The sequence below is a fragment of the Carya illinoinensis genome, chromosome 9, assembly GCF_018687715.1.
Source record: "Carya illinoinensis cultivar Pawnee chromosome 9, C.illinoinensisPawnee_v1, whole genome shotgun sequence".
In the NCBI taxonomy this organism is placed as follows: Eukaryota; Viridiplantae; Streptophyta; class Magnoliopsida; order Fagales; family Juglandaceae; genus Carya; species Carya illinoinensis.
Window position 1 is genome coordinate 663,916 of NC_056760.1, and position 136,904 is coordinate 800,819.

General features: G+C 36.7%; 19 protein-coding genes and 1 pseudogene across 35 annotated transcripts in view; 8 read left to right on the forward strand and 12 right to left on the reverse strand.

Moving 5' to 3' along the window:
- Nucleotides 1–4,961: 4,961 nt before the first annotated feature.
- LOC122277295 (purine-uracil permease NCS1) lies at nt 4,962–6,967 on the reverse strand. Its single transcript, XM_043087247.1, has one exon. It carries the CDS (start codon nt 6,802–6,804, stop codon nt 5,077–5,079), a length of 1,728 nt encoding a protein of 575 aa, XP_042943181.1. The 5' UTR covers nt 6,805–6,967; the 3' UTR covers nt 4,962–5,076.
- Nucleotides 6,968–12,567: 5,600 nt separating this feature from the next.
- Nucleotides 12,568–14,588, reverse strand: LOC122275491 (protein RGF1 INDUCIBLE TRANSCRIPTION FACTOR 1-like). 2 transcript variants are annotated; one of them, XM_043084579.1, is made up of 4 exons: nt 14,259–14,584; nt 13,973–14,152; nt 13,613–13,828; nt 12,568–13,208 (listed from the first exon to the last, which is right to left on the reverse strand). In XM_043084579.1, exons 2-4 carry the CDS (start codon nt 14,144–14,146, stop codon nt 12,972–12,974), a joined length of 627 nt encoding a protein of 208 aa, XP_042940513.1. In that variant the 5' UTR covers nt 14,147–14,152; nt 14,259–14,584; the 3' UTR covers nt 12,568–12,971. The 2 variants fall into 2 exon arrangements, with proteins under 2 accessions (XP_042940513.1, XP_042940514.1); XM_043084580.1 differs by having other exon boundaries at nt 13,076–13,201; nt 14,259–14,588.
- Nucleotides 14,589–17,353: 2,765 nt separating this feature from the next.
- On the forward strand, nt 17,354–21,228 carry LOC122275064 (vacuolar protein-sorting-associated protein 37 homolog 1-like). Its single transcript, XM_043084005.1, has 7 exons — nt 17,354–17,566; nt 18,455–18,679; nt 19,394–19,481; nt 20,344–20,383; nt 20,487–20,533; nt 20,621–20,741; nt 20,877–21,228. Exons 1-7 carry the CDS (start codon nt 17,553–17,555, stop codon nt 21,038–21,040), a joined length of 699 nt encoding a protein of 232 aa, XP_042939939.1. The 5' UTR covers nt 17,354–17,552; the 3' UTR covers nt 21,041–21,228.
- Nucleotides 21,229–21,432: 204 nt separating this feature from the next.
- Nucleotides 21,433–23,329, reverse strand: LOC122275065 (dnaJ homolog subfamily C member 28). Of its 2 annotated transcripts, none has more exons than XM_043084007.1 (3): nt 23,002–23,329; nt 21,958–22,406; nt 21,433–21,748 (listed from the first exon to the last, which is right to left on the reverse strand). In XM_043084007.1, the coding sequence occupies exons 1-2, from the start codon at nt 23,277–23,279 to the stop codon at nt 22,007–22,009; spliced, it is 678 nt and encodes a 225-aa protein (XP_042939941.1). In that variant the 5' UTR covers nt 23,280–23,329; the 3' UTR covers nt 21,433–21,748; nt 21,958–22,006. The 2 variants fall into 2 exon arrangements, with proteins under 2 accessions (XP_042939941.1, XP_042939940.1); XM_043084006.1 differs by having other exon boundaries at nt 22,076–22,406; nt 23,002–23,324.
- A 132-nt stretch (nt 23,330–23,461) lies between these two features.
- Nucleotides 23,462–24,973, reverse strand: LOC122275067 (pistil-specific extensin-like protein). The gene is made up of 2 exons (XM_043084008.1): nt 24,389–24,973; nt 23,462–24,232 (listed from the first exon to the last, which is right to left on the reverse strand). The coding sequence occupies exons 1-2, from the start codon at nt 24,555–24,557 to the stop codon at nt 23,880–23,882; spliced, it is 522 nt and encodes a 173-aa protein (XP_042939942.1). The 5' UTR covers nt 24,558–24,973; the 3' UTR covers nt 23,462–23,879.
- Nucleotides 24,974–25,121: 148 nt separating this feature from the next.
- LOC122275063 (DEAD-box ATP-dependent RNA helicase 38) lies at nt 25,122–30,424 on the reverse strand. The gene is made up of 8 exons (XM_043084004.1): nt 30,046–30,424; nt 29,049–29,342; nt 28,268–28,495; nt 27,506–27,571; nt 26,289–26,690; nt 26,088–26,199; nt 25,525–25,610; nt 25,122–25,423 (listed from the first exon to the last, which is right to left on the reverse strand). Exons 1-8 carry the CDS (start codon nt 30,277–30,279, stop codon nt 25,361–25,363), a joined length of 1,485 nt encoding a protein of 494 aa, XP_042939938.1. The 5' UTR covers nt 30,280–30,424; the 3' UTR covers nt 25,122–25,360.
- Nucleotides 30,425–31,672: 1,248 nt separating this feature from the next.
- Nucleotides 31,673–34,054, forward strand: LOC122275872 (annotated as a pseudogene).
- Nucleotides 34,055–34,448: 394 nt separating this feature from the next.
- LOC122275874 (receptor kinase-like protein Xa21) lies at nt 34,449–37,793 on the forward strand. The gene is made up of 4 exons (XM_043085176.1): nt 34,449–34,604; nt 35,814–36,043; nt 36,678–36,892; nt 37,480–37,793. The coding sequence occupies exons 1-4, from the start codon at nt 34,449–34,451 to the stop codon at nt 37,791–37,793; spliced, it is 915 nt and encodes a 304-aa protein (XP_042941110.1).
- A 3,159-nt stretch (nt 37,794–40,952) lies between these two features.
- Nucleotides 40,953–46,908, forward strand: LOC122277834 (aspartic proteinase 36). Its single transcript, XM_043088023.1, has 10 exons — nt 40,953–41,367; nt 42,001–42,130; nt 42,240–42,487; nt 42,891–43,118; nt 43,834–43,996; nt 44,616–44,689; nt 44,823–44,919; nt 45,039–45,102; nt 46,189–46,260; nt 46,372–46,908. The coding sequence occupies exons 1-10, from the start codon at nt 41,129–41,131 to the stop codon at nt 46,536–46,538; spliced, it is 1,482 nt and encodes a 493-aa protein (XP_042943957.1). The 5' UTR covers nt 40,953–41,128; the 3' UTR covers nt 46,539–46,908.
- Nucleotides 46,909–47,499: 591 nt separating this feature from the next.
- On the forward strand, nt 47,500–53,535 carry LOC122275369 (polyadenylate-binding protein 7). The gene is made up of 10 exons (XM_043084396.1): nt 47,500–47,973; nt 48,779–48,897; nt 49,003–49,196; nt 49,382–49,641; nt 49,738–49,844; nt 49,941–50,130; nt 51,557–51,843; nt 52,062–52,196; nt 52,583–52,786; nt 53,047–53,535. Exons 1-10 carry the CDS (start codon nt 47,778–47,780, stop codon nt 53,242–53,244), a joined length of 1,890 nt encoding a protein of 629 aa, XP_042940330.1. The 5' UTR covers nt 47,500–47,777; the 3' UTR covers nt 53,245–53,535.
- A 3,198-nt stretch (nt 53,536–56,733) lies between these two features.
- LOC122275373 (wall-associated receptor kinase-like 20) lies at nt 56,734–59,630 on the reverse strand. Its single transcript, XM_043084399.1, has one exon. It carries the CDS (start codon nt 58,780–58,782, stop codon nt 56,857–56,859), a length of 1,926 nt encoding a protein of 641 aa, XP_042940333.1. The 5' UTR covers nt 58,783–59,630; the 3' UTR covers nt 56,734–56,856.
- Nucleotides 59,631–59,726: 96 nt separating this feature from the next.
- On the reverse strand, nt 59,727–72,323 carry LOC122276024 (peptidyl-prolyl cis-trans isomerase FKBP16-4, chloroplastic-like). Of its 2 annotated transcripts, XR_006228744.1 has the most exons (11): nt 72,060–72,323; nt 71,804–71,950; nt 71,393–71,448; nt 71,199–71,254; nt 70,665–70,722; nt 68,192–68,266; nt 61,329–61,418; nt 60,488–60,565; nt 60,313–60,355; nt 60,132–60,172; nt 59,727–60,030 (listed from the first exon to the last, which is right to left on the reverse strand). XR_006228744.1 is itself a non-coding variant. In XM_043085436.1 (10 exons), the coding sequence occupies exons 1-10, from the start codon at nt 72,136–72,138 to the stop codon at nt 60,003–60,005; spliced, it is 708 nt and encodes a 235-aa protein (XP_042941370.1). In that variant the 5' UTR covers nt 72,139–72,312; the 3' UTR covers nt 59,727–60,002. The 2 variants fall into 2 exon arrangements, 1 of the variants encoding a protein (XP_042941370.1); XM_043085436.1 differs by lacking the exon at nt 60,313–60,355 and having other exon boundaries at nt 72,060–72,312.
- Nucleotides 72,324–72,842: 519 nt separating this feature from the next.
- Nucleotides 72,843–75,909, reverse strand: LOC122275276 (protein CHUP1, chloroplastic). Of its 2 annotated transcripts, XM_043084264.1 has the most exons (3): nt 75,530–75,906; nt 74,726–75,447; nt 72,843–73,402 (listed from the first exon to the last, which is right to left on the reverse strand). In XM_043084264.1, the coding sequence occupies exons 2-3, from the start codon at nt 75,341–75,343 to the stop codon at nt 73,055–73,057; spliced, it is 966 nt and encodes a 321-aa protein (XP_042940198.1). In that variant the 5' UTR covers nt 75,344–75,447; nt 75,530–75,906; the 3' UTR covers nt 72,843–73,054. The 2 variants fall into 2 exon arrangements, with proteins under 2 accessions (XP_042940198.1, XP_042940197.1); XM_043084263.1 differs by having other exon boundaries at nt 74,726–75,909.
- A 2,154-nt stretch (nt 75,910–78,063) lies between these two features.
- On the forward strand, nt 78,064–82,751 carry LOC122276440 (threonine dehydratase biosynthetic, chloroplastic). Of its 2 annotated transcripts, XM_043086157.1 has the most exons (9): nt 78,065–78,633; nt 79,270–79,449; nt 79,650–79,919; nt 80,383–80,589; nt 80,763–81,011; nt 81,095–81,165; nt 81,392–81,509; nt 81,927–82,061; nt 82,229–82,751. In XM_043086157.1, exons 1-9 carry the CDS (start codon nt 78,163–78,165, stop codon nt 82,373–82,375), a joined length of 1,848 nt encoding a protein of 615 aa, XP_042942091.1. In that variant the 5' UTR covers nt 78,065–78,162; the 3' UTR covers nt 82,376–82,751. The 2 variants fall into 2 exon arrangements, with proteins under 2 accessions (XP_042942092.1, XP_042942091.1); XM_043086158.1 differs by lacking the exon at nt 82,229–82,751 and having other exon boundaries at nt 78,064–78,633; nt 81,392–81,547; nt 81,927–82,067.
- An 847-nt stretch (nt 82,752–83,598) lies between these two features.
- Nucleotides 83,599–100,156, reverse strand: LOC122276439 (E3 ubiquitin-protein ligase UPL7). Of its 6 annotated transcripts, none has more exons than XR_006228851.1 (16): nt 99,735–100,156; nt 99,255–99,377; nt 97,608–97,851; nt 95,646–96,238; nt 93,855–94,826; nt 93,443–93,777; nt 92,665–92,943; nt 92,318–92,570; nt 91,039–91,209; nt 90,866–90,958; nt 90,648–90,755; nt 89,494–89,610; nt 84,634–84,734; nt 84,386–84,482; nt 83,976–84,042; nt 83,599–83,878 (listed from the first exon to the last, which is right to left on the reverse strand). XR_006228851.1 is itself a non-coding variant. In XM_043086155.1 (15 exons), exons 1-14 carry the CDS (start codon nt 99,756–99,758, stop codon nt 84,399–84,401), a joined length of 3,486 nt encoding a protein of 1,161 aa, XP_042942089.1. In that variant the 5' UTR covers nt 99,759–100,152; the 3' UTR covers nt 83,599–83,878; nt 84,386–84,398. The 6 variants fall into 6 exon arrangements, 2 of the variants coding, with proteins under 2 accessions (XP_042942089.1, XP_042942090.1); XR_006228849.1 differs by having other exon boundaries at nt 84,634–84,723; nt 99,735–100,154; XR_006228850.1 differs by lacking the exon at nt 83,976–84,042 and having other exon boundaries at nt 99,735–100,155.
- A 1,045-nt stretch (nt 100,157–101,201) lies between these two features.
- LOC122275452 (beta-galactosidase 15-like) lies at nt 101,202–106,151 on the reverse strand. The gene is made up of 18 exons (XM_043084517.1): nt 105,948–106,151; nt 105,638–105,733; nt 105,399–105,511; nt 105,221–105,287; nt 105,009–105,101; nt 104,742–104,885; nt 104,560–104,648; nt 104,314–104,419; nt 104,119–104,206; nt 103,902–104,020; nt 103,644–103,805; nt 103,305–103,516; nt 103,054–103,157; nt 102,818–102,927; nt 102,399–102,668; nt 102,059–102,270; nt 101,668–101,944; nt 101,202–101,553 (listed from the first exon to the last, which is right to left on the reverse strand). Exons 1-18 carry the CDS (start codon nt 106,113–106,115, stop codon nt 101,449–101,451), a joined length of 2,535 nt encoding a protein of 844 aa, XP_042940451.1. The 5' UTR covers nt 106,116–106,151; the 3' UTR covers nt 101,202–101,448.
- A 3,014-nt stretch (nt 106,152–109,165) lies between these two features.
- On the forward strand, nt 109,166–112,347 carry LOC122277734 (probable glycosyltransferase At5g03795). 2 transcript variants are annotated; one of them, XM_043087834.1, is made up of 4 exons: nt 109,166–109,707; nt 110,480–110,727; nt 110,945–111,293; nt 111,405–112,347. In XM_043087834.1, the coding sequence occupies exons 1-4, from the start codon at nt 109,345–109,347 to the stop codon at nt 112,080–112,082; spliced, it is 1,638 nt and encodes a 545-aa protein (XP_042943768.1). In that variant the 5' UTR covers nt 109,166–109,344; the 3' UTR covers nt 112,083–112,347. The 2 variants fall into 2 exon arrangements, with proteins under 2 accessions (XP_042943768.1, XP_042943769.1); XM_043087835.1 differs by having other exon boundaries at nt 109,597–109,735.
- A 7,407-nt stretch (nt 112,348–119,754) lies between these two features.
- On the forward strand, nt 119,755–124,207 carry LOC122277586 (sulfite exporter TauE/SafE family protein 4-like). Of its 5 annotated transcripts, none has more exons than XM_043087621.1 (13): nt 119,755–119,897; nt 120,147–120,440; nt 120,528–120,687; nt 121,272–121,472; nt 121,623–121,684; nt 121,787–121,838; nt 121,942–121,997; nt 122,086–122,172; nt 122,252–122,302; nt 122,419–122,658; nt 123,239–123,332; nt 123,537–123,677; nt 123,773–124,207. In XM_043087621.1, exons 2-13 carry the CDS (start codon nt 120,189–120,191, stop codon nt 123,853–123,855), a joined length of 1,479 nt encoding a protein of 492 aa, XP_042943555.1. In that variant the 5' UTR covers nt 119,755–119,897; nt 120,147–120,188; the 3' UTR covers nt 123,856–124,207. The 5 variants fall into 5 exon arrangements, with proteins under 5 accessions (XP_042943555.1, XP_042943560.1, XP_042943559.1 ...); XM_043087626.1 differs by having other exon boundaries at nt 119,756–119,897; nt 120,147–120,362; XM_043087625.1 differs by having other exon boundaries at nt 119,777–119,791.
- Nucleotides 124,208–125,907: 1,700 nt separating this feature from the next.
- LOC122276118 (serine/threonine-protein kinase SRPK) lies at nt 125,908–130,764 on the reverse strand. The gene is made up of 4 exons (XM_043085609.1): nt 130,297–130,764; nt 128,975–129,958; nt 126,810–126,857; nt 125,908–126,727 (listed from the first exon to the last, which is right to left on the reverse strand). Exons 1-4 carry the CDS (start codon nt 130,519–130,521, stop codon nt 126,287–126,289), a joined length of 1,698 nt encoding a protein of 565 aa, XP_042941543.1. The 5' UTR covers nt 130,522–130,764; the 3' UTR covers nt 125,908–126,286.
- A 3,641-nt stretch (nt 130,765–134,405) lies between these two features.
- The window catches only part of LOC122275465 (homeobox-leucine zipper protein ATHB-22-like), a 3,120-nt gene continuing 621 nt past the window's right edge, over nt 134,406–136,904 (reverse strand). Inside the window, exons 1-3 of one of the 2 annotated variants that reach the window (XM_043084536.1) lie at nt 136,738–136,904; nt 135,942–136,279; nt 134,406–135,018 (exon numbers count right to left, since the gene is read on the reverse strand). The exon at nt 136,738–136,904 is cut by the window's right edge and continues 621 nt beyond it. In XM_043084536.1, the coding sequence (XP_042940470.1) occupies nt 134,743–135,018; nt 135,942–136,279; nt 136,738–136,831 (708 nt within the window). In that variant the 5' untranslated portion in view covers nt 136,832–136,904 and the 3' untranslated portion in view covers nt 134,406–134,742. Of the gene's footprint in view, nt 135,019–135,941; nt 136,280–136,362; nt 136,676–136,737 lie in introns of those variants that run through there. The other variant, XM_043084537.1, reaches the window with a different exon arrangement.

Here is a 136,904-nt window from a genome sequence, read left to right on the forward strand (position 1 = left end):
TGGAGTGGGGTATTTTGGATGTTGATGGGTGATGAGATTTCCATTAACAGGGTTTTGAGCAGGACCCAATGGATACTGTTTAGAATAATAATGTAGGGTGCACACAGAGACTAGAAAGGAAATTGGCGAACTTTGGCAAATACTTAAGAGTGTAAATTAAGGTTTTGTCGAGACTCAAAAGATCAAGCTCTACTTTGATTCTTTGTGAAACGACAAAGCTTTGGTTAGAGACGTGAGGGAGGGAGGAAGGGATGCGAGCAGACGGAGGTTTGCCCTCCCGTCAATTTCCTGTTCTGTTCTTTTTTTTTTTTTTTTAATAAGTAGACACATGGCATGACACTTCGAGTGGTACAGTAGCAGCTTTCTTTATAAAAAGAACAATTCTTCTATAGGCAATCGGCAGATTGCAGTTACCGTGCAATCGCTGATGGTATTGTACAAAATTTTAAAAAATAAATAGAAAGAAAATAAAATAAAATCAAAAAAAGCATACAAGAATCAAGAAAAGATTGGATTTGAACTAAAGCTACCGAAGTCTTGACTTTCGACATCTCCTTGTGTCTTCAGCCCCCCCCCCCCCCCCCCCTCTCTCTCTCTCTCTCTCTCTCTCTCCATTGTTCTAATTTATTACCATTAATCTCTCTCCGTTTGCTCCAACAGGACTGCAATCACTGCACATCGCAAAGATCCAAAACACAAATATATTTTTGAAACTCAATTATGTGCAGCACAAGCCGATCTTTTTTTTTTTTTTTTTTTTTTTCTACTTCTCTGGGAAACCCAGGGTAAAAAATCAAGATATCAAACGGATTATAACAAGATTTGTGAAGGATTTGCATGTATTTGTGTGAGCTGGGGCACTTTACTTTGAAATGGAGCTTAGAGTGCTTGATGTTGCATTGTGTTTAATTTTTTGGATTGGTAGGCTATGGAGCTGGTTTTATTGTTCAAAATAAATTGTGCTTGACCAAATTGGTTGGGAGGACTGTAACTGATGATTTTCGTCTAAGGTATTGTGAAGAGAAGAATGTAGGTTTGCAATGAATGAGAATCATGGAATGAAGAAGGGGCCATTCTTGTCAAAACGGTGTGTTTTATATATGTCAAGAAAATAAAACACATCTACGTAGGCAACGATTGTGCGCTAACTCTCCCGTCCACTTGCATAGGGCATTTTTCTAAAAAGAATTAACTTAACAACTTTGATTTGTCTTTCGTCTAAAATTAATACTCTGTCACTCTGATTTTTTTTTTTTTTTTTCATAATTGATGGGTTTTTCGTTCAATTTCATAGTTTTTGATCTACTCGGTTTCTGCCATTAATTCTGAACTTGGTCCATGAATTTCAGATAGATTTTGGAAATTAATTCAGGTAGAAAGTTAAGTACGTACGTACATTATATATGTTTTTGCATGTACAGTGGACCAAATCTATGTGTACGTGAAACCTAGCTAAACTCATTATCTGAGTTGGACACGTCACACCATGTCTTTTCACGAAAATCAGTTACCCGAACATGGCAAGCCATCGTACGTTATACGTTGGAAAACCTAATTAACAACCTGTCGTGATAAATCGCACATGGCAGCTGACATTTTAGAAGGTCACATAATTAATAATTGGTTGATTATCTTTTATTTAGTTGGAATCAATTGTTGATTTGCCCTTTCAGAGATGCCATGGTGCCATCATTTTGTTGCATGACCAAATGGCACCCTTTGGCAAATATTATTGGCGAAAACATTTTTGTAATAATAGCGATAACGTATATATTCTAATTAATTAAAAAAGCAATTAAGACATGATGATGATGATCGTCCTCGATCGGTGCACATATCCAAATGAATTGCTTATATTGGACAACAGCTATTGCTAGCTGTTGACCACCTCTTATAAGTTTATATATAGTTTTGTACATTATATAATATAAATTATGGAACGTCTTATATATTATACGCGACACCAACAGCTAAACGTTCGTGTGCAACTATGCATTCACGTACGTCAATTAACGAAGTCTCTCGATCACTCCCTCTTCCAAAATGCCAAATCATTTAATTATAAAATTAAAATTAATGTTGGATGGATCAAGGAGATCATCGAACGAACATATACACACACAACTACTTTCTTTGTGCTTTAGCCCCTTGTTACATTCGTGTTAGTGGATTACAGCAAAACTACTAGGGGTCGATCTGTTTTATTCTTGTCTTTGAGAACAAAAATTTAATAATAAGTTTATGGGTGTCTGTCTCCTACCCTAAGCCCATTTCTTTTTCTAATTAATTGTATGGGGTCTTAGGTCACTCTGGTCCTCAAGCTAATTACCGTGAAGCACAGGTGACCGTAGGTCCCACCCTCTGTCCTAACTACGTCCCTACCAATATTAGCTAGGGACGGGGACCTCTGATATGTGGTTGGGGTTGCTGCCAAGCTGGTCTAAAGTTGCGTCCGTGTCCTCTGCTCGATCGCCACTTTAACATTTTTGTTTTTGTTTTGTCCTTTTATTCCTCATTCGTTGCATGGTTCATGCTCCACGTCAGCTCCTTAATATTGTATGTGGCGTACGCGTAATATGCCTTATTTTATGTCCTCATCTCTCCCGTCTCTCACACGATACATCTCCCTGCTGCGATCCTTTCTTGGATATTTCTGTACGTGTCGGACTCCAAGTGTTTTGTATTTATTGTTCTGTTTTTGTTTTTTTGTTTTTTTTTAACAATCTCACTTGATCTGGATGTGAAAGAATTAGAGACACTAGCAATGGGAATTATTAGGAATTACTGCACGAAATCTAAAAAACTCTGGGACTAATAATTAGTACAACTGGACATCTTCGAGGGTTATGTCCAAACAAAACAATAATGTTAATACTAGTAGCAATGCCTAGCTAAAAGACAATGACTCTTAATTAATTGGCTCTCCCATAGTTTGTCTGAGACTAGGCTGTGTTTGGGTGTTGAAGTCTCTTCAACACTTCTCAACACTTCTCACTACTATTCATTACTTTATTATTACTTTTCACCTACTTTTTTTACTATTCATTACTTTTTACCTACTTTTTATTACTATTCATTACTTTATTATTACTTTTCACCTACTTTTTATTACTATTCACAACTCTCCTCAACACTTCTCAACACCCAAACCCACAAGATACTATTTAATATAAATAGACGAAATTACTCATTGCCCACAATATAGATGTTTTTGAGAGTACCAGCTGTTTGATACTGCATGATCAATACCATATATATATATATATATATATATAATTAATATAGAATTCAAGAATGACCAGCAATATTAGAGGGAGGCTAGGATAGATGATCATCACTATTCACGCACTCATCTGTCCTCTCTACAAAGGTCTTTTCTATAAGGCTTGCAAGAAGAAGACGGCGTCCCAATCAGCTTTTGGCCGATCGAAACGATATGTATCCAGGAAGTCCTTGTTCTTTTGTCTCTTGTTTTCATTATACTCATGCTAGTCTTATCGTTTGTAACTTTTTATATACAAGAATAACGCGTGATCTTTAATTTGGAACTTAAATTTTCCATCGTTTTCCTTAATTTGAATGTTCCCAATATCCCATAATTTTTCCTATATATATACACGATATGTATGGATAAATATGTAGTACAATGCTTCACGTACTCGCGGCGGACACGAATATTAAATTAATACAACTCACCTAATTTCATACATCATTCCCCATGCTTGCGCATATTGGCTAGAGCAACGATTGAAAACCCCCACCCCACAAGAAAGGAAAAAAAAAAAAAAACCACTCTTGATTTTCTACGTAATTATAAAGGAAATTTTTATTTATATTTTTTTTAGAATACTCTTACATTTACAAAGTAATTACACAAAATTAATCCATCAAATTAATGTGGGTTTAACTGATCCGCTAGATCTATTTTACAAAAAGAAATAATTTTATAGTTTGATAAATCACATAAAACCATATCAATTTGTAAGATTATTTTTATGTAATCTTTTTTTAATTAGAGTATTTTCCTTCTTTTTATTATCATCATTTTAATATTTCTTGATGAGACATTAAATAATAGGCCCACAAGTGAAATATAGTAAGTATTATCCGATCATTTAATATCACAACATGTCAACATAGGATGATAGTAAAATTGATGACGAGTACTATTACTCAATTATAAATGTCTTTCAATATTCCACCTCCTTGAGTTATCTCTTCATAATTACAAGACGTGGCAAGCCTAACAACCATGAAGCTAAATAATTCTTGCCGTTTTACCTAAAAGGAAGAAATTTTGTCAAACCAAAACATACAAAGTTGAATTTTGAATCTGAGATAAGGTCGCCATTATACAAGAATATCAACGAGATAAAATAAAGATTTTTTTTTTTTCCAATTTGGATGAATGGTGGTGCCCTTGGAATGTTTCCATCCCCGGTAAGTTCTGATTGTATTGGTTGTTTGGAATTTTGGAGAACGACACCAAAAATATTCAATAATCAATAATCCCATCCTAATGGGGGGCCAATGGGTAGAGGCGGTGATGGCCCATGGGAGAGATTTGGGTTGTTTGATGTCATTGGATGACCAGCCTGCTTATAGATCTCCTCTTGTAGAGGATTCTAGATCCAGATACAATTTCTTGGGCTCCAAGACACTGGCTTTGGAAATCAGAGATTGAATCTGAAGCCTGTTAGAGCCCACTACCACTTCACAGCAAGTGCAGTCGAAATGAAGGCCTAACGCAACAGAGATAAGTCAGTAGCAGACGAGTAGTAGATCAGTTTATAAAGCCAGTTTCCTCGAGTAAGAATTCTACCAAGCAATAAGGTTTCTTCCATTTTGCAGAACTTTAAGCATTCCCGCTAAAATATCGTAAGATCGAACTCCTTCAGATGACAACAAGAAATTCAAGGTGACAACGTATGGACGACTTAGGGTTGTGGACGTCACAGACGAACAAAGAGCTTAAGACTGGATATCAAGTGACATTAAAAATGTTTACGAAGTACACAAATTAATTACAATGTCCCAAAAAAAAAAAAGGAAAAAAAAAGTGGTACTAGTACAAACTTAGTTTGCAGAAGGCAGAAGGGGATCTACAGGTAGGGACTTGTTTTGTTTTCCCGTAAAACGGGACAGAATCCAGTAGAGAAAACCTGCAACGAAGAAGCTAAAAAACCAGGCATTGTTGTAGATGACACCAAAACTCTCTGGGACTGAAGATAGTATTCCAATCTTTTGCAGGAAACCAGGAATCACTGGCAAAATCCCAAGGACCAAGGCCACCATTGCTGCCAAATTATAGCCTCCCGAATAATAGTAAGCCCCATAAGGACTCACCGAGTACAAGTCCTTGATACTCAAATTTGTGCGGCGGATAAGATAGTAATCAGTTAATATTATGCCCCCAATTGGACCCAAAAGTGCAGAGTACCCAACTAGCCAGGTATAAACAAAGCTCTCACTTGATTTAAGAAGTCTCCAGGGCTGAAAAGCAATTCCCAGCAATGCTGTTAGAAGAGCTCCTCTTCTGAAGGTGAAATTTGAGGGGCTGAGATTGACGAGGGCATTGGCAGGAGCCACAACATTGGCAGCAATATTGGTAGTAATGATGGCTAAGCTAATCCCGAAAATAGCAAGGATCATGGTCGTGAATCCTCCTATTTCTCCAAGAAGTTGGATTGGGCTGGATATAACTCGGCCGAATATTACTTTGGTGGAGCAGGTCACGGCCAGGCCAACAAATGTGAATGCCCCCATGAAGATTGGAAGACCTGCCTGACCAATGATTTGATCAGTCTGGGTCTTAGCGTATCGAGTAAAATCGGGTATGTTGAGTGCAAGAGTGGCCCAAAAGCTAATATTCGCGGTGAGTGAAGGAAAGAAGAGGGACCAAAACTGTGAGGAGGAGAGCCTAGAGGATAAGGACAGCATGTACGCAAAACCACCAGCATTGACATAAGCCCAAATGAGGAGGCAAGAAGTGAGTATTATTAGGATTGGAGCCGAGTACTTCTCAAGCACTCTGATTCCCTCCATTCCTTTCCAAACAGTGGTCAATTGGGCTAGCCAAAAAGTAATGAAACAAGCAAATTCGAGAGGAGAAGTACCAAGCCAAGGTAAAACCTGAGACAGGGTTGATTCTTTGAGGAATTTTGGCAGGAGGAGGAAAATTGCCTCGCCGCCAATCCAAGTCTCGATGCCGTACCAACCACAACCAACCAAGGCTCTTAGTAGAGTAGGGATGTGAGCCCCGCGGATTCCAAAAGAGGATCGAGCAAGGACTGGAAAAGAAATACCGTATCGGGTGCCAGGGTGACCGGTGAGGACTAATGGGACTAGGAGAATAATATTGGCAGCAACAACTGTGGCAATCCCTTGCCACCAAGCCATGCCAAGATCAACAAGGCTACCGGCAAGGTAGTATGATGGAACACCCACGACAAGACCAATCCAAAGACAAGCCATTTCCCACCAGGCAAAAGTCCTCTCAAGGGATGTAGTTGGTTTGAGATCATCATTGGTAAGAGATGGATGGGGCTCAAATTCATCAAACTTGGGGCTTGGAGCGGAATGGATTGAACTAGCCATGGGGGTGAAAATGGAGCATCTCGTTCTTGGAAGACAAGGCTGCAGTTGCCGATGGGTGACCGTAAATTTGGTGATAAAGGTTGTCGTGAATGGAGGATGGATGAGTAAGTGGGACGGCCGTGGATTTTGGAGTGTGGCAGAGGTTAAGGAAGGGTGGGGATGGAGATGGAGATGGTCCAGACAGAGGGCGAGACACTTGGACACCATTATGATTCAAAAAGTAATTTCAGATGGCTACAGTATCTGTGGTATCTTTTGAGTTTGGAGGATGAAATTGTCTGTGGTGGGGATCCCGATGGGGCTAACGTCGCTCTCATATTTTGTGTGGAAGTGAAGGATTCCGCGGAGTCCTACGAGTATGAGGTGTCGTCTATGACTTTTTGGTATCTTGAGTTGGATTGTCAACTTTAAACTACAAACCCCTTACCATTCTTCTTCTTCTACTTAAATCTTGATTAAAAAATAAAAAATAAAAACTATGTTATGAAACTATCAAAAAGTAAAGAGAGAGATAAATTTATTATAAAACTTTTTAAAAGGAGAGAGAGATAGAATTCAGAGAAGTTATGAAACTTATGAATTTCTTAAAGAATTCAACGATATATATATAAGGGAACTATGCTGGTACTATGCACTGTGCTATGTCGGCCATTCACTATGCCAGTTACTATACAGTACTATGCTAGCATTATGCACTGTGCTATATCGGTCATTTACTATGCCAGTTACTATGCAGTACTATGCTGATACTATGCTAGTACTATGCACTTGACGACTAGATAAATGTGGTCATACAATTCAAGATAGTTTATAATACTTCCCCTTTGGATGACCATATTTAAAGAATATGTCTCGTTAAAACCTTGCCAAGGAAAAACCTTGTGGGAAAAAACCAATGGCGAAGGAAAAAGAGTACAGTATTCATGTGTATCGCCGAGTGCTTTAGGATTACCTCATTAAAACTTTGCAAAGGAAAACCTAGTGGGATAAAACCTTAGCGAAGGAAAAAGAGTACAATCAGTACAAGTCTTTAAGACATTACTTCCCCTGAAAAGTGCATGATAACAGCTCTTCAAACCTCCGCATTCCAATGTTCTGCATAATCTTCTTAAATGTTGCAGTTGGTAGTGCATGATAACAGGTCTTCAAACCTCCGCATTCCAATGTTCTGCATAATCTTCTTAAATGTTGCAGTTGGTAGTGCTTTAGTGAATAAATCTGCCAGATTTTTACTTGACCGTACTTTCTTGATATCAATTTCAACTTTCTTCTAATGAATTGCAATGATCTTCTTATGTGTATCTGAAAGATAACTCGCATCTGTACATCCAACTAACTATGGACTTGATCCATGTTGATAAAATAATCACAATGGATCTTTCTGCTCATCACTACTCTTCTGGAGTTGTACTCTTCTGGAGTTCTTGTAAATAACACAGTTAGTGGAGAATTCATCAATATTAAACCGCTAACCTCATTTTTTAATAAAAACGGTGGCCAGCCTTTTTAAAATCAGACAAGCACCGCGGATTTTCAACTCCTCTGTAGGTGTCAGGCGTGCTGTCAGGCACCGCAGCTGTCAGGCGTGCTGTCAGGCGCCGCAGAGCTATGAAGCTATATTTCGTCTCTTTTCTCTTGCTTCACGAGAGATGCTGTATCATAATTTTCTCTATAAAAGAGATATTCAGCTCATCTTCATTCGCATCACATCTTCTTCACTTTTCTGTAATCATACTGCATTTTTACTCTGCAATCTCTTTCTGCATTCTTATCCTACAATGGCTCAGCGATCTTCTCATGGCCAATATATGAGGTACTCTGCACCTTGTTCATCAGCTGTACCTGCTTCTACCACAGGTGCTATTATGCAATATAATGATCTGACTCATAGGTCAGATAATGAAGCTATCTATGAGCTTGTGAGTCTCGGTACCCGATACTCATCATCCATTGTCGCATTTTCTCAGCGACTGCAATCCAGAACTTGTGGAGTTGACAATCTCCACGAGAATATTGCTATACTTCAGCGACTTCTTCTGGAGTCCAACATGAAGATAGAATCAATAAAGCAAGAGAATAGGAATTTAAAATCCTTGCTTAAATCTTCTTTTCGATTGCCTACCGCTTTAGATAGGGATGCCATGCAGATTCTTGAAGAACAAGAGCATTTGAAGAATGAGGCAAAGTGCCTTAAATTTCTGTAATTCTTGCTTCAAGATAATAAAATAATATTTTACAATTATTCATATTTGTGTTTCTATCTTTTGGTAGATGTTCTGTGTGCTCTCTTTCATTTATTCTTTAATAATGCACACTTCATATCAAACCCATAATATGAATCTGAAATATTAATTGTATTAAAAGATGGTATTTCATGACTAATAACATCATCCATCTTCCCCTTGAAGCTGCAAGGGTTTCAGATTTATATTTCAAATATGTGCAGTTTTTATGAACTCTTCTCCATCTATAGAATCTAAAGCATATGATGGTTCAGTAAAATTTGTTTCAAATTTTTTTGTGTTTTCTTTTATAGAAGATTGGTATAAGTCAACCAAGTGCTTATCTGTACGACAGATACGAGCCCAATGTCCAGTCATACCACATCTATGGCATCCATTTTCATCTTTATTTAAAAATTTGTTTTGGGGACCTTTGCCATTCTCTGAGTTGAACCACTTCTGGTGGTACGGTGTATATCTATTATTGTCCCTTTTAGTGTGGTCACTTCTAGGACCTCCACTTCCATAGTTTTTCCTACCACGTCCACACCCTCGTTTTCTTTGAAAAGATGCACCATTCGCTTCTGGGAATGATGTAAATCTAGTACCATTCATTTCAGGAAATGATATAGAACCAGTAGGACGTGACTGATGATTTCTTAACAAAAACTCATTATTTTGCTCAGCTAATAAAAGACAAGATATAAGTTCAGAATATTTGTTGAACTTTCGCTCTCGATACTGCTGCTGCAGAAGCACATTCGAGGCATGAAAAGTAGTATATGTCTTCTCTAACAAGTCATAATCAGTGACTTTTTCACCACATAATTTCAATAGCGAGCTAATTTTAAAGAGTGTAGAGTTATACTCACTAACACTCTTGAAGTCTTGCAACCTCAGGTGCATTCAATCATGACGAGCTTTTGGGAGGATTACAGTTTTCTGGTGTTCATATCTCTCCCTTAAATCATTCCACAAAATAAGTGGATCTTTCACCGTTAGATACTCAGTTTTTAATTTTTCATGAAGATGGTGCCGAAGGAAAATCATTGCCTTAGCACGGTCCTGCAGGGACCCTTGATTTCCTTCTTTAATTGTATTTCCCAGGTTCATTGCTTCCAGATGGATCTCAGCATCAAGGATCCAAGATAAATAATTTTTTTCAGAAATGTCAAGAGCAACGAATTTCAATTTTATAAGATTTGACATTTTTTACATATATAAATCAGGAATATAAAAATATATTAAAAAACTTACTTGAAGTAGAGGACAACTAGTTTCAAAATCGTCAGAACTTTTGTACTGATAACGTGTTATGAAACTATCGAAAAGTAAAGAGAGAGATAGATTTATTATAAAACTTTCTAAAAGGAGAAAGAGAGATAGAACTCAGAGAAGTTATGAAACTTATGAATTTCTTAAAGAATTCAACGATATATATAGGCGTACAAAGGGAACTATGCTAGCTTACTATGCAGTACTATGCTGGTACTATGCACTGTGCTATATCGGCCATTCATTATGCCAGTTACTATGCAGTACTATGCTGACACTATGCACTGTGCTATGTCAGCCATTTACTATGCCAGTTACTATGCAGTACTATGCTGACACTATACTAGCACTATGCACTTGACGACTAGATAAATGTGGTCATATAATTCAAGATAGTTTATAACAAACTAGTATTTCTTCTTCACAAAACTGAAGGGCCACCGTTTTCACGCGCCTTTGAAGTGCTAAACTAAAACAACGAAGTAGCACAACTCCTTTAGGAAGAGATCAAGATGTAAAAGTGCATGTGGGTGATTAGTTAGTGCCCTATACGCTCCACACGTGCTCTCCGGTGCGGTGCAGGCGCTGCTACTCCAAATTGCATCTAATCTAATAGCACGTTTGCTTTCTAAGCTGGATTACATTTCTTTAATGCAAACAGGCCATGGACTACTCAACTAACTTGAAGACTACGAATTTACGAAGAAGAAGAAAAAAAAAGAACCATTAATAATATTGTTTATAATGCGTACATAGGGTTGACTATGGAGGCCCTGATGGTTGTCAGCAATTATATTTTTCTTTTATGGGAAAATATAAAAGCACATAAAAAAAAAAAAAAAAAAACTCAGCTTTTGCACTTGGGCTTGAAAAGGACAGACCCAAAATCAAATAAATAGAAGTTTTTGTTCTTAGAGTTCGACAACAAAATTTTAGAGTAAGTTAAAATAACAGGAAAAAAAAAAATGTTTTAAAATGGTTATTCTGTATTTATTATTAATGTGAGTGTTTTTGGAATAGCATTAAGGTTATTCATTCTAGTATTTTTCACCAGAAACTTGTCAAAAGCTTTACCAGAATGCAGCCAACAATGCCTGCCACGTATACTCTGGAGTTCAAGCATAAATCGAACTAACCTTAGTTGCGACGCCAAGAAAGCCCAGCCCCTTGTTGTTGACCCAAAAATCGGCCCTATTAAGCCACAACCCATTTTTACAGTATTAGTGTTGGGCAATGCATGGCTTTTGTGCGTGCTTGATGGGCCTGAGGTTTTGATCTCGGGTGATATCCTACTCAATAGTAATTGGGTCTGTTGCCAATCTATCGTATTTGTTATAAAAATAATTTATACAAATTTTAAATAGGTAAATTTTACATAATCTCACTTTAAAAAATTATATAAAAAGAAAAATTAATTTTTTTTAGCAACACCCATTTTTTTATAAATGACTTACGCGAAATTTGTATATTTAGAACTTGTAATTAGCATTATTCTGTCTTTTATATTAATGAGCAATACTACATAACTTCTCAACCTCTATATATTATTTTTTTTTAATTTTTTCTTCTTAAACTAATTACGTATTAGTATTTATTATCCATATCTTAAATATTTGATATAAAAATAAATTAAAAAAATGTGGTGTGTGGAGGTTATGTATCATTTTTCTATATTAATTAGTTATTTGCCTAGAGAGAGAGAGAGTAGAAGGCTGTTGGACAGGTCCAATTTGGGTGAATTCATCAGTGGTTCGACAATTGGGTACGCAAAGTAGTTAAATTTTGGTATGTCTAATATCAATGATAAAGCAATAATTGAATTGGCGACACGTACGTACATTCCTGATTTCACTCTTAATTTGCTTTTCAACATTTTATAAACATGTATGTTGGTCATTCCTATAGATTGTGCTATATTATCTCTGCGGTTGGTTTAGTTTTTGGTCGGATGGACGCTCGCGTCGGTGTGTGTCACAAAGCCATTTTCTCCTTAAATCATTTATCCTTATTATATATATTCAAATTTGAGTAATGTTATGTATAGTCATAGAGTGTATAAATACTATAAAATTATTTAAAAAAAAAATAAAATTTACGGTTAAAAAAATAATTTTTTTTTATATAAATTTTGTATTAATTCACTTTTTTTAAAATGGTGGCACTACATTTGCACAACAAAAAATTCAAATATTAATTCTCCTCAGACTTTATCCCCTGAGGCTGAGCTAGCTCGTGGGAAGACGCGATCATCCAGGGATTCATAATAATAACTGCACTGCCGCCATGACCATGGATACGTATAATCTTCGGCAAAATTACCATTCTTCAATATGGACAATGAGAAAACTGAAAAGGTCAAACAACACTATGTATATTTATATATATTAATATAATTAGTGGATTCTGCCCAAACTCGCTCTTACAAAGTTGAACTGCACATTACACGTAATATTAAACAATAATAATAAAAAAATTAAAATTAAAAAGATGTTTGTTTCTTTATGTAAACTGCCCATGTGGGTGGTGGGACCTTTGGAAACTATAAAACGGACTCCACGAAGACTTGCTTTTTAATTTGTTAATGACGATGTACACCTTGCAACTATCAATAACAATTCTGCATTATTGCTTCTTCACAAGAGAGAATTGGTAGCTTGGGACCCATATATCCCTCCCCCGAAAGAGAATACTTTCTTGCTCACCTTTTTTTTTGTCTTTTGGACAAAAACCCCCCTCCTTCCCACCCAAGACTTACTCCGGAAAAAGAACCCAAATGCATGGTCGGTCGGTCGGTCGTGCAAGATAAGTTGGGTTTCATGAAAATGTACTTTTTTCTTAATAAAAAGTAAGTAAATTTTCTGGATGGAGTTAAATTATTTAGGATCCAAAGGGAGCCCTGTGAGGAATGCCTTTTCTTGATCTCCTTGCAGTAGAAGGAGGTGGAGGAGGCGTGGTCGGGGAAATGTCTTGTTGTGTGCCTTCACGCAATTCTTCTTCCTCTGATCTTGATGAGACTGGTTTCCTTTCTATCCCTTCCCTTCTTTCCACTGCTAGCTCTTCATCTTTACACTCTAACTTAAAGCTTGAATCCCCATTTCTCTTTATTCCTACAAGCTAATTCATTTAATAGCTGATGGTGAGGATGATCGATGATGATGCGAATTGCTGGATCATGGCGATCATGCTGATGCCGATGCTAATGGCCGTATAAATATATATATATATATATATATTAATATCATGTGATGCAACTCATGGCATTTCCTATATACATGCACTATATTATATGCATATGAATAATGAGAAATGAATAATATGGTAGCAGCTTCGTGTAATGATCACCGATGGGGTATCATATAACGATGGTGAGGGTGATAGGTCTGTGAACGTGGGTCATATATATATAATTCATATTAGGTACTGATGGGTATGGCAATAGGATGAGTTGGGAATAATGTTGATGATCGATGAGAACAATGTGCGAGGCTATAGAGGGAATGGAGAAAAAAAATGCTAACCTTACAGCCAAGTGAACAAAAACGAAATGGGTCCAAGAGGCTCCTACCGCAGATTTCACAGATGTGGGCAACCCCTTTAGCAGCTTTTGGCTGAGGTCTCTCGTTCAGAAACATAACTCTGGCACTATTTATCACATACGTCTGAACTTCACTTATATCCAATACCTTTTGAATCTCTGCAATTCTCACCACATCGTGATATGAAGATCGCCTTATCTGTAGAAACAGAAAATAACTAATAATTGAAGGAATTGCGTTATTTGAAAATATTGATGCATGAAAATGTGACTACCTAGCCTCTCTCTCTCTCTCTCTCTCTCTCTCTCTCTCTATATATATATATATACACACACACTATACCTGAATGACATGATGATCCTTGTGCCGTGAAGAACGGCAATAAAAGCAAAAAGCATCGCCATTGCAGTCTAAGCAAAACATGTTGCATTCACTCCTTGCGGCATCTCTATGAACCCGGCAGACGGAGAAAAATGAAGTGCTTAGCAATGGCTCTAGCCATGGAGGAACCGACATTGTGTCCTGTTTTTTAAATAAAAAACCAAAAATGATAATGAGAAAGAGTGATTACTTACAGAATGCTACGCATTCAGAGAGAGAGAGAGAGAGAGAGAATGATTAGTATTACAATTAGCAGAGATGGATGTGCAAAAATGGGTATCTGATAGAATGTGAATTTGTCTGTTGGGTTCACCGGATCAGGACAATGTAATAGCCACAATGAGAGAAATCACGGAGGGACTTGCAGAGAGAGAGAGAGAGGGACGGAGGGAGCTAAACGACCCACGACTTAGAACAACACAACAACGCTCAAGAACAAGGGACAGGGACACTGTCTCACAAGGTAATGCGGCATCGCCTAGGCACTCGACGGCTGAGTGCAGATGCTGTGGCTGGAGTTTACCTGCAGCCGTTGGATTAATAGACAGAGATAGGTGGGTTTTGGCTCTTACGCTACTTTGCATCTTTCCTTGAGTCTTTACATTGGCACGAGGTCCGCCACTTGGCTGCGCATAAGCTCCAAGAGCTGTTCACTCATAAGAAATCCACGCCATCTTTTTTGCCACGTGTATTTACCTCCCACGTGGCATTATCCGGGCCATCAATTCTTAGGTGGACCCTACACTTGCTTTCTCCTTCTTAAATAGGTACGCCTATTGAAACGGATGATGTCAAAAGTTGTGGAATATATTTATTTGGGTTATGCTATTGGGCATAACAAATGACAATTATTTGACCAAATTGTAAATTTTTATCATTATTATTATTATTATTATTATTTTATATTTTATGCTTTATATTTTTTCAAAATAAAAGTCAATTGGATATATGTTTGTTTATATAATAAAACCCACAAATTGCAAAAAATAAAAACTCGATTAAAAAAAGCTGTCAATTATCGTGCCAACTATTATTTTAAGCCCAAAATTGAGAAAACTGGAAAGTTGCTTACGATGATGGTCTGAGGTCTCCAACAGAGTCTTCCTTTGATGGGTGTGGTGTTTTTTTAAAAGCGTAATGGGTGTGTTTCGGGTCAAGTTTTTCAACCATGAGATCATTTGCTAGCAATTGATTGCAGGAAACTTTTTTACACACATTGGGCTTTGTCCTTAGATGTTCATTTTAGGCCGCATGTCATGTCAAAGGAGAATGGGTATTATCATGCAAACAATAGAGTGGTGAGTTGTTTAGGTATTTATTTATTAATATTGTGAGCACTGTAATGAACATATACTGACTTTGAACGAATAAAAAAAGAAAAGAATGAATAAAATAAAATGAGATGCTGCCGGCATCTTTAGTGCCATATGGGATCCAGCATTTCATTGAAGATTGGTGGTAACCATTCAAATTATGGCCCATTGAAGAGAAAATGATGAGGATCATTGGAACTTGAATATGATAATCCACTTGATGAGCCCCAGCTTCCACTATTTTTATTAATTTATTCTATAATTTTAATTTAAAGAGAGTTTTTTTAAAAAAGTGTTCAACTCATTTTCGCTGGTAATTTAATAATTTATTTGTGAATTAAATTATATATATAGAGAGAGAGAAAGAGATCTAGAGAGAGGGAGTTTTTTTTTAAGTGTATATATCTATTTAGTTCGTGAATACTTGCAAATTATGAAACATAATAAATAGCTTTAAATTGGCAAAGGCGTTTTTAATTTATTTTATGAGAGTAGATAATGAGAGGGTCATGCTAATTCCCAGGAATAAACAATTCAGATGCGCGCCAGCTAGCTGCTGCTTTGTTGCCTTTCAATTTTCTCCACACTTTACCAATAAGATTATTTATTTTTAATTATTATTATTATTATTTTAAATAAGAATAATAATTGGTTATTTCCAGCAGTTGGCCTGTATTTGCATGCAATATCGTCATCTAACTCATCACAAAGCCACTCTCGCAGATCGTTGCTGCATCTTTCGAGACGGCATGATCGCAAGCCACCTAATTCGGCTGGCCATCCACAGAAGTGCCTGCATGCCGAGATATATGGAACATGAGGTGACTCAGTTTTTATATTATATATAAAAATGGTCCCTTAATTAACTTGATTATTTTCAAATTGTTCACCATCAATTCTCTAATATTTATTTTAATGGTATGGGTTCTCTTTATAGGAAAAATCTAATTATAAATATAATTGTATATTAATATATATACCAATCTAATATAATTAATTAACAAATAAATTTTATTAAAAATAATGTTAATTTAAATTTTAAATATGAAAGAATTAGTATTAATACGTAAATTAGTACATAACTCTATTTGTATATAATAAAACTCCTCTTTATATTGGCTCCACGGTAGCAAGAGGAAGAGATGACTCTGGCTGCATGCCACATCATGAATGAAACTGCAAAACTCCTATAAGAAGATAATTTGATAAAGCTAAGATCCAAACTCGGCGAGAATTGGTATTCATCTTTTAATCTCGTGATATTTCAAAGAAATAGTTACTCGAAAGAGGAGTTTTGCACTTTAGAGATCTTCAACTCCAAGCAATAAGATTGTAGAGGCTAAGTGACTTTTGTCTAACTCTAGACGCTAACATGGAGGCTTGAGACAAGAGATCCATGTAGAAGGAGAGACCAATATATAGTTGGAATGAGAACTCAAAATAACACATAAATATTTTGAATCTAACATTTATTTAAAATACATACCATCTATAATATTAGATTTTATTTATAAACCAAGTGAGGGATATTCGAGTACTAGAATGTTTATTTGCTATCTGTCCACTTCATCATGACTAAAAAATATGTATACAAATTTAAGGCTTATAAATATTTTGAGAACAGTGAAATCTCCCATTACAAATTGAGTTTTTTTTAGTGGATCTTATTTTTTTAAAAAGGTATATACAAATTTATGCATAATTATTTAATAATTTTATTTATCATTTCTATACGCAACATACTATATCTATTTTATTTTATTTTATTTATAATAAATATATAGTATATAGATGATAAATAGAACAATTTAATTAATTTTAAAAAAATAAAATAAAATAAAATAATAAAAAAGTAATTTTAAAATATATAATGTGAAATTATTAATAGCATCCCTAGAACGATTTACATTTATACACAGCTTAAACTTTCCAAATCGTAAAAATCTCACCTCGCTTTGTCCATACGATTTCGGCCCATTAGAAGAAGAGGATAAGCTCTAATTTGCTCAAGGCGCGTACCGTACGGGTCCAGGTGACCTCCCAACCCGAGAGTCTTTCTTAAATGATTTACTTGGAGCGACGGACGACGCGTGGCGAAAGCTACAAGTCTTACTTGGAGAGAAGCAGCGGATCGTTTTGTCTGCATCATTCGGAACTCCCTCGCTGCGGATTTCTCATAGATTGATTTAACCGGCAATCGAAGCCTCTCTTCTCTTCTCCTTCTCCCGATGTTCAATTTTTGGTAATTTTCGTCTCTGCATTTCCTTTATTTTTTACCACGTTTCCTTTTTTTTTTGGGTTTTAATTTCATTGAGATTAGGGTTTTCTTGAAGCTCCTAGAAATTAATTTATCTCACCTCGTTTAATCAAATTAAGGTGTAGTCCGCCGTTACGTTTCGAATAAGACGATGATACGTTGAATGATGGGTCTTCCTGCTTAGTTAGAGCATTGGTATTGGCTTCATCAAAAGCTAAGCCAAATGTATAAAGTGACGAATATGTATAAATCATAGCTGCATTGGATTCATCAAATGAGAAATAGAGAGTTTTGAGCTACAGTAAATCTATAGGTTCTTTCAAATTTGAAGGGTTACTATACACTCATCAACCAATTATTTTACTACATTTTAATTCCCAACTATTGTACTTTATTTTTCCTCTCTCATTTTTTTTTCCCATGCAACCTTAGTTTCATTTCAGTTTTGGATTTATGGTCAGCCCCAAGTATAAAATTAAATTATTAATGTACCTATAGTTAGTTTAATTGCTAAAAATGAAAAAAAATATATATTATTATTAAAAAAATAATATTATATTATTATTTTGATTAATTCAATAGTTAATCCAATGTGGGATTATGGATAGGAAGGTTTTAGATTTATGAAAAACTTATACTTTTCATCAAATTTTAAAGATAACTTTAATGAAGCCAATGTGAATGCTCTTACACATGCTTAATCTGAGCTTCTCGCTTATGAAAACACCGATCATATTTAATTGGCAGTTTTCTTCTATCGCAGGAAATACATATTGTCTTGATGCCATTTAACAAGGATCAAGCTTGTTTCTTTTTTCCTTTTCAATAGTTGTATGCTATTTCATTTAGAGCTTCAACTATCTATACCTGCAGGGGATCTCAGGATCAACAATCTCAGTCACGTCCACAGGATGGTTCTTCTCAGTCTTGGTATCCTCCGTCCGTGGTTAGCTCCCCGAGTTCTTCTCGTCCAGGAACACCAGGTAGTACTTCTTCTGGCAGCTTCAGTTCGCATAGGCCTTCAGACAGGCCACACTCACCATCACTCGTGTCGCCTACTGAAACCACGGGTCTTATAGCTGTTTTGAAGGACAAAAGGCAGGTTCCTGGTTCTTTAAGATACCATTTTATTCTTATATTCTATGTTCTGTACAAATTTCATCAACTATATATTTGCTCCATGGTTCTTAATCCTTATTTCTTAGATTACTGTAGGATTATTGGTTATCTACATTTCTTTGTATGGCATGCAATTTGAACAAGGGGAATCTTCGTTAGACACGCTTTTGGGCTTGTCAAGCATCACGCTCTCGACTACTGGAAATTTCAAATATATGTATAGTGTAGGAAGCTAAAATTGTATGGCATTAGGGCCTGCTCCTTGTAATCAATCCGTCATTTTCTAAGATTTTATAGTCTAAAGATTGTTGAAAAGGAATGAAATAGTGTTTTCTCGTAATACTTTTTATGTTGCATAATTTTTATTTTGGGTCTATTAAGTTCTCTGTGTAATGCATGTTTTCTTAATCGTATTTCATGCATAATTTATAAGTGTTAATATATATATATATATATATATTTGCCCAAATGATAAGAGGTTATTGCTAGATATTCCTTTTTTTCTTTGTTAATTGTTGTGATTGAAATCTGAATAAAGTACATGCTTGGAGCACATTAATTTGAAGCTTGTTTCTCTTATTTACTTCAGCACATCACATAAAGATGGTTAACTCATCCACATTTTATTATAAGATTCATACTTCACTTCTATGGTTTCTATTATTTCCTTATTTTGTCGATCAATTTGTTCAGTGTTGATGATTTGCGGAGGATTTTATCGGACAAAAATGCATACCATCAATTTTTACTTTCACTTGATCAAGTGAAAACTCAAAACAATGTAAGTTGTGGATTATGCTCTCTCTTAATCCCACGAATTTTCTCAGATTTAGTTCTCCAATATATTGCAAATCCATTCAAATCTGGATTTTTGTATGTTTCCTAGTCTACTTTGCCAACACTTCTAGTTAAATCTAGTTTGCTGAACACTTCCATTTAAATTATTCCTCATTTTTGGCCACTTGTCTTTCAACCTGCAATAATTTGACCATGGCTATGATGAGAGATGTATTCTTGTTGTGGGGATGAATAAAAATCACTGCACATTCCACCCAAAGTATGAAAAGGTCAGGGCAGATAACTGGCTTGCCCATATTACTGCCGTTTGCTTTGATGAAATCTACCAGTGTGCATGAGTAGAAATGTATGATTTATACAGGTGGTGGGGTAATGTATACTCAAAGAGACGACTATTTTTGGAGTAACATGAAAAAATTCCCTTGCATCAAAATCAAGATAGAGATGTTTGTGACATGCCAATCAACTTTTTTGGGCCAGCAATACCTTGGTCAAATTCAGGACTTTTGGTCAAATATTGGGACTTCTATTTGCTGGTCTGACCTTCGGTTTCTTCATATTTGGCTGGGTATCAGATGCAACGACTATGTAGGTTTTCACTTTCAAACTTTGGTAACTCCTACGAGACAATAAAATCTCTTGCCCTTTACATTGGGATAGGCTGTTCAAAAATAGTATTCCTGTCGCTATTCAAATAATACTAGGATAGGCTGTTCCTGTCGCTTTTTGGATTTGATGTTCTTTATGCATTATGAAGACATTTTTTGATGGTTCTGTTGTTTCCTATATTTTAGTTCACCATGTCGTCTAATTCTTTCCCTTCTCCTGCTTTTATGGCTCATCAGCTAAGAGATGAACTTCGCAAGGAAACTCTTCAGCTTGCCAGTGAGTGCCTTTCCCTTCCCCTCTCCCAATTTATTTTTAATGGGTGTTTACGTAGTCCTACTGCAGTGAGAGAGATCTTAAATGTTACTGCCTTTTATATCAGGGGAGAACTTGGAGAAGGAACCCCAGATTAGGGAGCTTAGAAACCAGGTGAGCTTATAGTCTCATCCTTCATTTTATTGTTTAAGATATAGCGAATGGATTGATGAACCTTCTCCCCTTGATTGTATGTTACAGTGCAGAATAATCCGGACAACAGAGTTGGCTACTGCTCAGGAGAAACTGAATGCGCTCGAGAGAAAAAAGGAAGAGAGTTTGAAATTCTATTCCCCTGCATCACTTCTCCAAAGGCTTCAAGGTATTCAATCACAATAAAAGCTTGAGTCATTGGGTAATAGTAGGACATTGTTGGTTTCCCATTACTCCTGCAAGCTTGAGTATAATTCAAAAAATGCCTCAATAGAGATATGAAATACTTGCTTAATTGTTTCAGAGGAAATGAATAAGACGGAGGAGGAATCTGAAAACCTGCACAGGCGGTTCTTAGAGAGGGAAATCGATCTTGGGGCCTTTGTCCAGAAATACAAGAAGCTTCGTACTACTTACCATAGGCGTGCACTCGTCCACCTTGCAGCCAAAACGTCATCAACTGGTTGAATTGATACGGACACATTATTGTATACTCGTGTATTTGGGGAACATAACTTTTCGATCGTTTCTTTGTATGGAATTGGTGTGATTTTGATTTATTTGTATGCGTTCCTCCTGTATATCAATTATGTTAATTCTTATCATATCCGGCCCAACACTGCTGTTAATGGAAACTTCATTATTTGCTTGAAGAATTCCTCTGTTCGATCTAGGCGCTATATGAAAAAAAAAAAAAATTATGGTAACAAATAAAGTAATCTTGGTTTGACCTTTACAAGTGTTATTCTATTTCTTACAGAATTTCTGGTATGATATCGTTTGTTACCTCCAAAAGGCAAACCAATGCATGCTATTATTACTCATCTCCACCATACCTAAAAGGTATCTGTTCACTGAAATAGTGAAATTACACACGTCTATGTATATTAATTGAACCGTGTTGGGCAGGAACAAACATCCAGCTCCTCTAGAAACAAGGAACGACGTAAAATTGGTAACAATATAATAAATTTTCTTTTACAAGTAGCTGCGTGTATATTTCAAGCTAGAAGTGGAGCGATAGCTAGCATTCCTCCCTCCAAGTGAATCCTGTCCTCCCACTTCATCCAAAGTGGCATTGAAGAGATATCATTCTTTTACGCGATCCATCTCTTTCTCCCACTTTAGTCCAAACATTTGGCGGCCAAAAGGAACAATAAGATTATACCGGAAAACCTGCATGCACACATTCAGTTTCATTTTTATAGCAAAAATCCAAAAGCACATTTCGTGGTTCTTCGTGCACAAACTAAGGTACCGGACTAAATCCCTGCAGTTTGACTGCAGAAATCAGTTTGGTCGCAGCAAACCAAACAATACACGTGAAGATGAATGGTGCATTCTCAAGAATGTTGATAAGCATGTCAAAAGGGAGATTGGCATACTTGTGTACTAGAAGAAGTTGGCCTCCTGTTCCTAGTAGAGTTTTCAGAATCAGAGCTTGAGTCCACTCTCTCTTAAGGATTGGCTCGCACACACACAAGAGGGTTCATAATGACTCACCTTATTATTGATATCTCGCAATTGCGCTTTTAAAGCTTCTGAACTCTCAATCCAAGTGGAGTGATCTCCATTGCATCTATTTGCCCAAGCTTTCTTCAATGTCGATCTCCATTCAGATATTTGACTCCTTATCTCTTTGTTAAGTTCAACCCACTCCGGTGCACAGCCATTCTTCGAGAGGATTCTATACAAGGTGTCTTCAGCTGGGTCGGCATGAGGATTCGTACTAAGGTTAAGGGGTTTTCCTTTCCCTGGTAAGTTCTCGAACTGGCCTTCTTCCATGGAGTGCCATATTCTTTGCTCCACAACATTTATTATATCAGTCTCTGATCTGTCCAAATGATGGTCACAGAGAGAACAGAGTCACATACTACACAAATTCCAGAATTTGTGTTAGCGGAAAAGAACACCCATTACACAAATGAGTTTCATGTGTGATTGGATCCTGCCTTGAATGATAACCACAAAAGTGATGGATAAAAAGTAAAATTGCATGGCACAAACTCAAAGATACAAACTTACGGGTTCTTAGGTTTTTTTGTTTTCTAAAGCATCAAAATCAAAGAATTCCAACAATCTTAAATATTCAAAAAGTGATTGAATCACACGGAACCCAGATCCTTTTAGTTACGTGTACATCACAGAACATTGTTCCATGTGGGCATAATCAAATCCGGGCGAAAATACGATAAATTTGGCAAACCCAAGTTCCTTTTTTTTTTCGTGGGTACTTGAACATGAATCTTTGAGGAATTTCAAAACTGTACTCTCATATTCTTGACACCAACAGAAGAAATTCCTATCCTCAAAGCATCAACATTTGCCATGAAGCCCGTATTTTGTAGAATTATTGCGAAACCTTAAAAATTGAGAAATGGTATATTCGCGCACATAAATAAAGAGAGCATGGATGAGGAGGAGAGGACCTGACGGAGTTGCGCTGGCCTCTAAGTTCTGGAGGTAGTTTGCGGTCATTGACGGCGTCTATTACGGCCGATAGACGGTCGACGAGCTTCTTCTCTGCCTTGGGAGATTTACTTGACGAAGAAGAAGACGGTGACGATGACGAAGACGAAGGTGAAGAGGAGGAGGAAGAGGCCAGCCTAGGCATGGACCCACCGCGGCCCACCACCGCCGATGATCTCTGAAAGAGAGAGCATGATTTCGGAGATGAGACGATTATTCTCGCGAGCCAGGTCGCCATGTCCGAACGCGAGACGAAGCCTCCAGTTGGAGTGGATTAAATGGTTTTGTGGGCGGCTGAGCTGTTAACACGTGGGCTTCGAGGGATTGCATGGCAACGAATGAGAATACCGACCTGTTTGAGGTCGATTGGGCAGTAAAGTCAATCGTGGACTGGCAAGAGTTTTTTTTTTTTTTTTTTTGAAAGGTGGACTGGCAAGAGTTGGAGAGATATATATATATTTTAATAAATCTAACCTAATAAATAGCTTGTGTTAGTTTTCATTATCACTCTATTGAATTTGAAAGTGACACTAAAAAATTAGAAGAAAAAAATATAGAGGATTTTAAGCTATGAATATATTATAGGTATAATATAAAATAATTGCAGTAAATTTTATTCTGCCAGCTTGTTGATCAGATCATGATCTTCATTAATTACCTTAGAATTAGAATGATCAATAATCGAACACGCAATTAATTAACAATATTAATTGTCCAGTATTTTATCATATATATATATTATATGTAAAACTGTCACAAAGTACATGATCATGAAGAAATTTAGAAAAAACGTTGAAGAAGAACAAACACGTACATTATTAATTAATCAGAAACATGATCAATAGTGGGTTCCTTGATGAGGATTGCTAGAGCTGTCGTCGGTATCGGGTTCATCACACAATGGGCTTGTAAAATAGAAGGGACCTAGTGTATACTCGGTCCGATCGCGGTACACCAAGGTGGGAAGGCTAAGCTTCACCCCTCTCCGTCCACCGGCAAAGTCTGTGAGAATGTTGCAAGTAGGGTGTGGAGACGACACCAATCTCACCCAGCATAGCTTCGTCTTCAGTTTCTTCCCATTTATGTACTTGTTCACGATGATGTCGAATTGCCCCAACTCATCCGTCATGTCGCTCCCATAGTACACCACTCTGCTTCTCTCGTCCATGCATGTTATCGACACCTTGCAACCTGCGACAGCCCAAGTTAATGGCATCAAACAATGTTTCTAGCTAACAGACACATGGATACTCTTCTCTACCACATTATTACAGCAAGAAAAATTATGTCCTGGTACTATTACAGAGATTACAACTACTCCAGATCAGTCCCTCAAAACGTACGCACCTTTGATGGGGTTGCCACCATGAGCCCATTCGTTCCAGCCCTGTGTGCAGTCCTGGCACAGTACCTTTCCCCCTACATGGATGACCCCAGTTTCCTTCTCAGCGATGGCTGAATCGGTGAAGCTCATAACAAGTGTTGCGGCAATTATCACCAAGGCCACAGTTTCCATCTCCCCCCACTCTCTACAGAATCAGTTTTAGTTTGTCAGGGACCTCCAAAACCAGTTGGAAGACGACTACTCCGAATAAGTAGATATACGCAAGGAGCGGAGTCGTCTGTGTAGGTAGGAGTGAGTGGGAGGCCACCATATATATATTTTCGACGTGCAACCCACTTCGCAGCAATATTCGACACGATACGTCTAGCTTGATATTTTAAACATTGATCTTTAGGCCTATACATGTCGTTTGACTCATCTTAGTTTGTAACTCCGTTATTAGCAGACGTGTCCGTCAAGATTAATTCATTATTGTTCGTCTAGACAAAAATAAAGATTGATAGATTAAATATTTGTGTGGTGGTAAAGACTTAGGAGCTTTTAAGGAGAGGGAAGAAAGAGGAATTATAAGGGAAGGAGAGGTTAAAACAGGAGAGAATAGAACGAAAGAAAGAAACAAAATTACTACAGTTTTTAACAGTTTAGAAGAGAAAAATGGGTCGGATTCGTTTAATGTTGAGCTGGCACCAAGGGGAGTTGCACAACTGACAACACAAACTAGATTGTGAAACCAAATAGCACAACACAAAACTATATTTGTGGAACATACTATTACATTGATGTACAAAGACAAGACGCTAGCTTAGCTTTGGGAAATTACAAAAGTTGAGCTAATCAATCAATCAATCCAAAAATTGAAAAACATAAAATCTTAAAACAAATTCTCTTAGGATGCTTTTACTAATATTATAAGGCACATTAAAAGAACGTTGCCCGGTCCGATCTGGCTCCATTCCGAATGAGACTTGAGGTCATCACAACAATCCTGCTGCCTTGAGGGCATTTTTGAACTCTTCTTCGCTATCCCACCTCTCAACCTGGCATCATAGTAGACAAAAATAGTTTACCACTTATTAGAGCCAAAACATGATTTATGATCATCGAGCATTAACAGGCTAACGGCAGTCTTTAAAATTACCTGTGTGACTTGGCTACCAAAATAATGCTCAATTTTTGACATGAGCATCTCGTCCCTATCACCACAAAGCAAGTTAAAGACGGCTCCTGTAGGAGAAAATAAAAGCAGTCAGTTATTGTATTCACATTATTAAAATTGTATTTAAAAAATTGAAGGAAGAACCATGCATTGTTATTCTTTTGCTTCCATATAATAGAGATGCAATCAGGAGTCATCTATGAGCAAGGGCATGCCCTAAGATTAGAGTGCTCGCATTGCTCCCAACACTCGTTTAGAGAAGAATTCAAATAATAAATAACAAATATTGGGCTGGACGCACATCTGCATGACTTGGACGCACAATAAACAAATTTTGGGCAATGTGCTGGGCCAGTTTGCCGGCTTCCCTTCATAATTAAGATCATACATAATACAAGAATCAACACAAGGTTTGATAATTGACACTAGTGCCATCATCTGAAAATTCCTTCAATAGGTATGAACTAGAAGTGAATAATTGTGCTTTGAGCCAGGCTAGCCAGGCATTGTGAAGGAAACAAAGTCCTGACATATGAGGAACTCACCCTTGCGGCCAAATCTCCCTGCCCTACCAATCCTATGCAAGTACACCTCATAATCTGGTTCTGATGGCGTTTCATGTTTCACCGGAAGATCATAGTTGATAACCAGATTAACCTACAAAAAGGAACCAACTTCAGGATGTTCAATTTCAAGAAATTTTTAGGTATACTGACTGGGAGAGTGTCAGAGGGGGTTGAGGGCACCTGTTGCTGGTCAAAGCCTCGGGCAAGAAGGTCAGTTGATATAAGAACTTTAGTTAGGTTATTCTTGAACTCTTGAACTATCTTGTCTCTGTCTTCTGGACTGACAGCACCTTGAATGGTAGTAACTGCATAACCAAGGTCAACAAGTGCCTTATGCAGTATGCCGGCACTATGTCTCGTGCGTACAAATATTATTGTCTGCCCCAAGTTCTCTCCCAATTCGAATATTCTGTCCTTAATTACTAGAGTCTTGGCACGTTCGTCCGGACAATGCACCTTGTACTGCTTTACAGACTCTAAAGATAGATCTTCTTTCTTGACAAAAAGTTGATTGTAATCTTTGACAATCCTTGATACGAAATTTTTTACGGTTTCATTAAATGTGGCAGAAAACAGAAGAACCTGAGAACAAATTGGTTATAGAAAGAAGTTAAGTAGTTTCCTCTTAGGAGGACCAATAATTCAGTTGTTGATCAAAACAATTTTGATCTACCAAATTTCTGACAAATTAAAACTTGAACAGGCAACTATGGTCAACGTCAACATCACTGATAGCCTAATTTTTAATGCATGATCACTTGGTCATCACATTATACAGATCATTAACACAAAACCTGTAGAGCAAGAAATGAGTAACACCTTTTTCTAGAGAGATTTTATGAGTGGCCAACAGCTCTAGTTGAGCATAAAAAACAATTTAAGGTAAATACACTATCAACCAAAACTATTTATAGCAAAAATAACTTCCATCCCCAGTCTAGCCACAAATACAATATAGACATTCGCCTCAATAAATAACAATCTCAGTCCTTTAACTTCACGTGGAACTTCTGCAATGCGCTTCTAATAAAACTTTGAGATTTTTTTAATTCGAAACAACAGTATTATGTACAGTCACCGAGGAAGATTTTTGAATCTATTCAGGTGCTTATTACTCTAATATTTGAGTCTCACAAAAGGTCCGCACATCTAAATTAAAAGTTACACACAAGAGAAGCACTAAACGCATCTCCCCAACAACACAATACACCTTCACATTCCACAAGTAATTTAAAAGAGAAGATGCCACAAAGAAATATTGACACAAGTTACAAACACACACACACACACACACATATTAGTAAATAGCAAAAACAAGTTAATAGCCAGAAAACACGAAGTAGGAATACACGCAGACGCAAACACAAACACACATACATGACATTAGTCGAACAAACCTGGCAGTGAGAACTGGCTCTTTCAATATCCTTCTTTATTCTCAAGGAATCATCTTTAAATCCATCCTACATCAGATAAATGGGCAATCAACAACCATTAATATGTTCTGATTGCATAAAAGATTATATACCACCAATTATAGTCTTGCAGATATTAATAAAACTACAAGTAATATGCAGATATTAAAAATATCCGATATGTTCTAAAATAAATAAATAAGCATATACAACCACTTATCTACATGCGGGTATTAACAATAGAAGATAGTTCATGGGAGTGGTACCCTAAATTAAATTTGGGCAAAACAAAACCGAGACAAATTGGATAAATGGGCTAATCCTCAAGGCTCAAACATGACTTTGTTAGTCAAAATGTAGTAATGCATATCGTAACTGGATTGATTTAATTTTCCCCAATCCCTAATGTGATAGAAGCATTACTCAAAAGAAGATAAACTTCAAAGAATTCACGATTGACCACAACTGATTTCAGCAACAACAAAAAAACACACCTTGCTACAAAGAACATTAGTGACCAGTGAGAAATAAAAATGACCACAACATAACCTAGGCTTTATTAGCCCCCAAATACCAATCACAACAGACAGCTGATTCTATAATGTTCAAAGATTAGTATTATCCAAACAAAAGAGCTAATGATACAGGAGAAATCAATAAAAGGTCAGATGAGTCAAACACAATCCTTTGTGTTTAGATATGTATTTCAACATATCTAAACACAATCAGCAGCATATATTTTACCTCAGCTAGCATGTGATCAGCTTCATCAAAAACAAGAATCCTGACATTGCCAACGCCCAATTTTCTATTCGACATCCACTTCTTGATTGTACCAGGAGTTCCAATGACTACTTGTGCTGATACAGGTGGTTGTTTTGCTATTGGCACATAATTTTTGCTGTCCATTGGAATGGCACACTCCGAACTTATACCTGTGTACGTCCCCATCTTCCTAAGAACTTCCAAATTCTGCCAGGTTCACAGGGTTGAACTTTTTTAGGTGGTATGAAACAAAAATAATAATATAATAGTTTTCAGTACTTAAGTTTCACAATATTAATATAATAGGCAACTTTTGGCAAGTCTGCCATTTTAAAATTATAGAAACCTGACCAGTAGAAGCATTTCATAGAAGGTTGTTTTCAGTTTGTTGAGATTAAAAAATAAAGATGAAGAAAATAGGGTTTTAGCATTTCCCCACAACAGGCAATTTTCTAACAGTATTGTTACATCTACAAAGGAATAACACAAAAGTAATCCCACAAACTGATGTGGCTTCATCTGATCCGTTAGATTTACTTTACAATAGAAGTAACTTTATAATCTGGTGAACCGTATCAAACCACATCAGTTTGTGGATTAGTTTTGTGTAATCCCTTTGTAGCTAGAGTATTTCCCATCTAAACATGAATTGTTCTGCAAAACAACTCTAATAACATTCTGACAACAGCTTTCCTGCACTTTCAAAAGATGCTTTCAAAACATAAAAATAAACAAATGAAGAAGAAAAGTAAAGCTTGACCTGAATAGCCAACTCTCTAGTAGGACAGACACAAAGTGCCTGAGGAGCCTTCAGATTCGGATCAATGCGACTCAACATCCCAAGCACAAAACAAGTAGTCTTACCAGAGCCATTATGTGCTTGAGCTATCAAATCTTTGTACGGAGGAGTTAAAATCATTGGCAAGCTGATCGCTTGGATTTTACTAGGCTTCTGAAATTTCATCTCCACGTACAAGCCCTTCAACAGCTCTGGTGTCAAACTCAAATCCTCAAAAGAAGCTGCAGATGTGTAGGGTGTATCACCCGTAGTAACCTACATCAAATTAAATACCCACTGTAAAAAAGCAAAGCCCCATGTCTAACATTCCAAGTCGTACGCAGATTTAGGTACAGATATATTTTTATATAAGCTAGCAACAAGTATTGAAAGACACACCTAAATTAACCCAAACTAAATATTGAGCAGCAAGAGAATTAAGCTAAGTTAAATGCATAATCTGCGTTCTCGCCCTAAGTAACTAAATTATGAGACTGAAGATTCTATCTTTGTATCTCCTACCACTACTGTCTCGGCATTTAAACAATGGAGGATCTCTTCAAAGTAATCTTATACGGTCAAAACCCTGTCTCGGGGTTATTTCTCTGGATATTCAACATGTGGTTATATTTAAATCTGACAAGAGCGATTAAGTGAGGAGATTCAGATAAATATCCAATATGTGGTCGAAAAACTCATTTTCCTTCCGGCTAAAGCTGGCAAATGGGAATCTATAATTTTTCAAAGCTTATTCGTTTTTTTAACAAGTATTGGCCGAGGATTCTGATCTTTTTGTAATCGTACCCCCTCAAGAACAAGATTCTAATACTCCTTGATTAGTCGGAACGCTAGACACCCGGTGCCAATCAGAAGAACAAAAAAATACTAGATTCTAATACTCTGGAGTCATTGAGGAAAATAACAACCCCCAAAAGATGAGAGAGAGAGAGAGAGAGAGAGAGAGAGAGAGAGATCTTACCGCGGTGATGTTGGAGTCTTGGGGTTCATCGAGGAACTTGTTGATCTTGCTTTCTTCATCGTTTATGGTCAATGCCTCTACCTTGAGCTCCGAAGCGGCTTTGTCCCCGGAAATCGAAGAAGCGCTCGATTCCTCTGGAGGATCGTCCACTTCATCGGCCCATCGCTTCGATTCCAAGTTTGGAGGTTTGTTCTCAGGAAGCGATTTTGTCGCATCGGAGGTGGCGTCGGCCATTGGAGCGTGAGAGAGAGAGAAAGAGAGAGAGAGAGAGAGAGAGAGATCAGAGATGAAGGATCTGGAGGAAACGAGTGAGTCACTGCGTTCGTGCTAGAGAGCGTAGAAAGGCGGCGTGGCCATAGGTATTTATCGAGCATCCGATTTAACTCTTTCTTTTTAATTGTTTTTTAAGGCGATATATACTGTTACAGAAATGCTGAACTCCCGAATTCGGGAGCCAAAAATTGTACCGATTTTTATTTTTTTAATTTTATACTTAGTGATTAAGTAATTTTTTGTTTTAGTAATATTGTGAATTTTTATTTTTATTTTTTAAAATATTAAAAAAATAATGAAAGAAATTTAAAAAAAAAAAAAAAAAAAAGCTTGATTCGGTGAGAATTATTCTGATTACATCTTATGTGGATGTAGCACCGCTCATACTGTCAACTAGTTTTACGGCGTTAGAGTTGTAACTTCTCTACCAAGGAAATTTCTGCTTAGAAGTAACGCAACGTGCTTTCATACCGGGTGCGAGGGACGGAGAATATTTGAAAGCTGGGGTATGTTTATGGGCTTAGTCAGACCCATTCGAGCAACAATATGAAATTCTCTGAGTCGTGGGCCGGCCCAGGCATGCTATTATCCATTTCCAGCAATTATCCATCACTCCCCATTGGGATCCAATATAAATCCCTATCCCACAGTATTAGATCTGCATGAGACCCAGTCTCAATAAAAAAGGTCCTGGATTCAATTTTCCTCCTCAGATTCTTTTCATTCAATCAAACAAATATATCTACACTAAAATAATTAATGATAGGCATTTTTTTTACTTCCACAAAGGAGATGTTTATGATTAATTTTTTTTGAAATAGAAGAAGATATCTTATATTTAATTTTGATGGTTTACGTTTATGTTTAATTTCTTAAACAAGTGTAGCATATATTTTACGTGCACCTGTCCTCCTATCTAGTCTAATACGCATTACGCAAATATAATTTCTGGTCTGATATATATGCACCCATATTTGTACTATAGTATAAATTTGTATGAGCTTGGTACTTATCAACCATTCTTCCCCATGCCTTCTCTATAATAAAAACTCTCTCCCACTCACACACGCTTAGAAAAGCCACAATCATGATGCTATTAATAGAAAAGCCATACATCCTTATGCTCCTGGGTTTTCTGTTAGTTCAGTACTCATGCATGATCCACTCAGCCCAGTTTTCCAGCAACCTCACCGATCAATCTGCTCTCATTGTCTTCAAATCTCAAATCAGTTCTATTAGTCTGGATGCAAATGTCTTGGCTGCTAATTGGTTCACAACAACAAACTTCTGTAGTTGGATTGGAGTCTCGTGTAGTCGACACAAGTAAAGAGTCACCGCTTTAGACCTCTCCAACATGGGTCTCCAAGGCACACTTTCACCTCATATTGGCAATCTCTCTTTCTTAGCAGCACTAATTCTGGTGAACAATAGTTTCGTTGGTTTCTTGCCTCCAAAGATCAGTCGTCTGCATCGCTTAAAAAAGCTCTGGTTGTTGCTTAACCAATTGGAAGGAAGCATCCCGCCAGGTTTACATCAATGCCACCAGCTTACACATTTATATCTTGCAGCAAACAAGTTAAGCGGTAGCATATCCAAAGATTTAAGCATGTTGCCCGTGCTTCGCAAATTAGATCTCAGTCGAAATAGTTTTATGGATGCAATTCCATCGTCCCTCAATAATCTATCATCTATAGAGGCCTTGAGTTTGGAATATAACAATCTTATAGCATTGGCATTAGCTTCATCAAAAGCTAAGTCAAATGCATAAAATGATGAATATGTAAAAAAAGGGCTGCATAGATTAGTCAAACCAATAAATGAGTAACTTTGACTTACAATATTTCTAACGTTTTCTTCATATTTGAAGTGCTTCTGTACACTCATCTTTCTAATATTTTACTCTATTTTATTTCATCTACCGGTCTATTTTATTTTCCCTCTCTCGATTTTTCCTCCCCGCGTTTTCTTTCCCCCTTTCTCTCTTTTTCATTTCTAGCAATCCACTGAAACTACACTTCGATTCTTCACGCAAAACACTCTGATTTGGACCCAATATTTTCACACGAGCTTCTGCTCCAAAGGCAACCGATATGTTTTCTCTCCCCCTTTCTCTCTTTCTCTCGTTTTCAAGCTATTTTTTATTCTTTCTTCCTTAGATTCTTGGAGCAGAATCATTCGGGGGTTTTTTTTACCACAAGCTCAGATCAGATTTGTGCGGTAGAAAAATCCCCGCGTGCGCATGGCAGTCCCAGCATCCGTAATGCAGCTTCACAAAAATACTTCCCTGCCACAGTTTCAGATCAGAAGGGAGCTTCTCTTGTTGGCGAGAAGAAAAACCTTTCCGATTGAGTGTTCTATACACATGTTAAAATGGTTTGTCCTTTCTGGTTACATGGTTTCATTAGCTTCTTGATAAATGAGGAATCGTTTTGGTAATTGCTTGACAATGAGATTTCAGGAAGCTACTGGAACCCCCATATATTGATTCAATCGAATGGTCGAAATGGCATGTCTTTTGGCTAGATGAAAGAGTAGTACCAAAGGATCATGAAGACAGTAATTATAAGCTTGCTAATGATGGGTTTCTTTCTAAGGTATGATTGTGGAATATGTTCTGATTTCATTTTTACTAATACTTGCTGGCATATTTTGATTATGCTGCTGTTTGTGATATCTCAGTGTCTTATATTGAATATTACCCTCGGTTTATTTGGAAATCGTTTCACTGGTTAGAGCTTGTGAAAGTGTTGGTCTAAGACTAATGGCAGCACCACTTGGTAGAAGGGATTGCAAGGACAATAGTAAGGTCAAAAGAGAACATGGGGTCCAGATGGTTAGAAAGACATAATTATCTTACAAAACAAATTTAGAAGAGCATAGTTTGTTTATGACTTTGTTGAGTTGAATTATGATTAATTTAGGTGCAGGAAAAAAACAAGATTTGGGTGTTGTTGAATGGCAAGAGATGTCTTGCCTATTTTCTGAATAATTTATAAATTCTAATTCCAGATGCTTATCCTTGATCTGTATCAAAACATATTCTGGGTCACGTGTAGGTAGAAGGTAGTTTCATTCTTTAATTGAATTATTATTATCAATTTTGCTTTTGTCGTCCATGGTTATTCCTCTTGTGATGGTCTTTAGTGAATTTAACACTTTATTTTGTTGACAGGTACCAATTCTCCCTGGTAATGTCTATGTAATCAATGATAGGCTGTTAGCTGAGGGTGCAGTAGATGATTATGAGACTTGTCTAAAAAACTTGGTCAATAGAAACGTGATAGCTTTATCTTAAGCTAGTGGATTCCCAAAGTTCGATCTCATGCTGCTAGGTATAGGTCTAGATGGACATGTGGCTTCTTTATTCTTAGGCCATCCTCTGCTCAAAGAAAATGAGAAATGGGTCACCTTCATTAAGGACTCTCCAAAACCGCCTCCAGAGAGAATTACTTTTACATTTTCAATGATCAACTCTTCTACATACATTGCCCTTGTGATAACAGGTGCCGGTGAAGCTAGAGCAGTGCAAAGTGCCGGTGAAGTTGGAGCAGTGCAAACAACTTTAGGAAAGAGTCAAAATTCAGTTAAGCTTCCTGTTCAAATGGTTTCACCTGAAGGGAAGTTGACTTGGTTTTTGGACAAGGATGCTGCTTCAAAGCTGTAGAGTTGGAATGTTATGTTTGTGTGGTAGTATGGTTTATGTGTTCTATTGTGGTTTATTTAACTTCAAATGTGCTACTATGTGTTCTATTGTGGTTTATATAGTTAGTTTCAAACATAATATTTTATCTTAGATGAACAAATTGTATATATGTTTGTTGTTCTTTAAATTATTATATATTTTATTGTTAGGTAGAAGAAGGGTTGGCAAAATGTATTTGTTGGTAATTAGATTGAGGAAAAAAATTAGTTCGAAATCAATAATTTAAATATCAAATTAAATTATTAATGTACATATAGTAGGTTTAATTGCAAAATATGAAAAAAAAAATTATTAAAAATAATATTATATTATTATTTTGATGAATCCAATGGCTAATCCAATGTGGGATTATGAATAGGAAGATTTTAGAATTATGAAAAACTTGAACTTTTCATCAAATTTTGAAGATGGTTTTGATGAAGCCAATATGGATGCTCTCACTGATCCATTTCCTTTTGACCTATTTAATGTATATTCTCTAGTCATGATTGCTCTTTCAGAAAATCACATGTCAGGAGCTCTACCCATGGATCTTTGCAGCAACTATCCTGATCTTCAACAAGTTTATCTCTCAGGAAACAAAGTTAGTGGTCAGATCCCTTCACAATTGAATTCCTGTAGAGAGCTTATCGACTTGTCACTTTCATACAATAAATTTGAAGGGGGTATTCCAAAATCTTTTAGCAATTTATAGAAGCTTGGAGGGCTAGTTCTTGGAGGTAACTATTTAACTGGCAACATACCTCCTACCTTAAGTAACTTGTCCATGTTATATGCCTTTGGAATTGAGGATAACAAATTAAGGGAAGCATTCCAAGAGAATTAGGGCTTCTCCCGAATCTTAACGTATTGGTTATCGGAGGCAACCCTCTCACGAGAGCAATACCCAACTCAATCTTCAACATGTCTTCTCTACAAGAAATCTACGTGGCAGATTGCTCTTTGTCTGGAAATCTTCCATTAGATGATGGGCTATCTTGCCCTAATCTTGAAGATCTAATCCTAAATACCAATGAACTCAATGGTCGCATCTCATCTTCTCTTTCAAATTGTTCCTAGCTCGTCACAGTAGATTTTTCTAAAAACTACTCTCAGGACCAATTCCCACAAGTCTTGGAAATATGAAATACCTCCAAAGACTTTTTTTGAGTTTAAACCAACTAACAGGGGAGCCTAGTTTGTTATCATCTTTATTTAATTCAATAGCTTAGGAGGTGGTGCGTACAGCTGGCAATCCATTGGATATTAGCCTTCCATATTCCATTGGAATACTTCAACTTCACTTCAAACCATTATTGCATCTTACTGACAAATAAAAGGTCATATTCCAAGGGGAATCGGTTCCTTGACAGGCTTGATCGACCTTGATTTGAGCAATAACTATTTGATCGGGAACATGCCATCCTTATTTGGGAGATTGGAGAAGCTACATTAATCGTTGTTGTTTTAAGTTTAATCGATTCACCCGTCTAGATAATATTTTTCCTTATTCACTAATAAATCGACTAATTAAACTCATGGATTGGATGTTAGTAATAATGGGCTTGAAGGATTCATTCCAAAAAATTTATGTCAGTTAGAGAATTTGGGAGTGTTGTATGTCTTAAATAATAAAATCTCTGGATCCATCCCAGATTGCATTTCAAACCTCACTTTTATATAGAGGCTATACCTTGGTTTTAACAAATTGAAATCATCAATACCATTAAATATATGGCTTTTGGAAAACCTATTGTTTCTGGATCTATCATCGAATTCCTTTGGTGGATATCTGCCTCCGAATTTGAAACAGGCAAAGACTATTGAACATATGGATTTATCACGAAACCAGATTACTGGTAACATTCCAAGCATCATTGGAGCATTCGAAAGCTTGCGATATCTTGACTTGTCGAATAATTCATTTCAAGGAGCCATTTCAAAATCTCTTGGAGACTTGAAAGGTTTAGATGTCTTAAATCTCTCCTATAATAATCCCTCCGGACCAATTCCCAAGTCCTTTGAGGCACTTTCATTTCTTAGGTACTTGAATTTATCTTTCAACCAACTATCAGGAGAGATTCCATTTGGTGGGCCTTTCGTAAACTTTACAATGGAATCGTTTTTTGGAAATAGAGCACTTTGTGGGAATTCAACTTTTGGAGTTCAATCTTGTTCAAGCCCAAGCTCACAAGTATCAAGGGTGAAAAAAACTTTGCTGAAATATATTATTCCCATAGTTGCATCAGTAATCTTTATCCTTGTGGTGCTGCTTTATATGTTGAGAGGACGCTAAGAAAATAACAAGGCACAAGTTCCAAGTGTAGCTAATGCATTACCTTCTTTGGAGTACAAATATCATATCACGAGATCTGTTAAGGGACAAGCAACTTCTCTGAAAGCAACTTACTCGAAATTGGAGGTTTTGGTTCTGTGTATAAAAGAATACTATCTGATGGAATTATCGTTACAATCAAAGTTCTAAATTTACAATTGGCATATGCTTTCAAAAGTTTTGATGTAGAATGTAAGGTGTTACGCACTGTCTGACATAGAAATATTGTTAAAGTCGATGTTCTAACCCTGAGTTCAGAGTTTTGGTATTGCAATACATGTCGAATGGCAGCCTTGAAAGATGGTTGTACTCACACAACTAGTGCTTGAATCTTTTTCAAAGAATAAACATTATGCTCGATGTTGCATTGGCATTGGACTACCTTCCCAACGGTCAATCAGACCCTGTGGTGCACTATGATTTGAAGCCTAGTAATATCCTTTTGGGGGAGGAGATGGTTGCACGTGTAGGTGACTTTGGCATTGCAAAGATTCTAGCCCAACACGTAGACGCAGCACAAACAAGAACTCTTGGTACGCTTGGCTATATTGCACCAGGTATGAATAAGGAAATTTTTCGAAGTAGTTTAGTCTTTAATTTAAGAGTTAGACTCGTATGAATATGCACTAATGGGATCATTTACACCAACCACGATCTCTTGGCCGCCAATAGGTAATTTCATGTTGTTGATTATTAAGACTTAACTAGTCTACAAAAGTTAAAAAAAAAAAAAAAAAAACTTTCATGAAAGATACCTAATTGTGTTGTATACATGAGCATCTTTCTTGATTAATTTCCTTCATAGGATAATACTTATTATCCAAAATAGCATATGTACTGAAAGATTTTGGATTGAAAATGTAAAATTCTGATATGGCTTAACCTATGAACACCACTATATATTATGTCTAATTATATCCCAAGTACAGCTCACAATTACCCTAAATCTGATAGAAGAAAGTATTTAGTATTACTTATTTAAACAAACGTGCAAATGCAATACAAATCTATATGCATGTATCATACATACTTCTGTTTTAATCTTTTTAGCCGATCGAGATATATGAATTTCTTCTCTTTAATAACTCTTATATATAAGGGCCTTCTTAACAATTGTGAGTGTTGACAAAATATGGATATGAAGGAAAAGTGTCCATCAAAGCCGATGTTTATAGTTATGGCATAATATTGTTAGAGATGATCACAATGAAGAAACCCACGGATGACATGTTTGCTGAAGAATTGATTTTGAAGAAGTGGGTAAATGCATCATTTCCAATCAAAATGACAGAAGTTGTGGATGATGGTTTGTTAAAGATAGAAGGAGGAAGAGACACGATTGCCTTGCAAAGCATATTTTCGTCTCTCGTGGAATTGGGCTTGAGGTGTTCTGAAGAGTTACCAAATGAAAGAATGATATCAAAGATGTGGTTATCAAGCTTAACAAAATCAAATTGACACTTTTTGAAAACAGCAATATGGCTATTAATTGATCATCCTTTTTTTTTTTTAAATACATTTGGGAAGGAGGTTTCGAACTACCTCCATTTTGGAGGCTGAGATCGAGTAATACCAATAAGGCCACATGCCTTTTTGACATTAATTGATCATCTTTAGTTGGGGAAAAAAGTACCTTGCATTCAAAGTACACAATATCCCCCTTAGTTTTGAGATGAAATTTTTATTTCCAAGTGATTTACTATATGTTTGTACAAGTCTCATGCTTAAATAAATGATACGGGACTTCCTGACATCTTCTCCTCAAGTCTCTGGGATCTTTTTGTCTCTCCATACACACTTTTTTTTTTCATGTTTGTGTATGTTGAGAGTTTAAACCATTTGAAGGCTAATAGGAATGGGAAAGGCATCGTCTTAAGCCCGTGGCCTTCCTGCAGTTGGGATTTATGTAGGGAAATGGGGCTTTTCCAAGCCCACTGAAGTGACGATACTAAATTTTTATCACCATAGGAGGCCGAGGCTCATGCAGGCCGTGATCGTGTCCGGCGTTTGCTTTCACTAACAGTCATTCTTCCTTCGGTTTTAACTTCTTATTATCTTGATTCTTAACTCTAACCATCTATTCTATTCAACTTGAATGTAAAAAATAAAATAAAATAACACATAATTACAAAAATAAAAAATAAAAACGTATTTTATGAATTGATCCTTCAAAATTAATATTTTGCCTCCCTAATAACTTTTAATTTGATCGGTTGATACATACACACACACAAAAAATGTATCTCCCAAGACTACACTATAATAAATAGCATTGTTAAATGGGCCCCAAGGTGAAAAACATAAAGTTCAGCAATAGCATTTTTTTTTCAGCAAGTAGGATATTTATAGATAAATTAATGGATATAAAATATAAATTCGATGGGGTGGGAGTCCCCTTGAATATTCTCAAATTCAACACATATTACTATAAAAATAAATCGATAAATAAATAAAGAAGACGATCGAAACTAAACAAATGACTGGCATCCAATTTTCACGAAAGAAGACCTCTTGTGGAACAGCACTTGCGTAATTTCTGCCAGTTAGCTATGCACGTTTTCTCTCCCATTGGCATTTACCAATTAATTCCAAGAGCTTGAAGTTGCCGACAATTTAAAAGCTTGGAGCATAAGATCAGTGAACAGTAGATAAGCTACACACGTACACGAAATTGCCATTGATTACCCTTATCCCGAACATATATGGTTTTATTATTATTGTTAATGTTGTTGGGGGGTAACTTATGCACACAAATTTCTACCTAATATACCCATTATCATAATATATACAGTAATGCGCTTTACTTATTATCTATTTTATTGTCATATTTTCATTATCTTATAATGAAATATTAAATTAATGAAAATTATTTTTTATATTTTATTTATGAGTCTCACTATAAGAAAAATAGATTTTTGTAATTAATTTATTATAATAAAAAAACTATTTTCAACCAATTATGGTCATGATAAATATAGTTGTCATAATATATTATAATGTAATGGCGTGGGTTTATAGCGTGAGCTAGAGAGGATCATCATGTGGTTGAAATCATCACTACTGTCCCGCCTCCATGTACCTTTCAAGAGACCCATGGCCACGAAGCTTCTACGTACGTACGTATGTTGCTTATATATCAAGCTGTTGTGAACATAGAATCGGTCTTTGAATTCTCGGGTACTCTTTAAATAATGAGACTTAAAAAAAAAAAAAATCTTTAGATTTTCTTGGTAAAGGCTATGACCAACAAGAAAAAACAATCATATTCTATTAGAACTCAATTTGACTGCTAGCGAGTACAATAAATACTAAATGAAGTACAAATGTTAGGTTACGTATACACAGGCTTCAATTTGTTTGCCCTTCTGATTTTCTTTCTTTCTTTCTTGCCGCCCTTCAATTTGGTTAAAATAAAATCAAAGTAGTAACCTTTACGGGGTCTTCCGAGTGTGGCCTATCAAATACTTCTCAATTCATTTTATTTTGTTATTATATATTTTATAAATTTTTATACACTTTTTTAAATTTTTATATAAAATATAATAAAAAATTTAATTTTTTCAACTCCTAACACACTTATAATATTTAAAATTAATATTTTAATAATATTTTATTAAACTTAACTCAATTCAACTCAATTTAACGTGAAAACCCAACCATGTCTTTTATGGGTAGCAATCGTTTCCTTTCGACGTCGTGGGCCACCGGTGATGGGCGTACTCCTGCTGGTGCATGCTGTACGTACGTAGGCCCTGGTCGTTGGTCAATAAAGGCTGGCTCAATGCACTTTCTTCAAAATTTACATGTGATGTAATAAAAGGACCAAGACCTAATAAAGTATGTCTTTGCCATCTTATCCTACGGCCTTGGGCTCGGTCTATTTGTGGGGTTAATAACTTGGTTCATCACAACTGCTCCATCTTCATGAGAATGGTTTTCTTGTTTTTATTAATGATCTATCCACGTTAATGTTTGTCAAGAATTTACCCATGCACTGGGTCGTGTAATAGGGTTCACACTGGGGATTAAATTGACCGCAGTTCCATATTCACAGTGTCTGAAAATTGAATCTTAATGATAGGGGTTGTTTTCAGTTTTTAGTTGAGTTGTTCTCTCAAACATAAAGGTTTGAATGTTAATATATGTAGACCAACTTACGTTATATCTTTAATAGATTGTCTTTATCACGTCTAATATTATAGTGAAGTTAATATAGAGGAGGAATTCTGATACGCTTATTGAACTTAAACGTTACAAAATTAAAATATTACAATTCTAAATTGAAAATTTGAGATTTATACAACAAAAAATTATAATGAATGAGGGTCGGAATAGCAGATGACCGATCTAATCATCTAAGCATACGAAAGGTTATACTTTATAAGTCCACAATTTATTTTTCGTCTTTTGTCACACTTCATAAAATGTGGATCTTAACCATATTTAACATGTATATAATATATAAGACTTTGTTCTAACATTTATGTGTGTTCACACGTATTCGTGAGACGGATAAAATTGACTTTGCAGCCACGGCGTTAGAAGCCCACAAGTCGAGGCGTAGTTCCAACTTAAGTAGTTCCCAGTTAACACTAACAGTCTAACAGTAGTAATAATATAACCAAAACCTTCACATTTTCTGTTTAAAGTCACAGGGAGAAGCCTCTCTCTCTCTCTCTCTCTGTCTGTGGTAGTCTCGCATTTATGCGCAAAAGCAAGAACACGCACCACCTCGATCTCTGCCACTAGAATTCCCTCGCTCGCAACTCAAACACACAGACAAACCCACCGAAATGCGGGGCTCTATCTTCCCTCTGATTTCGGTCTTTGCCGTCGTGTTGGTCCCCGTCGTCTTCTGCGTCCTCTCCCCCAGCCTCCTCTTTCTCGAGAGGACCTTCCCTCTGTCTCACCGGCTTGAGCTCGACCACCTCTTAGCCCGGGACCGAGCCAGGCACGCCCGAATCTTGCAAAGCTTCGTGGGAGGCGTCGTCGACTTCTCTGTCCAAGGCTCCTCCGATCCTTACGTTGTCGGGTACGACAGCTAAATTTACCATTTCTTCGTTGCTTTTAAATTTATTTTATTGCTTGTTTTTGTGATTTCGAGCTCAGTAACTTGCCTGCACTTGCATTGACGGGCTTGTTTCAAATTGGTAAAGTTTTTCCGTCTGTGTTAATTGTCGTTGCTGTTCTGTTTTCGGCAAGCATTTACTATTCAGTTGCCTTGGTTTTTTTAATGCTTCTTTTGATTCTCGATAAGGTGAAAAACTTAAGAGAAAAAATGGGAAAGGATAGGATCATATGAATGTAGAGCAATGATGAATGTTTGCGTTGTCTTGCTGGTGTTATTTCTTTAATTAGAATATGTACATTTTCTTGGTAACCACAGTTGGGACGACTGATTGGAATTTGATGGGCACTGGAATAAAGTAGTTAAATATATTTCCTCTACTCCTTCCCTGGCATTGATTGGTTTATAATGTCGACTAGGCATCTATCTTTCGTGTTGTGATTGGTTTATATGTCTTCATCTTGGTTACCTTCCGTTTAGTATTTTTTCTTGTTCTGTTTCATTCTTTCTTCTGATTGTAAGGCTAATGGCTATCTTGGACGTACGTCTCTCTTTTCTTTTCTTTTCTTGAATACTTGGGATCTTGATTTCGTGTAGGCTTTATTTCACAAAAGTTAAATTGGGCACTCCTCCAAAAGAATTTAATGTACAGATTGATACTGGAAGTGATATCTTGTGGGTTACGTGCAACTCCTGCAGTGATTGCCCCCAATCTAGTGGGCTTGGGGTGAGATTCTGTCGCTTATTAACTTGTTCTTGTAATTATCCTTTATGCTCATAAGCTTTGTTGAATAAGGAGGCAATTTTAGCTTCATTGTGTTTCATGTTTTTTCCAGGTTCAGCTCAATTTATTTGATGCTGCCAGTTCATCAACTGCTCGGCTGGTCCCCTGCTCAGATCCAATGTGCACTTCTGCATTGCAAACTTCATCGACTCAATGCTCTCAGAGTAATCAGTGCAGTTACTCTTTTCAATATGGAGATGGAAGTGGGACATCTGGTTCTTATGTGTCTGATGCGCTGTATTTTGACATGGTTCTTGGGCAGTCTTACATTGTTAACTCATCCGCAACAGTTGTTTTTGGGTAAGCCACCATGACCTATGCAAACAGTTGTCTGGGCCTGTGCTTGTGCGTGTGTCAAGGGAAAAGCCCAATTAAGATATAACATGTTACCCAGCATTTCCCATGTAGTAGAACATATATCGCCACGGTAGGTATCTTAAACCTTTGTTTGTAGTTACAGCAATGAACTTTTGACTAATTTTGGCAATTAAAAACCCAGTATTACATGGCCACTTTTTTAATTTTTAATTTTATTTTATATTTTTTTAGAGCCAGTATGACATGGCCACTTCAGTTATGTAAATACACGTTTCAGTGACACTACAACAGATCATGAGTTAACTCACTTAAGTGTAGTGGTCATTGTCCCTTTTCTGGCCAAAGACTCAAAGCTTACTTACTTTGGTGCCGTTCTTGGATACAGGTGTAGCACCTATCAGTCTGGGGACTTGACTAAGACGGATAAAGCAGTTGATGGGATTTTTGGTTTTGGACCAGGTGATCTTTCCATTATTTCACAATTGTCGTCTCGTGGCATAACACCCAAAGTGTTCTCCCATTGCTTGAAAGGAGATGGCAATGGCGGGGGTATTTTGGTTCTTGGGGAGATTTTGGAGCCAGGCATTGTTTACAGTCCACTTGTCCCATTACAGTATGTCCTTGTTCCCAGGAAACTTTCTTTTTGTTCCCAGTTCGCTATACTCCTACATTCTGGTTATATTTATATGAAGTGGGAATTGTGTATATGCGTCAAGGGTCATAGGGATATATTTAGGTATAACGAATTCATTAGATTCTTGCACAAAGGCCACATATATATATATATTTTATATAAGCAGAGGCCACATTTAAATTCAGATGAAAGAAGAGGAAGGTTCATATGTTGGAGCCTCATTGGCCATTGAGAAATTGTGCCATGGTTGTGTTTCTGCGGTCAGAATATCAATGACCAGTATGGATGCTTCATTATTGACCTTCTATCGGGAACTTACCTGATACAACTTTTGCATGCACTACGCATTCTTATTGTTGAGGCATGTTCTAATTAAAGATCTGAAAATCTTCTGCTATCTAACAGATAGTGGTATGGCGACTGTATATATTAGTCTGACCTCACATTTTCTTGTGAGCTTTGTTACATTTCTGACAGACTAGTTCTGTGTCTTAAAATGACATCTCATTTTCTTTCTTCTGTGAAATGTACTTTTATTCATTGTAAAGTTGTTTTTCTGCTTGAACTTCGTTTTTTGCTTTGGTCGAGAAGTTGCTTGGTGCATACATATTCTTGCTGTTACATGATTTCCTCAATTAAAAAGGTATGTTGCCAATTAATCAGTAAGTTTCATTATTTTGTCTCTGAATTTCAGGTCTCATTATAATTTATATCTGCAAAGCATTGCTGTCAATGGGCAACAGTTGCCGATTGATCCTGCTGCTTTTTTAACATCAAACAACCGAGGAACCATTGTCGATTCTGGAACAACTTTGGCATACCTTGTGGCAGAAGCATATGATCCTTTTGTTAGTTCTGTAAGTTGGTCGTTTTCTTTGTTCTCTCTGTTTATGATTTGTTTTTCAGAGCGATTATATGCATACTGATGGTATGGGCTAATGTGGGTCTCTACTCCTCCAGATAATGCCATATTAAAAGCAAAATATCTTAGAGCTATTCCAAAAGACATGGGATAAAGGGGAGGGATTTTCATGCTGTACTTAACAAACTAGAGCTTCCATAAACAAGTTTATCATTTGAAAATTTGATGCTATCAATTGAAAACCTTTTGCAAATGAAGGGGCCATTATGATAATGCTTCCATTCTCATGAACCTAATTGAATAGAGCATGCTGGGTGCAGCCTAGTTATTAAGGCAAGAAAGAACATCATCCCCCCACATCCAACCCGCTAAATTGGCTGGGCATTGACATTACCGTTCATCCAGTGTGTTGCATCTATCTTCCTTTATACTTTTTTGACTATCAAAATTAGTGCTTACTTTTTGGCACAATATTCTTCTATGTAAAGATCGCCTGTTTTCCTATATGGGTTGGTTTCGAGGCATTGGCTAAAAGCTGTTTTGTCTTGTACCCAAAATTTTGTTAAAATTGCACAGATTTTCTTTTAGAAACTAATTTCCTATTAAATGTGCAGATAACTGCAATTGTTCAACAATCTGCTCCCCCCATTGTTAATAAAGGAAGTCAGTGTTACCAAGTCCCCACCAGGTTGGTCATACTAATCATGTTGCAAATAATGAACCTCATAGTTCTTTCATATCTTCAAAAGAAGTTGTTTAGTCTTACAAGTGTTTTGCTTTCTTATGATCTAAGCAAGATCCATGTTTGTTATGTTTTTCAGTATATCTGAGATATTTCCTCCGGTTAGTTTAAACTTTGCGGGCAGTGCATCCATGGTGTTAAAACCAGAAGAGTACCTCTTACATCTTGGTTTTACTGTAAGTTATTCCACTTCCCCTTTTGCGTGAATTGTACTCCATACTTAAAATAATTGAACGTGGCATGATCCTTGTTAAACTATACCTTTGCTAGCTAATGGGATGCTCTATTGCTGCAGAATGGTGTTGCGACATGGTGCATTGGTTTTCAGAGGGCTCAGGAAGGGGTAACGATATTAGGAGGTTAGACCATGAACTTTGCAAGAAGCAATATGTTTTTGCTTCCATTTGTTTCATTTAGTTTCTGTATTACATAGTGAGTGTATTGCTATTACTTTGGAAAATGCTACTTTTTCGGGCCGTAGCATTTCTGAATACCTTTGACATTCTTGAAAACACTCAAGGCAGAAAAGGCATTTGGCAGAACTCTCAATGGAAATGTTTACCGAAAGACTTCCTAAATAGCTGCCTTTCTGGAACGTGAAAACAAAATGTTAAAAGCTGCCTAAAAATAGTGATTTTCCAGTATTTATGAATTCATTACAGATTGATTTCAAGTCAAGTAATGCTGTTTCCATGATGCAGCAAAACATTTTTATGAAGCACACCCACCAATTTTGAGTTGAATTAACTGTACCATGGTGCTGATTTGCCAAGCATGTGTGCTCTTTTTCTTTTTCTTTTTTCCCCTGGAGTCAACAGTAGTGTTATACTGGCTTGTGATATTCACATGTAGAAACATTTATGGTTGCCTCATGCATGATGAACGCACAGTAGCATGGAAAGATGTTAGATGTCATTTGGAGTTTCTTGTGTGTTAAAAATTGACAAATGTCATTCTTCGGTCACGCCTGTCGTGGCATATTTTAAATGGCCGTTATGTAAGTGATTGGCATATCCACTTAAAATGTGCCATATCAGTAAGTATAGTTAAGGATGGCAAGATTTAAGATGAAAAATAGCATCGTTCTCAAGATTTTTCAGCTGGAATGTAGTTAGTCGATATTATGCTTTTGTTTACTTTATTTGTTATTTGTCCATGTTTCTATTTGTTGAGTGGTAGAAGAACAATTGTATGTTTTTCTAAATCTAAAGGTATCATGAGTTGTTGGGGTGTCTGCTGAGTACTTGGAAATTGTTTCTTGCAATGATGCAATTGTTTATTGTAACTGTGAATGTATGATTGTGCGCTTTTTCTAGAAGTTATTATTTTAATTGAGCGCCAAAGCTAAGAAATAAAGCATCCATTGGTCACCACACGTTGCGTTGCTTCACTTTACTGTCATAGCAATTAGTTTAAAAGTCTTGTTTGTTTTTTTCAATTTACAGATCTTGTTCTTAAAGATAAGATCATTGTGTATGATCTAGCTCGTCAACGAATTGGATGGGCTAACTACGATTGTAAGTTCAGTTGATTGTGAACACTTGTTTCCTCTTTATCTCCCTTTGGTGCCCAAGAAATAACTTTGACCAAGTTTCGTATGTCACAAATACCAACCTGTTAATCTTCAGGTTCATTGTCCGTAAATGTCTCGGTAACTTCTGGCAAGGAGTTTCTGAATGCAGGACAGCTGAGCACGAGCAATTCGTCAAGAGATATGCTCTTTGAACTGCTTCCTTTGGGCATCATGGGTGTCCTATTGCACATGTTAGTGTTGAAGCAGTTGGAATTTTTGTAATTTAAACCTTGGGGTTTTAGTTTTGTTCTTTGTTTAAAGGGGTATTGGTTGGGCCAATTCTAATTTATAGTGATAGGTGAGGCTTTGAATTGGTGCTATTATTTAGATTGGGAAGGCATCTGCTTCTGTAACTGTACGTCTGCTCAAGTTGTGAATGCCAGGAAAATTGCTCTTTCTCGTCTGATGGGGAAATTCGGCTGTCTACTAAGGATCCTCCATTTTTTTTTTTTTTTTGCCAGAATTGTAAATCATCCGGTACTAGTCTTGTTCTTGTTCAGTGGTTGTAACGCTTGTCCATGTACCATTGGAAATAAAGAGAAAATTCAGTGTAACTACGAGTTTTTAGTTAATGAGGATGTCGATTTTTATATTCTCACTGCCTACTACTCCCGCAGTTCATGCATTACTCAACAGATTACCCTTCTGTACACTTCTACTCTAATTAGCAGTCTGTTCAAAACAAAAAGAAAATATTTGATAAAGATAGAGATTGTTTGAATTTTGAAAATATTTGATTTAAAAAGAAAATTAAATTATCTTTTAAAAAAAATAAAAAGAGTTTTTTTTTAAAGATAAGATTATGACCTCCAAAAATAACCCACAAAAAAGGGGCTATTCTTTTGGTACAAGTTCTGGCCGTTAAATAATTATTAAAAACTGTTTTTATGCAAAGCTTTGAAGCAGTCTATCTCTATTAATTCACACGTGTAAGTTTTCTACACGTGCTTTTGAATTTTTTAGGTAACAAATTTCAGAATATCATTTTGTTTCTAATTAGTCTTCTAAACCATAGAAACCCAATTAAACTCTAACTACAAAATAATAATAATAAATCCTCTAGTATAGTAACAAGAACGTAACTTCTTAATCAACAAACGGAAGGTTTTAAACACGCGCTACGTATACGCGTGACGCTCTGCCCAGCCTTACGCATCCTTATAGCGAACGGCTCAACCTCCTTGCGCCCATGCAAAATCCTCCCGCACCACACCACCCCACCCCTCTGTCTCTCTCTCTCCCTCTTCTCTGTGTCTTTGAATCTCTATATCAATCACACTCTCTTCTCCGTCTCTCTCTCTCTCCCCCAAAACATCTTCCTTCCTTTTCTCTTCGTTTCTTTCCCCACTCACAAGTTAAGCTGGGTTTACTCGATCGCATATAATCCAAGAGACCGTACCCGAACCGCCATTTGAACTCTTGACGGTATCCTTTCCTTGTCATTGATAGGTAACGGCAAGAATGGCAGTGTCTCCGGCGGTGAACGCATCTCTGGCGTCGCTGTACGTGGGGGACCTCAACCCGAACGTGACAGACGGCCAGCTCTTCGACGCCTTCTCCGAGTTCAAGTCCCTCGCTTCCGTGCGGGTCTGCAGGGATTCTTCATCGGGGAGGTCGCTCTGTTACGCCTACGTCAACTTTGTTGATCCCGATGACGGTATCACTATCAGAATATATATCCACAATGCTGCATGTCCTTTTTCTTTGAGTTTCTATTTTTAATCTTTTTCCATTTTTATTCTGGTCTGTTTGGTTCCGGGATTGTGCTGGAGAAGAAAGGTAATTTGGAATGCTTTATTGAGGTTATCGAGAGAAACTCGGTTACCCTCTGCTTGTGTTTATTCGATGCCATTATGGGATCTTGAATGTTGGTTTTGAGAAAATGCTAGGTGTTCTTGTCTTGCAAGAAACTGTTTTTTCATTGAAATAAAACTAAAGTGTGTTTCTTTGTTTCTGCATATAGTATAAATAACGAAATTTCTCTGTTTGCCTACATGGAAACTGTAGGAAAGGAAACAAAATAAAAATTTTCTTATTGCAAGGTTTGCCTTGTTTGGATAAAAGAACAATATTTTACTTGATTGAACTTTGGAAGATTATTAGGCTTTTGGAGTTGAGAGCACAATCATAATGAACTTAGGGAAAGAAACGTTCATTATTTACTGGGTTTATGGATATTATACGAATTTAAGGTTCATGGTGTTGAACCATGTGATTGCCCTGCTGATTTTACCTTATTTACTGGGTTTTTTAGTTGTCCTACCAAAAGGTTTTAAGTCTATAACAAAATCAATGTTTTGAATATTCTTGTGGAGTTTTCAAAAAGAGCTTTGATTAACTTTGATGATAAGTGGGAGATCTTTCTCCATGGTTATGTTAGGTTTTCTTTTGTGGTTATATCAAATGCATGCTTTAAAGTATTTTCACTTTCTTTCGTTTTTACCCCCTTCTTGGTCATGTAGCAATTCGCGCTATCGAAGTAAAGAATCACACTGCCTTAAATGGAAAAGTGATAAGGGTCATGTGGTCGCATCGTGATCCAGATGCAAGAAGAAGTGGAAAAGGGAATGTGTTTGTTAAGGTATCTGTTTTGTTTTTGACATCATACGATCAAGACATATCATGCTAGTTACTTCATTTCTTTCTGATTTGGATTCTTACTGAAAGAGATTTGATTTTTTTGCAGAACTTGGATGAATCAATTGATAATTCTGGGCTTCAGGATATGTTTCAGAAATTTGGGAATGTTTTGTCCTGTAAAGTTGCCATGTCCGAGGATGGGAAGAGTAAAGGGTATGGCTTTGTTCAATTTGAGTCTGAGGAATCTGCAAATGATGCTATAGAGAAGCTAAATGGCTCTACTGTTGGAGAGAAGCAGATGTATGTGCAGCTCTTTCTCATGATTATCCATATGCTTCTTTTATATACTAATAATTTTTACTTAAAAAAATACGTGCATGAGCGTGTGTGCATGTAAGCATATATTATGTATTCTTTTTGTTTATTCTGCCTTCTTCTTTGGTCTAATGGATATTTAATTTTTCAAAATTACATCCATGGCTCAGATATGCTTCAAAGTTTGTCAAAAGGAGTGATAGGATTTTGCCCAGCGTTGATGTTAAATATACAAATTTGTACATAAAGAATTTGGATTTAGATGTCACGGAAGAGGTTCTACGGGAGAAGTTCTCCAAGTTTGGGAAAATTGCTAGTTTGGTTATATCAAAGGAAGACAGTGGGACTTCCAGAGGTTTTGGCTTTGTAAACTTTGATAACCCAGATGATGCAAGACGAGCAATGGAACGGATGAATGGATCTCAACTTGGTAGGTTATGTTTTCCTTTGTAACTTGTGATTGGCAATGGGTTGCCTGATTCTGAAATTCTGCCATGTTGTTTATAATTTATTTATTTTTTACTAGGTTCAAAAGTTCTCTATGTGGCAAGGGCACAGAAGAAAGCAGAGCGTGAGCAAATTTTACGCCATCAGTTTGAGGAGAAACGTAAAGAGCAGATCATTAAGTACAAGGTAGTTAGAGGCCCATTCCTCTCCCTAGATTTGTCTGCTTTTTCTGGTCTATTCAGTTTATATCTATCTTTTTTCTGTAAAAAAAAAAACTTGTAGGGTTTGAATGTCTATGTGAAGAATATTGATGATGATGTCACTGATGAGGAGCTGCGAGAACACTTCAGTCAATGTGGCACAATTACTTCTGCAAAACTTATGCAAGATGACAAGGGAATAAATAAAGGGTTTGGATTTGTCTGCTTTTCCACCCCTGAGGAGGCCAATAAAGCTGTGAGCAGTTTTCATGGTTAGTTGATAACTTGGAAAGAAGCTTTTGTGTTACTTTTTTAGAAGACCAACTTTAGTGTGGTAAAATCATTCAGTTTCTGTAACCAAATGGGTGTTTTGAATGATGACCCCTAAGAAATCAGAAAGCAAACATCTGCGCATGTTCTTTGATGATTCTGAAAGTTAACTTGTATGATTATATCATGTATATGAAATTGTACTCTCTGGTAACAGTTTCACGTTCACATGCTCAAGTGAACCTTTAGGTGGAGGAACGGAAATATCTCTCTTCTTTCTTAAATCCTTGTAAAACATAAATGAACTGAAAATGTACTCATGTCACTAGGAATCGGAAGGGTTATCACCCAATGGCTTCATTAGGAATTAAGTAGCTTGTTATAGATATTATTCCCTATAAGCTAGTTCAGCTTCATCTGCACAATCTGAATGTCTGATGTTGCCTAGGCTGTTTTGTCACTGTGGCTCAAAGCAACTTAATTAGTATGCATGGTAGAACAGAGGAGCTGAGTCCAAACAAGTTAGCCCAGTTGGATTGGCTTCTTTATGCTTCTACTCGTCCAGTTTAATCATTATTGTTTTTGGTTCATGGCTTGGGAATAGATGATATTAACTATTTAACCCACATTTCTTTCTTGCAATGGATTTATACTAGTTTTTTGTCCTCTGAGTGAAATATTACAGAATGTCCTTAATTAAATCAATGCACTTATGCTTAAAGATTTATGTCTGTTGGGCCTACTTATAATTTTTGAAAAGTGTATCTGCTTGACACGAACATTATGATGCTATGTGCCTGTTACAGATGAAGCGTGCAATAATGCATTGTCATTTTGCATTGCATACTTATTACTGATTCCGTGTTACGGTTATACAAGCTGTTTTTTGCATGGTCAAATAAACAAAAAAGTTTTGTAATTAGCAAGCTGCCAATACTTGAACCTAGATTAACATATAAATTAATGCTCAGTATGTTCATATAGCATAAGACTATTGCATTATTTAACTCAATTTTATTTTTCTTGGTGATGCTTTTAGTGATGTTTCTCGAAAAGAAATCCTGGTCTTGCATTTTTCTTTTTCTTCCTGGAGATGTTCTCTAAGTTGAGATCTATGTATCCATATATTGTTTGGTACGTTGGCTGTAGCACTTGAAAATGTTAGGTTTTAAAAGTGAGATTCTGACAACAGAGGTGCTTCCAATGTATATAATTATGGTACTTAATTTACAATTTGGCGGAAATTTTGACATTTTGCATGAATATATTAGAATTTGATAGAACTAAAGTCAGAAACTTTATGGTTACTACTGGAGATTGCTATTCAAATTTGCTTACCTATCGTACTATTCAAGATTTTATTATTTGTTCACTAGGCATGTTTCACTCTTCAGGTACCTGATTATATTGTCCTTCGGTGTCTCACAGGATGCATGTTTCATGGGAAGCCACTATATGTGGCTATCGCTCAAAGGAAAGAAGATAGACAAGCACAATTGCAGCTTCAGTATGCTCATCATATGGCAGGACTAGCGGGGCATTCAACTACTGTTGTCCCCAGTGGATATCCTCCTTACTACTATACAGCTCCTCCTGGCGTTGTCGCGCCTCGGCATGCTATGATGTATCAGCCTCTGGGTTTGAGGCCCGGATGGAGGGCTAATGGCTTTGCACCTCCAACCAGACCAGTCTTTCAACCATCCCCTGTTCCAGTTGTAAGTTCCTATCTGCTTAACAACATACCAATGTTTTCTCCTAATGTATATTTTTGTGGCATTTTACAATTTAGTGTTTCAAATTGTGGATAATCCTTGGAGAATTGTAACAAACTGTGAGAGGAAAAAAAAAATAGACGAGTATTACAGTTATGTTATTGGAATTAGTTTTCCACTCTTGCTTGGCACGCTTATGTTCATTTTATTTTCTTTTGCAGGTTCCTAACACTCAAAGGCAAAATAGGCACAACCGTGGCAGGATGAATGGGCATATGCCTCCACATGGTGGTGGTCACTCTCTTCCATATATGCCACAATCAGTCACTTACTCAAAAGATCCATTCAATCAGCAGGTATTCTTGCTGTCTTCACACAATTATTTCATATCAGCCTTATTTCATGTGCTGAAGATATGTACTTTTGCTTTATTTCTGTATGAAGCCCATGCACTCCACAATACTATGAGGTCTGAACTGTTCCTAAAAGTTTTGCTGTCTACCTCCCATAAGCATTCCAATATCTTAGAGAAATTGACTTCTTGGTGAGCACCTTTTCGAGATGTGCTAATGATAATCTCTTCATGCACTATTGAAGTCAAATCTAAGATTGATGTGGAAGGCTGTGCTAGGGAGGAATCCCTATATTCCCTCCTGCCTATTTTCTTTCTTTTATTACAGTTTTCAGTTCACTATGAAAAATGTGCCATATGTGTGCTGATCTTTGTAAGGATGCACTGCAGCGTGCTGGCCAGTTTAAGTATGTGCCATATGGTCGTCAACATGAGATGAATAAAGGATTTGGAGTTTCATCTACTGCTACTAATTCTGTTGGAGTTGGGCCACAGGGATCAGAGATGCTGAGTAGCATGCTTGCTGCTGCTCCCCCTGAGAAGCAGAAGCAGATACTCGGCGAGCGTCTCTACCCCCTTGTCCAGAAACACAAGGTACTGCAAGAACCATATTAATGCCTTTTAAGTATATTTTACGGGAGTTTTCTGAGTCATTTTTCGTAGTAATATGAGGATTTTCGTGGATAATTTACAAAGGAACAGTTACCACAAACTTCCTCAGAAGGTTTGCTTGAATTTTTAAATATTATAAGCAGCAGCACCGTTATTTTAATGTTTTTTCAGATGAACCTGGTACCGTCAAATGAACTCAATTGCTTGACAGTAATCTAATATATATTTTTTTGTGTGTGCAGCCTGACCTTGCTGCAAAGATTACGGGGATGCTTTTGGAGATGGACAACTCAGAACTGCTGCTTTTGTTGGAGTCGCCAGAGTCTTTGGCAGCCAAAGTGGAAGAGGCTGTGCAAGTTCTCAAGTACTCCAAGACCAAAGTATCTGGTCAAGATGCCCTTCATCCCAGTTATCTATCTGCTGAGGTTGCAGTTAATTGATAAAGGCCACTGCCTTTGGAAATGATACATTTTGGAAGGTTGTAGGAAACGCTGCGGCTAAAACTCTGGTAGAGCAAAATTTTTGATACTAATACATAGAGTGGATCTTCTATATCTCTGGCCTGCGGAGTACTTAGGTTTTTTTGCCCCACTTACAGGACTGCATGTTTCTATCTTTTTTAGAACATTTATGCATGTTATAGAGAACTCATATTGTAGTAGTAGCTCTTTTATTGGTAATAGAATAGTAAGGAGAGGCTGTGGGAACCAAATGCAGCATGCTTTTCTAAAGTTTCCTTGAAGTTGGGAAAATTTTCTTGTAGAATGTCCTGGTAAATGAGTAGAAGATATAATGAGGAGAAAAATGATAAAATCAACCCTTTTAGAATTTTATTTCAAAAGGTAGTTATGTAAATTTGTAATTATTTTGCTAAAGGCATTTGGCTTGATTGGCATAACCTTCAACCCCCCAAAATGGGGGTTTGAACTACCCCCCCAAAAAAAGTATCCCAAAAAAAAAAAAAAAATTGTAATTATTTTTAATGATGTCGCACAATTAAATTGGCTGATTTTAAAATAAGTTGTAAAATGGTTGTGAGTGTATTATTACCCAGATTGGGATTACATTGCATCCATCTTTTCCATAAAACTGATTGAAAAATTCTATACACTATACTACCATCTCATTTTCATCTTATTAAGATTTGACATATTTGGAAAGTTTTATACATCATACTACTATCTCATTTACATCTCATTAAGTAAGATGTGGCACATTTATCACCATTGAATGATAATTTATTGTATGCTTCTCTATAATCCAATAGTGATGAATGTGTTACATCTTAGAGCATTGACATTGGTTTGGCCAAATTCATCTTTAAATTTGGCCAATAACAACACTTTTTTACATTTGCCTACTCCATCAAAATTCAATTCTCACATTGGATTAGTCATTTATTCTCTACATAATAATAAAATATTATTAAATTAATAAATTTTTTATTTAATTTATTTTCTCATATTTTGTAATTCTATCAATTAAATGTTAATAATAATTATATTATATTAAATTAATATTACAAAAAGTATTATTAAATGTTAATAGTAATTATATTCTAATTAAATTAATATTAAAAAAGTATTATTAAATGTTAATAGTAATTATATTATAATTAAATTAATATTTAAAAAAGTATTATTAAATGTTAATAATAATTATATTCTAATTAAATTAATATTAATATTACAAAAAAGTATTATTAAATGCTAATAGTAATTATATTCTAATTAAATTAATATTAAAAAAAGTATTGTTAAATGTTAATAATAATTATATTATATTCAATTAATATTAAAAAATATTGTTAATAATAATTATATTCTAAATGTTAAATGTTAATTATATTCTAATTAATTTAATTTATTTGTTTGGAATGAGAAATTAATATTTTAATGTTTGATGAATGAATAGTGGTCTTCTATCTTTAGCCAACTACTACAGCAAAAGTCTAAATTATTTTAGATTTGCCCAATCCAATGTGAATGATTTTTGAGCCAAATCATGTAAAATTTGGCCAAGCACCTCATTTGGCCAAGCCAATGTGGATGCTCTTAACAAGATGAAAGTAGGATGAGAGTGTGGTGTATAACATTACTCGGCATATTTATCACCATTGAATTATCATTTATTACATGCTTCTTTATCATTAAATGATGATGAATATGTTACATCTTACTTTATAAAATAAAAGTAGGATGAGAGTGTGGTGTATAGCATTACTCGGCACAATTCGACCATGGTGGCATGGTCTATGAGCTTTGCATAAGATAGATGGCTACGACTTAATTCTCTCGCTAAGTTTATATTATGGAAATGCAGATTAATCTATAGGATCAAGAGATGGGTTCAAGTTCTACCTTTGGAAGCATAATGCAGTGCATTAAAGATTTGCAGCTTGTTCGTTCTACGATGCCCATAATTGCCAACTCCTACACTGAGTACACTTTGGAGCATAAAAACCACGATGATTGCGATAAACACCACCACAAGTAATCCCCATTTCTTTTGACTAATTGCATTGTTTAAAGTCACTAATTTCCATTATTCGCCTGCCTCATAACTCCCTCCACTGTCCACTGACAAAGAATTACATCCTAAATTTCCTTACATTTGTATGGAAAATGATACAATTACAAGTCTCTTTTACAATTTTTAAACAACCATGTGTTAAATTAGGACTATTTTTTTTTTTTTTTGTAAAAATAACTTATAAATACCCTTAATTTAACGCATGACTGTAGTAAAATTGTAAAAAAGAGTTGCAAGTGTATCATGATTCATTACTCTGTTTGTAATTTGCATTACACTCTCATTTTTTGGGATATGCCATTCAATCGGCACCACCCGTTTTCCTCTTCCATTAGATCTACCATGGCAGTAGTGTGATTCTTTTCCCACTTTCACTTGGCTTTTCACTTTATAACTTCTTCATACTCCCGTTCCAATAATATATATATATATATATATATATATAAATTCATGTGTTAACGTGGGGTAGTCTACCAACCATTAGAATTATCTCATCTTAAAATTTAAAAATTACTAAATCTACATCAACATAATAAGATGAGAGGGATAAAAAGTGTATTATATATTCTTTGAAAGAAAAAAGGAAAAATAATTTAAGTTTTAAATTTGAATTGGGGTAATTGTGGGATATAAAAGATAAAAGAAATGATACTTCCAGTTGTAAATATAATCACTTAAAAAAAGTGAATAAATAGAAGGCCCACATAGAAAGAAAATTAATTTTTTAATAATGGATCTCATTCTTTTTCAAAGCGACTACACGGTACTTACACATTTCATAACTGCATGTAGCATTACTCAAAAGATAAATGTCAATCACATACTCGAACATCTTACATGCATGTCTGAGCATGCATGGTTTTGGAACTTTGATCTTGAAGGTTACCCCAAGTCAAATAATTGCTTGATTGTAATCTGTACTTATTATGAAGCCAACTAGTAATTTCATTTTATATTTTTATATTTTTGCTTTACAAACTCACTCCACTGAAGTTTGTGGAGGGGCGAGAATATGGTGCAATAATAAATATTATACAACTTAATTGATTTTGATTTGCATCATGATTCACATAAAGCACCCATTACTACTACTAAATGAAAAACCAATAACTTTAAAGCAAGCAATGCATTCCATTTTTTGACGGTTCTGATTTTCAAATTCAAAACATATCTGTAATTGCTTTCTCCATTTTGAAAAGTTGGTTTGCTTTTTCCCCAGAGAAACAATCATGGCACGCCCTATTTGATTCCAATAACACCATAACTGCAAGTCTATGTCTTGTGGAATATTTCATACTTTCTGTGGAAAGTAGGCATCCGATCCCAATCTTTCCTTTATGTCTAGTTCCTGTCATTCAAATCCATCCTTGGAATCACTTTAATCGGCCTCCACCACCTTTAACTTTGCAACATGAATATTCATAGATTATATGCATCCACATAATAAACATACTTGACAGTCAAATACTCCAAATAAAATTAAAATCTAAAAAAAAAAAAAAAAATCCTAAACGACACATTCATGTACCGTCGACATTAACATCCTTAGTAATTGCCTGTTCCTGATCAACAATTTGGATTATGCACTGTAGTTCTTGAACAACATCCTTCATTCCAGGCCTATCTCCCTTCTTCTCTCTGAGACAGGAAAGTGCAAGTTCTAAGAAGAGCTTTATGCTTGTCAGTGTATCGTCCGTGGGCTCCTTGCCAAGAAGCCGCTGATCCACAACTTCCATGCTTGCTCCAGTGTTGGCCCTTTGGCCCACGTAAGTGGCTAAGTTCACATCATCTTGATCACGCGAGAAGTCGATGGCCTTCTGGGAGGTCAGAAGCTCAAGCAACACGACCCCATAACTGTAAACATCACTTTTATCAGTTAACTGGTAGTTGCGATAGTACTCAGGGTCCAGGTACCCCAATGTTCCCTGAGCACAGGTTGATACATGGCTCAGCCCTGGGTCAGCCAATCTGGAGAGCCCGAAATCTGCAACTTTTGCATTGAAGTCGTCATCTAATAGAATGTTTGTGGACTTGACATCGCGATGGTAGATGGGAGTGTATGCCGCAGTATGTAAATAAGCCAATGCTTCACCAGTTTGTAAAGCAATTCTTAGCCTCGTTTTCCAGTCAAGGAGAGTGGAAAACTTACCATGTAGATGGTCATGGAGGGTTCCATTTGATATGAACTCGTAGATCATTAAGGGCTGCTCCCCTTCCACGCAACAACCCATGAGTCTGACAAGGTTCTTGTGATTGACTTGAGAAAGTATCCCAACTTCATTCAGAACTTGTTCCGTGCTTTTGATGTTGCCCACTCTAGCTGACTTAACGGCCACAACTGTCCCATCTTGAAGCTCACCTTGGTAGACTTCCCCGAAACCACCACTACCTAAAACTCTGTCTTTGGAGAAATTTTTTGTTGCTTTCTTCATCTCTTTTAAGTGAAACATTCTGGCAGATTTCCCACCATTGCTCGATTTCAACATATTCTCTCTAGCCTTGGCCATTTTTGCCTGGTTCGAGAGACGTCTGCAAGATCTTCTTACCGTGACAGCGGTCATGACTAGTGCTAGAGAGAAAAATGAGATTATCCCTATGGAGACCTTTAAGCTGAGGCCAGCCTTAACATTCTTCTTCGTTCTCAAGCAAGTTCCAAGACCATGGTCCCAGAGGTATCCCTTATTGCAAAGGCACCGGAGTTGGTCATTTAAACCAGCAGCTGAACACTTGGAAGCCCCGGAGCAATCAAGCTGTGATTTACAAACTGGTTCCGGTGGGGGAGCCCATTGAATTTCCAACCCCTCTTCCCATTGGCTTGCAGGCTTCTCAGGATCCAGATGAAGGATGCTTCTGAAAGCTCTACAACCTGAACTGTGAAGCCTTATCTTGTATGCTGAGGGCATCCCACCCGCAATAAACGTGCAACAAGGGTCAAGACCACTTGCACATTGAAGCGCTCGATTTTTGTCAACTTGCCCCGAACTCTCCAAGAAACGGTGACAAAGGCTAGAAGTAGTGCAATTGAGAGGAGATACCAAAAGACGGGGGGAGCAGTTGAAGAGGAAGATGGTGTTGGATGAAGTTATGTTAAAAGGGAGAGATTGGTTCAACCAGATGCCCTCACTCACCAGCATGTCTTGAGTGACACATCTGTCAGGCAGCCACGCTGATGGTTGCACCACCATGCGTTGAGATGCAGCAATGATGCCGACTACAGCATAAGAACTTCCGTTAAGGGCAACAAAATAGAGTTTCTGAGAGTGGGGATCACAACGGAGAGAGTAATCCGGGTCACCACAATTGGGGTTTGTGCTTAGAGGATATGGGATTTCAATGGAGCCACAATTGGGACAGGACTTCTGAGAAGAACATTGAAGACTAAGAAGAAAAACCAGGAGGATATTGCTACAAAAGAAGCCGGGTATTGTGCTTGGTTTAGTGCTCATTTTGCATGTGCTAGGAGATGAAAACGATTATCGTACGTGACAGGAAGGAAGCTGGGGGTACATATAAGGCTATGGCAAAGGAATAAAGTGGGTGCAAGAATCTTTGTCAAAAAACCATGAAACTTAATTTTTGGCGTTTATAGGAGTGGTGGATTCCTCTTGAATGGTGTCCAGAAGGACGCACGATTATCTATAGCAGTCTTGGAAAGCTTTTAACAGAGAAGGCCTCAGTGCTAACTTGGGGTTTACCAGATTTGCCTCATCTTTCACGTAGTTGAGCAACAAATAATGAAAATGGACGAACTGTTTTGACTAAAAAATTGAAAGGAGGAATTCCACAGCATAATGGCCCTCAAACTTCTACTTCCAAAATCTCAATGTTCTGCCCCTTAATAAACTATCATGTATTGTGGACCATACACTAGACATAGCGGAAGATATTCACAAAAAGACCACAAGCTAAGATTCTTTGTGAGCAGAAAATTCTATATACCACACTACCATCTCATTATATAAGATGTGACATATCTATTACTATTTTATCATCTAATAATAATAAATATATCATATCTTTCATAATAGGATGAAAATAAGATGATATTGTTGTGTATAGTATTATTGGAAATAATACATATATTGATCGTCATTCGCCTAACAGTTACCTTACAGTAGTCGTATTTTTTCGCATCTTCTAGATCTTTTGCCATCCTCTGTAGGGAAACAAACGAAAGCATCTACCTACTTGGAAAACAATGAGAGCACAAGCAAATTTAGATTCGTTTTTAAGAGTCCATTTTTTATTTTTTTTTTGTTGGATTTAATCGAAAGCTTTCTGACCAATTTCTTTCTATATTCTCCCCCCCCCCCCCCCCCCCCCCCCCCCCCTTGCTATTTTATTATGTATTCCACGAGGAAGAGTTTTTATATCTGTACTTACAAATAAATTAAAAGAAAAGAAATTATCAGAAAATAACGGGACTTGGGATGAATTCTGAGATCTAAAGACACGTACTTTTAGTAGTCTTAGACACGACCTAAAACAACATTCACAAACATTAATTTTAGTTGACATTTTTTCTTGTCCCGAAACACATGTAATTGCAGGTTCACAATTTACAGAAACCGCCATACGAGGAGGGATCCTTCTTTTCAGTCATCCACAACAAACCAACATGACTGCAGCAGCAGGACATTTTGTGTGGGTATCGTTACTCATTGCATTAACCCTCAACAATTTTAACAGGAGACCTGCATAAGAAGGTAATAAGTGAAATCAACCATCAGGGAATTGCAGTGTATATAGAAGACCTGAAGGCCAGGATTTATGCTTTTCGTAACCCATTACTTACCCAAATGGGCTTTGTTTAATGGCCAGTAGTTCAACATCCAACTGCAATCCAATGAAGATATGAAACAGTAAAGATTTAAATAGAAATGAGGCCATAAAGGAACAAAAATAAGTTGAAAGGACTAAAATCAATTGAGAAATAAAAGCTTTGGTGATAGATTGGAATTAATTCCAAGGTATACATGGTGTGATGATCCAACCACAGTAGAAAGCAAGTCAAAGGTTCTGTCAAAGATGATGCGTGTATCACATATGTATTCAAAATATGGTACTACATCACGCGAGTTCAAGACAACACTTAACTTTGCTCCCAATCTTCACATTAATAATATTGGGAAAGAGATCAAAACAAGTTACCTCTATTGTTGCATTGGGTGGGATTTCCTGGACTCCTTTGCTTCCATAAGCTAGCTCAGGAGGAACAATTAGTAATCGCTGCATACAAATAAATGATCAAACACTTGATATAGCCAATACATATGAAAGAGTATACAATAATGGTGTATTTGGCGAATAAAATATCATAGTATAATAACGAAACATTCTAATTAGTTGATAATATTAGTTGATAATTTTGGGAAAGGATTCCTGTGAAAGGTTTCATTAACTCCTAATTCATGTCGAGTAGATCTTGTTGGGGCGCTTCTGGTTTTGTTGGTGCTTGAAACAATTTTGTCTTCTCCATATTACTATATCTGTAGAGTCAATAATTTTATATCAGGAACTACAGAACTCAATCACTAGCTGCCATTCCTCTTCAGTTTTCTGTTGAGGTCTATCCTGTAGACTGAGACCCAGCTAGTTGAACGCTATCCTCAACCAATCAAATGTATTGCCCTCATTGCAATTATTAAAGTAAGCTCAAATTTAATGAAATGCAGGCATGAAGCTTCCACCCACAAATCTCTAAGACCGGTAAATGCCACCTAGTGGGAGGGATAGTGATCTCAACCTACAACTCTTACTAATACAAAATCGTTGTATTAAAAAAAAAAAAAAAAGAGAGAGAGAGAGAGAGAGATCTTCAGACTATATAAGTTTATACCCTCTTTATAGTAAATCATTTCAGAATAGTGGACCTACTTGAGGCTCAAAACCAACCGCTAGCAAGGACATACATACTTCTGAATAGTTAAAATATATGCTACAAAAGTTCAGAGATATAGTAAGGAAATTTCAGGCCAGAAACTGATCTCACCTGGCCTCCAACCCGCATGCCCTGTACACCTAGATCCAGTCCTTTAAGCACCGTTCCCCTCTCAGATTGGCCTACATCAAATCCATATGGCTGCAGCAATTCAAGTAGATCAACATTAAACAAGAAGCAAAATTTATTCATGGTTAAGAAGACTGAAACAGGGAAGACGTGGAATTTATAACTTTGAACTTGTGTTGGAAACCACTTAGAAACATGTGAATATGTAATAAGCTTGTGAGACAAGTGCACACGCAGGCAGACAAAAGACATCTAAAACTTCAAGATCGCAGTGTAGAAGATCTGGGTGGGTGCAGATTGCATAGTTGCATACACAACCTTTTCCCATGCATGTTAAAAAGAGTTAACTGTAATCAAAAGGAAAAGTGTCAAACCATGGATACCTAGTAGTATGGTTGCTTGTTGCGATCAGAAAGATCTGAAGGACAGGTGAAAGGGTTTTCACTCACTTTATTGAGAAAAGATTAAGTGGGAAGAGTTAACCAACAGTGGCAGCACCATACAAGTAGAAAATTCAAGTTTCTTAGCACTTCCACTGAATTACTAGAGTTTTTCATATAGATGCTTATGAATAGGTGATTGAAGGCTCACTTTCTGGTCTGAAATAACATCTAGAAGATTTTCCACTATATATAAGCTCAACAAAATAGAGGACTGGTTATGAGTGTACGTGTTGGTTACATATAGAAAACATTTATAGGTTTTCTGCCATAGGTTTCAAATTTGCGCCGCTCTCTTAAGGACTTTTCTCTCCGTACACATTCCCACCCTCGTCCCTGCATGCATGTTTCCAGCCTTCACTTAGGCGCTTCTCGCCGGAGTTGATCCCCTCTCCCCCTGTTACCTTTTCTCCCCCACTCTATTCCCACCCCCCACCCCCCGCGGTCTTTTACTTCCTCCCTTCCCCTTCCGTTACCCTCAACTGTGATGGATGGCAGCAGGCAATTTTCTGTGGAGTCAAAAACTTTCATTTTCTCAAAGATGAATGTCAACTGTTATCGTATTATTGAGAAGAGCAGACGTATGGCTACTTCCCTCCTCATAAATGGACTGGTGGCTTCATGGGTGGTCAAAATGGTGGTGGAAGCCACCAAGACTAGGTGGCATGAAAATTTCTTCAAAAAGATGAGGACTGGAAATGGGGTCCTCACTCTCCATCTCCTTAGAAATACTGGGGGCTGTTATCTTTATTTGGAGGAGTTCACAAATGGCAAGAGAAGAGGTTCTCTAATCATCCCTAAAGGTGCCAAGAGTTGTGGCTGGGAGGATTTCGCCTACAACCTTAGGAAAGTAGCTGAAAGTGTGGTGGTGCACTCAGTGGGTGAGCCACGACGAGGTGGGAAGTCAGTCTCCTACGCCACCATTGTGTCCGGTGCTGTGGCAGAAGGTAGCTCTGCAATGGCGTCCATGGAAGAAAATTTTGGTCACTGCCCAGTGGACAAGGAGGAGCTTTCTAACAAGGGTACAAAGTTAGGTGAAGTTGAAGGGATTTTCTAGGATGTTAAGGTAAAACTTTCGGGTGTCCTCCAAGAAGTCACTTTTTTGATGAAAAAAGTAGATATGGGTCTGGGTGGTGATGAGACTGGGCAGGGAGACCAGTGTGATTACGTCCTCTGCTTTACCGAATGCCTCAGAAAATCCTTGTGATTTACTTCCCAAAATGGGAAGGCACATCTTTGCAAGGGCAGAGAAAGATTTCTTTTTTAAGCCCCCATCAAGCTCTGGGCCAAAAGGGCCTTTGGTATGCATTGGGCCCAACGGGCCTTTGAAGCCTCAGAGAACTTTCAGCCCTCTCAGCCCAACGGAGGCTTTCAGCCTCAGAGGTCTTGAAGCCTCAAAGGACTATCAGCCCAACGGGCCTTTGCCTCCTCACTCTCAGGCTGGGCCATCCACTCGGATTGGGCCTACAACCCGACAGCCCGAACCATCTTACATCTTTGCCCATCAACCAGGTAGCCTTGAAGCCTCAAAGGACCATCAGCCCAACGGGCCTTTGCCTTCTCACTCTCAGACTGGGCCATCCCCTCGGATTGGGCCTGCAACCTGGCAGCCCGAACCATCTTACACCTCCGCCCATCAACCCGGCAGCCCTAAACCTCGACCCGGTTACTCTAAAACTCGACCCGACAACTCCCCCTCAAGCGCAACCAACCAAGCCCAGCCGGCAGCCTCACCAACAACCTCGCCGATAGCACAGACAACGCTGATGGCCCCTCTCGAACTTTCCGGCAACAACAACAAGAAGATTTTGGGCACGACGGCGTCTCTAAGGTTTTCGATAGAAACGCCTGGAGAAGGAATCAACGCCACCGTCGTTTCCCAGGCCTCCGAAGGAGCGAGGCCATCACAGACAGGGCCGAGCGGCCCATCGGTGTCCCTGGGAAGCCACCTGCACGCACTGGATGAAGCCTACCCTCTTCCAGTGGTTTGCGCCTATCACAGTAATGGGAAACAAAGGGGACGACCTTAGTCCCATTTGTTCTCTACCCCCAGCACTACTGTGGTCTGACCCACAGACTGATTGGGTGCTGAAGAAGATAGAAGATATTCGACATTGCGCAGGGATCTCTTGCGTCGGCTTCGAGGATCAACTGACAGCTCTTTTCACAGCTAGTGCAACGAAGCAATCACACATTAACCATTCCGCCACCAAAAGAGAAAGGGAATTTAAAGAGACTCTCATGCTCCGTAAATCATGGCCCTCAGGAAGGAAGCACTAGTAGGGAGAAGATTGTCGACAGGGTGAACCTAGGGGATCCATGAAGCCCAAAATTATCTCATGAAATGTTCGGGGTTTAAATAACCTGAACAATGCCTTAGAGTGAAGAATTTAATCCGAGATTGGAAGGCCGACATCGTTTGTTTACAGGAAACAAAATTGAAGTTTGTGGACAGGCCAATTATTAGAAGCTTACGGAATTGCGCTTATGTGGGATGGACTAGCTTACCTTCCAAGGGTGCATCAGGGGGTATTATAGTGATGTGGGACAAGAGAGTAGTTGTTTTGGTGGATGAATACATTGGCGAGTTCGTGGTTGCATGCTCTTTTATGTCACTGGAGGACGGGTTTGAATGGGGTTTTGCAGGCGTGTATGATCCTAACAATGACATTAGCAGGAAGTTTTTATGGGATGAGATTGCTGGTTTGTGCATCTGGTGGGAGGGTCCTTGGTGCATTGGATGTGATTTCAATACCACCCGGTTCTCGAGTGAACGGTCGGGGGTCTCTACTCAGGGGTCAGCTATGGCCGACTTCACAACTTTACTCTTTGAGCTAGATTTGATAGACCTTCCTCTAGCGGGGGGCGACTACACTTGGTCAAACGGGAGGGCATGGTCTCGCTTGGACAGATTTGTTGTCTCCCCCCACTGGGAGACACACTTTCCCACCCTTTGTCAAAAACGTCTCCCTAGGCTTTGCTCAGATCATTTTCCACTCTTGCTGGACTGTGGGGGTCTTCGTGAGGGGCAGAGATCCTTCAAATTCGAGAATATATGGCTGAAGACTAAGGGATTTATGGACAAAATTAGATCTTGGTGGTCCTCCTATAAGATTTCGGGCTCCCCCAGTTTTGTCTTAGCTGGGAAACTTAGAACCTTGAAAAATGATCTGAGGACTGGGAATCTTAATGATCAAAGAGAAAACTTTTTTCAGGAACTACAGAGACTTGAGGACAAAGAAGTGACGGAGGCTCTCACGACGGACGAGAAGGAAAGGAAGACGGTGGTAGTAGCTGAATTGGAAAAAATCACGCTTATGGAAGAAATATCATGGAGACAAAAATCACGGGCCCTTTGGTTGCAAGAAGAGGACAAGTGCACTAAATTCTTCCATCGTGTAGCCAACTCTCACCAACGAACCAATGTCATCGAAGTCCTACACACCGAAGGGAGGACTATCTCTAACAGGATAGCCATCAAAGAACACATCGTCCACTTTTATGAACAGCTTCTTAAAGAGCAACACCCCTGGCGACCTAAGGTAGATGGACTCACTTTTGACTCTATCAATGCACCAAGCACAGCGTGGTTGGAAAGGCCATTCGAAGAGGAGGAGATGCGCACTGTTCTAAAAGGGATGGATAAAGACAAGGCCCCAAGTCCCGACGGTTTCACGATGGCATTCTTTCAAGCAAGTTGGGACATCGTCAAAGAGGATATTATGAAGGTATTCCTCGAATTTCACTCTTTCTTGAAATTTGAGAAAAGTCTCAATGCCTCTTTCATTGCCCTTATTCCAAAAAGGGCAAGGTCGGTCGAGGTGCAGGACTTTCGCCCCATCAGCTTGGTGGGTGGGATCTATAAAATCATTTCCAAAGTGTTAGCCCGGCGGATGAGTGTAGTTATGGGGAAGATTATTTCGAAGTCCCAAAAAGCCTTTGTGAAAGGGAGGCAAATTCTTGACTCCGTCCTTATTGCTAACGAATGCTTGGATAGCAGGGTTAAAACTGGCAATCTAGGTATCTTATGCAAGCTAGACACGGAAAAAGCCTTTGATCATGTAAATTGGGACTTCTTATTCTACATTCTTGGCAGGTACGGCTTTGGGGAAAGGTGGTGCAAACGGATAAAAAATTGTATCACTACAGTCAGATTCTCTATCTTGGTGAATGGTACCCCTGAAAGTTTTTTCAATAGCTCCTGGGGTCTGCGGCAAGGGGACCCTCTATCCCCTCTTCTCTTCATTTTAGTAATGGATGTCTTAAGTAGAATGTTGAATGGAATGGTGGAGGGTGGTGTCATCTCGGGCTTCTCAGTGGGCGATTCTATCTGTGGTAATCTCTCAGTTTCCCATCTTCTCTTTGCTGACGACACTTCAATTTTTTGCGAGCCGGACCCTAATTAGATTCGCTCCCTAAGGGCTCTTTTGCTATGCTTTGAAGCCGTCTCGGGACTCAAGGTCAATCTTGCAAAATCTGAAATGGTACAAGTTGGTGCGGTGGATAATCTAAGCGAATTGGCTGGTTTTCTAGGCTGTAAGGTGTCATCCCTGCCTATGAAGTATCTTGGTCTCCCTCTAGGGGCCCCTCACAAATCCAAAACTATGTGGGATGCGGTGGTAGAGAAAATTGAACGCAAACTTGCGGGTTGGAAGCGACTCTATCTATCCAAAGAGGCAGAGTCACTCTTATTAAGAGCACGCTTTCTAACCTTTCCACATATTTTCTCTCCCTATTCCCCTTACCTGCAGGCGTGGCAAATAGATTGGAGAAGACCTTTTGCGATTTCTTATGGGGTAGCTCGGAGGATGTAAAAAAATTCCATTTGATCAAATGGGATAAGGTATGCACACCTATGGCTAATGGAGGTTTGGGGCTCCGCAACTTGAGAACCTTCAATAAGGCTCTATTGGGTAAATGGTTATGGAGATATCACAAGGAAAGAGATGCTCTTTGGAGGGAAATAATCGATGGCAAATACGGGAGCCTACAGGAAGGTTGGCGTTCCAATGTAGCAAGAGGGGCTCATGGAGTGGGTTTGTGGAAATTCATACGCAATGGTTGGGAAGCTTTTCTCACTAATTGCAGGATGGCGGTGGGACAAGGCAATCAAGTTAGCTTCTGGCACGACAATTGGTGCGGCGAGGTAGCCTTGAAGATCACTTTTCCTTCTCTTTTCAGGATTGCATTCAATAAGGAGGCCACAGTTGCCGACAATATGGACAGCTCCTCTAATTCCATCCATTGGTCAATAAGATTCACTCAAGCGGCACAAGATTGGGAGTTGTGAGACATTGCTGATTTTTACAACGCGCTACAAGTGTCAAATCCACAAGCTGATGGAGAAGATCATCTGCTCTGGTTGCCAACAGGGAACAAGCGATTCTCAGTACGTTCCCACTACAAGGTACTATCGGCATACCCCTCCACTGCATTCCCTTGGAAGTGCATTTGGAGGACTAAGGCTCCTCTAAAAGTTGCCTTCTTCGGTTGGCTAGCATCCCATGGGAGTATTCTGACTATCGATAAACTGAGAAAACGTGCCCTCTACCTAACACAATAGCAATAGCAAGACAATAGCAATAGCAAGACAGCGGATCATCTACTCCTACATTGCGAATTAGTTGCGGTCTTATGGAATGACATTTTCACAAGACTAGGTTTGGCATGGGTAATGCCAAGAAAGGTGATTGATTTGTTGGCATGTTGGAGAGGTGTTCGGGGAAAGGGGCAGATTGTAGACATTTGAAAAATGGTAACACTTTGTTTAATGTGATGCACCTGGAACAAAAGGAATAGTCGTTGCTTTGAGGATAAGGAGCGTTTACCAGAAGGGTTTAGGGATTTTTTCTACCACACTCTAGTATTATGGCATCATCTATTGTACTGAATGGCACTATCTTTACTGAACTTCACGCTGTCCTTCGCAGCTCTTAGACTGTAGCTAGGCTCTTTGTATACCCCCTGTGTACTCGGGTCTTGCCCTCTTTATGTTTTAATATATATCTTTTTACTTATCAAAAAAAAAAAATTTATAGGTTTTCCGTCCTTATGAGTGTATGTGTTTTCCGTCCTTATGAGTGTATGTGTCGGTCATGCAGTATAGAATACTAAAGGAAGATAATATGAAGTGTTTCTTTCCCAGCTTAATTGTATGCATTACAGAAGAGAGGGACTAGATAAGTCTCCTGAGAAAAAACCACTTTACCTAAAGCAATTACTTGGATAATGAGACATCATTTTGGCTGCCATTTCTGTCCAAAAGTGGTTGGAACTGTTAATCCAGGTTATTGGGATGCCAATGCATGTGCATTCATAGTTGATTCTTTCTATATACTTCAGAAGCAATTTATAACAACAGAGTACATAGTAATTTTGTGGAAAGTGGCACCGTTATTATCTTACCGTTCCTCCTCCAACACCCAGTCCTTGTCTACTAGTCATAAAAGTGATGCCTTTCCATTTCGCAACGTAGTGAACCTAAAACATGAATAAACATAAATAAATTATGATGTACTTTCACAAGTTAACAGATATGTATCCAAAACACTATACATGGTTATAATTCAGATACATGTGAATGTGTGTAATAAGGGCATATCTTACAAAATATGAGTGCAACCTAAATACTCAACACTTCAAAAAGATGTGCAACTTTGAATATTGCAAGTTTCTGGCTTTTCTTGATACCCAAAATCCATATGTAGTTTGCTTTAATTGCCAGTAGGCAGTTGTACTTTGACAGCTTCACAAAAGTGATGAAATTAGCCCATTTATATTAGATATATCATATACGAAGCTCTCGAAATTCTGAAGGAAAATGGAAAATATCTCCAATTCCTTCCCACAGACCTACTTACATTGTTGACATTCAGATGGAAACCAAAAGTCCAAAATTTCTTTGTTTTTCTTTTTCGGTTAACGCTCTCAAGAATCAACATTATTGAGGTGAAAATTCGCTTGAATATACAAGATACAACATCTTGATCAGTTATGTGGCTGAAAAAGGAAACCTGATCAAATCATTCAAAACGTCCAATATTGAAAGCTTTCTATATTAACATGGTATATAAAAATATATATTTTTCTTTTTATAAGTAAAATTTTATTGACTAGTAAATAGGCATAGCCCAATTACATAGAAAGTATATAAGAGAAATCGCCTAAATACAAGCTAGGAACTAGAATGGGCTAAAAGCAAATCATGAAGATGATCTCCATTCAATACAAGAGCTTTAGCCCCAAAACATAAAGTACTAAAGAAAAAATCCCTAAGTTCTCCCATCGAATGTTCTTTATAAAAATAATTTTTTTTTTTTTATAGGTAATACTTGAGTCTTTATAAAAATAAATTAACAGTAATTTCAAGATGTTTACATTCCACATCTGTAAAACCAGGATTATTAATATATACTATAAGTCTAAGAAACAGGACCATATAATCTCAAAGTCAGTAATTATTAACAAGCATGAAGCAACATCTATTAGAGACAAATTGTATGAGTTATTAATGGAACAGCTATAAAATTCTTATTTTGGGGGGGGGGGATAAGGTTTGTTCTCCTATTCCGAATGGAGGCTTGGGGATATGCAATTTGAGGACGTTTAATAAAGTTTTATTGAGTAAATGGTTATGGAGGTACCACATAGAGGGAAACACACTATGGAATGAGATTATTGATTCTAGACATGGGAGTGTGTGGGGAGGTTGGTGCTCCAATGTAGTAAGAGGGAGACATGGTGTGGGCTTATGGAAATTCATTAGGAGGGGTTGGCAGGGCTTTGAAAGCCACATACGCTTCATGGTGGGCGATGGTTCCAGAATCAGGTTTTGGCATGATGTTTGGTGTGGAGAGTGCGCTTTATACAGGGCATTTCTAGCACTCTACAATATTGAAGCTAACAGAGAGGCCTCTGTCGCAAATATGCAGGTATTCTCCCATGCATCCTATAAGTGGAATATTCTTTTTAATAGAGATATTCATGGTTGGGAATTGTAGGTTGTGTCTGATTTCTTCATGTTGCTCTATTCTATGGGATATACTACGGCTCAAGAGGATAGGTTGCAATGAAGGGCTAATGGTAGTAAAAAATGTACAGTCAGGACATACTACAAGATATTGTCAACCCAAGACCATGTCTCATTCCCATGGAAGAGGATTTGGAGATCATGGGTGCCTACTAAGGTAGCTTTCTTTGTATGGACGGCCGCTCTTGGGAAGATTTTGACAACAGACAATCTAAGGAAGAGGGGAATCATAGTGATGGATTGGTGCTATTTGTGCAAAAAACATGGAGAATCTGTAGATCACTTATTATTGCATTGTGAGGTCACAAGGGGTTATGGAATGCGATTTTTAGAAGAACGGATATTGCTTGGGTAATGCCTCCGCGGGTGGTGGATTTATTGGCTTGTTGGAAGGAGCTTCAAGGCTGTACCCAAGTTGCGGCAATGTGGAAGATGATCCCGTTATGTATCATGTGGTGTACATGGTCGGAGAGGAATGAGAGATGCTTTGAGGATAGGGAACGCACAATGGTGGAGTTTCAGAATTTTTTTATGCGCACTTTGATGCTTTGGTTTTCAGCCATTGTACTTGATGGAAACAATGTCCATGACTTTCTTTCCTTAATCTAGAATGTATTTAGGTGCTCTTTTGTATACTTCCTGTGTACACAAACTATGCCTATTTCATTCGTATGAATAAAATCTTCTTATTACTTATCAAAAAAAAATATTCTTATGGGTATCGTGCACATGCATCACAGCTTCAATTGGTCATTTTTAACATATGATATGGGGAAGTCTCAGTATGCTCTAGGAAGAAGCATTATACGTATATGTAAAATACTAAAATTTAAGCAGGCACAACCGTACTGCAACCCGAGATCCCTTCACAGCCTGAACTCCACCCCCAACCTTCAAATCATAGTACCTGAAAGATATTACCAAAATAATTTCAGTTTATATTTGCATCCGAAAACTGCAATGCAACTTCTAGGAATGAAGATAACCAACCAAACCATCCTAAGCTTGGGAGTTATGAGCTACAAATTAAACCTGTTATATTTTAATATATAAGAAAAAAAAATCAAGAAAAGAAATCTCACACAAAGTCATGCCTGAAAGTGGAAATCGATGATCCAAAGAAGAAAATTTCGGACGAGTGTATCATGCACAGACAATTCCCTCTTGGTACAATCATCTACATGTAGCATGCCATTTCATGGGAAAATGCACGTAACATATTTAAGATAGCATACATGAAAGTATAGAAAGAAAAAGTATAAGAAAGCAAAAACAACAAATATATATACTTTTCTCATCAATAAGATTATTCTTTATTACCGATAGAAAAAAATATGCATATAGGAAGAAGGCAATTATAAGTAAGTGGTGTGAATTACTGACTTCAGACCACTGGGAAGAGTTTTAAATTCACTTTCAGGTACTTTTGCTCCTCTAAGCTGCAGCAAAACAAAAAAAGCACTGCATGATTTTTCGGTAAGGACGCAGAATTTATTTGTTTTCTTCTATCCATTAGTAACAACTTGTAACTAAGAATAAATTATGAAAAAATAGGGAAAAAAGAAAAAGAAACGTACAGCTCTTCTACTCGTGCTAACAGCCTCAGCTACATCACAGGCATAGACTCCCGCAACTGACTCAGTTTAATCAGCCAAATGAACATAGAAATTGGGAATTCATCAAAAGGAAAAATGTATAACAAATAATGGTGTCAAGACTATCAGGAAACAAAATGACCAAAGGGAGCCATATGACCCAAATTTTCAATTAAACTGTTAATGTTGCAAAAGCTTATGTAATCTGTCGGCACACCTTTATATGCAAAGACAGATTTACAAAGACGCAAATGATCAAATACAAAAATTCCTTGTCAAGACTCAAGACTTTTTTCGGGGGTTTAAACTACAAAAATTCAGTCAAGACTTTTTTTTGAGGGGTGTTAAACTTTTACTTGGTAGAGCAGTAAGCCATACAAGCCAATAACTAACCAGTTGTGAGAAGAGCGCCAAGCAGTGCCCTTCTTCCGTCATGCTGTAAAGATTGCGTGGCTGGTTCTGCACCACCATTGGAGGAAGAGCATGAGCAGCGACATGGAAACCCAGTTGAGTTCCTGTTCGAGGGTCTCTTCCCTGTCTCTGTGGAAGTCCAACCAATGTTAGCTTATACCGTACAAAGCCCACATGCAATGCAAATGGTATGTGTGCGTGTGTACGAGAGAGAGAGAGAGAGAGAGAGAGAGAGAACCTAAAATGGGAAAGTAGTTGAGAGGGCTACGGATGAGAGCCAGAGAGTGGTGATGGCAAGGGAAGAGAGAGAGTGCCATTCGGATTAGCTAAGGGTTCGGGAGACCATTAGAGAAGAGAAAGTGTGAAACCAAACGGTCTGGCTTTGTTTGAGAGGGGGAGAGAGCGGATAACACGATGGATTTCGTCCACACGAGGGAACCAGTGTCGTCTTGCCTCTTCGAAACTCCATGAGATCGAGATACCTTTTTCTCTCTCTCTCTTAATATTCGTGAACACTGAACACCTCTCACTCTCCGTATTACATATTGCGACGCCCATACTGATGTCGTTACTGAATATAAATGTGTTAAGGCGACAAGTGCGGGCACCTTTTTAGTTTCCTCCTTATAAGTTATAAGGCAATACTGTCTTCATTTCTCACCTTTGAGAATAACCAATTACTCACCTTCAAGACTTTCAATAACCAATTACTCTTCATTTGATAATTCTCTTTGGATTATATGTGAATTTTTTTTTTTTTTTGTCTTTTATATGAAAATATTAAGTTCAAATTGGAGAAATTAAATTTATTTAACCCCATTTGGATTCCGAAAGCATTTGATCTCATCTCAATTCAACATTTTTAAATTTTAAAATAATAATAATATTAAAAAATAATATTATAACTATATTTTATTTAACTTTCATATTTCAACTAAAACACATCTCAACTCATCTTTAAACCAACCCTTAGTTTCTCGACTTATAAAAAAAGGTTTGCCTAAATTATTTTCTAAAATTATATTAGCCAAAAGCCATCATAAGGAAAATATATACATATATATTGATTCTTCTACACTTGCTGTTGTTTAAATTTTTAATGCAGCCTTGCAAATAATATTACAATTCCATAATCTCATGTTCACGCACTGCAGCAAGACCTTCTAGCATGCATGCATGAAGATGTTGATCGTCTGCCGCGTCTGAAGCACCATGACTTCCAAAGCACTTACTTTATTGCCTTACTTTTTCTTTTACTTTTCCTTTTGCCTTCTCACTTCCTTCCACCCATCTTCTAATCCTTTGGAATAACTTTCCCCTTTTCGAAGCAGCATGTTCGTCATGACTACTCTCAACGACACAGCAAGCTGGCTCATTGTGCTCCAAAAGAGAACCAATTTCTTGGCAACCCTCAAAACGTGACTCAGGATGGCTCTTCTTGTATAACTGATGCCTTAAGCATGCGTTGCTCCATCTTAAGAAAATCACTTCCTTAATCTCAGCTTCTCGATCCTTCTGGAGCCGTTCCAGTTCATTCACAAGCTGATTGTAAGTTTCCAGGGTTATACCTTCACCTTCAATCTGCAAAATGAGAACTATACTGGGAATAAGAGGTTGAAACTGGTGACTTTGTTGTCACATTTCAAGTCCAGTTTCATTTGGTTAAGTGGAAACAGGTGTGCCGCTCTATCCCGGGGGGAGGATTGGGAGTTAGGAACCTAAGGGTTTTTAACCGGGCATTATTAGGCAAATGGTTATGGAGATTTGCCAGGAAACCAGATTCTCTATGGAAATTGGTCATTGAAAAGAAATATGGAGGCTTATGGGGAGAGTGGTATACTAGGGAAGTTAGTGGGGCTCATGGAGTTGGATTGTGGAAACATATTAGAAGAGGCTGGGAGGTGTTCAATCGCTTTGTTAATCTTCAGGTGGGTACAGGAACCAGGATTAAATTCTGGAGCAACATATGGTATGATAGCATAGCTTTAAAAGACTTGTACCCCTCTCTTTTTCAATTGGTGAGTGTAAAGGATTTATCAGTAGCGGATGCTATGGAGGTGTCGGGAGGACGGATTACTTGGATCATTAATTTCGATAGAGCAGTTCAGGATTGGGAGATGAGTAGCATTGCTGATTTTTACAGTTTTATTTATTCTATAAGAGTTAACAGCCAGCAAGAAGATATCATGTGATGGATTCCAGCAAGAAAAGGAATTTTCTCGATCAAGTCTTTCTATAAGGTTCTCACCCCAGAGTCCAACTCTCATTTCCCTTGGAGAAAGATTTGGAGTCACAAGGCACCTCCAAAAGCCTCTTTCTTTGTATGGACAGCCTCTTTGGATAAGATTCTTACCACTGATAATCTAAGAAAAAGAATGATCATTATCGTAGACTGGTGTTGCATGTGCAAAGGAAAGGGAGAATCGGTAAATCATCTTCTGTTACATTGCGATGTAGCAAGGACTCTATGGAACGAAGTGTTCGTTCGTTTGGCAATGGTTTGGATGATGTCAAAAACGGTGGAGGCAACGTTGGCTAGTTGGCCTAGCATAAGAGGCATGCAACCGATTAGAGCTATGTGGAAGATGATCCCTATTTGCATCTTGTGGAGTTTGTGGAGGGAGCGCAACGAGTGGACATTCGAAGACAATGAAAGATCTGTAGAGGAGCTTAAATTCTTATTTTTTAGAACTCTTTGTAGTTGGGCCATTGTTGTAGATTTTAATGGCATGGTCCTTCGAGATTTTCTTGCCTCTAATGTATCCACTTAGGTGGAATATCAGAGTTGTAATTCAGGCTTTTTGCCATTCTTCGATCAATATAATTATTTATTTATCAAAAATATATATATAGTTATATATATTTACATAAGCATTGCACATTAAAGCAGAAAGGTGGTCAAACCTTGGAGATTGATGAAGCTGATGTTTCTGCCAAATCTATCTTCCTCAAAAGTTCATTCTTTTCCTGTTGCATTTGGTCCATAATTGTGTATAGCTCTTTAACTTTGTCCTCCAATTTCTTGATGATATCATTCCTTGTTTCTTGTGCATCGCAACTTGCCAAAATTGCTGTTTCTCCAGCTTCAATCCTTCTATTTTGCTCTCCTATGACACGTGATTGCTTCCTCGTTCTTCTCAAAAGTTTCTTTACCTTCCTTTGAAGCAGCCTATTTTCTGATTTCCAATCTTCTAACTGCCCAAGAACTCCCACATAGTTCTCAACCAAATTCTTGAGTATAATTTTATCCGTCTCCAATGAAGAAATTTCCCTATCCAAGAACTCGACACGGGCCAGCTCCAACAACAACATGTTCTTAAGCTGCATAAGCAGTGACTCTTGCTCCTTTAAATCACGGTAACGAATAAACTGATTCTCTAACTCCCATTCCCTCTTTTCTATATCTCCTATATTGCTTCTTAGGACTAGAATCTCTTCAGATTTGGCCCCGTCCCCTGTTTCTAAATCTTGTACTGTATTTGCAAGACTACAGTCCCAGATCGTCGAGCCTTCATCTTCCATTAAAGGTATGCATGTGGAAGGAAGACTATGGAAGCTATCTTCATCATCAAGCTCATCATAAGAAATGGTTTTGAGAGAAGTTACCGGAGTTTCCAACGAACAACCTTTAATAACAGTAACTTTTCTTGTCATGATCTTAGCATAGAAAAAACCAGCCACGGATACAATAGCTAAAGAAATACCAACTTTGAGGAGTGCTGGCTGCATAACCTCTGCTCTTGATGAAGTCTCCATCTTAGGGAAGAACCCAAGATCTAAGACAAAAACCCAACGACAGATCTGAAAAAGAATTCTTCCTTGCCTGGTTGCTTATAAGCACCGGTGATCATATTGATGTAATATCATTACTTAGATGACTTTAGATTCTTTACCTTCGTGCTTTCTTGGCGTTCCTTTGTTTAGAGGGATAGTGGATTGTTGCTTTTTGACTCTTCCAATTCCCTCCATTCCACCTCACTTTTTTGCCTTCTTAGAACTGTTGAGAATCTAATTCCTTCTGCACGGGGAACTATTTGTGATTATTAACATCAACCGGCCAATTGATTACCGCATGTATCGTGCATCGCCACTTGAGTTGTGTGATCAGATCGCTGTGTTCAAGTATGACTCGTTGGGCTTTTATCGGCCCGTTTCATTGTTAAACGGGCTGGAACGTTTGGGCTTGTTTCATATAATCTAACTTATTTATTTATCAAAAACTCTACGTGCCTGGCCATTAATGTTGCAGGTCATGAGGAATATGGCTGCTTTGAATTTTTGGGCCACCGGCCAGTACTGCCACGCATGACTAGAGTAAACGGTCAATAATGTACGCTGCATGTGACAAAAACACTACACGTTTTTTTTATTTTTTATTTTTTTTCTTCCCTATGCACTACACGTTTTCCTTTTTTCTTTTCAATCACGTTTAAGAGAAAATATATACTTCTATGAATTAAAGTATAATATATGATTGAGACAGGCTAATGTATCTAATCATAAATATAAGTAAACGTATTCAAAAGTACTAACAATAATTAAAATTTTGGTTTGATTCTCAATTTCTCATATTATTATTATTATTGTATATCAATAAAACAAAATATATAATGGTTTATTATTGAAGATGCAAATGGGGTATATGTAGACAAACCAAGACTACTAATTTTTTCCCTTGTTTAATGCTAGTGATCATGTTAAGTTATAAGCAATATGGTCTTATACTCAGATTTTTCGGGGTGTTAATTTAAATATGTTTTTTTTTTAATCATGTCATCTCAAAAGGTCTTATTTTGTAATGCTAGATAATCTTAAAAGAAAATTCTAAATGTATTTTTAAAAAATTTATAAAAAAAAAAATATACTTCTCTATATTCCAGTTAGTGATATATTAAAAATCGTGAAATTTAAATTTAAAAAAAAAACTCACAAAATAAATATTGTAAATAAAAATATAAGTAAAAATATAAATACATGTAACACTACTCAATCTTAAACTATGCAAATCCCATACACTTTAAAAAAAATATATTAGATATAATTTTAGAATATAGGAGTTATATGTACTCACTTTGAAAATAACAGAATCTATCATTAAAAAATAATTTTTTTTTTCAAACGAATTATAGATCTATTCATTTTTTGTAAAAAAAATACGTGGAGTTTGTAGATTTCATAACTGTTAATATCATTTCTCTTAAAAAATAATAAAGTCGCTATTAAAATATAAATTTTTTTTATGTAAGTCTTATATTTACTGGCCAATTTTTTAAAAAGAGGATATGCTTAATTTATGGTTGTACTGATTATTTTCTAAAGAAAAATTTTCTATTTAATTGATATGATAATATTTAATTTGCGAGAAAATTTTAAAATTAAAAGTTCAACAAAATCAAATGTGTTAGCGTGCCGCATTAGCTTTCACGTAAAACTGTTTCCTAAATTATTTTAAAGGTATACACACACCACACCCGAGTTTTAAAAAAAAAAAAATTATTAAATTAATTAAATTCTACTATTTATAATCTTTACATCACATATTTATTAAAAATATAAAAAATAAAAATAAGTATATAATATAAGAATGGTGAGTAAATTTATTTGGAAAATGATACTATGCCCTTGAGTTGCTCCTTCAAATTGACTATTCATATATTTTATTTTATTTTTTAATTTTTGTTACCTAATAAATTGACTATTTGTGTATTGGTATTTATTTTATTTTTAAAAAATATTTACACATGTTTAAAAAAACATTATCCTCACATATCAAATATTATATATAATTTTTTATTTTTTTCTTACAAAATATATAATATATGGATAATGAGTAGAAGAATTTAATTATTTTAAAAAAAATAAAACTAAAAAAAATTTTAAAAAAATATAATATGTGATACGTGAGTTAATGAATAAAAAAATTGCAACACCGTTGGATAAACTTGAGAGCAATAGCACTAAGAAAATTTTATATATCATCTTACTTACATTTTATTAAATAAAATATAACATATTTATTATTTTTAAATAATAATAAATACGACGTACATAAAACCATCAAAACGAAACGTGTTGTATCATATGATATCACTATGCTTATAAACCAGCAGCCGACCAGACCGACGTATAATAGGCTCGCGCGTGAAATGTAACATCAGACTCTGGCTCCGAAGACAACCAACAACTTACGACAAGTGTCGTTCTATGATTGGCGTTATATTTATTTTTATTCCATACGCGCCCAAGAAAAACCCCCCACCCCATTTTTACTACAAATTTCGTCTTGAGCAAGCCTACAACCCCCAGAACGCCGCTCTCTCTCTCTCTCTCTCCTCGAAACTATGGAGGCCTTCCGGTTCTCACCGTGCCAGTCACCTCTACTCCGCCCTAAGCGTTTGGATTTGGTCCCACATACCTTCATTGGGATCCACAACAACAGAAGGGACCTCGCCGTCAAGACATACATCGCCGCCACGCTATCTGAACCCGCGGCGTCGATTTCCTCAACGACCGTTACCTCCCGCGACAACCCGTTACAAATCTCCACCCAACCCTCCTCCCCTTCTCCGACAATGAAAGTCTCTCCCAACTCCCTGCAGTACCCGGCTGGGTTCCTTGGGGCCGCCATACCGGTCCGTGCGGTTTCCAATGTCGGTGACGGTGACAATATTACCGATGCTATGGGCTACCTGACAAACATACTCTCGTCCAAGGTCTATGACGTGGCCATCGAATCACCGTTGCAACTTGCGCCCAAGCTCTCGGAGCGTCTTGGCGTCACGGTTTGGCTCAAGCGGGAGGATTTACAGCCTGTAGGTCTTTCGTTTAATTTTTTTTCTTTAAAAAAAAAAAGAATTTTGATCCCTTTCTGTGTGCTTTCTTTCTGTGGATTTTAGAGCTGGATTGGGAATAGTGTCCACAAAATTCGATTTTTTTATTGCATATTATTGGGTTGTGGCATATATTTATGCGTATTGTAAAAATTTCTGGCATTCTGTCTTTGGAAGGAACCCACTTTGTAAATTATAATTTAATATCATGCACATACGTTTATTATCTATATATATGATGGGCAGAGTTTGCTGTGGAAATATATTGATTATGTAACTGGATTATTTATTTGATTAAATTCAAGCAGGTGTTGACTATGATTTACGGGAGAAGTGCGTATAACTCCTGTAGGTTACATATGATATTTTCTTTTATTTTTATTCGTCGTCTTTTGGCAAATGTTCCATTGCCTATATGGTGAAACGTGGTTGCTAACTTGGGTTCCGAGTTTGAAATAGAAATTTTGTTTGTTTAACATGGCAGAAAGAGTTTGAAACAATCAACAGGCGGTTGCTTCCTGTGTTCTAACTTTTTTTCAGTAGTATGGGCTAGTTCTGTGTTTGAATTGGGAATGCAGATCACTCAATACTCATGTTTTGTTCGCACTGGTTTTGTAGGTTTTCTCTTTCAAGCTTCGTGGAGCTTACAATATGATGGCAAAAATCCCTAAAGAACGGTTGGATAGAGGGGTTATCTGCTCATCAGCAGGAAATCATGCTCAAGGGGTTGCATTAGCTGCCAAGAGACTTGGTTGCAATGCTGTGATTGTTATGCCGGTCACGACACCAGAAATCAAGGTGCATTTTAAATTATGTGGCTTTTTAGGGTTGCTTTAGAAGAAAAGAGTCCTAGCTGTTGCTCAAACGTTGTTACTTCCCCTAAATAAGAACAATCCAGAGGATCTAGTCATGAGTGCCAAACTCACGCTGGGTGCATATGCAATTTATCAGTAGAAAAAAGGTTAATTAATTGAGTTATGGGTTTCTTAATTTTACAGTGGCAATCTGTCGAGAGGCTGGGTGCAACAGTTGTTCTTGTGGGGGATTCTTATGATGAGGCACAAACATATGCCAAAAAACGGGCCAAAGACGAGGACCGTACATTCGTACCTCCTTTTGATCACCCAGATGTCATCATGGGGCAGGGAACTGTTGGAATGGAAATTGTGCGACAAATGAAAGGTCATTTGCATGCAATCTTTGTGCCTGTTGGGGGTGGTGGGCTAATAGCTGGTATTGCTGCTTATGTTAAGAGGGTTTCTCCAGAGGTATATTCATTCTTATTTAAGAATTCCTGTGCGTTGTTTTTTTTTTTTTTTTTTTTTTTTAACAAGAATGCAGTGTTTTTTTTTTAATAGAAGAAGAATGCAGTGTTAGTTTTAAGGTTTATTTGGTATATTTTATGGTAATTATATATTTTGAGCCAATAATTTACCGATCAAAAAATATTTTGAGCCAATAATTATATATTTTAACCAAAAAAAAAAAAAAAAGAGCCAATCCCAGACTAACATTTTTATGTTGTCCTTCAATGACATTGGTACTCGATCAAATTTCTATATTAAATCGTTTTGAGGCAAGTGCATGGGTTCTAGGGGCTTCAAAAAGTCTTTAACAATTTTTTTTCCCTTTGTTCTTCTTTTCTTTCTGTCTGATGTTGCATTTGCTTTATATGTTTCTTAATACTTAATGCAATCTATCAAGGATAATTTTCTGCTATACTTTATACAGGTAAAGATTATCGGGGTGGAGCCCTCTGATGCAAATGCAATGGCACTGTCTTTACATCATGGTCAAAGAGTGATGTTGGACCAAGTTGGAGGTTTTGCAGATGGGGTAGCTGTCAAAGAAGTTGGCGAAGAAACCTTCCGCATATGCCAGGATCTGGTAGATGGTGTAGTCCTTGTAAGCCGTGATGCTATATGTGCCTCAATAAAGGTGAGGCTAGTTTCTTGGTTTGGTGTTTGCGGACATCCTCCTTTGTTTCAAAGTAATATTTATGCATCAGTGTGTAAATAAAACTGTATAATTCAACTCTATTTCCTTGGAGAGTTTGAACTTTTAAAATAATGGCAGCTTAAACACTTAAAATATCATTGCTGATGTTGCAGGACATGTTTGAGGAGAAAAGAAGCATTTTAGAACCAGCAGGTGCACTTGCTCTTGCTGGAGCTGAAGCATATTGCAAGTATTATGGTCTCAAGGGGGAAAATGTCGTAGCAATAACTAGTGGAGCAAACATGAATTTCGATAAACTGAGGGTGGTGACTGAACTAGCTAATGTAGGTCGGCAACAAGAGGCTGTGCTTGCAACTGTTATGCCGGAAGAGCTTGGAAGTTTCAAATGCTTTTGTGAACTGGTAGGTCAATATAGCTTCAAATCAACTTTTCTTGCAGATCAGCTTTGTTGTCCATGGCATGTAATGAATGGTTGAGTTGGCAGGTGGGATCGATGAATATCACTGAATTCAAATATAGGTGTAACTCTGATAAAGAGGCTATTGTTCTATACAGGTAAAGCGCTTGTCAATCCATATTAGTTACCTTTTCTGCTGATGTTTATTTCTTTTTTTGTTGATTTAGGATTTATGCGCTTGTCGGAATTTAGGGAAATTTTTGGTTTGGATATCATCAACAGTTTACAAAGTTCCTTTATTTAGGATTTATGAGAGATGATAAGTGATCAGTAATAACTTCAGAAGCTAGAAAATCTGATTATTCCTTTTGATATTGTGTGCAGTGTTGGCGTTCACACGGTTTCTGAACTCGAAGCACTGCAGAGGCGGATGGAATCTTCTCAACTTAAAACTTACAATCTCACAAATAGTGACTTGGTTAAAGATCATTTGCGTTATTTGGTAAATTTCTTCTCTGAATGGATCATTTGCGTTATTTGGTAAATTTCTTCACAAACCATCTCATCCAATCATGACAATTTTTTCAAACTCTCACACAAAATACAATAAACAATTCAATTTTTTCAAATCTCAAAACAAAAATAATATTAAAAAATTATATTCTAACAATATTTAATTCAACTTTCATCTCATCTCATCTATGTAAACAAATGTAGGTCTATTTTCAGTTGGAACTAGACCTGTTGGATGAGAAACAACTAACAAGTGCCCCTTTTTCCTCTACGAGACACTTGTGCATCATTCACTGGGTTCAGTTCCAACATATACTAGATTTAAGCTATTCCCTCCCCCATATTAGTATCTGCATGTAGCCGTGCATCATAGCGCCTAGATTGACTCATTTTGGATCTCTTTCAGATGGGAGGCAGATCAAATGTTCAAAATGAGGTTCTTTGTCGGTTTGTATTTCCGGAGAGGCCTGGTGCTCTAATGAAATTCTTGGATTCTTTTAGTCCACGCTGGAATATAAGTTTGTTCCATTACCGTGGAGAGGTAAGTATAAAAAACCATCTGTTCCTAAACTTAATGGTTTATAGGGTGGATTATACCCGTTTTTTTTAAATAACTTGATCAAACCTCTTGTTTCAATAAAATGTTATTTTACCTATAAAAAAAATGTAATTTGATCAAACCTGATATCATTCTTTTCTCTCCAACAGGGCGAAACCGGTGCAAATGTATTGGTCGGGATGCAGATTGAAAGTAGTGAGATGGATGAATTTCGTGGCCGCGCCAATAACCTTGGATATGATTATGTAGTGGTAAACAATGATAAGGACTTCCAGCTGTTGATGCATTCAGTATAGCCAACACTGTAATAGAAACCCTGAGTGTTCCTTTGAGTGGGATCGGCACCAGACTTGTTCACATGGCCAGGGAGGGAAAACAAAAAACCTCCAAACGTCGTTCTAGTGGTAGAGAAGAGAGACGTTTTTCATCTTTGTTGTTTATGATAGGGTAATAATACTACGTATCAAATGAAAACAGCGGGCAGGGTGTTGTTCCGACCGTTCCCTCTGATGTTTGACTAGAAACAGATCGGGGGGCTGTGGAAAAGATGGCCCTTGCACTTTCGAGGCATCAGAAACTCCACGTGTTTGACTATTGAAGCTCCACGTGTTGATAGAACAAATTTCGAAATTTTGATTAGTTACGGCACCTTTCTGCACTGCTTTTGTCGAAGTCCAATTGTTAATTGCAAGGTTAATGTGTTATAAAGAATATAAAAACCAAGGGTCTTTTGTCAAAAAGAACAAGAACTAATAAAATACTTGCAATTGAAAAAATATAAATTCTTTGAAGATAAAATTAAATGGTAAAATTAATTAAAGAAATGAAGAGATAGTTTAATTGAAAAAGAAAAGAAAAGAAAGGATGCTCTAAAAATTATATAGATGATAATAGATTATTCATAGAATTGGGCGTTAAGTTGATCGAATGAAGCGTATCAGCTAGTCATTACAGTGATTGATACACAAGGATGTACTTGTTTTCTTGCGTAGATAAATCATACAATGCACGCAAATGGTGTCCAAACCCCTAGAGCAAGACGGATAGGCAATTAAATAGCTCCTGTTTCAGAAATGACGATGATGATGTTAGATATATATGAATGTGCTTGTTATATTTACGTAGATACGATGCACACTTATGGAGGTCAGACTCGTAGCAATGGTGGGTAGGGAACAAAAGTTCCCTGGTGGGTAGGGAACGGACACCCCTAGAGCATGGTGGATAGGCAATTAAATAGCTCCTGTTTCAGAAATGACGATGATGATGTTAGATATATATGAATGTGCTTGTTATATTTACGTAGATACGATGCACACTTATGGAGGTCAGACTCGTAGCAATGGTGGGTAGGGAACAAAAGTACCCTCTGGCTTTGGTGGTGGGTACGTGTATTGGGTTGGACTACTCGCAAACTCACCCCACCACCCTCCACAATCCCACAGAGAGAGAGAGAGAGAGAGAGAGCTTCCATCTTACAAACAAAAAAGTTGGTTTGTCCAAAAGAAAAAAACCAGGCTTCAACAACTATACCAGACGAATACTATTTTTAAATCTTGAATTTACAGGTAGTATATATTGAATTTACATATATTGCAGTTAAATAAGATAAGTACGGAAGAGAAACCAGTAGTCATCCTTCAGAGTTAATCTAAGACGAGTCATTATTTTAACACAAGTAGCAATATGAATGACAGATTCTGTATGGACTGGGAGCAAGGGATCTTTGCCTGCGCCATCACACTGTTTGGCTTTGGAAGTAATCAGTGCGTTGCAAGACTGAACCAAGACGCCATTTCCTACAATATGAAGTTCAACAGCACATCTCAAAGTTTGCATAATAAAGTTCCCAGCCTCTGAGGCCACTAATCAGGTCATGGCTGGTGATCTACTTACACGGGGAACTTCCCTCATCTCTTGAAGCTCTTCCAAGTAGAAAATTTTACTACTTTACTCGTTTGATCTTGCATACATTATATGTAGATGTTATGAGAAATATGTGAAATATTACTATGTTGGTTTTAGTTTAAGTTTGGCATTGAAGAGGTGTGAGGTATGTTTAACTCAACTATGAATGCAGTGAAGTTCACTTGATGCTTTTTCCTCGAGTGGAAAATTTTACATGTTATAAGCATTCCGTTTTGAGAGAGGGAGAGAAAGATTTGTTCCACACCCAAAAATTGTGGAACTTTATATGTAGCATTTATACTTTAATGCCTCCATGTTACACGATTCTGTAAATCAAGATACAAGGCAATCAAATCCAGTTTAGTTTCATTGTATAAGTGGAGGCAAATAACGATTACCTGAAGCAGACCACTAAGAAAGTTCAAATCCTGCATTAGAGCTGATTGCATAGAGAAGTTTTGCTCTTAAAGTGCTTGAACGTTTGTATGTTGGAAGCTGTAAGCACAGAAAAAAAGAGATCATCATGCACATGATGTAGTAGTTGGATAAAAAAGACCAAATAATAATAGAAAAGGTTTTTGGTTCTAGTGCTGCACAATGATGTTAAAAGATTAAAATGCGCAGCTGTGGGCTTATTAATACTAACCTTGAGAGTATTGTAGCAGGTTGAAGCCGAAGGAAGCCTATCCACATCCTGACCTCCAATTGTGGCCCAAAGAGGGACATCGCATGCAACCTATATAAGATCTTATACCAATCTTAGTCGTTCAGCTGTTAGATCCAGATGGTTTTCCTTTCTAATCCATTTGATTATTTGTCTTAGTCTCTTTCGTTTATTTATTTATAATGGAAGCGAGTGGGGGACTCAAACAAGTCATTACAATCAAACCACAGTTCAAAAGGGAAGCTTAAAAGGAAATTATTTGGCAAGGAGAGTCAAAGAAACTAGGAGATCATTTTGACTCCTCGTATTGCAACCTAAAAACTTTTGAACATAATGCAAAAACCAACAAACAATAAAAAATGATAGTTCTGACTCCGAAGCACCTCACAGTGGACAGAACAATGATCAACAACTCAAAGTCCTTCAAACCAGTGGTAGGTGACTCGCACAGCCCAAATAGCCAGTGGGCAGCTGCTGGGGTACCCATTTATTCAGAAATATGGTTAGTTTTTCTTTCTTTTCTTCTTTTAATAGGTAATTGAGAAGTTTTATTAATAAGGTACTAGGCATAGCCCAAGTACACAAGACGTATACATGAGTAATACTTAGGTAGGATTTATAACCTCAAAACTACAGTTAGTTTTGTTACGCAAAAGCTACTAGTCCCCTTTCCACAGAAAATTGCAATGAAATATGAAATGGATGCCCTTCACCATAATGAGACATGATATCTTGTTCCACTACCACCCAATAAGCAACCTGTAGGCTATAAATGGGTATATACAATCAAATTTCATCCTGATGGTTCGGTGGAACATCTGAAAGCCCGCTTGATTGCTAAGGGTTACACTCAAACATATGGCATTGATTACGAGGAGACTCTCTCCAGTTGCCAAAATCTCCTCCGTTCAAATGTTGATCTCTCTTACTGCTAATTTAGACTAGCCCTTATTTTAGCTGGATGTCAAGAATGCATTTCTGCATGGCAATTTGCATGAAGAAGTTTATATGGCGCAATCACCTGGGTTTGTTGCTTAAGGGGAGTACCGAGGAATTGTATGCAAGTTAAAAAAGGCATTATATGTTTGAAACAATCTTCCTCAAGCATGGTTTGAGAAGTTTTCTGATGTTGTATTGGTATTTGGTCTCTATAGATGCCAAACAGATCATTCGGTATTTCACATACATAGTGATGCAGGTCACATTTTGTTGGTTGTATATGTGGATGACATTGTAATTACCGGGAGTGACTCTGCTGAAATTGCTAGGCTGAAACAATGTTTACATGATCAATTTCAGACAAAAGACTTGGACAAGCTTAGATATTTCCTTGAAATTGAAGTCAGTAGATCTAAAGAGGGTATCAACCTATCTTAAAGGAAATATGTACTTGATCTTCTGGAAGAAACCGGCATATTGGGTGCACGACTTATTGACACCCCTATGGACCCAAATTATAAATTCGTGAAAGAAGAATGGTAGTTGTTTGGAGATCTAGGTAGGTATCAAAGACTTGTTGGGAAATATAATTATCTCACTATCACTAGACTGGATATCTCTTATGCAGCAAGTGTACTGAGTCAATTTTTACAATCGTTTAAGGTCTCACATTGGAATGCTGTAATTCATAGTCTTCGTTATCTTAAGCGAGCACATGGCCTTGGATTATTGTATCGACCGAATGGACATCTTAGGGTTGAAGCCTTTTCAGATACTGATTGGACAGGATTACCTTTAGATAGAAGATCTACTATTGGATATTGTACCTTTATAGGAGGTAACATGGTTATATGGAAGAGTAAGAAACAAGCAGTAGTAACTTGGTCTAGCGCAGAAGCTGAATATAGGGCAATGGCTCACACTACTAGGGAGCTAACATGGTTGCAACACTTCCTTCAAGAGATTGGGTTTCCAACTCCTACCCCTCTCCGTTTATTTTGTGATAATCAAGCCGCAGTGCATGTTGCCTCTAACCTTGTGTTCCATGAAAGGACTAAATATATAGAGATTAATTGTCACTTCATTTGAGATAAGATATTAAGTGGTGACATTGCTACACCTTTTGTGAAGTCTACCAATCAACTCGTAGATGTGTTTACTAAGTCTTTGTGTTGGAGTCGGTTAAAACTTATTTGTTTCAAGCTGGGTTTATATGATATATATATGCTCCAGCTTGAGGGGGAGTGTTAGAGGACATGTTTGTAATTAGTGTAAGTGTCAATTGTATGTAGTGTATATATATGTTTGTACATCATGAAGTATTTTTCCCTCCATAAATGTTTACACAATGCAACCCACACCTTGTTTGATGGGGTTATTTCCCTCTGGTAGGTTTGTTTAGTTAAGTTTAATATTGTGGAATGGATTTCTTGTGTTGTATTTCATACCCTTTTTATTACTTCCTGTCAGACTATGACCTGCATTTTAAGTCAATAAACAACTGGATTACATTCCCTTGATTTCAAATGGAAACTTTTATACTGCTTCTTCATGATGGAGCAAGATCAATCTGCGACAAACTACAGAAGTATTGTTATCCGCTCATTTCTAGATTTGGATTTTCCACAATTTTCATCAAAGTATGAGTTTCTTAGATCAAAGTGAAGGGGACCACTTTAGGGTGCTTAATTAAGAAAACCATAAAGTTTCTTAACTGAACCTAGAAGCCAGGGGACATTTTTATAAATGATATTTAAAGAAGGCTGTCTCACTAAGTTGTAATAACCTCTATTATAAGGAGTGAAACCTAAAATCCTACTAATATCAAATCCCAGCACTTAACTGACCATACACATCAGTTTAAAACAGGAGTATATGAAAATAGCAAAACACCCATAAGAGCCCAAGATGTGGTAGCAATAACAATACTTGTAAATCACTGCTACAGTACCATGAACAGGATCATCACTAGAGTACCTGTGAAAGATACCGATGATAAAACATTGGAATACGGCCGCCCACAAATAGCAGTAATGTGGAAGATGATTCCTATTTTTCTAGTGTGGTATATCTGGAAGGAAATGAATTATCAGCACTTTGAGGATCACGAGCAAATGCTGGAGGAGCTCAAAACATGTTTTTTTTTAATACTTTGTTCCTTTGGGGAACTTCTGTAGATTGTAATGGGCTGATTTCCCTTTTTCAAGTTTTTACAATTAGGTGTTCCTCTTGTACACTACATGTGTACTTGCTATGCCTTTCTTATTTTTTTAATAGGATCTTCAATTGTTAATTAAAAAAAAAAAAACTCTTATTTTATTTTTTTCTATTTTTATTTTGGTATGCATCAGCAATGTCTTACCATAACATATTCATTGCTCTAATTGAAGATTAAATAGTGTCTACACATCTTTGATAACTTACATGTCCTAATCCCTGTTCAATGCATAAATAAAACCCAAAGACTATATAGAAAACATTTATGAATCCCAAATCAAATGTATCTTTCAATTTTCACAAGATATGCAAAATGCGTAAAAAGTTTTCATATCCAACCTCGAAATGGTTACACTTGCATTGTTTTTTGTGTAATTTGCATGAATCTTGCTCAAATAAGCAAAATTTAGAAGTGAATCCTTTAATTTGCCCAAAATATGCAAAGTAGTGCTCATCACCCTACTAAGATGTGGGTGAAGCTGGATTGGAGTTGATATTGAATGCAGTGTGAGAGAGACAAGGGGACGAGAAGGCAGAGAAATAGGAGACACATGGGACAAAATAATGAAATAAAGGCTTTACCTTATTTATTGTTTTAATAATTAAGATAAGATTTATTTTTGACAAGTAATTAAGATGAGATTTATTAATGACAAAAAAAAAAAAAAAAAAACCTTATTCAAGAACACATGGAGCATACATCAGATACACTTAATTAGAAAAAGTAGAGAGATCAAGAAAATCCTTGAAGCTAAAGCTAGGGGAACATAAGTGGGCTGTGATCCAATGGTAAAGTGAATTTTTTTTTGGGGGGGGGGGGGAAGCCTTGAGGCCCTCTGCAATCCTTGTGCTATTTTCAAAACTTTGGTCAGTTCTTTTGCTTCGTATACACCATGTAAATAAAAACTGGGATAATTTTCCCAAAGGTTTCCCTATGATGATTTATCAAATCAACATTTCCAGCACGTTAGTCAATCTACAGCCTGCCTAGGCTTGCCTCAGACTAACCCAAAAAGACTTAAAACAGCTTCCATATTTGCTACCTACCTCACAGTTAAGTAAAAGACGATCCACAGATTCCCCATTCCTTTTGCACACACAACACCATTCTATCACCACAACGCATCTCTTCCTTAAGAAATCAAAAGCAAAGATCTTTCCTAGTGCAAATGGTCAAACAAAAAAAGTCATGACACTGTGCCAGTTGTCATATCCCTTAGTGACACTAATAGTTCACCTCTTACAAGTGAGTAGAAAATAAACAGATCCAATTTATTGCACTCATTTTCTATGAATATCGCTAATTTTTATCGCTTCCAATGATATTAAGCTGAAACTTTCCCCTAGGCAGAAGATACTTTAACCGCTTTAACAGTACACAGTTGTAATGTTCCCAGAAATTTAAAGTAAGCATTCAGATTCTTTCTACGTCCATAAAAATACATCTTGTTCATATTCTGGGCTAACAAAATCAATCATAAGATGGATTTTCACAAGACATTTCAAAAAAAAAAAAAAAAAAACACTGCAGAGGCAGAAAAATGTGATAGTTACTAGTTAGCACCTGAAATTCGAGAAGGGTACAGAATAGACACACATTCATCACAGATAATAAAGATTAAAGACTTAATAAGAATACTCAATTTACAAAATTTATATTCAGAAGATGTAAGATCGATGTCATACCTTATGGATAGTAAAGGCTGGCTGCAAGTGTTTGAACCCAAGTAATGGAGCTCTAGAACAACTGGTCACAAATTTTAGAAGCATGCAACGTTCCTCTGGTTCAAAGTCTCTAATAACCTGTGACAAAATAATCAGGAGAAACTCAATTGAAACGTGGAAACGATTATAGAAATATTCAAGACAAGAACACAAAAAAGAGGCCAGATTTGATGCAAGGTGAAGGGAACTCAAACCATGACAGGCAATAGCAGAACATGAGAATCAACATGGAGATGTATAAACTAGAGATAACAGATACAAGGTGGAACAAGATATAAGCGAATCAGGATTTTAAAAAGAAGAATATCTGAGATCCTATAATTGGATGTAACAAACAAGCAGACAAGAACTAACCATGTATTGTTACAAATTTTACAGATAAGAATACTATGGTTTTCCAATACAAGTGAGCATAAAACTGAAAACTGCAATTAATTTTTTTTATAGGTAATCAAGAAGTTTTATTCATAGAAATAGGCAAAGCCCAAGTACACTGGGACTATACATGAGAGGCACCTAGTTAGAGTTCACAATCAAAAGGAGAAAATCATGGACATTGAGCCCATTACAAAAAATAGCCCCCGCCCATTGCAATTAATTTTACACTAACAAAATAGAGAGAACCAATATATATGCGCTAGTTGGTGGCATAAGCTGGATCAGATATTCTGGGAAAAAAGAATATCATTACAGACAGAAGGTCGGTCCAATCTTTATAAAAACAAGAAAAGCAAGTAATACAATCTCCTTCTGCTAACCTCAGGGGGTGATGAAGAAACATCTACCCTTCCTTTCTATTGGTAGGTTTTTAACCCTTGACCTAACCATCCATCATGTTCTTCTCAGGAGAGGTTGATTTTAAGCCCAGAGAGTCTTTTCCATGAAAAACCTACAATTCTTCTGGTTTCTTAGGATATGTTAACTCGCCAACATTTCTGATATGATGATATATATAATCTAATTAAGAAATCCCAACTAAGAGTAAAAAAATCATCTCTCTTTAAGTTCAACTTGTAATCCAAACTGTAATGCAGGTAGCAGGGAAGCATAAGAAAATTAGAACAAGAAAATCCAAATATAAGAAAATCAGCTCAAATTCCATCCTAGATTCATACCTCCCAAAAGATTTTAATCGTTCGGCTCCCCTCAGAAAAACCACCAGTGTAGCGTGTGTTATTTCTTAAATCGTCAACGTCGATATCATGGTTTCCACCTGAAAGCAACTGCATAGAGTAAATATACAGGATCAGCATTTGATTCATACAAAAATGTATCCAGCAGCCAAAGCTCATCTGATCAAACACCTTTTAAGGCATGCATGGAGGGAAAATACCTGATTGAATTCACTTGCATTAAATAACTTCAACCAAGATGGTGATATAAGATCAGTTAATCCTCTATAGAAAGCATTTGAAAAGGGTAATATCTGCAAATACAGTAAAAACAAGGTTAATTCACATTCAGGAATATATTTTTCCGCCTATTTGTACAGTAACTATTACAGACCTGCCGATTAAGTTTATAGTCTGCAATTGCATGAACATACTGCATCTTGTTCTCATTTGTCACAGAGATATCCTTGCCGCCAGGTTTAAGCTCAACAACATGCCGTTTGCCAAATGATTCTTCGGTAACCGTAAAATCTAGGGAGATTTCCTTGACATCACCATCATAATGCTGCAGAAATTAAAAAAAGAAAAGAAAAGCAAAACATGGATGAAAAAATTGGAAAATGCATTACTGTGCATAAGCTTATGTCCATTTACAAAATAGAACATCCAAAATTACTGGAAAGAGAGATTGTGCACAGACTCAAAAAAGAGCTCAACCAAGCAATCAATAATGCCTTAGTGCAAACCATTCATGCCATGATACAAGAGAATCATGATACTTTGATGTGCAGCAGCCCACAAGTCTTTGACATGGCACTTTGAAAGTGAAAACTTCAAGTCTTGATGTGTTAGCATACTGGTTGCAAAGCATGTAGAAAAAAGGTGTCCTAAACTATTGGAAGAGTTTTTCCTTGCCACTATTCCCTATATCGCCCCCTTTCTTTCTTTTTTGATAGGTCTCTGTCACCCCCTTCCTTTCCCACCCTCATCTCAATTTTCTCTCTTTCTTTTTTTACAAGTATTATCTCAATTCTCTACTATCTCTCATCTGGTAATTGAACACTTTGAATCCTCTCATCCTCCTTTTATCTTATTCCTTCACTTATTTCTTCATTTCCTCCTCTCGTTCTTGTTCAACATATTAGAACTAAAAAAAAATTACTTAAAACGCATTTCACAATTTTAGGTCCTTGGTCCGATAAATACCCTCCAAGGAAAAGGCTCAGCATCCTGAGGTATACAAACCTCATAGAAAGATTGAACAGTGAACTTCCTTATCTTGACAGGGTTCTAAAGAATCTATTTGTACCTCCAAAACATAATTTAGTAGAATACAAGAGACTGAAAAATTCTGTGAAAGCTTCAACCTCCGAGTCATGAGCTACTCTAAAGAAACTAGCATTCCACTGAGGGGTTGCCACAGGAGAACTCCAATAGACTGCCACTGAAGTCTCCCACACACCCGTAAGGATCCATAAGAGCACACATACTTTGAACCATGCAATCACTGGTCATATTGCCATGCCCAGATCGTTCCCATTTTGAAATGAAAACTTGAAAATTTTTGGTCATAATCACCCATGCTACTTTATACATCCACCACAACATCTTCCTTGCTAATTATGCTTCCTAGCAATTAGCACCATACAGCATAGCAATTAGAAGGGCTTTACCTTCACATACATGAGATTCCTGTAGAGCTCCGGATCAAGTGTTGATAATTCATCAAGAAAGCTATATCGGCCCAACAGCTTTTGTACGAAAACATGGGAAAAAGAGTAATCTAGTAATATTCCTTCATATAGAGCTTTACCAACAACTCTTCCAAGGAACTCAATCATCTGAATACCATTCTCTATATATCTTGCAGATGCATTAGGAATTAGAAGTCTGTCTGAAGTTGAGGTTTGGGAGAATAACCCATATCTAAGACAAAGGAAAGGTGAGAATTAAAAGCTAACTTCTGAAAAAGCAGATACATTGTACGAAAGTCGACTGTGATACATTGTGTCAAACTTACTCAGGGGCAAAGGCTGCTTTTGATATATCAGTTAAAAACTCCTTAGATAATCCACCGTAGTCCAGACCAGCCTCTGGAAGGCCACATTCACTAAGAAATGATACATGGATGGATGACTTCAACCTTGAACCAAGAGAATTTAACTGCTGAAATCCATCTTCAACAATATGACCCCGGCGAACTACTATCTCAATTGACCGTGAACCAGGTCCAGCAACCTCACCAGCCATTTTTCGGGAGGCTTTATCCATCATAATGAACTCTCTAAACATCTCAACTCTGCTAAGATGGAACCGTGTCAAGTAACACCTTTTATTATTGGGAAAACAAAGTGGAAATACTTTTTGGTTTTTGTGCTTGAAGATTTCAAAGATAATTTTCCAGTAAAAGAAATCACGATTCTACATTTTAACTTGAACATATTTGTAATAGACAAAATGGTCTGTTTAAAAAAATAGTTCATTTATGTGCTTTTATGCTCACATTTGCACATTCACGTATTGACCTACTGATGGTAAGGCACCCTCAACAGACCCAAATGTACATCTATCTTTTCTGGTGTGTGTGTGTGCATGAGAGAGAGAGCAGGTAATAATGGAGAAAAATAAATTGGAACGGATGCATGATATGCAGCAACCTTCAAGCCAAACTATTGGCGGGTCACTTTCTCTATATGCAGCTCTACGAGCTGGAAGGAAGAGGATGGCCAAGAAACATACAGAGATCATAGCTGTCAAGCCTGCAGAACTACAAGAGTCCTATCCAATAGCATTCCTACCTTTCTTCAAAAGGAAATACGTGTGGAGTAGTAGTGATGACAGAATCCACGCTTGGTATAGTCAAATCATCATCTGCTTTTAGATTAGCTGACAATACTTCGTGAGTTCTGGCAGCTACTGAAATTGGGGGACGGCTTTTTCTAGCAGGTGAAAGCCACAAGACAGGGGGGCAAAATGGGTGCCTGCAATCCCTTTCGTACATTAAGTGCAAGCATCTGATTGCAGAATCCATAAGGGGTCTATTCTGCTGACCAATACTATGAGACAAGCCATTATAAACTAGCGTATTGAGCATTGATGCAATTCTTCGTTGCCGCTCCAGTGTAAATGGAACCTGGCTCACGCCATGAAATGCTAAATTAAGTGTCATCCACAGTCTAGAAGTACAAAAAGAAAAATAGAAACCTTTACCTGTTTTTCGTAGAACTCAATGTCATCAAGAATTAGCAGCAGGTGAGAATAGGTGGCAGAGAAAAGGTGAAGCAGACATGTCATATCTTTTGATATGCCTTGTGGACCACACTTTAAAGGTTCTATATCCCATACATCACAAGAGTCATTATCATCCTGGCTAGGCTTAGGATGACTATCAACCAAGTCAATGCCTGCTTGTGACTTGCCAGTAACTTTATTCAGTACATTGACCCACTTATTAACACCATCCTTATTGGCTCCTTTTTCCTTTTTCACCAAAATCCCATCCTTTCTTTTTCCTGAATTCTTACTAACATAAAGAGGATGATCTCTTTCAGTAACCAAATTGTTTCCAGGAAAAAAGATACTTTCCAGTGCTCCCCATAGATTGACAAGAAATCCAGGAGTAAAAGATAGCATGTTAAGAATGGGCAATGAACCAAGCGTGGGATTCAAGACAGAAAATATTCTAAGCAGGTAAGAGTAAAAATATGCAACATCAAGCAATTCAAGCTTCTGAAAGTGTTCTATATTGTTTGGTGGCATGGTCTCAACACTGTGAGTAAAGGAATATGTTTTCATAAGGGCCAAAAGATTGGTAAGATGCCATTGCTGACAAACAGGCCTAAGCAGATCCATATATGACATCTTTAACCCATGAGTTGTTTCAGTCCCATGGGGGCGGTCCGCATAGACATCAATTTGCATATCTTGAGTCTCCTTCATCCATCCTACATTCTCAATCCAACCCAGTAAGTTTTCCGCAAGAGTGATAACAACGTGGACATATGATGCACAGTCTAAACCTTGACTAAACCGGCCAGGATCCACTGAACCATTCTCACTCCCTGATGCTAGGCATATAATGTTTGCTAGAGCCCAACCAACTGGCGGAATGACCTTGGAAGAGAAATGAATCTCTGACTGATTCATCTCTGACATCTCTGTTAAGATTCTCTCTTTCAATATCTGTCATCACCTGCCATTTTTTGATCAGTCCCCACATGTTTAAATCTATTACAATCTAAGAAGATATATCAAAGAGATTATAGGGATTCTATTCACTTGTTCTTGTACCGCAAAAACAGTGTTACCATAAGCAAAAATCTTGACTGACACAAATCAATACATAAACATGTAAAATTTCTCTCATCTTAAACAAAATAATACATAACATGTACGTCTGAATGCACATTTAATTTACATACTAAGCAATCCAAATGAGGTATCGGGGCAATTGGGCATCAGTATGCTAAGAAGTCTCCTGAAAACCAATGCATCACATTGAGAAGCCAGGAAAAAGCCCAGCTTATGGCAATGGTGCATTTCAAAAGGCCATTTTGTATCATATCTAGTAAGTTAAGGAAAATAAATGAAATGCCAAGTATTAAGGGACCTCCTTTGTGGCAGAGTGCTTACTAAAAAATGGTAGCTCATCTTATATAGAACATTCTTGTTATAGATAACAAAATTATCAGATAGCTTGTTTAAGGAACTAGTAGTGCCATTAAAACTAGTTTTGATTTTGGTAGGCATGTTAGAAACTATCACAATTCCAATGTTTATAACCTCAATAAGTCCATCTATGGTGATTGAATCAGTACAGATCACTTGGCAGCAATTACCTACATATTATGCATGCAGTCTCTAACTCCGATAATATTCGATCTAGGTGAAGTAGATAAGTATATTCAGAAATAGCACTTGAAATTTAGGAAACACATCATAAGGTAATCATCATGGAGACTTTTTCTAATCTATTTTCTTTCCAAATGTAGTAACCCTTACCAGTACATTCCAGAAGCATGGTAACAATATACACTTGTGCTTTAGAGCAGGTATAATAACAGCTGGCAGTCGTTGAGCAAGCCAAGGAATTGTAAGCAGGAACACACAGTACTGCACAGCCACATCATCTACGTCCAACATGCCAGGGCCACTTGCATCAAAGTTTGTCAAGTGAAAAGGGCGCAATGCTAAAGTTACTGCACTTGCCGTAACTAAAAGTTTATCATCTGTCTGGACATTATTGTTTTTCTGTGAGGAAAATGAAACATCCAAGGTGCAAATGTATCTTCTAATATATTTGTAAATACCACTTTTACAACTCCCCATGAAATAAACTAAATTCCTCACTGCCATATCTGCATCCTGCTTATTATTGTCAGTAATGCTTTTCCACGCTTTCGGATCAGTAAGGAAAACAACAAGACGCATCACCAAGGTGGTAAGAACAACAATATCTTGACCCACTACATCACATTTATTGCATTCCCCAAGAATGAAAACGGAAAGAGAAATAAGTTTTCGTGCTTGATAAAGCCATATTCTTCTCTCTTCATGGGTACCCGTTGCAAAGGAGCAAAAATTCTTCTTTGAATCTAGATCATGAAAACATAAAATTAGTACCCACATATCATATGGACTGATTAAAAAACTCGGATATAGATATCATGAATAAATCAGATAAGACTTAAGGAAAAGAAATCCAATATCTTGGCTTCTTTTCTTATAATAACATTGTATAAATGAGTCCAGGTTGACCCCCATTAATTAACTTATATTTGTCCCAAATGGACCTGAGCCATTACAAGCTCTAGATGGGCTTGGAACTTCTTCAAAACAGAAATAAAAAAGGATACCCATATAAGCACAATTAGATTTATCAATTTGGGTAGACTAAAGAATTCAATGGAAGAAGAAATTATTGCTTCAGTAGGTGAGGAAAAAAAAAAGGTGGTAAACTAAACAAAAACTGGGTTTTATCCATGAAAACTGAATTCCTCAGGTGAAGCGTAGAGGTTTCAAGTGTAGAAAAATATATGCTAATAGAAGGATACACTCAAGACAACAAAAGGACAACTCTTTCGTGGTGGTTACACTAGATAGCCCAGTTGATGATTGAGCTTCATTTCAGAATTTGGGCTAAAATGATCCACAAAAAGCGCTAGCCACATCTAGGCTATAACCCCAAAAAACTAGTCGATTTAAAGCTTCCCTAGAATCACATAAAAATTCTAGTTTCACCTAATAAGTAGACAATATATGACCTTAGCAACCATAACAACCTGTATAACTTACCTACTCAATATAAGTTATTCCTTTTTGCTTTCATCAAGGCCATATCATGCATTGCTCCAGTATCGTATGGCCGACCTTACTAGGTGGCTTTGCCATCATATGAAACAACCCAGAGAAAACACTAGCCACATCAACAATACAACCCTGAAAAGACTTCATCAATTTGAAGCTTCCCTAGAATCACTTAAAGAGCCTAATTTTACCTAGTAAGTAGCCAACATGGGATTTACCACTCATGACCATCTTTATAACTTACCCATTCTGTTGAATTATTCCTTCTCCTAATAAGGGACTAGGGTGTTACAATGAGTCTTCGAAAAATTACCATAACTGAATTAGATAAAAGAAGATTTGCAACTCTCAACAATGAGACTCCAAATAGGGCAAACCATGAAGGGATTTAATTTATAAGCTTTTCTGCATGGTAGTCAACACGTATTAAGAATACAAAAGACCAGTAATTAATTTACCCATTTAAAGATTAGACATCCTGCACTTATTTTATGAACAGATCATGAAGAGAATCCAACATATTTCAACAGCTTTGGTAATATAATGGGGTTTCTCAATTCAAAAACTGGTATGGAATACATAGTTTAGAGATGGAAGTAATAAAGCATCTGTGCAACATAAATGGGAAATCCAATGCAAGATAGGAAATTGGCATACCTGTTGAGTTCAAGCTTTCCAATAGAATTCTAAAGCATTTTTGCATACAATCTATTTCTTTAGTTTGAATCTTCTGATGCCGGATTGTTGAAACTCCAATAAAGAAAAGAAAAGGTCTCAACACAACATTTGAGATCCATGTTGCTGAAACTCTACGAGCATTATAATTTGCCAAGACCGAATCCCATTCTTCTTGAAGCTTCAAAGCAACCATCTTTGTAACCTTGTAGCGCCTCCAGACTCTCTACAAAGTTAAAGAAACCGGTCATTTCATCAACTTCAACCATGCACCTGCTTGGTATCTAAGGGCTCGTTTGGATGTTGAGATAATTTCTCATCTCATCTCAAAATCCAAACATCACTTAAACACAAACACTTTTCAATTTCAAATATTCAACTTTTTCACCTAATCATTATAACTTTCCCAAACTTCTAAATAAAACACAAAAAATTATTCAACTTTTTCAAATTTCAAAACAAAAATATATTAAAAAAATTATATTCTAACAATATTTTAACATTATATATTTGTATTCAACCTTTTCTGTCTCCTTTCCCAAAACCCTATAAAACATCTCAACTCAAACCATTTTACTACTATTTATAAATTTTTCATCGCATCTCATTTCAACATCCAAACGAGGTCTGAGAAATAAATGTGCGAAAAGCCTAAAAAATGGGAGCTCAAGACAAAATCCGAGGTCTGTTTGCTTGCCCAAAATATTTTGATGATTCCATTTGCACTTTGAATAGATTTTTTTTTTATAATTAATAAGAGATTTTATTATCAAGAATAAGCATAACCCAGGTACACAAGAAGTATACAATTGAATAGATTCTAAACAATCCACAAGTCCATGACCCTGGAAAGGTCAAATTCTAAATTTTTCTCTCGAGATACCATGAACACGTGATTCATTAGATTTACATGAATCACAACCAAAACCATAAATGAATTAAAAGCGAAGGACTTTTGTTAATGACTCAACCATTGATCCAAAATTCCTATGACTGTTGGATACTAATTTGGTTAAACCTTTAACTCTCAGGATCATAACATTCCACCACGCTTTCAAATCCTACATCCACGGCGGCCCGCTCTATCGATACTGACCTAGTGGTAAGCCATTTCCCTTTTGGCATCTTCACTAATCTATCTGTATTCAATGGCTTAACAACACATACATAATACCAAGGCATATTAATCCAGCCTATAGGTCGCCCCTCTGTGACTTGAACTCATGATGTGGTCCTTGTTTCGATACTAATTGTTAATGACTCAACCATTGATCCAAAAATCCTAGAACTATTGGATATTAATTTGATTAAACCTTTAACTCTCATGATCATAACAACTTTCACAAAATTTGTAGGAATGAGTTATCCCAAACCTTGCGTGATGGTTAGAACTTGTTGACAGCCCCATTCAAGATGACAGATATATCACTAAGTATGAACAGGGCCAACCTAATAAACGTAACTGCAGCAGTAGCATAACCAACATTCTGTGCACCTCTAAAAAAATAATACGTTCTGTATCTGTTTGATCACGTAACAATTCATCCATTCACCCTATTGATAAAATGATGTCTTCCACATAGCCTATAGTAAAAAGAGACAAAAGGGGGGAAAAAAACAAGAAGGGACCTGAATAAAGAAAGCAGCTGCGACCGCTCGTCTGGCATAGCTCCGGAGCTCTCTTTCCTGAGATACCTTCTCAAGAAGAGCATCCCTCGTAATCTCCTTCGCGCTCGCTCCCCTTAAAGATACCTGCTCAACACCAATTAATTAAATAATTAATTAAAAATACAAACAGACGTCACACAACGAGTTAAAAAGGGGGGAGGAGAAAAGCTAACAAAATGAATCATCAGTAAAGATGGCTCAATAAAAACATACAAAATCGTAATAAAATTATGATAAGTTTGCGTCTTTCATGTCTTTAAGCAATTATGCATTTGTCAAGTTGTTTTGTAGGTTCCAATCCCAATTAATTTTGTACACGATTTAAATTAGTGTTTCTTTCAACTCTGTTTCTACAATTCTTGACCAGCAAAACAGGTTAGGGAACTTATCCTCATGAATTTTGCATAATTAATCGGGGAGAGAGAGAGAGAGAGAGTGTACCTGCTGCTTGCGATGCTCATCCATAGAATCCAGACGATCATCCACACAAAGGCTTCGATCTCACTGGGCTCATTCGTCAGACACGGGACGGCCTTGTTCATACGCGAAAACTCTCATTTTACTGAGCGGATGTTTTTTATACCAGGTGATATTATTTTAAAAAGAAAAATCATAGTACATATAATTTGTGAAAATTCAGGTCTCTAAGAAATATTTGTTCAACAAATTCCCAAACCAAGACATTTTACTCCACCTTTTATTTATTATAAATCTTATCTCTATAAATTATATCTAACGTCGGTACAAAATATTTTAAGTAATTTTATTGATTAGCATAAATGAAATGTGAATGAAAATAGACTAATTAAATAAATAAAAACCATTGGTTTTGGAAGTATTTGGATCGTTACAAGAGATTGTTAATTTAATTTTGTAAAATCACTCACTTACATAGATCGAGAGCCAGCTATAAGATCTTCTCCTTTTAAATGCAAAGAAGTGAAAACTAAAATCCAAGCCGACAAGTATATGACTGAGAAAAAGGGGTCTCGTAAAAACCCATGTCGAAGTTTAGCATAACAGGAAGCATTTCTTTCTTTTTATGCAGGAGATAAATCCCAATACCACTTATTCCCAAATCCCAGTATATATCCGGTGGTTGGATTATAATACTAGTCTAAAGGCCGGATACATGCATGCGCCAGGCACGAGCCTTTGTTTTTCATCGAGGTAGAAGAGCATTAAAAGAATTTATTTTCATAATTCTATCGTCATCTTATAAAATAGTATTAGATAATTAAAAATTATTTATTATATCTTATTTATAAATTAATTATCTAATAACACGTTACGAGAGTACGATAAAAAACTAGCAACGGCCCACGGGCTGGGCTGGGCTGCGCTCCTTATGAACTGGCCCGGGGAAAACCATTAGAATTGTGAAGAACAATCTCCTCCTCTGTGGAGACTGCCACTCATTCCTAACGGTATTGTTTCCGTTGTTGCTGATTTATGTAGTGGCAGTACTCGTGCAAATTGAGATTACCGGTGTACATAATCCCTCGATGGTATTACCTCCGAGTGGGATTAGCCATGAGAGATCAGTAAAGTAATCAAGTGCCGCTTGAAAGATTTGAACATAGTCATAAGCAAGCCATGCATATATAAATGCATTCTCTCGTATTATGTGGCCGGACATAGGTGTTTGAGAGCTTAATTCCCAGTCCGTCCTTTTGAATTCAAGTCCAACAGATAAGGGTGAAAATGATAAAGTTTTAAATTTCAAACAGCAACTTCCCATTAACTAAGGATAGCGTACGGTATGTTATTTGAATCGTTGTAATCGATCATTTCAATCCTTATTAATTGGAGCTCAGGTATTTTGATCACTTGAATTCAAAAGAGCTGTTACAGAATTAAAAAACTTGAAAAGATAAATGACTAATCAAAAAGATAATCATGCAGACATTTATTTAAAAAAAAAGAACGAGATTTTATTTATTTATTAGAAACCATAACTAAATGTCTTTGAAAACAAACTCGAGAGACCCATAAAACCTAACCTCGCTAGTACGGTACCCTAGCTAGCTATCTTCCCACCAATTTGAGAAGAACCAAAAAAATATAATATCATCTGAACTTAACCTGACAAACTAACGATAAAAACTAGACTTAGCAAACTAATAAATTTTTTAAGGAACAAACTAATAAATCCCTAACAAACAACTTCAACGGCAAGTCTTTTCGTGGCTTGGCAACCAGTAGATCCGAGGTTACTTTCCGAGACATCAATGGAGCAACTCTTTTGGCCAACACACGCCTGCATGTATGCCATTTATCGAAAGATATCATTAATTAATTAATTAATATTAATGATGATCTTTATAAAGAAAGTTATTAAATTCAACTATTTATAAAATTAATTATTACGTACCTTTTCGATGACCGACAAAGCATTAGGAGACTCGCATTGGCCAGCTTGGAAATAACCACAAGCACCCATTGGTTCACCAAAACTAGCAAATCTGACACTGGAGATAACATTATCTCCTTGGCATGATAATTCCAAGGTGTTCCCTTCATAAGCATTTGCACAAGCGCTCCCAACAGTAACTGTCTGGAATTTAACGTTCCAAGGATTTCCTCCAAACTCTTCAAACAAAACCAATGTGTTCTTGTCGTCATTGAGAAAAGATCGTGGCACGTGGTACCTAAAATTAATTCACCCAAGTAAATTAAGAAGAAAAGTTATTAATAATGAAAGTTCTGCAACTTAATTCTCAAGAAATTTATTGTACGACTATGATTAGAAAATAATTACTCACCATTGTTGGGAAGATCTCCCACAATTACTCATGCACTTCGAGTCACTGTATGGTCCACGATAGTCACATGACACAGAACACCCATCTTCTTTAGCAAGGTAACTTGGCCAATACCTTCCAAGGCTGTGGCCATTTACCCAAGCCTCTCCCTTGCCCAGACCCGTCAAATCCACCACCACTGGATCACTTCCCAGTGGAGCTGCAAAGGTTGTCTAAAACATTTGTTTCCCACGAAAAATTATTATGTTAGCTAGCAAGATATTTGCACACCGTATAACCAATGATATAATTAGTAAAACGTAAGATCATCCAAATTCGAGCATAAAGCGCCTGGAATTACCTTGTACCAAACAAACATCTCATTTGTCGGGAGAGCACGTTGAGACCACTTCCCGTTTTGTAAGACACTAGGATCGTGTAGTTTCTGTTGTTCTCCGTGCAACCCAACCTTATACGTCCATTTGTTGTAATCCAGTTCTGTTGTGATATTCTGAGTGATTATCTTCTTAGAACCAAATTTTCTGCTACTGTCATTCATTATCACTTTCGCAGTCACATGAACCGGGCCAGAAATACCAAGCGGCACCAAATCGAAGTTTGCGCCATAATTCTAGCAAAAAATAAAACGTGTTAATTAATTAGAAAGATATATGTAGCGGAATTACACACACAAAGAAAAGAAAGAAAGAAAGCTATATATGGTAATTTATACTAATGTGGTGATAATAATTTTGAATGGAATTCAAATTAATTACTTACTGCCAATCCAACGGAGGCACTAAGCAAGGCTATGTCATTCCTCCCAAGCTTCAGTTTGATTGGACTCTCAAACGTGAATTTGTAATTTCCATTTTGGGCATATTGAGATCCTGATCATGATCAAATTAAAATATTTGTGAATAAAGTTGGATTATGTATATAATATGTATATATATAGAGAGATAGAAAGGTACTCGATCGTGTATTTGAGTGACTTTTAAATATATGAAACTTACCAACATGTTTTTTGTTGACGAATGCATGAATTATATGTCCATTTGTATCCACTCTTAGCGTTGTCTCTCTTCCATAAAGAGGGTTGTCCTTCTTGACGTGGAAACTAATACGAAATGCAAAAAAACATACGCATGAAACTGTATATAATAATGAAGTCTTTTGTTTTTCAAGAAAAAAAAATAACATTAATATTAATAATGCATGGTTACGAAAACTAGAAATTTTGTAATTATAGTAATTAATTACTCACCTTGTGATATACCAGAGATAATCACTGGTATCGTTAGTGACAACCTTTTGGTCCAAGAGTCGTTCAGCAGCCATAAGGCTACCGGCAACGAGACCGTCTCTCTTGACATGCACAAGGTTCTCTTTTTTCCATTCCCATTGCAATCCGGAAGAACCTTCATAGTCGTTGGCATCGCTATCCTTCTTCACCATTATTGATGTTTGAGTGTTAACCTATCCCGGCACCCAAAACAAAAACCAAATAATTAAATACACTTAATTCATACGTGATCAGTATATATATTCCGATTATAAGGATTCTTTACGTAAATATAGATCGAGTTATATTCATGCGTGGTACCTTAGCAGTGTTGTACACTTCGGTATGACAATCAGGAAGTATACTAACAGACCAAGCTGGTATGGTATACGTATTGTTCTGGAAGTTTATGGTTGCATCTGCTTTATCATCCTTATTTCCAATGAAACAGCTTGATTTTCCTTGCAAAGTGAAGATGGTGACCTGCAATTCATTCAAAATCATGCATATTCAAAAACTCAAGTGTGTGTCTATATATATTATATATATATGGCATGGGAAAAAAAAAAAAAAACTCACCGTTGTCGTACTTCCATAGTCCACATTTTTCACAGAACCGTAAGTTAGAACCTTCTCCAACGATTTCAGAATGCCATGGAGTTGTTTTAAATGTCCCCACTTTGGCTGGTTCAAATTACCTGAACATATCATGATAAGGTTAAAAGAACAAAAGTACCAAACAAAGATCATAATGTCTTTCTTTCTTTCTTTTTCTTTTTTTAAGAAAAATAATTACCATATTCATCTAATGGTGCATCGTAATCATACGATGTAGTGATATATGGACCCCCTGATGTGCGACCAAAATTTGTGCCACCATGGTACTGGAAGGGGATATTGGGAACAAAACAAAAAGGTCCATATTAATTAGTAATTAAACTATTGATAACATGATAAATACATTAAGATCTGGAAAAAGTGGATCGGCAACCATGTAATAGTTCTGGAAAGTGCCACCAAATTGGAAAAACCGTGCAACAGCACAAGCAACATCTTCCGCAGTTCTGTGTGGGTCCGCCAGACCCCAGCCCTTGTACCTTATAATAATAAGATCAAAATATAATTTGATTAAACATCCAATCCGATCATATATAAAGCGGAAGAAGAATCGACAAATTTAAATTAATTAACCGAAAATAGGAAAAATCGTAAAATAAAAATAAAAATAATAAGATACCAGCCAGTCCAATTCTCAGTCCACATTTTTGGACTCGTGGGGTTGTTAGGCTTGAATTGGTCACAATACCATCCATTGCAAGTATTAATCTGTACCAATAAAAATAAAAATAAAAATTTAAAAAATAAGAAATATATATTTCTACATATATGTATTAGCGTATATATATAATATATTAATACCATTGGAGGTGGAGCATCCGGCTGTTGACACATAATCCATGGAATACCAATACCGTAAGATTCAGCCAAATCAGCACACCACTTAACGTATTCCTGCCCACCTTCTCCATACGGACCCATAACGTTCCCAAACTCGTTTTCAATCTTTTTGGTTTTCAAACATAAAGTATTACAAGAAAATGAAGAATTAGGTATATATATATAGTAGTAAAAAGAAACTAATTAACAAAAAATGTAATAGAAATAATTAATTAATTATTCACGAACCTGAGCAATAATAATGGGTCCACCTTGTGAGGCAAAGAGATTCTCCTGCTTCATCATGTCCACAATTTTCGTTGTGAAAATGGACATCTCATTCTGAATACACATTTCAAAGGGTTAAAATATTATAATTAATTAATTAATTAATTGTGAGAGGCAGAGCTGCATGAAGCAAAAGTACTAGGCGTGCGTCGATCACTATGTTTTCAAATTACCATATACACAGAATTTTTTGTCCTCAGCTCAATGCCAGGAATGTTGTGCAACCAAACGGGAAATCCTCTGTAAATAATTAATTAGACAAATATGAACGTTATAGTTAAGATCAGGAACTATAGACAAATATTAATTTATGGTAATTATATATGTAAATTCAAAAATATGAATACGTACCCGTAATTCCACTCTGCGCAAACATAGGGTCCAATCCTAAGAACGGCATTAAGCCCTTCATTTTGGATGGTTTTGATAAACCTTACGACGTCATGATTTCCTGAGAAATCATACTGAATAAAAGAAAATAATTAAAAATGTAAAAGATTGTATTGATTTTTGTATACATAAAGCCAAAGTTGGGGGAGGAAGGAAGAAAGCTAGAGATCATCGAGCAGCAGCACTAAAAGTAACCAAACCTGACGATATTGAGGTTCGTGGGCACTCCAGAAAATGTAAGTCTCAATTGTGTCTATCCCACCCTCTTTTGCATTTCTGATCAAGGTTGGCCACATCTATAAAAATTATATGTAAGTAAATATTAGTCATACACAAGAATTCGCAGTGAGGAGAAAAATACAAAAAAAATTATACAAAAGAACGGCTATATGTAAAAAACAAAAACATGATGAATATAAATTAATATTAAAACACGAATTAATGCAATATATATAAATACGTGCATATATATATATTAATGGTGGAGCTGGCATGGATGCATGCACTTACTCCAGGAGTACTTCGAGGATAATGAATAGAACCGGATATTAAGATTTTGCGTTCGCCATTAATCGTGATAGCTCTTCCATCATGCGAAACATCAATAGCAAACGAAAGCGTGCAGAGCAATAAGAAGGAAAAGAAGAACGAGAGAAACCCAGTACTCGAAGAAGCCATTATTGTGATGGAGTAATCTGCTGTGTGTATTGAAAATGAGAATCCACAGCGCCTATTTATAGAAAGAAGTTGAGGTTAAATGGATAATTAAAGTTGTTAGGAGAAATATATCTAATCCAACGAATCCTTGATCTATCATGATCTGTTTGTTACCATGCATATATATTTGGAGATATTAACGTAGATTCACTGATAATCATCTCTTAATAATTAAGCCTTATCCATTTTTTAATTAAGCCTTATCCATGTATAAATATTAATTATTTAATTAATTAGTAGATAATCAGGATCAATATATATCTGCTAGCTGGATATTGATCTAGAACGTACGTACAATATATGTAGAATATACACCAATTAATTAATTAATTATTCCAGCCCCGTGGCAGCTTTTCTTTGGTAGCTAGAATTGTGATATATGTTTCCAAGCACGTACATTAGCTGTCACCTTTTGTAAGTTTTGGCACTTGACACGACTTGATTTATAGAAATGGAAAGAAAATGAAGGCAGTAGTTAGAATTACACTAATATTTACAAGTTCTAGGCTACTTTTTGATGAGCTTAATTAAAATTCTTTGTTCCAAATCATGAAACCAAATCTTATTTTTAAGTTAAGTAGGTCCTTTAATTTAAAACAGAATGAAAAGTACTCCGAAACTCTCTCTCTCTCTCTCTCTCTCTCTCTCTCTCTCTCTCTCTCTCTCTCTCTCTCTCTCTCTCTCTCTCCACACGTTTATAAATTATCTCAATTAGAAAAAATAAATTATCTAAATCTTAACTAAATAAATTCAAATATATTTAAATGCTATCTTAGAGCTAGCTAGGATAATTATCCTGCTCAACATCTTTATCAAATAGTCATGATGAATTGCTTGAGTTGTTGTGTTTGACTGAACTTTGTTAATTTTTCAACACTTTAGTTGCGGTGTTTGACTGGACTTATTTGTGCTTCAACATTTAATTAGTACTATTCTTATATTTTTACGCACATGTTGAATAAAAGATTTGTCTTATCAGTTTTTTTTTCTAATTCAAATTTTAAATTTTAAACTTCATAATCTTCCTAATATCAATAACTGAAATGTTAGCACATATTATTGAGAGAGAGAGAGAGAGAGAGAGAGAGAGAGAGAGAGAGAGAGGATGGTCACTTGGTTTATTTCGAAATAAATAAATATATAGAGCCTTGAGGATTGAACTATATCATGTACATGTCATGGCACATAGTAGCGCTAGCGCAGGACCAGCCCACAGCCGGCATGCATATAGTAGCGCTAGCGCAGCCGCAGCTCATCACATATATATATCTACATATATACGGCATGCACAGGGCCAAAAATTAATGAATGCACTGATTCCAAGTCATTCCAACCAATACAATTGGCAGATACAAAAGTTCACCGTTGTGTAAATGCAGTAGCAGCACATAATCTTATTAATTAAATATATAGATCACTTAATTTTCATGCTGCATATATTATCATGATCACAAACGACTACTTATCTGCATTGATCTTTTATATATATATATATAGATATAATTTTTACCATCGGTTATCGTCGGTGGATGTTATTATTATTTTTTGTTTCCATTTGCTTATAACGTTAAAAGCGCGAGTACCTACGTGGTACCGGATGGGTTTTATGAGCCTCTTGTAATTTAAATAGATAATGCCCATCAAACTTAAACCATGTATTTTGGTGACTTAGGTTTTCTACTTTGCACGTGATCACACTAATAGATCATGGTCATACATATCTGAGTAATGTTAGGGACAAAATAGTCCCAAATCATGTATAACCATAGTGCGAGTCTTTTATAAAAAAAAATTTTAAAAAAAATCGATTTTATTAAGAAAAAGTAAGTTTTTCATACTATGGGATATTGGAATTCACTTTTTTTCTAAAAGGTTAGTGTGAGACTTATATATTTAGGACTTGTATACATCATTATTTTATAAAAATTTTAAATATATAAATTCCGCACAAACTCTTTATAAAAAAAATAATAATAATAAAGTGAATCGTCCACCGTTAAAACGTACGTTGATCTAAACATTGCTAAATATGGGGATCTGATCTGAGATTCCTAACGTTCTTTGTATTGCATTCCCCAACAACGACATGAGTTGGAACTCACGGAAAATATTATAGGTTTTTTTTATAATAATATTGGAAGGAGGGGGGTGGGAGTCGGCGGAAGGAAGCGACGAACACCGATATATTATATGGGAAGAAGGGCGGCTAAACTTATGTCGCTCGTTGCTGAAGTAAATGAGAGGCATGGCATGCACGAGAGGCCATCAGATGATACGTAAAGATGAGCACGCCCTTTCTTTTGGGGCTTTGTAGGTAGTTGCCCCTCTCCTTATCTCGGAGTACTGTAATTAGCATAGTTCTTGTGGCTCGCTGTTGATAAGACAACGATCGATGTCAATTCGTTCGCTATGTGAAAATTTAATTAGTAACGTACGCTAATTAAAGCAAGTTGCAGCAAAAGAAAAAATTATCGTGACGTGACTAAATTAAAGCTGTTAAGAGAAATTAAAACAATTTGACCAACCGCCAACTGTAAGTCTGTAATTGCTATTTGCTATAGTGCTGAGTTGCATAATGCGCCCGCCTTAAGACTGATCAGAGAAAGCGAGTGGGTGGGAAATACCTTGATCCTCCACGGCTAGCGTACGTTATTCTTTTTTCCAAGTCTCCACGCTAGCAATGCATTCAAAGGAATATTAATTAATCATAAACGATTTCATAAAGAAATACTACGTATACAAAGATCACAAAAATAAAACTAATATCATGTGATATGTTAGATTAACTTTATCATAAAAATGATTTAGATGGTCTCACATACCACGTCTAGCTAGTTTAATTTTATATAATTTCGATCAAAGTATTTCTCTAGTTAATAAGGTACGAGCCGTGAGAAGGGTAGAATAGGGAAAACAAAAGATTGCATGAGGAACTCGGGAATAGAGGCCAAAACAAGACGACGCTTGGCGTGTGGGTGCAACCATTTATTACCAAATGCTCACCGTCCTAAGCCCCAACTCCAGTCTCCTACTTTAATAAGGGGGAAAAATGGGTGTAGATCATATTAATATACTCTTACTATAAATGTAGATTTTCTGTGCGAAGCAGCTTTTGTAGAAGATAGAAATCCATGAAGAAGTTCCCGGCCTAGAGCTCTCGAATATTGATCGGGAAGTCGAAGTAGTAGATATGGGGGGTGTTGGCAAAAAGTGGTGTGGGTTTTGTTGCTCATCATCTGCATCATCATCTTCTGTCAAACTTTTGATGTTTATGGTGGCGCCTTTGATAGTAGTATCTGGGCTTTTTTCTGTATTGGGTCCGTTAACCTCCAATTGGGTTGTCTTGTCAAACTACCCCTGGTTATGTGGCTCTTCTACCATGCCTACTTCTTCCCCTGTTTCATCAGAAAAAGAGAGCAAAAAACGTTTGGATTTTCCGTCACAGGTGGTAGTAGTAGAAGTTCACAGTATGGAAGAAGCTACCTCCGATGATTCCATGCTAAATCGGTCGTCTACTCCTCCACACGCTATAGAATCTATACATGTACAACCTGTAAGAACTCTTGCTTTTCTGCCTACAGGTTTGTTTGACATTTCTGGCTTCCATTCTTTGCATGCAAATTTTTTTGAGGATTATACCGATTAAGCTGCATATTTTCCAAATTCAAACTTGTTTCTTTAATTCGTAATGCAATAGCCCCCGGTGCAAAGCTTTATTTTTCATAGAAAGAAAAACCTATATGTTATTAATCCGAGCCACCGAGTGCAGAGTTTTTTCCTTTTTTCCTTTTTTTTTGGGCCAAAAAGCTTCTCCAGGGAAGGTATTGTTTGGAGGTATAAGAACTTGAAGAACTTGTAAGACAAACGTAGTAACGTACCACGTTGCCTTGAACTTGCTGCTTGCATGTCTAATGCTTTCCTTAATGTTGGTGTCCTTCGGATTTTTTTCTTTTTTTCTTTTTTTTTTTTTTTTTTTGGGGGGGGTGGGGGGGGGGGGGGGTGGAGTATTGTTCTGTTTCAATTTTTATTAACTGGAACTTGATTAAATACCTTTAAACTTAAATACTACGAATTAAAGGCATCATGTACCCCTGGTGTTTCCTATAATCCTCGCTCTTGTATGATGTAACATATTGATTTAAGTAAAATAGTAAATATAATTATTGGAGGGTTTTTTTTTTTGTTTACGGATCTCGCCCTTCATCTTAGAGCCCTGTACATTTATTTCGGTTTTTTAAAGGAAGGAGTTATTATAATTTGAATAGTTTTCATTTCATTTTATTAATTTCTTTGTGAGTTTAATTAACCACGAATTAGTTCAACAGAATGGTATTAAGGAAGACATGCGAAATGTTTCCATGAGTGGACGCATGAGTAGCATTGTTCCTCCAATGAACGAATCTCATGTCCCAAACATGAAAGCTAGGAGAGATTACACCAAGTTAGATAGACTTGAAGCTGGACTTAGAAGAGCTCGAGCTGCCATCAAGGAAGCTAATCATGGAAACCAAACTCAAGATAATGATTATGCCCCGGTCGGTCCGATGTACAGGTGTGCCAATGCCTTTTACAGGTACCCGGCCATGCAATTAAGGTTTACTAAATTAGACATGTTACATTAATGTGGCAATCCCGGTGAAAAACCGACTGTGTTCCACCTTTCTCGATGTTTCAATCACCATTAGGATAAGTCTCATTCCCTGGGACCTTGAAGTTACAAGAGCTTATATATAGCAGCATCATATATAGTTTTGCTCCCTACGGCAGTAACGCCTCTGCAATCCCTACAGGAGCTATCTCGAAATGGAAAAGCAATTCAAGATCTTCGTGTATGAAGAAGGGCAACCCCCATTGTTCCATAATGGTCCCTGCAAGAGCATATACTCCACCGAAGGGTATTTCATCCATGGGATTGAGATGAATAAGCAGTTCAGAACCCGGGATCCTGACAAAGCACACGTTTTTTTCCTTCCCTTCAGCGTGACAATGCTGGTCCGATATGTCTATGTGCGTGACTCGCATGATTTTAGTCCCATTAAACACACTGTTACAGATTATGTCAATCTCGTTGCAGGAAAGTACCCATTTTGGAATCGAAGCCTAGCATCTGATCATTTTATGCTGGCTTGCCATGATTGGGTAAGTGCGTGTCGTGCTTTAATTGAATCGTTACAAAATCTATCTTGCTATCTGTTGAAGTAAAAGTTGATAAATAGTTCTTAATTCTAACAGTTTGTTCTTTGGGTTCAGGGGCCAGAAACTTCCCGTTCCACTCCTCACCTCCACAAAAACTCGATCAGAGTTCTTTGCAATGCTAATACATCTGAGGGATTCAACCCCACAAAGGACGTGTCATTCCCAGAAATCAATCTCCAAACCGGTTCAATACAAGGATTTATCGGCGGGCCATCCCCATCTCGTAGGCCGATCTTGGCTTTCTTTGCTGGAGGTCTCCATGGCCCGATTAGACCGGTCCTTTTAGAGCACTGGGAAAACAAAGATGAAGATATAAGGGTGCATAGGTACCTTCCAAAAGGCATATCCTACTATGACATGATGAGAAAGAGCAAGTATTGTATCTGCCCAAGTGGGTACGAAGTTGCAAGCCCAAGAGTTGTGGAGGCCATATACGCAGGTTGTGTTCCTGTTCTGATTTCAGACCACTATGTTCCACCATTTAGTGATGTTTTGAATTGGAAGTCCTTCTCTGTTGAGGTTCCGGTTAAGGATGTTCCAAACTTGAAGAAGATTCTGATGGAAATTTCCCCAAGACAACATATAAGAATGCAAAGGAGGGTGGTACAGGTGAGGAGGCATTTTGAGGTTCATTATCCACCTAGGCGATTTGATGTCTTCCACATGATCCTCCATTCTGTCTGGCTTAGAAGACTCAATGTTCGGTTCCGAAATGATTTCGATGTGTTGTGACTAGTTTATGGATCATCAGCTCGCTTGAATGGTTTCCTAATGGCTATAATTAAGACGCACCACCTAGAATTTCCATCATCATAATAAGCACAAAGGGCCGTGTTAGTAGGCAGTTGACCACAGTACTGCTAGAAGCTCTTGCCCTCACTGGTAAATAACGAGAAGAAATATTGTATATTTTTAACTCATTAATCAACCACTTTGTGCAATGTGAATTGATAGTCATTGCGGACCTATATATGTTAGATGATGTGCATTATGTGAATTAAGATGTTGCAAATGATGGCTTTTAGCTGGAAGGTAAGATGCACGATTTAGCTGGAGTTCTATTAGCACAAACGAGAAGCAAGAAGATCGATCAGGTTAAGAGTTGTAAGGTAAGATCAAGTGGTTCACTTGTATGGATTACGAAGTCATGTTTAGGGTGGTCTATTCATTGCAATCACTTACTTCTATTTGAAACTTATTGTAATCGCTTCTGTTTATTCCTTGTAGTGATCAAAACTTGGTCGATTGAAATTTTCAGCGTTTTAAATTTTCAGCGTTGTGGGCTAAGCATGATAAAATAATTTGTAGGATTAAGTTGGAGTAATTGGTCCAAGGGAGATAGCTTTAGCTATGGGTTTGAGAAGCTCGACCCCTTCGGTGTGTGTGAGTGTTATGTGGTCGCATAGTGACAGATCACTGCCTAGGCCCAATGCAAAAGGCTACGCTTCTCTATGCGGCCGAACTATTCTAAAGGGTGCGAGGCGCTCAATGATTTTCGTTAACGGCCTCTTTGTCTCATTGATTAAGCAGAGAGCGCTCACGCGGGCTTTCTAGGGATGATAAATGACAACCTCAACTACTGCTCACCTTCGGGTCTTGGGTCGACGTTGTTGTATCAAAGTCTTATAGTGCAATTTCTTTCATTGATAAGCCCACAGGAATTAATTGTCGGTTCTTATCAGCCGCCCGCAATACATGGTGATCAGAATTATTAAATAATAGCATAATTATTAAATATATCTATTTATATTTTTTTTAATGATCATTGGTTAAGAAAGTAATTATTAATAAATGTATATTTTTTATTTTTTTAAAGATTAAGAATAATTAAAAAATAAAAAAGTTCATTTATATTATGGTATATTCAGTGAGATAGTGACCTCAAAAGAGAATTAATCAGCCGTTCTTTGTGAATTATTTATGCGCATGGTGACTTTTTTTTTTTTTTGTCTTTTCCCCCCAAAGGAATGCGCATGTGACAATTATGAATCGATCATCTGACAAAACATACTGCATCAGTGGTTGTTTCGAATTTTGATCCGTCTAATTAGTATTCATGGACTAGCAGGCAGCCACGTGATTGGCTGACACGGACCGCTTTTTGGATGGTACCAGCGAGCCGCCAGCACTCACCCAACACAAAGTTAAGGATTTTTTTATTATTATATTTATTTGTGAAAGATTTTATTAACATCCTTAATTTTTTTTAAAAAATATATATATGCCATTTCATTAATAATTATTTTTTCAATTATTAAATAAAAATAAATTAAAAAAATTAAAATACAATTTAGAAATAAGATTGAAGGTTCTTCGGACATTTTCCTTTCTGTATATACGTAGAAGAAGAATTGCGTTTTGAAATGATTTGCGTTGCGAGTTGTCACTTCGATGATCCGTAGATTGACTCCAAAAATGGACGGCCATAAATATTAGATCATCTCGTGAAGTTTGAGACCGATGATGAATATTGGGAAAAACCCCTTTGCCGGCTGGGGTTGCCGGTTCAGTTTGATCATGGGTAAAAATATATATTTTTACTTAATGATTAAGAAACTAATTTAAATATATTAATATATTTTTTTCATTTTATGATTAAAAAAATGTAAAAAAAAAAAACCGTCCAACAGTATAAATGGGGCCGCATAGTAGCCGGACCGATGAATAATTAGCCGGTGACGTCGTCCTGGGGTACTCTGGCAAGTTGGTGCTTGTTTTTATGCATGCGAACCTAATTGTGCATGTGCAGCGCGTAGGTGTGTCGCTGTGCTGACAGGACTGTTCTTCTTTGAGAAAATTCTACGTCTCTTAAAAAACATATTAGGGTTTATTAATAAACGAGTCGTGAGATGACCAGGGATCAATCAACCAATTAAACCTATCATTCAATACTCATATAATTTTTTTACAAAAAAAAAATACTCATATAATTTATCACCACGTGATTATCACTAACCACGTGACGATCACTAACCACGTGACGATCACTAACTCCACCCAGTTTAATTAATTAGTTACTATTTGAATTAATTAATTTTATGAATAAGCAACTTGTTCAATTGTGGGCACCACATAGATAGAATCCGATGTAACCTATGTTTGAAGATGTTTTTTCATCAAGAATTTGAGGGCCGCCGGATCAAGACATATTGTCCAGATTCATGCATGTCTTCCTCTTCTATTATCCTAATTGTGTTGATTGGTGGCAGGCCAGTGTCGTCGTTATTGTTTGCTACTGATCAGGTAGCGTTAAGTATCATTCTCTTAAAAGAAAAAATATATATATATATACTTTAGACATTAAAAAATAAATTTAAAAAATTAAAATAAAAAGTTAACGAAATTGTATGTAATATATAATTAGGTTATAAAATTAGTTTTATTATAAAATAAATTTAATATTTTATATGAACTTATTTTAATTAATACATTTATTTTTATAAAATCGAGAAAGACTTTTCTTTTCTTAATTAAGCATACCATTGGAAGGTGAGCATATGAAGTCATGAAAAGAAGTGTCTTTTTCGCTTCGATAAACAGTCGGAAATCATGATGATGTTCGTACCTCTGTACAGCTTTTCAAAGTATTTAACCCAGTGTGTCTTCGACTAATTAATAATGATAGGTCCTTTAACCTTGTTTTTATTGTTTTTGCTTATTGTTGTAAAGTGGCCTGAGTGCAGGAAAAAGGCCGAAGGCATTTAATTTTTGTCTATTTGGGATCTTGAAGTTACTGATTTTAGCAGTGATGGAGAAATCTCATCGTCATTATTTTCTAACTTTTGCCAAGTACTTGTGGATGGCTTATTTTTGGAGAATCTCTCTTAGGCAATGGTTACGACAAATTAAGACTATAATTTTTACCTGACATCATGACTAATTTGGTCCCTCTCTCACTAGTTTATCAGACTTCCGCCGTTATTTACGCCACCTGTTGTACGTACGGTCACGTGGTGAATTAACACCCTTACCATCACCATCATATGTTCCCCAAAAACAACGGCGGAACCACATTATTTTTAGAGGGGGTCATGATTTTAATATAAATTAATCTCTTATATTTTATACATTATTCTATAAATATAGAAAATGACCTCTCAAAAAATTTTATAATTTTTATATGTTCTTTAAAATTTATTAAAATTTTAATATGCCTAGAAATGTCTCTTTCCAAATTTTTAAATTTTTGTTTTATTTATATATATTATTGATGAGTGTGCGAATGTACACTTTATATACCTTATTATTGGACTAAAATGCTAAAATGTGAATAGAAATCATAAGAATTAATGTGTATTCTTAAATTGAATTTCTATTTACGTTGGGATACTCCTAAGCAGTTTTTTTATGTCTAATTTCAGAGTTTATAAAAGAGCAAGTTAAGCCCAGTCAAATTCAAAGGAGGACATTCATGGGGTTTGAGAGCAATTTGGAAGAAAAGAAAAAGAAAAAATCACAAAATGAAACCACAAGAAGTCCAAGTCCGAAATTCGCTAGGAGACAGTCTGGACATACTTTAGTCTTTTGATTGTATCTTTTTACTCATATATCATATTGATGCGATTCTTAATGCATTGGAAAGCTATCTTAAAGGGCTATAACTTTATCTCTAATAAAGATTTCCAAATTCGAACTCCTAAAGGTTATACGTGGCTGCCGAGATAAGTCCTAAAATTTAAACGATTTTTTTATGCGGAAATCAAGAGGACATTAGGGTTTCTTTCTTACCCTATATAAGCATATCATTAGCACGAAATGGAGGGGGGAATAGGCACAAGAGGCAGATCTGAAGAGATGAGAAAATCACTTCCATGGCCACCGTTCGCTTCAATTTTCTCTGGAGATTTTTGTTGTCCATTATATTTATGGGTAACTAAATTCTCAAGTAGGGTTAGAGATGAACTTGCACATTAGATGGTATTTCTAATTTATTGTTAATTCATGTATTTGATTTTCAATTGTTAAAACTCTTTTGTTTTATCCTTCTCAATTCATCGTTGATGTTTTCTTCTCCGAATAATCATAGAATTTATTGTGTTTATGGATTCAGTCAGGCTTTTTCTATTGAATGGATTAGTTCTTTGATTATGTTTGGATCAATTATTTATCTATATTGATTTAGTTTTTTGCTGCAATATCGCTTCTTGAGTATATTATCGTCATTGGATTTTATCAATAGGGGTAGTAATTCACATTTATTAAAAGTGGTGAATGTTTTTTTAAAGGGTTACATTTGATTTAAGTTTGGTTTATAAATCTATACCTTCCGATTGGGAATTGCGGGAATTGAGTTCCTAATTGAGTTATCCAATGAATTAAGAATAATTAAAATACCAAATTTGTGCAAGGGATTCTCGACGCTCTACTGTTTGTCAAATTTGAGTACTTTTTCTATTAATCACTTTGCTTCATTTGAATTTACATTTAAAATTAATCTTTGTTCTCTATTACTTATTTAATATTTTTTCTTTAGTTTATTTGTTCCTCTTGCTATTCTTTTAATTTGTCTCCCTGTGGAATCGACACCCCAAAGCTGTGCTACAACTACTGCGTTATTCTCTGGGCGTAATCAATTATCTATTTTCAAGAATATAGCTTCTCTAAAATTAAAATTAAAACTAAGTTTAAGACAAATAATAAACTTATTAATATAGATCTCATTTTTATTATACAATATTGAGTTTCTTAATATGAAATCAAAATACAAGAAAAATTATTTACGTTCAATGATCTATAAGAAAAATAGTTTATAGTTATATAGTTATGATTTTTCAATCTCTTATTTATTTACATAAGAGAAATGATGTTTACAATCCTATGATGAAAAATAATTTGTAGTTATATATTTATGATTTTTTAATATCTTTTTTATTTACATAAGATAAATAATGTTTGCAATTCTAAGATGTGCAAGTCTCACTCACTTCCTTTGAAAAAAATAAATAAATCTAGGACTTACATAAAAAAATTATTTTTTAATGATGAACTCTACTTCTTCTTCTTTTTTTCAAATGAAATATGTAGAATTTATATATTCTAAAACTATATTAGTATTATTTTTTATATAAATGTATTACATATATAGTAAAAAAGTTAGCCCTCTCAATATAATTGCTCGTTCTGTCACTGCTGAAAAACTATAGTACTCACGATAGTGGCGCAAATAACCAGGTGCGTTATATATTCATGCCAATCCTGTAGCTAGCTAGCGCCAGCTTCTCTTTCGCTTTAGGTTTGTCGTTGTAAAATTTCCCAACTTATTAACGATTGATACTCGAGTTGTCAATGTGCATTAATAAGGATGATTTCAATTCTACATAGTTTAGTAATAAGATGAAAATTTTGAGTTTTAAAATAAAATATTAAAATATTTTATTTTATTATTATTATTATTATTTTAGAATTTGAAAAAATTAAACGATTTATTATATTTTATATAGAAATTTAAAAAAATTGTAATGATAAGATAAAAATTTTAAATTTGAAATGAAAATTATGATAGGCAAACGGTGCTAAAACTTGGTTCATGTCACATACACGTACGTGCGTACGGTGATAGCTGCGTGGCCTCCACCTTTATGATCAAGAGAAATAAGCATTTGATTTGCTTCATTGATGCACGAAGACGGCCTAGTGCTAATCCAGTACTTAGTTAGCACTCCATGTAGCTTAATTATATATATATATATATATATAGGTGGTAAATTTTCAAAATTAACCTGACAATTAATCAATCCATTGCCTGACCCACTACATCAGTATAGAACCATGCATGCATGATTGCAATTTGCTGCCTTGTATAGATAATTGTACTCACTTTTCTTAAGAAAATTAAAAAAATAAAATAAAAATAAAAATATATAAATAATCATATTTAATAATCATATTATCATTTTTTTTCAACTATTAATTGTGAAATTCCATCTGCTAATATATCTTCATGTATATACTCAATTAAGTTGACAGATTCGAAGAAACAAATTAGAAAAGTATACAGATGATAGAGATCGATCGTAGTCATAAATATTAAAACCAATTTTTTTTTTTTTTTTTTTTTTTTTTTTTTTTTTTTTTTTTTTTTTAATTTGAGGTGGGTGGGGGTCACTACCGGATTATAATATACCGAGGACCATACAGCGACCTTGCACCCCATGAAAGCTATGGCCACGTACGTGCGTACTTGGGTTTTATACAGTAACTATATATACATTAATATGATAAAAATAAAAAAACAAAAAACACGTTATGCTTAATTTGTTTTTAACTATATTAATGCACTTATATATAAAAAAATAAAAATTTTATGTACAGTTAATTTTTTGTAATCTATTTATATGATTGACTGTATATTAAAAATAATTAATACAATCAATTATATCAATAAAATATTTAAAAAATACACAAAAATAACTATATATTTCCCAAATTCCTACCAATCATGCGTAATCGATTTCTAACTTTCAATTTTCATTTAATGGAATCATGTTGAATGTCACAATTAATTAAATCAGAAAACACAAGTGAATTAATTAATTCTCTTTGAACAAAAGTTTTTCTATTTATTATCCTTACACACCGTATTTATTTATATTTTTTTAATTTTATTCTTTTTAAATTAATTAAATTCTTCTATTTATCATGACATCATCCATATATCATTTATTTTTAAATTTTTGTATAAAATATAATAAATAATTTAATTTTTTTAAATCTTAAAAGAAAAATTATATTAAAAAAATTATATTATTATAATATTTTAATTTTTGTCATAAACATCCCATCAAATCACGAAAAAAAGTGTCCCGAATAATATATATATATATTTTTCTTTTTTATGCATTTTTTTAAAAATAATTATTCTCATCAGTTCCTATTTATCATCCACATCTTACATCCTATAAAAAATATCTATACACCTTATGAAAAATATTCTTACATTTTATGAAAAGTTATAAGCGTGAGTGTGTGAGGTGAATAGTAGCTAATTTGTTGTATTTTTTTAATCATTATAAATATTTAAAATAATAATAATAAGTAATATTACATACAATCGTAGAGTATGCAAACGTCGCACAATTATTTTAAAAAAATAAGATTCATGATTAAAAAATTAATTTTTTTATATAATTCTCATAATAATTTATTTTTTTAAAAAAACTATACGGTTTATAATCATTACGATAAATATCATTTCTTTCTAAATAAATAGTATTTCTGCTGGATTAATAACGATGCTGCATCATTGTCAAGAGACATGTTTTGTATACTCTGGAGTCTGGACTCTGGACCGCCTGGCTCTGTCTTATGGACGGGACCGTGAGATTCTTTTCTTTACTATATAATTTTTTTTTTTTTCCTTTTCGGCCCCAACTTCTTATGCGTCTATAAACACTCTTGGGTCTCTCTCTGGTCAGTTTTATATAGCATAGTACTTCATAAGGGTATGCCCATGATATTCATGTGCATAAATCTCGGTGAAGGCAAAAAAAATAACGTCGTTGGTTGTTTCAGGACGCCTGGCTGTCTTCTTGTGGCCCGGACGGGACCGTGAGATTCTTTTCTTTACTATATAATTTTTTTTTTTTTCTTTTCGCCCCCCCCCCCCCCCCCCCCCCCCCCCACCCCCCCCCCCCCCCCCCCCCCCCCCCCCCCCCTTCCTATGCGTCTATAAACACTCTCTTGGATCTCTCTCTGGTCAGTTTTATATAGCATTAGTACTTCATAAGGGTATGCCCATGATATTCATATGCATAAATCTCGGTGAAGGCAAAAAAATAACGTCGTTGGTTGTTTCAGGAAATAGAGAGTTGTGACAGTTGCTAGAGGCAGCGCCCGCCAATGGCAACGAGTGGATTCGTACTATTTCTCCTAGCCGGTTTCTCTGTGGCTGTTCTCTCCGTCCCATTCGTCAGCCATCCCAATTCCCAGAACTCAAACCAAAACGGGTTATCATCTTCAAGCTCCACTCTTTCGCACTCCGCATATGGATCCATCACCAAAACTGTTTGGCCAGTATGTCTATATATTAGTCTCTTCGCCCTTGATCTTCATATATACAGCAGAAGTACGCTTTTGCACGTATATATAACTGTATGTGGGCGTTTGTAATTTTATTAAATGATCAGGGCAGAATTATTGATATTTGCTTACTGGGCTTTCTTTCGTCTATGGATGCAGAAATTAGAGTTCAGTTGGAGACTTGTGTTGGCGACAGTAATAGGATTTCTGGGATCGGCTTGTGGAACCGTGGGTGGAGTGGGAGGGGGAGGCATTTTTGTTCCTATGCTTACTTTGATTGTTGGGTTTGATACCAAGTCTGCTGCTGCGCTTTCTAAATGTAATTCTCCATCCATTTCACGTCTACTCTCATATTCTCTCTTCCTTTTGATTTCTGTCAAATTCATTTTCCTCTCGGTATTTTAGTGGATTACTGATTTCTAAATAGCAATTTTCTAAACGGCCTCAAAAAGGTCTTAACATAGAATTATATTTGGGCTTAATGCGTTAAGTTACAGTTAGTAGCTAAAGAGGTAGCTGAAACTTGGGTGAAGGAAAGGGCGCGGCTCAAAAGTCAGCGCATTATTTTGATCGAATTTGGATCTATTTGATGGATTTAATTTGAGGATCTTTTTTATGGATTTCCTTTTGCATCTTATTTGGTCATTTTCAAAGTTCAGTGCTTGGTCCGTGTACTTTTTCGCTTTTCTCACCGATTCCTATTCCTAGAAATGATTGTTTTTCTTTGTTTTCTGAAAAGAAAAAGATCAATTGTTAAATTTGCTAAAAAAATGTGCCACTTTTTTCATCGGTGACCAATGGTTGTTTTCTTTTTCTCGTGATACATTTTGGTATTGCAATTAAGCATACTGTGAATTTGGGATTTGTTTGAAGTTGAGACTCCTCACGTGGGAATGGTTGCAGGTATGATAATGGGGGCATCAGCATCATCGGTGTGGTACAATCTAGGAGTGAGGCATCCAACAAAGGAAGTGCCGATCATAGACTACGATCTGGCTCTTCTCTTCCAGCCCATGCTTATGCTTGGCATCACTGTTGGTGTTGCGCTTAGCGTTGTCTTCCCCTACTGGCTCATTACTGTCCTCATCATTATTCTCTTCTTGGGTCTGTTAAAAATCACCAATTTCCTTTTTTAACTGCTCCATTCACATTTGTAGAAAAATAGTTTTTTGATGGATTTTTTTATGTGTCCCTGCTGATGATGACAAAGTTTTATCTTCTTCTTTTAAAAAAAAAAAAAAAAAAATTGAGCAGGGACCTCGTCAAGGTCTTTCTTTAAGGGAATCCAGATGTGGAAGGAAGAGACTGTCTTGAAGGTCAAGTTCTATATATGTTTGGTGAAGTACAATTTGATACCACAATCTTTTGTATAAAAGTAGCGCATTTTGAAGTAATTATTGTTGGGGAAAAATTTGCAGAAAGAAATGACCGATAGAGAAGGAACTCATGTGGTTAATTCTCGTGGTGAACGTAAGACAGCATATTCCCAAGCATAAATTTTTATAATGTTTAGTAAATCCTTAGAAATGGATTGCAGTGAATTTTACTGTCTTCTTTTATTTATCCTTTGCAGTTCTGATTGATACTGAGTATGAGCCATTGGTACCCAGAGAGGAGAAAACTCAAATGGTGAACAAAAGTTTAGTTTCTAGATAGTTGTTGAAGTTTCCCCTTGCCCATGGTGAGAGTAACTAATTAAATGCCATAAATCTTTCAGCAAATAGTATGTTTCAACCTCAGGTGGAAAAGAACTTTGGTGCTACTACTTGTATGGGTTTTTTTCCTTGTGTTGCAGATCATCAAGGCAAGTAGTACCGCACTTCTCTAGATCTCTCCCTCTCTCAGAGATTTCATGTCTTCATGTTCTTAAATTTATTTTGCAGAATGATGTGGAGGCTTGCAGTGCGTGGTATTGGGTGCTCTTCTGCCTACAGGTAATGCACATAAATACTCATCACCGTCTTGATTAGTAATAGTGGTGCTTTCTTTTTTTACTTATTCTGTTGTACGTGGGGTCGACCTCACCAGTTTTTGGTCGCATCTGCTTCAGTTTCCCATAGCACTTGGAGTGTTTGGATATGAATCTGTCAAGCTGTACATCGAACACAAGAAGAGGGTGAGAACGGGTAATACCGAATCAATTTGCGAGGCTTCCATCGGATGGACTGCGACGCACATTGCATTCTGTTCACTTTGTGGCATCTTGGGAGGCATTGTCGGGGGCCTACTTGGTTCTGGTGGCGGATTCATTCTGGGCCCGCTGCTCCTTGAGATTGGTGTCATCCCCCAGGTACTATCATCCTTATATCCACTCCCTTAATTACCTACTTAACTTCGTATTATCCGCGGCACTGTTGAGTTTACTATCAGATCATATATATATATATATATATATCAGGCAGGCTTTGATGAATATTGGAGGCATTCTGAAGGGGGGGGGGGGGGGGGGGGGGGGGGGGGAATTTTGTTAACACTCTTTGAGGCGTAGGAAAGAAAGCAGGGGCGAAGAACAACTTTCAAACAAATGGAAACGATTGGTTTTGTCATTTGCCATATATGTCAATTGTGGCCTGGCATTAATGCTGATTAGGCTACAGCTAGAAGTTATACTACTCAATTATCAAAACGTACGGTCTCATCCTCTGGGGAGGATCACTGTTCCTTTGGAAGATTATTTTGTTATTTAGTTTAGCAGGGAGGTTGGGAAAAATCGTGCAGAACTGGCCGCTTTCCCCTACATCTTTATTTTAGACTATCGTTCTCTAGTACTATCTGTCTTAAAAGCAGTCTCCTAGGTTTGACAAAAGTAATGATGCAATAATATTGCAACAGTGCTGTTTAATAAAGATAATTACTATTTTGATTCACAGGTTGCAAGTGCGACAGCAACATTTGTCATGGCATTCTCGTCATCCTTATCCGTGGTGGAGTTTTACCTTCTCAAGAGGTTCCCTATTCCCTACGGTACGTCTTGCTGTACTTTATTAGTAATGTCCCCACCTTTGATTTACATCAATCCATCAACATCTATACAACCAGCATTCTGTAGATGTTTAACTTTAGTCGTTAGCGTATCATAAAAAAATATATATAAATCTATATATATAAGCATTTCCTTTGGATACATAAATATATATATGTACTATTGACGCCATAAAATCTCTGCAGCTTTTTACCTCACATCGGTGTCTATTTTGGCTGGCTTCTGGGGACAGTTCTTAGTAAGAAAACTTGTCACATTTTTGGGAAGAGCATCAATTATTATATTCATTCTCTCCGGTGTCATCTTTCTTAGTGCTCTCACAATGGGTAATTGTCCAAAAAATTATTTAATTTAAAATGGTATATATTTTTACCATTTTATGCTTGAAAATCTTAGCTAATTCTGGTGGAAAATTTCCCAGGGTTCGTTGGTATTGAGACTAGCATCGAGATGATACGCAATCACGAGTTCATGGGATTTTTAGGGTTCTGCAGCAGTCAGTAGTGATCATGATCACTAGCAACGACCGGGAACTTCTAAGGAAGGATATTATTATATAATCAATTAAGCAATGGCGAGTCTTGGCCAATACCTAGTTGACCAATTCTCTCAGCCTCCAATAAATTCCTTTTTTTATTTAAACTTCAATTTATTATATGAAGCAGTAAAAGTCTGCTTAATTTGAGTCGATCGTCTATTCGATCATTGTACGTGTTGAACGTTAGGTCCATCAAGCTGGCCGGGAGGCTGTGTTCAATGTTAGCTACTGGCTAACATGACCACCGCTACCCATACAAAGTACCTCTTCTACTATATTTATTTATATATTTGTTCCAAGTGATACCTGTTATGTTAAGCTTGCAAACTATTATTAATTATCATTCCTCCGTAATTATTTTCGATGTGATTGCAGGTTGTTGGCCGAACCAAGAATTTGTTTTCGGGGGGGCCAAACAAAGTGTTTTAATAAAATATTTTTTGTTCTATTTATATACAATTTTTGCTACAATATAGAACAATCTGATAATAAGATCTAAAATAAAAATAAAATACGTTTAATACATTAATCTATATATTAAAAAAGTATATAATATGTCAAGAACAATATATTATTAAAATAATATAAAAATACTTATACAAATATATAAAATAAAAAAAAAACACAATATTTTTAATTTTTTTAAAATTAGACTTATAAATAATTTATCTATAAAATCAAAATAATTTTATAAAGATGGATTAAAATAATTTTTAAGAAAAAAATTCAACACAAAATAAAATTAATATCATCCTATTAAATCATAATTGGATGACCCATGTGGCAGGACACTCAAATACATTAAACACGAACAAGATGTGGTTTGGGTCCATGAGTTACCCTGCACGTGGCATCTTTGTTTGGTCAAACAACACAGCCTTGGCTGCTATCGATTAAATTTCATATAATCAGCGAATTTGTCCGTTTATGAGAGTTTCTTTCCAGTACGTAAGATTTGGATATCTTTGGAGAACCCTTGCTACGAATTATTGAATAGATCTCATGCACATACGTAGCAAAATTTTGAACCGTCGATCTGTTTCGTTGTCGTTTGCGAGCGAGCGCGTTTGTCTTCTAGTTCATTTTCTCTCATCGAATAATTACAAGATGTTGCACGGCAAAGACTAAAGAGGTCCCCCGTCCCAAACCCACATGGGAGTCTGGGACTAGCTAGCAGATGATCCTCATCCCTATTTGATGTAGATCAAGATCCTGATTCATGAACCTAGATATACATACATGCATATATGCAGTCTATATATTTTGAATTATTGTATTATAATTTTGTTGTGCTTTGACTATGGTTCCAAATTGAATGGGATAACCCAGGCCATCAGATGTCTTCAACAACCATTCTTCTGAAAACCGAAAATGGATGACTGTTACGAAGTTTTAGGTTTAGAAAGATGACAGAGTACTAAATTGTAAAAAATTTGATTGCTGAGGAAGACCATGCTACTGTGTTGGACATAACATGCATGTATAAAACTTTTATCAGTCACTTGAAATACATCCATTCTATAAAACGGTCAAGCCAGCATTGAATGATGGCAGGGCATCTTGGTCGGTGATCAAGACATATGAAGACCGCGGCGTTTCAAAATATGTGCATTCTAGTGTGAATTTGTTGTGGTATATTCTATTGATCACGTTCAATTTGCGGGTACAATTGAAGTATGAGATAATGGAGGAGGATAATTCCAAATTCCGCATCAATCAAAGAAGAAAAAATAATTTTGGGGCTAGTTTGGAAAGCCGAGATGGGACTGCAGTAAAGTTTAGCAGCGCATAAGTCAGTATGACATTTCCACTAGGAGGTTCCAACAAACGCCACCAGCAGAATGCAAAGGGAAAGACCTTACTACAAATCTGGAAAGTACTTTGGTCCAAAAAGCGCCCCGCTATCACAAACCATTCTGAATCTGAGACAAATAATAAATAAAAATACATCCAAAGAAATCTGAACAAACAATGCTGAATATATATATATATATATATGCTCAGGAGAATCTATAGGATTTGAGGAATGTCTCAATAGTTTCATATCAAGAGTTTGGATACAGTACATGAATAGAACTGTAATGATTCAACTTAACAATGTTCATGAACAAGTTAGTGGTAAGGGATGCCACAAATGTCCCGACAGATGCAAAGTGTTCACAGTCCAATAAATGTGTTTAGAAAAGATTTTTCATAGAATTAGAGCATCAATTTTGTTCAAGCTATTGCTTGGCTCTAGCTCCTTAGACACATTCGAACCAAATGCTCTCCACCCAACGCCCATTCACAAAACCAAATATTTAAACCAAAACCTCATTCGATTGCCAGCAGCTATCAAGCAAAACTTGCACAAGAGTACGACAAGGCAGGATCATCTAAGAAACATTTGCCATGGCCCTAACTAGATGAACTACCAGTGGATCCCTTGGAAGGTTTATCGTTAGATGGAGAATCTTTGACTGGTTTAGACTCTGAATTTATAGCAATATTCTCCATTCCAACCTCCATTGCTACCCTCTCATCCTTCTCCCTCTTCTTTTTCTCAGAAATGATACTTTCCGCTGCTTGGTTTTGAGTAGAAGGCAAAGATGGCTCCAAAAGACGAGGTCCTGCATTGATCCATGGATGAAGAAGGCACTGACCTGCAGTGGGCCGCTTCTCAGGGACGAAGTCAAGGATTGGAACCAGGAAGTCATTCATGTCATTCGCATCTTGCTCACTGAAATCATACTTCTCAACGAGAACCTTGCTCAGGGGCCAGAAACGCAAACGACGGATGTGCCTCAGATCACCATATCTATTGAAGAAATCCCGCGAATAGCGGCCACCTAAGGCAATCTGAGAAAAATGAAGGGCATTTTGGAAGTTAGGCAAGTGTCTCACGAAGACTTCTTTAATGGCGTGAAAGTTATTTTCTCACCTTGCGTGGCATCATTCCAAGAAGCTCCATCATTAATGCCAAGTGATCCTGAAATAATTTTTTTTTTTTTCCAACAAAATATATTATGGTCAAATGTGCCAAAAGTTTTTAAAAAAAAAAAAAAATTACTACAGATGACTTATGTAGACACTCTTAACCCATAAAACATTGAAAAACCTTACAGTTGGTATGCTTGAAAACTACATATTCACCACTTACATTAAACCTAGAAGCACAGGAAAGACAATGCAATAATGACCCAAAAGTTTATTGCTTTCCATTTCATATATGGAGAAAACAGTCATAACAGCAAAACAATTACTGTAGTCGATCCCCCTTAAGGAAACTCAAAACTCATGTTATAAAATAAACAGGCCAAACAAAACATCATTTACGCAGCTAACCTCAAGGGTAATGCAACTATGTCAAGCGAAGATCATCAAAAACTAAAATGAAACAACAAACTGGAAGAAGAATAGCCAATGAGCCACTCATACAAAGACAGTCATCATTGGTATGGTATGATGACGGAACAAACTCACACACATTAAAGTTTGCATGTGAATAAAAATTCTAGAATGAGGGAAGCATTGTAGCACAAAAGTACATATAAAACGAAATATACAAAGCACATACAAAATTTCATTCACTTTTGAAACTCTAGCACATAAATACAGAGAAACAGTTTTAAATCATGTGAAAGTTCCAATCCAATGAAAATGGAAACTATTTCAAAGCAATCCATATATACAAACAGGAAGCCAAAAAAACAGAACATTAGCAATGAATAAGATTAATATATATTTTTTTTTTATAAGTAATAGAATAAGATTAATATTGAACCAAGGGAACAATAACATGCTTCTAAAAGGACACTTGCCAGAAACTGAACTGCTTCTTTTTCCCTTCAATAAAGTAGAAATTACAATGGAAATAAACTGCTCTTTCATCATTCAAATGACTCCAGTCAAGACAATAATGCAACATACGGCTCTAATAGCTTTTAGGTTATGTAAGCAGCATCTATGATGATGCATCTGCTTATCACGTGACAAGTAACTGACAGTTGCCATTTTACTATCTATAAATATGCTCAATTGAAGAGATGTTAGTCATGTAGGGATTCATTGGGGTATTTAGCACGTGGAACCTCACCAAGGCGGAGCTCTTTCAACCCCATCCCTGGGGGAATAAATCTTAAATACATGACCTTACCTGCCAAAACCTGGTATCAATCCAGGGAACTCCTCATGCGGGATTGGACTCAAGATATCTAACTCTCTAAGACTCATCCAAACCCAACTTTCGACCACAAAGCTGCACACTAAGGTTTTGGCATCAATCCAGGGTATTTTCAACTTCCAGATAAGATCGGAGAGCACACTAAGGTTTTGGCATCAATCCAGGGAATCCTCATGCGGGATATCAAGATACTAACTCTCTAAGACTCATCCAAACCCAACTTTCGACCACAAAGCTGCACACTAAGGTTATGTATTTTCCCTCCCTCCCCTCTTCCCTTCATCTCCTCCCAGAACCAAATGGTGGGCTTGGAGGAAAGGGAAATCTGTCCATTTCTCTTCCCTTTCCCTTTCCTTCCCCTTTCTATCCTCAACCAAACAAAGAATACAACAATGTATTAAAGTTACAAGTGTGACTATAATGGACTCTCAAGAAGTATATGAATCCTGGTACATGAGATAAATCTTACAGTTGAAAATATTAGCAGAAATTTATTTATTTTTCCTTTCTATTTTATTCCCTGGAGAATATAGACGTTTCAATAATCTTTTATAAATCAAGATATGAATTAAGTTTTATTGCTTGAGGAATTCATTCCCAGAATGAAGCACAAATGTAATGCTAGAACCTTATGGGTCAGTGTCTAAAAGTATAATGATAAACGAAGCAACCATTGGAATATTGTGTAAATTGCATAACTAATTTCCTACACATTAATTATTAATTAGGAATTACTACCTGAAATAGAGGAATACATGTTTGCAGAAATGAAATTAATGCACAAATTATATGATTGGATTTATCGTCTCAACAAATTCAAATTACATGGATTTCCATTAAGAGAGAAAGAGTGAATAAAAGCAGGGATCTGTGAATATAATAGATGGGGCAGTAAGCAAATAAGAGATCAATAACATTCGTACCTCATCTCTATCAAAGTTGTCACCACTATGGGGATCAAAGAGTACATCACCAGTTGCAAGCTCAAAACAAATGCAAGCAAATGACCAGAGATCGGCCGAAGTAGAATATTTAGATCCGAGGATCACCTCTGGACACCTATACTGTCTAGTCTGAATGTCATTCGTGAACTGTTTGTATGTCCAACATGCATTGCCAAAATCAACCAACTTGCACTTGAGGTCAACCGATGCCAACAACTTCTGCCTATTGATGCGGCTTCTGCGCTTGGCACTGTGATTCCCTTGCCCAGTGCCCTTTGTTCCATCAGCATCTGATAATCTATCTGTATTGACAGAACTAGCAGGCTGGTCCTCTACAGAACCCAAATTCAACTTCACATTAGAAGAAGACTCTACAGCACCAGATGATTCTGGATCTGTCTCAGCTTCGACTGAAACTTCCTTCTCCACACAGCCCTGAGCTGCTCGCTTTGCCTTTCTTCGAATCTTTTTCTTCTGGTTCCTAGTCAAATCCCCGTTTAAGGTCTTATTTTCCTTCACAGCCCCACACTCCATTGCAGCCTTATCCTTGCTATTTGGAAGAATGAGAGGAGCACCTGACTTTCTTGGATCCTTAGCAGGGTCTATCGTTGCCATTAGCAATATGTTTTCTGGTTTCAAATCAGTGTGTATGATAGAAAGCTGTCTATGCAAGTAATCCAACCCCACCAAAATATGATAACAGATATCCTTCACCCTATGAATGGGCATACCCCGGTAATTACTATACTTGATAAGAGTCAAAAGATTATCCCCCAAGTACTCAAAAACCATACAAACATGCTGCCCATTAGGACCCGAATGCTTGAAATTATCCAAAAGCTTCACTACACATTTTTTATCATCTTGGTCGCCCTCAGCAATCTGTTTCAGGATGGTTATCTCATCCATCGCCGCCTCGGTATAATGCTGCGCACTCTTTTGCACTTTCAGAGCTACGTATCGCTGCCCAGTTTGCAGATTAATACAAAAGCAGCAGACAGAAAAAAAATAAAATAAAAGAAGAAGAAAAAGAAGACTAAAGCATTTAATTAACCATCCATTAAGTTGCTAATTTCAAAACCAAAAACTACAGGTTGTATTAGCTTTTCTCTAGGCAACCAAATATAGCATAACGAATATGTTCAATTAAACACAAATTCTCAAACACGTTCAGTCCCAAATTCACAAACCCACATCCAGTCACATTGACGAGTAAAAGCGAAAGGCTTTTCATTCACAGGCTACGTTCAATCAATCATGAAGATCAACCACAGAGTACAGAGAGAGATAGAGAAAAGTACAGAGAAATGGGTGTCCCAAGCGAGCCAGACGGTTGAGAAGTGACCCCAGCCAAGCTTGCTCTGGACGACGTAGCGGCCATTCTTGAAGGCGTCGCCGATTCGGACCGCGTGGTACCCTCCCCTCCGGTAGTCTTCCGTCCCTTCGTCCTCCGACGTGTAGTCGCCGCTCTCGCTTCCATCCTCCGAAGAACGACACTGTTGCCTCTTGTTCTCCTCAATCTCCATTCACTCCCCCTGATCCCCCTTCAAGATTCGCGGTCTTCCAACAAATATCTAGGGTTTTGGCCTTGATATTTTGGGGTTTTTGGGGTTGTGATGGTTTAAGTCTAGAATACCGTGAAGAGGGACAATGACGAATGAAATTTCTCCTAGTTTTTGCAGTTTTGTCTTCGCCGCAAGTGATCGTGGTTTTTCCTCCAGAATCAGTAAGGTATCGTCCTCATCATCATTATACCAAATAATGCAATTTTCTCTTCTTTCAATTTTGCTCAAAAATAAATAAATAAATAATACAAAATAATGAAAGGAATTGCCCCATCTTTGGATGATTTGGTTTTTTTTTTCTTCCCTCTGTATTTTTTATTTTGTATTGAATTATTGTAAAAACACTTTAGCCATATTTTTTAACCTATTAACTGATCACCTATGGTCAATGCACTCAAGGCTTAGATATTACAATTCAAATTGTGGAAACAGACATCCCAGTAAATGAGGGATGAATGTTATCGACCATTTCGTCATTATCTAATAGTTGACCATCATGATGATCATTTTTTTAAGATAAATAATTTATATATATATATATATGTTCTAAATAGATAAAGTTTCATATAAAATAGACATTATATTAAAATAATTTTTTTAAAAAAAAAAATCTCTTTAATAGGATATATATTTTTATGAAAGATTTGCATGAGAATTATTTATTTAAAATTTATAAATAAAATTACTATTTTTTTAAAAGGATGAACTGAAGTGGCATTGATTTGAACCGTACTATAGAATTCTTCGAGTTGAAAAACCATATTTTATATAATTAAAGAAGAATTAGATGGCGGTGGCCATTGTTTCTTGCAATTTAATTAAAACAACAACCCATTGGTTTACTGTTATGTTTTTAATGATTAATGTGACAAAATATATTAACGTTTGTCTGGACTGCCTAATACATTATTCCATTTGAAAATGTTTCAAGGAAGAAAGCTCTTAGGTTTTTCACCTCCAAATATAATGGAGTTTGTTTACTTCAATAACAGTCATAAAACGTTAACATGCCCAAGAAAGGGCTGTTGGCGGCTTTGAAACAAACAATCAAGTAGATGTGTAATATGTATGTCAAATCATTTCTTCTTTTTTTTTCTCTGTGCTTATTAATGAGTTTAAAATGTGTTTAAGTAAGTGAAGGTCTTGTGGCTCGATCTGGTTTCCTGAAGCTTTAAGTCCGCATTTAAACAAGTACGTGAGAAGCATGTGCCGTGCAATCTGAAGAAGTGATCCGAGCCGCTGGGTGTGCTTGTCGCAGATCTGGTGCACCATATATATATACCATCTTATGTGTTGTAACCCTAGAAGAGACTCATTTTTCTATCGGCTGTAAAATCAGAGAGGCAGAGAGGGAGAGAATGGGCGATTGTTCTAGGGTTCTTTTCTAGGGCTTGCTTTGAGTGAGAAATCCGTTCGATTTCTATGTGAGAAATGAGGGGGTTTTGTATCACCATGTACTGAGGCTTCTTTGTGATTATTGGTTTATTAATAAAGATCTCTGAGACCATTCCTGTCGTGGATGTAGATCATTAGGGTCGAACCATGTATCTCGGTGTGTTCTTTCTATGTTTTTACTTATTTTTCTTATTTCATTGTTCATGCTTATTTCCTTGCTAATTTTCTGATATATTTGCTCTCGGTTATTTTGTTGATTCGTGCTTATATTGGATTTGGAAGCTGCTGTAAATTCTTGTATAGATCTGTGTTGGTATTCTTCTGGTTTTGTGAACATAGTTGATAATATTGTGGATATTGTGAATCTTGTGCATTTCGGTTCTGAGTCAAGAAACAGAAATATACTTGTTGAGTTTTCAGAACTGAAACTTATAAGGCTTTGTTATCTGATTTGAATTTCTTTATTAATAATCTTGACAATATTTTGTAACTATAAAATGCAAGTTTTATAACAAGATGGGCAAATGCTACCAACACCTCTAAAATCGTCTTTTGAGAATATCTCTAAATAAATTTTAATCAATTCTTCTAGAAACAATCGGGATATGTAACATTTGAAAAAACACAGGATATGTAAGCCGAAATATTTATTTAACAAATAAAAAAGACAACATAGACGAAAAGAGAAAAAAAGTGAGTCTTTGTCTTTGCTGGGTGTGGAAGAACTACTACTGTCCATCCTAATTAAACGACCAAATCAAGTCTACAATCTCTGATGAAGAATGAATGAGTGAATTAAAACAATTTATGGACTCCTCCGTATCATCAATACAGCAAGGAGAAAATAAAACTGCAAATTAATGAGAAATAAATTTCAACTCAAGAGCATTCAATCAACTTATAAGTTCTTGTGTCAATCTATGGTGCGAAAAAACATGGTAACACTAACATCGAAACGTAACCTTTTCTTAAATAAATAAATAATAAGGGGAAAGAAACAGACAGTTATGGCAGGTGACTCTAAATAAGAAGCCGATGTGAAACGGGCCGCTTCATACTGTATGTCGAGGTGTCAACGAAGTGAGTCCATATATTACATGGTCTAGAAACAAAGTTGGGCTTAGCGGTGGGCTAAAACTTGTCAAATATTGGGCCAGGTCATACCGCGTTTATCGGGTTTTTGCTTCCGAGCAAAGGACTCCATTTTGAGCTAGAACGTCGCCCACTCTCTCTGTGTCAACCGAATATGGAAGCGATTCCATTTTTGAGCTAGCTTGAATTCGTTTTCATGAAACAGCGCTATAAAAATATATCAAAATAGTTTTTTTTTTTTTTTTTTTTTTTTTTTTAAAGTTTTGATCGCATGTCAGTCACATTCTAACGAACCAAGAAAAGGTTTGGACTTCTACCTCTCAAATCATGCGTAAGGATTACTGGAATCTGAATTATAAGTATGGGGAGTGCTACGGCCACCGCTGGGCTCCCGCTAGGCCAATTTTTTTTTTTTTTTTAATGTATTTTTTTTCACATTATTTTTTTAATATTTTTAAATATTTAAAAAATATAAAAACATATAATAATATTAAAAATTTTTTACTTAATCACTAAAAAAAAAGAAAAAAAAAAAAAACTGGAGCGGTAGCTCCCAGCGGGATCCCCCTCTAGGGATCTAGCATTTTCCTATAAGTATTACCGGAAGTTTTGAATTTATGGATTTTACAGAAAATTCAAACCTTTGGGAAGAGTGAATGTGCAAGTGAAACTGCTGCTGCTGTTAGATCTTATCGTCAGTCGTCACTCTTCTATAGAACAAATACCTAACCATTTGTGTTTTGATTTCGCACTTGGATGTTTCTGTAACCTCGTATGTTTTTTTAAGAAATGCTCACTAGATAAATACTTCCAGTCTATAAATTAATAGGGTTCAGGGGATATATTCTGTAAATTCAGGGCAGGCAACCTTTTCGGAAAGTTTGACAGCACTTTGGATCTGCAAGCCCACAAATCTGTGGCGAGTCGGGCTCCGTTTGTTGTGGTTTGGGCAATTTTGATTTTTTTGAGAAGGGCACAGGGCAGGCAACCTTTTCGGAAAGTTTGACAGGACTTTGGATCTGCAAGCCCCCTGAGTCGGGCTCCGTTTGTTGTGGTTTGGGGATGGAAAAAAGTTCGTGAAAAAACTTTTCGACATTACTCGTGTTGTTCCAGTTAGAACTTCCATCGATCTCTCCCTTTTTTGGCTGTAGAATGTTACAGGATTTTCACTCTGTTTATTCCGAGAATACTGCACCGACGAATCAGTTGGGTTAAATATCCAGACAAGCTTATAAGCATTGTTGGAGAAGCAACCGTATGTTGTGTATGGTGGATAGATAGGAAGACGTCTGACCTCAATGTTATAATGTGTCTCACAATTGCTTGGTATCCAAACATAGTACTGTTGAAACCACGCCTTGATAATAAGAAGTTAAGATTAATTAACTAAAGGTACTGTTTACTTCCTTCTTTTACGTACTACAATAGTCAACACCCCCAAAAAAAATAAAAATAAAAAGAGGAAAGAAAAGCTCAATAGAGTCAACATCATCAAATTAAAGGAAAGAAAAACATCCTGGAGACGACAGCTAGCGTCTTTTTCAGTGTGCTGATCATCATCGATATGTATAGCAATTGATGATCTTCAAGTGGGTCTTATGCATGATGCATGCATCGGTCCTACTAATAAGCTAAAGAACATGCACGCTAGCTCTAAGCTGAATATGAACAACTAATAATCAAACTGCCAAATAGTTAGGAGGGATAGGAAGGGAGGCCACCTGGCCAGTAAGGAGGAGATAATGGGTTATACTCCTCCACATTGAAGAGATAGTTGCAGTCTGCATTAATCTGATGATGCTGACTCGCTGATCCTCCTCCTCCTCCTGATCTTGTCTTGTTAGAGCCATTAATGGCAATAGATGTGCTCTCCACCGTCTCTTCTCCTGAGATTTCTGTGTAACCCGTGGAGCCAGCTTGCTTCCTCCCTCCTGCTTGCTCTGATCTCAGCATAGCTTTCAATTTCATAACCTACAGTTCAACCAGCCAACTCTATTGTTTTATTGGATCGATCGATAAATTATGACACATTTAATTCTAATCTTCTTTGTTTTTAATGTCATATATTGAATAGAAAGGAGGCCAGCCGACGGCTTTGTTGATGGTAAGCAAGCTAAAGCATATCGGGGCACTGACAAACTCTTTAAAGAGTGGGACACAGACAAGGACATTCATGTCGTGGTCGTGTGTATATATTTTTTTCCAGCTAATTAGCATATGTCAACACAAAATTAGAACTATATAGAACTCCACACGCAACAAAAGAATTAATTTATAATTTCAATATTAAGATTTCATTTAATTTGTTTCTTTTCTAATAATTTCGAAATTAGCTGAAAGTTATGGATCGTTTAAATCACATTAATTTTTAATCTTTTCATTATAATTATAATAATTTATTGATTCATATATATAGATGCCAACAATGCATGTATCCTTAGATCAGATCCTGTCTCCAACACGGATTGAAGAGGAATAATTAATGTTGTCGTCTTAACTCTACATGCAGCCTGGCCAAGCTAGCTTTCAACATTTCGATAAACTTATTAACCATCGAAAAAGAAATTATCGAAATGTTGAAAATATTCACCCATAGCTAGCCAGTAGATAGACTAGCTAGCTAGTAACACGTACAATTTAAAATATGATAATTTTCAAACTAAAAATAGAAGGAAAAAGTAATCAAAAGAAAAATACTGAGCTATGTTTTTGAAAAAAGAAAAGAGATGATGGTACTGATGAATGATATTATCGATCTTTATGCAGACTGTATATACCTTGCATGGAGAAGATCAGAAAACGAGAACTAGCTTTTTTTTTTTTTTTTTTTTTTGAGGTAAACGAGAGCTAGCTTAATATGCACTCTATATGTTCAAAATATCATACATATATACCTCCTCTTGAAGCTTCTGCTTCTCCCTAGAGATGACATCATAGTCCTGCTTAAGTGCATCGTATAGGTGCTCAAGCTGTTTAGCCTTCCACCTAGCGCGCCTATTTTGGAACCAAACAGCGATTTGGCGAGGCTGCAGCCCTAGCTCCTTGGACAGTTTCATTTTCCTATCAGGGTCCAGTTTTATCTCTTCCTGGAAGCTTCTTTCCAGGGAATCTAGCTGATCGCTCGCTAATCGCTTCTTCTTCTCCTGGCAGCTGCCATAGTTGCTGTTCTTGTCCATTGTCGGCACCATCCCATGAGCTGAGTCCACCATTCCTGGATGCTTCACCTCCATTCCTGCATAAGAAAAGCAGATTAATTAAGGGGTACTGTGCAAGGAAGCTTGAAAGAACGCTTCTTTCTTGCCCATTTTTACTTGCCCTTTCAAACTGTCAATAGATTCCAATGGTATTTTAAGCCCGATCATTGGCCTCACGTGCCCATCAATACTTGTGACTTCTCCAATGAAGCATATACCAGTGGCTTAGAATTATTTGAAGAAGAAGAGATGAGCAGATGAACATTTATCGAGCAACTCAAAATTTGAAAGTAATTAAAGCAGAAAAATATAGTTCCAACGCTAGTATTCGTAGTACTAGTGATCAAGAAGCTAGATCGAACATAGTCAATAAAAAAATAAGTTAGGAACAAAGAGAGAGTGCATCTCGTTGATCAGCCTTCGAAGCATGGAAAAGTCAAAGGAATACAAGACGATAATTGAGAAAATAGTCGGTGTGAGAAACCGAGTACTTTACCTGGAAAATGGTCGTAGTTACAGTTGTAGAGGAAGCTTAAAGAAGATTCTGGTCGGGTAACGAAGGGTCTAATTAAACTCCCATTCCAGTCCATATTCGGCAGCTCCACTTTTCTGCAACTCTTCCTCAGATCGACCCAAAGTTTCTATGCAATATGGACCTGGTAA

Excerpts from the sequence above, each read along its gene's own strand:
- LOC122276024 (XM_043085436.1), bottom strand. The coding sequence starts at position 72,138 with ATGGCACTCTCTCTCTTCCCTTGCCATCACCACTCTCTGGCTCTCATC. Across the intron at positions 71,255-71,392 it reads TTAGCACGAGTAGAAGAGCT|CTTAGAGGAGCAAAAGTACC; the intron begins GTACGTTTCTTT and ends GTTTTGCTGCAG. Across the intron at positions 68,267-70,664 it reads TGAAGGGATCTCGGGTTGCA|GTTCACTACGTTGCGAAATG; the intron begins GTACGGTTGTGC and ends TTCATGTTTTAG.
- LOC122275063 (XM_043084004.1), bottom strand. The coding sequence starts at position 30,279 with ATGGCCGACGCCACCTCCGATGCGACAAAATCGCTTCCTGAGAACAAA. Across the intron at positions 29,343-30,045 it reads AAGACTCCAACATCACCGCG|GTTACTACGGGTGATACACC; the intron begins GTAAGATCTCTC and ends AATTTGATGTAG. Across the intron at positions 26,691-27,505 it reads GAGCCAGTTCTCACTGCCAG|GTTCTTCTGTTTTCTGCCAC; the intron begins GTTTGTTCGACT and ends ATTTGTTCTCAG.
- LOC122277734 (XM_043087834.1), top strand. The coding sequence starts at position 109,345 with ATGGGGGGTGTTGGCAAAAAGTGGTGTGGGTTTTGTTGCTCATCATCT. Across the intron at positions 110,728-110,944 it reads TGTGCCAATGCCTTTTACAG|GAGCTATCTCGAAATGGAAA; the intron begins GTACCCGGCCAT and ends CAATCCCTACAG. Across the intron at positions 111,294-111,404 it reads TGCTGGCTTGCCATGATTGG|GGGCCAGAAACTTCCCGTTC; the intron begins GTAAGTGCGTGT and ends CTTTGGGTTCAG.
- LOC122275276 (XM_043084263.1), bottom strand. The coding sequence starts at position 75,577 with ATGGAGACTTCATCAAGAGCAGAGGTTATGCAGCCAGCACTCCTCAAA. Across the intron at positions 73,403-74,725 it reads CAGCTTCATCAATCTCCAAG|ATTGAAGGTGAAGGTATAAC; the intron begins GTTTGACCACCT and ends CTCATTTTGCAG.
- LOC122275874 (XM_043085176.1), top strand. The coding sequence starts at position 34,449 with ATGGATGCTCTCACTGATCCATTTCCTTTTGACCTATTTAATGTATAT. Across the intron at positions 34,605-35,813 it reads TTTATCTCTCAGGAAACAAA|GCAAAGACTATTGAACATAT; the intron begins GTTAGTGGTCAG and ends AATTTGAAACAG. Across the intron at positions 36,044-36,677 it reads GAGGCACTTTCATTTCTTAG|AATAAACATTATGCTCGATG; the intron begins GTACTTGAATTT and ends TCTTTTTCAAAG.
- LOC122276440 (XM_043086157.1), top strand. The coding sequence starts at position 78,163 with ATGGAGGCCTTCCGGTTCTCACCGTGCCAGTCACCTCTACTCCGCCCT. Across the intron at positions 79,450-79,649 it reads TCACGACACCAGAAATCAAG|TGGCAATCTGTCGAGAGGCT; the intron begins GTGCATTTTAAA and ends TTAATTTTACAG. Across the intron at positions 81,166-81,391 it reads GAGGCTATTGTTCTATACAG|TGTTGGCGTTCACACGGTTT; the intron begins GTAAAGCGCTTG and ends TATTGTGTGCAG.
- LOC122276118 (XM_043085609.1), bottom strand. The coding sequence starts at position 130,521 with ATGGAGATTGAGGAGAACAAGAGGCAACAGTGTCGTTCTTCGGAGGAT. Across the intron at positions 126,858-128,974 it reads ACAACTTTGATAGAGATGAG|GATCACTTGGCATTAATGAT; the intron begins GTACGAATGTTA and ends AAATTATTTCAG. Across the intron at positions 126,728-126,809 it reads TTGGAATGATGCCACGCAAG|ATTGCCTTAGGTGGCCGCTA; the intron begins GTGAGAAAATAA and ends CATTTTTCTCAG.
- LOC122275067 (XM_043084008.1), bottom strand. The coding sequence starts at position 24,557 with ATGGAAACTGTGGCCTTGGTGATAATTGCCGCAACACTTGTTATGAGC. Across the intron at positions 24,233-24,388 it reads TGGTGGCAACCCCATCAAAG|GTTGCAAGGTGTCGATAACA; the intron begins GTGCGTACGTTT and ends GGGCTGTCGCAG.
- LOC122275452 (XM_043084517.1), bottom strand. The coding sequence starts at position 106,115 with ATGGCTTCTTCGAGTACTGGGTTTCTCTCGTTCTTCTTTTCCTTCTTA. Across the intron at positions 104,649-104,741 it reads CGGATGCTCCACCTCCAATG|ATTAATACTTGCAATGGATG; the intron begins GTATTAATATAT and ends TTATTGGTACAG. Across the intron at positions 103,517-103,643 it reads AAGTGTACAACACTGCTAAG|GTTAACACTCAAACATCAAT; the intron begins GTACCACGCATG and ends GTGCCGGGATAG.
- LOC122277586 (XM_043087621.1), top strand. The coding sequence starts at position 120,189 with ATGGCAACGAGTGGATTCGTACTATTTCTCCTAGCCGGTTTCTCTGTG. Across the intron at positions 120,441-120,527 it reads TTTTGCACGTATATATAACT|AAATTAGAGTTCAGTTGGAG; the intron begins GTATGTGGGCGT and ends CTATGGATGCAG. Across the intron at positions 123,678-123,772 it reads TCTTAGTGCTCTCACAATGG|GGTTCGTTGGTATTGAGACT; the intron begins GTAATTGTCCAA and ends AAAATTTCCCAG.
- LOC122275065 (XM_043084006.1), bottom strand. The coding sequence starts at position 23,279 with ATGGCGACCTGGCTCGCGAGAATAATCGTCTCATCTCCGAAATCATGC. Across the intron at positions 22,407-23,001 it reads GGCCAGCGCAACTCCGTCAG|ATCAGAGACTGATATAATAA; the intron begins GTCCTCTCCTCC and ends TCATTTGGACAG. Across the intron at positions 21,749-22,075 it reads TGCGAGATATCAATAATAAG|GTTTTCCGGTATAATCTTAT; the intron begins GTGAGTCATTAT and ends GTGTGCATGCAG.
- LOC122275064 (XM_043084005.1), top strand. Across the intron at positions 18,680-19,393 it reads GCTGTTTTGAAGGACAAAAG|TGTTGATGATTTGCGGAGGA; the intron begins GCAGGTTCCTGG and ends CAATTTGTTCAG. Across the intron at positions 20,384-20,486 it reads GGAAACTCTTCAGCTTGCCA|GGGAGAACTTGGAGAAGGAA; the intron begins GTGAGTGCCTTT and ends CTTTTATATCAG.
- LOC122276439 (XM_043086155.1), bottom strand. The coding sequence starts at position 99,758 with ATGGATGAGCATCGCAAGCAGCAG. Across the intron at positions 91,210-92,317 it reads GGAATCTCATGTATGTGAAG|CATTATGATGGTGATGTCAA; the intron begins GTAAAGCCCTTC and ends TAATTTCTGCAG. Across the intron at positions 90,959-91,038 it reads ACTATAAACTTAATCGGCAG|ATATTACCCTTTTCAAATGC; the intron begins GTCTGTAATAGT and ends CTGTATTTGCAG.
- LOC122277295 (XM_043087247.1), bottom strand. The coding sequence starts at position 6,804 with ATGGTGTCCAAGTGTCTCGCCCTCTGTCTGGACCATCTCCATCTCCAT.
- LOC122275373 (XM_043084399.1), bottom strand. The coding sequence starts at position 58,782 with ATGAGCACTAAACCAAGCACAATACCCGGCTTCTTTTGTAGCAATATC.
- LOC122275369 (XM_043084396.1), top strand. The coding sequence starts at position 47,778 with ATGGCAGTGTCTCCGGCGGTGAACGCATCTCTGGCGTCGCTGTACGTG. Across the intron at positions 50,131-51,556 it reads AGCTGTGAGCAGTTTTCATG|GATGCATGTTTCATGGGAAG; the intron begins GTTAGTTGATAA and ends GGTGTCTCACAG. Across the intron at positions 51,844-52,061 it reads AACCATCCCCTGTTCCAGTT|GTTCCTAACACTCAAAGGCA; the intron begins GTAAGTTCCTAT and ends TTTCTTTTGCAG.
- LOC122275491 (XM_043084579.1), bottom strand. The coding sequence starts at position 14,146 with ATGTCGGTTCCTCCATGGCTAGAGCCATTGCTAAGCACTTCATTTTTC. Across the intron at positions 13,829-13,972 it reads AGGATCATCATGTCATTCAG|ATAAGGCGATCTTCATATCA; the intron begins GTATAGTGTGTG and ends CTGTTTCTACAG. Across the intron at positions 13,209-13,612 it reads TTTGTTCACTTGGCTGTAAG|CTTGTAGGAATAAAGAGAAA; the intron begins GTTAGCATTTTT and ends TAAATGAATTAG.
- LOC122277834 (XM_043088023.1), top strand. The coding sequence starts at position 41,129 with ATGCGGGGCTCTATCTTCCCTCTGATTTCGGTCTTTGCCGTCGTGTTG. Across the intron at positions 41,368-42,000 it reads TCCGATCCTTACGTTGTCGG|GCTTTATTTCACAAAAGTTA; the intron begins GTACGACAGCTA and ends GATTTCGTGTAG. Across the intron at positions 42,131-42,239 it reads CCCAATCTAGTGGGCTTGGG|GTTCAGCTCAATTTATTTGA; the intron begins GTGAGATTCTGT and ends TGTTTTTTCCAG.